A 121896-nucleotide genomic window follows, 5' to 3' on the forward strand; every position below is an offset into this window, starting at 1 on the left:
TCCAGGGTGGTGAGAATGAGAACAGAAGCAACAAAGATGCTCTGTGACCCAGGCTGCCTGTGCCTCCCTGCAGGTGCCCCTGGGCCACACAGCCCAACCAAGGAGAAGACACCTCTGAGGCCCAAGACCTCGTCCATCACACAGAACAGCTGTTCTGCCGTCAGACAGCACAAGGCCCGGCACAAACCGTCAGACCCAGCACCATGCAAATGGATGTGGGAACTCTGAATACCATCTGTGGGCTGCACACACACCAATGGTCTACCTGTGAGGTTGTGCTTCAATATAACATTGTGCTACAATGTAACATTTAGCAAAATGTTCTCTTGAGGGGAGCAAAGCGTACACTGGGCATCTCTGTTTTCTGCCCCACAGTAGCATGGAACCCATAGCTTTGAGATGAGATTTTTAAAATGGGCCCTCTTCCCGGAATGATTCTGAAATGCACTAATTTCAGCTGCCAACCTTTAATTACTTAGCAACAGTCCCCAGCAACACTGTTCAAGTTTAATGTTCTAGTCTCTTAATGTGATTGAGTGCACAAAGCACAAATGTCACTGCCAGGTTCATCCATATCCCTCCTTGAACAGACATGTAACAGGGTAGGGACAAAAGCTGTGCTTCCTTGAAGTGGGTCACTGTGGGCCACGAACCCTGGGTGTGCTCTGGTTCACAAACCTCTTCACAAAAAAGTAGGAAAATAAGATCAAAGCACAGTGTTTTGGTCAGCATTTGCTTTGCTGTGACCAAATATCTGACAAGAACTAATTAGAGGAGGAAAAGCTCATTTGGGGCCCATAGCGTCAGGTGTCTCAGTCCACGGACATCCCTCTCCAGTTCTCTGGTCCCAGGTGAGACTGAACATCTGGAGGGAAGCTGCTCAGCTCATGTTAGGGTCAGAAAGCAGAAAGAGGAAGGGGCTGCAGGGAGATGACCCCTCCAGCTGCACCCCACCTGTCCACAGTCACCGTCCAGCCAGCATTCAAGCTGGATGGCCTGATGAGGATGCAGCTCTCACAGAACAATCATCTCCCCTCTGAATATTCCTTCACTAACAGGAGCTTTGGGGGACACCTCACCCAAACCATAACATTCTATCCCTGGCCCCCAAAAGCTCATGTCCACCTCACAATGCAAAATGCATTTAGTTCATCTCCAAGAGTCCCACGGTCTCAACAGTTCCCACACTGCCCCAAAGTCCAAGTCCAAAGTCCCCCCGGAGACTCGAGGCAGACTATTGGCCATGAGCACATCGAGCTACATACACCCATGTGCAGTAGCACAGGTGAACCCCAATTCCATAAAGGAGGGAAAGGGAAGTAGAAAGGAGGGCAGGGGACACGGCAAGACTAAAGTCAGCCAGGCAAGCAGAATTCCACACACAGCTTCTAGGACACATGGCCCAGCATGTTCTTTCCAAAGGGCTTGGGCAGTCCTGTCCCTTTGGCCTTGCCAGTGGCCACAGGGGCTCTCTTCTAACCTGGCTTTTCTCTATGCCAGCAGGTTTTTCTCAGCAGATGGTCCGTGTCACTGGCACCTCTTACTTCCTGAGGTCCTCCTTCCAGATTCAACTTCACCTGCACAGCTTCCTACAGGTGTGGCCCTCTCAGGGTCAGCTTGGGGGATTCTGACCCTGCACGATTTGCCTGGCCTCCCAGGTCTTCCTTTGAAATCTCAGTGGAAACCTTCATGGCCCCCTAACTTTAGCCTCCTGTGTTCCTGCAGAAGCAGCACCAGGAAGGAGGAGATCTTCCACCAGCTGGCTCAGTACCTGGGCCCTGGGACCGTGATCACAGCAGCCTCTGGGTGCCTGCACAGTTCAGCATGATAAGACAACTTCTTAGGGGCCCCTGTGTGAGCAGGAATTCCCATAATCTCTTCTCAAAAGATTTGGCCCTTGTAGACCAGAACCTGCAATGGGTATGGTCTTGAGAATTCCCAGGATGCCCTCAAGGCATCTTTCCTACAGTCCCTGTGCAAAGTGCTTAGCTTCTCTTTAGGGATTATAATCTCTTCAACAAGGGCACCGTCCTTGGTCCCAGCTTTACACGCCCTTTTCTGACCAAACTGCAATTTTTTTAAATCCTTTCTCTCCGCTTTCTGCTCATGTCTCTCACAGTGAACCTGCTAAACTGCCAGAGACATCCATGCTTCTGACTAAGCACGGTGTTGTCTTGAAATCCCTCTACCAGATTAACTAGTCCCTCATTTTTAAACTCAGCCTCACAGAAAGTCTCAGGATGTGGGAACATGTAGACAAGCTCTTTGCCAGCATATGACCCCAGTGGCCTCTGGTCCAATTTCCAATGGAGTCTTCGTCTTCCTTTCATGCCTCATGAGGCACAGTCCATGTCCATATCACCATTCCAGTCCTCTGAGCACCCCCAGGATCACCCAGGAAGCTCCACCCAGTAGCTCTACAGCTTCCCAGCTTGCACCTCTAAACTCTCCAAAATGCCTCCCAAAAGCCAGCTCCAAAGGCTTCTGCACCACAGGGTCAGGTTAGTGACAACAACAGCCTGACTCCTCAGTACAAAATACTGACAACAACGACATGGAGGAGCAAAAGTTTTTTGGGGACTCGTGGTTTCTGAGGTCTCAGTCCATAGATGAGCAACTCCATCGCTCTGGGCCAAGGTGAGGCTGAACATCTTGGGGCAGGTCCCAGCAGAGGGAAACTGCTCAGCTCATGGTGGGGTCAGGCAGCAGAGAGACAGATGGGGACGAAGTCACAGGGAAGATGGCCCCTCCAGGGCAGCCCCCCGTGATCCACCTCCTCCAGCCCCAGCCCACAGTCACTGCCCAGTCAGTCCATTCAAACCAGGATGTAAGGCGAAGCTCTCACAGTACAATCATCTCCCCTTGGAGCATTCCTGCACTAACAGGGACCCCTTGTTCCAAATCATAACACAAACCCCAAAGCAAAAAGAAGGAAGGAAATAAAAAGTAAGCACCAATGAAATAGTAAATAGAAAAAAAGAATTAATGAACAGCTTTATTCAGATATTAGTAATAAATGAAAATTGTGTACATTTAATGTACAACAGGATTTCATGTTTGTGAAAAGAGCCGTTGTTTCTTTGAAAAGATCAATGAATTAGATAAATTTTAGCAAGATCGAAGAAACAGAGAAGAAACAATCTGCCACTATTAGTAATAAAACAGGATGCATATTACAGATCCTGCAAGTGCCAAAAGAACAAAGAACACTACTGAGCAGCTGGTGCAGATTTCACAGCTCACACACAACAAACCAATTTCCTGAAAAGCACAGATTACCTCAACTCACCCAATATGATCCAGGTAATGTGATTATCTCTGCAACTATTCAAAATTGAATTCATAATTAAATATAGCTGGAAAAGAAATTTGCAGGGAAGGCCACTGGAGGATTCAACTGAAGGTTTAAACAAGAATTAGTGTCAACTGCAACAAGGTTTCCAGGAAACGAAGGTGGGGAAGCAGCCCAGATCACCCCCAGACTCCAGAGCCACGGAGAAAGACAGACACACAAAACCAGAGGAGAGTGCAAAGCCACCCTGTGTGACCACAGAGGACAGATAAGCAACTCCACCCCAAGACCGTTCAAGGGAAGCAGGACTCCAGGCACAAGAATCCACAGGGGACCCATCATGCGTCAGGCCTAAGAGGGAGAGTATGATATGGCAGCTGACTCAGGTGGCACAAACCAGGCCTGGTGGACTGGACGGTGTGTGTCCCTGGGGTCCAGTGCTGAAACCCCACCTCATGGCGGCAGTGGGGGCAGTGGGGGCAGTGGGGCCTAGGGAAGTGGTTAGGCTGTGAGGGAGGATCCCTCGTGAGTGGGAGCAGCGGCCCTGCCAGAGACCCCTAGGAGTCCCTCACCCTTCCACCCCATGAGGACACAGGGAAGACATTGGTCCTTGCCAGATTCCAGATCTATCCAGCCTGGATCTGGGACTTCCCCGCCTTAGGACTATGGGACGTAAATGTGGGGCAGCCCAGTGGACCAAGGGAACTGCATTGGGCACGGCCCTGTGGGAGCTCTACTTAGCGCACCAGGCACTGCGCCCAGCAGGAGCCAACTCTCAGGAAGGAGAACAGACTGTCCACCCACATTACCAGTGACTTGGCCATGGTCACCCATTGAAGAAAGAGCTAGAATTCAAATGCATCAGGGAAATCTTTCTGGTTCCCTCTGTGCTCACGGGCTCTCCAGACAGAAGGCACTACCTGCCTGGCCATCAGTGATTGTCCCCTCCCCAGAAAGCACACCCTCCATCCCTCAAGGGCGGAGACCCATTCCCAGATGCAGCATGCAGGACACCAGAGATCCTTCTGGGCTCAGACACCCCCTGCCAACGCGTCCTCTGAGATGCTCCTCCTTGGCACTGGGGGGCTTCTGTACCCAGGACCAAGAGACAGGGGCTTCCTGGGGGAGAAACACGGGTTCAGACCACCCCTCTCCATCATCAAAGATGCTTCACAAGATCACACAGAAAACTGGCTTGAGCAGAGAGCCACCCACCTGCGTGAGGCGCGTGCAGAAAAAGGAGACAAGACACATTCCGGGCAGGCGTTGGCGGAGTGGGATCCTCTGGGAATGGGGGGGCCGGCAGGCACGGGCGGTTTGCAATTCACTTTCTCAGCAATATCCAGAAATAAAAGGGAAAGTCTCTCAAAGTGACAGAAGGTCACTCAGCTGGAAGCTGGGCTTGGATCTGATATTGCAGTTGAAATTATTGAGACTGATCCTTTTGGGGTAAAATTTTCAATTCCCTATTGAATACTAGTCCTGATTAAGCCTCAATTCTGGCATCTATAAGAAAGAAAGCTGAAACAAAATCCTCAGACATAAACAACAGGCCAACTAGTTGAGGCCAGTAGCTGTCAGATAACAAACAGAAAGACAGTTCCACTGCTGGGCTGGGTGGCCTTGGGCAGATCACCTGCCCTGCCTGGGCTCTCCCTTGCCTGATTATGAAGCAGTGTGATACATGACCTGGGCCGAGCTCCGCCATCGGACATCCCTGGCCTGAGGCTGGATGCACCCTCCTCTCCCTCCACATGGCCATCTTTCCCCACAGCCCTGCCCTGCAGAGGTGCAGAGTGGGATGAGCAGAAGCATTGGGAAGCAGAGGGGGCACATGTGTCAGGGTGGGTGCCGTCTGACCCCCTGCCCAGCCCCACCTGCACACTGCCTGCAGGATGCCAAGGTCGGCCCCTCCTTCCCAGAAGCAGAGGCTGTGACCTCAGGCTCAGTGCAGGACTGTCACTGTTTCAGGGAAGCCAGGCAGGCACTGCCCAGAAGAGCAAGTGTCCACTGAGTGCCAGACACCTCCCCCCAACTCGGCCCCTCACTGGCGCTGGAGAGCACTCAACACCCCGAGTACACCAAGGCAGTGTGCTCTAAGTGCTCCTCGCAAGCCAGACAGGTCCCTCACAGGGCCAGGTGAGGCAGTGTGTTGACACCCACACCTCAGGAGGGTGGAACCACACAGGCATCACCCTGCCCACTGGGGCTTCGCTGGAGACTTGGACATGGCTCAGCACTTTCCCCCGGGGATCCTCCCGGGCCTCTGTCCCCCAGACCTCCTGGAGCCCACCCTGGGCCCAGGAGGGCAGCTGGCCTTGTCAGAGCAGGCTTGTCAGGCCCAAGACCCCAAGGCCTGGCCATGTGCACAGCCCTGCCCAGGTTCAGAGCCCGAATCCTCTTCCACCTCATCACCCGCACCTGCACCACCCAGCTCTGCAGACCCACTTTTTCTGAGTGGAACCCAAGGACTCTCAAGGCCTTTGACTTGCCATTGTCACTCAGAGGGAAGCTAGTGGGACCCCCCTCCACATCAGGACCTGTGGGACATGCGCTGCACAGAAGGGGAGGGAAAGCCCTCCAGTGCTTACCCATGTGACAGCACCGGTCTACGCCCTTCACGCCCTGAGACCCCTTGGGTCATGGTAATGTCCTCCTGAGGGTTGGGACCCCAAGGCTGGCTCCAGATGGTGCCGTGCGTGCTCCCAGGACTCAGACCTCTCAGCAGAGAAACTCCCCTGCACCCTCGTCCTCATCCAGAGGTCAAGGGCAACCTACGTGGTATTGTGTGCAGAGCTTTCCGGAGGCTGCCCCACAAAGAGGCAACTGGTGCTTGTGTCCCCAAGCCCAGAGATGACGTGGCGCCCAGGGCTTGCTGCACAGGTAGGAGAACCAGTGGCTGCTCTTCTTGAGGCCATGGGACGGCAAACCATCAGGGAGACAGATGGCTCAAGGCCATCTGTGAGGCAAGAGGCAACAGGCCCATGGTGTTTTCCTCTGCTGGGTGCTCCGCTGGGCCTCTCCTGTGCTGGTGAGCGAATGCCTCTTTTCCTCCGTGGAGGCAGGAAGGCAGACTGAGAGGCTGCCTTGGACACCCATCGGTGCTGCATGGTGTCTGATCCCTCTTCAGAGACCAGCATCCCTGGGCCTTCTCTGGGGTCCCCTGGGGACATTAACATTCCAAGGCCTGCGGTGCACCCTCCCCTGGTATTTTCACAGACCCTGAGGGGTTGGACAGTGAAGCCAGGTTTAAAGTTAGGTAGTCAGTGTAGTTAGGTAAATCGGGTCTAATATCGAGTAAGATCCAAAATGGAGGCCATGTTGAGAATGAATTCCGGGAAAAGCAGAACAACTCTTGGAATGTTAATGAAGTCCGGGAAAAGCAGGACAACTCATGGAATGTCAATGTTCCCAAGGCCCAGAGCCCATCCCAAAGAAGTGTTAATGAAACAGCTCCCAGCAAACTTGAAGATGCTGACTCAAAAGTTCTTCCTGCCCAGATTACTCCTTTGGCCCACCTGTGCCCCACCCTTAACAGAACAAAGGACAGGAATGTGACAGGAATGCGGGAAAGACCTTAGCTATAAAAAGGGGAGACAACCGAGCTTGCACGGATTCCACCTCTTGGGTCCCCTTCTTCCTCTGGGACAAGTCGTTTCTGCAGTTCTTTAATAAACTTCTCTGGTGTTATACTTCAACATTGAGGAAGCAAGGACTCGTCACCTGTCAACAGCGGTAACAACAGCTGCCCTTATTGGTAGGGGACAGAAGCCTGGAGAAGTGACAGGTGACTTCCCAGGTCCTGCTGCACATCCTGCAGGAAGAGGATGTGAACCCAGGTCCACCTGCCTGCAGTCTGCTGCTCAGAGCAGGAAAAGACAGGCTTGGGCTCCCCAAGGCCCCTTAGCTTTGGCAATGGGATGCACAAGGCAAATTGTTGTTGGTCAAATGCTTTGAATAACCTGGAATATTTGCGACCCAAAGCCATCTATGGTCACCACCTTGAAACCTCACAATCAATAGGAGAGTGTCCACCTCAGTCTGACTCTGGTAAGTTCCCAGGCCCTCCTCTTGGGACCCTGTCACAGGGCAGCCCAGTGCCGCCCAGAGGCTGGGAGAGGAGGAAGCTGGGAGAAGAAAGTGGGAAGAGGTCCTGGAGCAGACACCAGACCTGCCTTGGGCCTTCCGCACTCGCCAGCTGCAGCTGTAAGTTCATCCTGACCTACCCTGCCCCCAACCCCTTCAGGTCCTGGATGACGACCAGAGAAAGCCCTGCTCTGTGATGCCTGGGCCTGCTTGGGCCCCACCACAAGGTCAACTTAGGCTCCCTGTAGGTGGAAGGAACCCTCTCCCTCAGGTTAGAGGTGCTCAAGGTCCCATGGACATGGACACCAGCCCTTCACAGATGTCCATAGGACCAAGACGTAAGTCCAGGGGTACCAGGGAGAGAGCAGAGGTCACCTATCTGAAGGACATGGGAATGAGCCCACAGACACCTGTGCTCTGAATTTTAAAAGCTCCCTTCCTGAAGAGGTAGCCCTTGTACCTTGGCAGGTCCCAGCCCAGGTCGTGATCCAGGCCTGACTGTACTCTGCCCTTGGGGCACAGCAGAGAAAGAGCCCCTGACCCACAGCCACAGCCCCTCAGGCAGCTCAGAGTCCTGGCTATTTTAACAGAGGCAGAAGCTCAGACCAACCAGCCAAGGGAATGCTTGTGTTCTAGGCCAGGCTACATGGGCAACGACCAAACAGACTCCATCTTACCCTGAGATCTCCCGTGGGAAGCCCGCCTCTGTGCCCATCCACAGTGGCTTAGCTCAGCATGTTTAGCAACACAAAGTGGCAATTCTTATCCAGTGTAAAAGTGTTCTGTCTTTGGTTCCCGTTTTTCCTGGACAATGTACCCTGTCAGAGATTGATTGTCCAGATGTTAGTAACCATTCTGTAACTTGTCCCCAACTAGGACGTTTTGACCCACTCCCTTTTCTGCTTGTGATTTTAAATCTCATGACGTTTGTTTATGGTTTTGAATCATAGCAATAGCCACTTATTATTAATGTGGGTTTGGACTATAATAGGTGTACTGAAACCCCAGGAGAAGGTCGAAGGGTGCAAACTTGCAGCCTGCCCCTTGGCCCACCAGCTGGTGGATCCAGACCACTGGCTGGTGGGTAAAGGTTCTGTCTCCTGCTCCATGATTTACTGCATTCTCACCTTAACCCTTGGGACATTGGAGGACTCGGGGCACATGCCAGTCAGACAGAAATCTGCACATCTGTCCCCAGCGCCCCCGGCCAGCCTCAGAACACGGAACCAGCCTCAGCACCTCCCGGGACCTCCAGGGTTTTCTGATGTTTGTCAACATCAGTCCCCAACCTAGTTAATGCTTGTCCTTCTTCCTGCCCAAAGTCTCCAGGGCATACTACATTACAGCCTTTTCAGAGGTCCACAGGGCCTGACATTTTTGTTTTATTACAAAATTCAGCGGTGGAAATTACACATGGAGAACCCAATTATTAGGTATTCTCTGTAAAGATGGTTAAAACAAGCAAATAAAGCCCGACAGCCTCCAGTCCCAGCCTCCCTGCCTCCCAGCCTCCCAGCCTCCCAACACAGGCACGGCTGCCTCCTGGGCTGCAGCAGGAGTCGGTTCTAGTTAGAGCCTCTGGGACCCCAGGCTTTCACTCCCTTCCACTGCACTTGACTTGGGTTCCCATTGTTCTATTCACTTCTCGGGGAACCAGTCCAATGCACAAATGAGACAGAAATAGAAACTCACTGTGACACCCATTAATGTCATGTGGCTGCTTTAAGCAACCTGGGAACAAGCCCTTTAAAATCCACTTATTATTGTTCAGAATTAAACAAACGCTCTGCACTCGGGGTTGCCGCTGTCTGTCTGACTTCGCTGCTGTTCTGAAGCTGCCTACCTCTCACAGGACACGGCTGCCCCTGTTGTGCCCTTTGCAACCTGGTCTTGGGCGCTGCCTGGTGCACCCACGACTCCCTGCTGCTGGCTGAGGCAACCGCCTGTCCCACTGCAGGCCCTTAGAATGGAGCAGGGTGCCCAGTCCCATCTCCCATGGCAGCTCTGGCCCAGATACCCTACCAATTCCTGGAATGACCCCCACAGTGGTGCCCACAGGGGCTCAGAGGCTTGGTGGAGCCCCACTTCTAGAAGGCAGCACGGTGGCCCCCTTGGAAACTGGAAGGAAATTAAACATTAAAGAAGAAAAACACAAAGTCAAGTGTCTGCAAATGAACCTCAGGTCAAACACACAGTAAGTGACTATTAGTTCCAGAAAACCAGTGCACATGGGTGACAAAGGCAAGAGTCTGCAGAACCTGAATCCGTGGATGGAGCCTGGAGCACTGCCTCATCCAGCACACGCGGTGGGGCGAGGCCTCCTGGGCGGCGCAGGGGGGGGGGGTTCCTGGGTCCTCCCCACCCCTGCTTCCACTCACAGGGAGGGGGCTTCACACCAGGAGGGGCTGCGAGGAGGCTGGGCTGGGCCCCTCCTGGGTGATGTGCGCACCTGCTGACAGCCGTCACCCTCCTGGATCCGCCCAGTGTTAGGCCACCGACTTGGGCTGCTCCCCGCCCCTCCTCCGCCCTGCCCACGACACTGCAGACAGGCTCTGGCCAGGCACCTGTCGGCAGCGGTCTCTGCTCAGGAAGCCCCCAGGCCTGCCATCTGCAGAGGGCGCTGAAGAGCACAGAGGCCCAAGCATCTCCAGGCCTCTTGCCGTCAGCCGGGAAGGAGCTTGACCTGCGCCCAGTACATGGGGTCTGACCCTTCTCCCCCGAACCCATCCTCCCCTGACTGCCAGGCTGCTTCATCTTTGTGTGTCCCACCAGCTGGCCACATGAAAGCAGCGAGCCAAGAGGGGCAACTGCGCTCGCTGGACGGGAACAAGTGCAGGTCCGCTGGGCCCCCTGTGTCTGCTGGCCCTCCAGGGACAGAGTCAGCTCTTCCCCAGAACACACACACACACACACCTGGACACATGTACACACGCTCAGTGCTGTGGACACACCCACTGTGCCCTCCGCTTACTCTAGCTTGGAAGGACTTTCCCTGGCGTTTTCTCTCCTGCACCATCTGCAAACCTGGAGAAGCCGGGCCCCCCCGTCACAGGCTCCGGCTCCTCCACAGGAAGCTGCTGTCACCGCTGTGGGGCTCGCCTTTGGGACCCTGGCTGCAGAGGAGAATGCACTGAGTGGGCCAGGGTCGGGGAGGTCAAGCCCCTCCACAGAGCCCCTGAGGTCCCAGCAGAGCCAGCGACAGCTTCCTGGCTGAAGAGACTGGAGGGAAGGGCAGCTGCCCCCAATCTCGCTTTCGAAATGTACCAGTCAGAATCCCTTGGTGGCAAGTGACAGAAAGGGGTACACCTGAGAGGCCATGGGAGAAGCAGTGTCAACCTGGACCCAGGCTTAACCCCGTCATCAGCAGGAAGCAGCCCAGCTTCCGGAGCTCACTCAGCACCAACTCAAGGTGTTTGATCCTGTTCCAGCCACTGACAGGCTGTGTGACTTGGACATTCTGCTGAGCCTCTCTGGACCCCGATTTTCCCATCTGTAAGAAGGGAAGTTGATTAGATGCTGGGAGGATTCCACAAAGTGGTACAGGCCAGTGCACACACACCACACTTTGTGGTCACCTGGCCCACTGCCAGCATGGCCCTGGCCTGGCCCTGGGCCATCCCCTGCCCTTGTTGCTGCTCCTCTTTCTGCCAGAGTGTAGCCAGATCCCCTCCCATGCAGGGAAAGGAAGCACAGCCCTGCCCTGCAGCTTCTCCTTCCTCTGAAAGGAGGGTCAGCTGCTGTCCCTGTGGCTGGTGTGAGATGACAGGTTGACACAGAGCAACACACATCCTTCCATCTCAGAGCTCATTTTTTCTTCCATTTTTAAAGAAGTTGAAACATTTCCAAGCCCCGAGTCCTAGAGGGCTTTGCACAGCACCCACGTCCTCAGGGGAAGTCACCTAAAAACCACGCTGGGCTCCAGAAGGCCCCTCCTGGCTGGGCACCCCCAGCAGGGCCTCAGAACTCTCCAGAACTGATCCTGGCTGGAACAGCCTGGGGGGACGTGACGGCCAGAGCCCACCCCAGGCGCAGCCTGGCCCCCAGAGCCAGGGCCCACCCCAGGCGCAGCCCGGCCCCCCAGATCCAGGTCCCCTCCCCAAAGCTGGGGCTCTGATGCCTTCCTGGGTCTGGAGGACCAAGCCTGGTCATGGTTGGGACAGGCAGGTGAGCGCCAGCAGGGACACATGGCATCCCATAGGGACCGTGTGGCGGGCATATCACAGTGATATCCATGGCCCAGAGAACTCCCAGGGTGATGGAACTGGTTTTCTGGGGAGGGGCAGCTGGTAGGAGGACGCCTACAATGCATGGATGGGGCCAGAGCTGACCACTATGACCCAGCCCTGGCCAGGCTCCAGGGGCTCTGTCCTCAGGGCAGGTGGATACAAGGGCATGTCCTGGGCCAGTGGTGCAGGCACATGGTGGTTCTGGGCCAGACCCTCCTCCCCTGGACAGTCCAGGATAGCCTGGTCTTTCTGCACCTGGACACTGCTCGTCAGCCCCGCCCCCCCACCCCCCCACCCCCCCCCCCGGGCAAGGGAGGCCAGGTCAGGGCTCCACCAGACAGAGCCCCAGGAGGCCCCTCCCTTCCATTGCCAGGCAGTGCCCCTTGTGGGAATGCGCACACTTACCCACCCACTGTTACCTAAGGACTCGCCAGTCTGGCCTTGTGAACAGAGCCGTGTGCACCAGGGACAGGTGAACAAGGTGTGTCTGTGTCCTGAGAAGGGGGCTCTACAACGCCAGAGATGTGCTGGACCTTTCGCAAGGACCCAACATGTGGCACTTCCAGATCAATGTAAGAAAGTTCCAGCCTGCTGTCCAGCTGACAGTCACAGCTCAGACCACGCACAGGGAGCCACATAGACACACTGCACACACGCTTCCTGAGTTCACACTCATGGCTGTGGGCCATGGCTATGCACAGGTCTCAAATGTGTGCACACAGCTGGCATCACCCCATCCCTGGCCAAGGACCACCCAGCTACACAGGGGCAGAATCTAGACTCTGCTTAGCCCATCCTGTGCTGGCAGCCCAGGGGCTTCTGCATGGGGGAGAAGCAGTGGGTGGCAGGGGGGACTGGCAGGCAGCTGAGCTTCCTGCAATGCTACCCCCCATGGCCCCTGCTCCCCAACCGTATGGCCCAAGGTGAAGGGACCAGGGTCAGTGGTGAGCAGGGGGCTGCAGCTGGGCCATCCTGGGGGAGGGTGGGGTGACTGTGAAAGGCCCTCAGAGATCCACACAAGGCAGCCTTGTGTGGGAACCAGCCTCCCCCGGGTAGGCGCTCCTCCCACACACAGAGGAAGGGGTGGCCAGGCTGCGGTCAGATGGCTGCATTGTGTGGCTGGGTCACTGAACATCTATTTCTAGCTCCGGCCTCTGGCCTCACAGGCAGCTGGGGCCACTGAATGAAGCTGTTGGCAGCATGGGGTGTTCACCCCCTGCAGCGGTGACCTCACTGAGGGCAAGAGTCACCCTTCTCAGGGTGGGAGGGAACCCAGCTGTGGGGGCACATGGATGAGGCTTCAGTGCTAGCCAAGGGGCTCCCCGAGGGGCCCTGGGAGTATAATGACCTTCCTTCACAACCTTCCATGGCTCCCCACTGCTGTGTAGGCGTGACCACACCCCTCCTCACCCAGGACTCACCCCGGTCAGTCCCACCATCTTCCTCCTGTCCAGCCTTCAGCCTCCTGGAAGACCAGCAGCCCCCAGGGCAGAGCAGGATGCTGCCCTCTGAATGCTGGTGCCTGGAACACACGGGGCAGGGTCCACCCACAGCAAAGACAGACACTGCGAGAGCTCAGGGTGACGATGACCAGGATACCTGCCTCAGCTTGCTCTGAGCAGCTGGCAGGAGGACGCCTACAATGCATGGGTGGGGCATTGTAGTGCTGCTCCAGGTTCCTGGAACCTGGGGACAAAGGGAACACCAGCTGGCCTGAGGGCAGCACAGCCAGGCAGGCAGCAGATTCAGCCCCAGTGGCCCAAGTGCAGTCTCCCTCCAAGTGCAGCCTCTCTGGCTTTGGTTTCCTCACCTGCCACATCTCTCTTCATTGTGTCCAGTTAGCCATCGACACCATAGTGACGACATTCCCACTGTCCCCATTTAAAAGTACAGCAGGGAATTCACAGGACCCTCTCTCCCCCTGACCTCCCCAGCCTTCCCTTCTCCAGGACCACCCAGGTGCTGGAATCATGCGAGTGACCCTAACAGTTCACATCCTGCAACAGGAAACCTCCCTCTGTCTCCTTCCATCTTTCTACAGGCGTATGATTGAAATTCTACCAGCAAGGTAATTCTTGTGTCTAAAAAGCTCCTAATGTTAAAATATTCTTCTGAATTGAGTTATTGTTGCATTGGCAGCATTGGAATGCAAGCCCTGAATTCCTATATTCAGTATTACAGAGGACCAGTGCATCCCTAAGGACATGGCCTGGCACTTTCCCACCAGGAGCAGCTCCTGTCACCCAGGGACTTCTCACCCCCAACCCAGGACCACGCACCTGGGGACTGACCTGCAGGGCTGCCGGCCTTCCTCCATCCTCAGCTCTCCCTGGTGGAGCAGCTCCTGCCCTGTCCTGCTGCCCCTGCCCTGGCGTCTGCCCTGAGCAGGTGCTCGGCCTCCCCCTCTTCGTTATGCAGAAGAGCAGCCCCTCAGCTCACCTGCTCTGGCCACCTGAGTCTTCAGCATCAGGACCCCTTGGTGGGGGAGGGGACAGTAGGCAGCTTGAGTCCCTTCCCCACTCATGCTGTTGGGAGCAACTGAGGGCCAGGCCATGCTGCACCAGAGCCTGGGCCCAGTGTGGTCAGAGAGACCCGGAAGACTGGAGGACAGGACTCCAGTCCTCAGGCCTCCCTTCTGTCCAGGAGGCTCTGTTCAGGTCCCTCAGGTCCTGACTTGTTCCTGCAGCCTGGTTCCTGCTAGTCGCTATTCTGGGGACTCTCACTCCCCACCCCGAAGGAACAGATTGTTGCCCCTACATCTTGCAGATGCGGGCACAAGGCCTGGGAGGCCACGGGTCTCTATGAACAAGGCAGGAGGGCAGCCCAGAGCTCCAGCCCAGTGCCCTGCTCTGCCCACTGCCCCAGGGCAGAAGCGGCTGCCCACAGCCTGGGGGCCTCAGGCGGCAGGTAAGGGGAGAGGAGGGGCTGCAGAGGGCCTTTCTGGCCCACTGCTCCCACTGCTGTTAAAGGGAAGGAAGGGGATGCCCGAGCTACAAGCATGAGCTGCTGCTCCAGGAAGGGCAGTAAAACCATCTAGAAGCGGGTGGTTCTGGCACCTGTGCCCTGTGGAGCTGGGCTGCAGGCCTCAGGTGAACTGAGCACAGCCCCGGCCTGCACAGCACTGCCCCCGGTCTAGGGAAGAGGAATGGCAGGGGCTTGCAGGGAAATGGGTTTCCTGGGACTGAAACTGGCCCCTACCTGCTAACCTGACATTGCCTCCCTCACAGTGTCAGCGCCCCTGCCCACGCCGTCCACCTCTGTCCAGCCCTCTGTCCACACTGGACCCGCTCACTCCTCCACAGGACCTGCACTTCGACACAGCTCCTGCAGCCACCCCGGGGACCACGACCCTCACAGGCTCCACTGAACCCAGAGCTTCCCTGGGCATCCCACAGGAGTGGCAGGAGGCCACTCTCAGCCCCAGAGCTCAGGGCTGGAGAATGTCACTGTGAGGTCATTCTCCTGCTGGGACAGACAGAGCAGGCGCCACCAGTACACAGGACACTGGCTGGAAAGCAGGTCCCTCTGCATGACCCTCAGCCCTGCTCTCCTCCCCAGCTTCCCAGACCTCCTGTAGGGGGGGATACCCAGTCCCTTACCCCAGGCAGCTGCTCACCTGTCCACACCTTGCTCTCAGGAGACAGGGCGTGTGGGCCAGCATCCCTTCTCATCACAGAGGGCTTAACCTGGCTTTCGCCCTGCCCATAGTCTGCTCTAGGGCTGGATATCCCAGTGTCACTCACCCTCCCTACTGGACCATACTTCACAGGTCTCCGATCCTTGGGGACACAGGTGGTGCCTCTGTGGGAACCCCCTGGAGCCCACTTGGTGGACAGCAAGTATGTTGTAGCCTCTGTCTGTAATCCACCCACTCAGGTGAGCTGCAGTGCTGTGGGCCTGGAGGAACCCAGAGACCCCTGCAGGACCGTCCCACCAGGTGCTGGCCCTGTGCTCATTTCCCTGGGCTGCGGGGAGTGTGGGCTGAACAGAGCCTCTGACCCTGCTGGAGCAGCTGGGCTCCTCTTTGCAAGGGTCTGTGTGCCACGCATCTCCTGCAGGGGGCAGAACTGGGAGGGGCAGGCCCTTGCCACCCTGGACATGGCTGCACTGCTGAGGACTGCAAAGTTCCTGCTGTGAAGCCACAAGCACCCTGCCTTCCCCCTGTCCCTACTATCCCCCTGTCCCTGCTGTCCCCCTGCCCCTACTGTTCCCCTGTCCCATCCTGTGTCCCCCTGCCCCTGCTCTTTTCCTTCTTTTTACAAAGCTCTACCACTGCACTGGCCTCTCTCCTTGAGCCCATAGTGGCCATTTCCCTCATACTCAGGACGTCTCCCACCTCCACTCTGAGAAGATGTGAAAAGCCTTCCCCAGTTGTTACAAATTGACTTCTTTACTTTGTTATTGAGCATTACCGTTGGTTATTTGTTCTGGCTACAAGCCCACCGGACGTTGTCAGACGCATGGATTACAAACAGTTGCTTCCAGTCCATGGCTGGTCTTACCAATTTCTGAAGAGAGGCTTTTGCAGAGCAAGAGATTTTAATTTTGATGAAATGCATCAATTTTCTCTCTTGTGAATCTTGCTTTCGACATTTCCTACCCCAACATCCCACAACCTTCTCTCATTTTCTTCTAAATCTTGTGATTTTACAATATACATAATGTCCTTAATGAATTTTGAGGTAGTTTTTGTACAAGTTCTGAGGTACAAATGGAGGGCACTTTGTTTGTGGATGTCCAGTTGCTAAAAGGCTGTTTTGTGGAGACTCTTCTCTCTGAAGTGCTCTGGAGGCAGACGCATTTTCAGTGTTAGCAGATACACAGACAGCCCTCCAATGGGCACCAGATGTTGAAGGCATGAAGCAACAGAGGCAGGCTGGGGACGGGCTGAGCTGTGTGGCCACTCACAGCCAGGGACCACCCTGGCTGATATGGATGTCCACACCTGTGTGTCCAGAAGGTGGCCAGGAAAGGAAGACCCAGGAAGGTGGTCCTTACCCCGCTGCTCCTTGCTGTCACCTGACACCTGGCACAGTCCCCGAGGCCCTGCTCCTCAGGGCTGGCATTCAGCACAGCATTGTCCACACTCCTGGGGCTCCAGAGAGCTCTGGATGGAGAGCCATGGCCCCTCAGGCCACTTGCTGACCCAGGTCCTGGCCAGGCTGCTGGCTGGCCCAGGTGGGGTCTGGGGCCTCTGAGTTTGAGGAGCATCCCCTCCTTCCCCAGGCAGTGAGGCCCCATGGCTGTGCCCAGCTCTTTCTGCTCTGGAGCCCAAGCTCCAGCTGGTGGCCTGAGTCTCCCCAGGGCTCCCTGGGGAGCAGTAATTGGGTCCCACACAGGGAATTGATGAGAATGGCCTTTCACTGACTAATGAGCTGTTGCCTTCTCTGCAGAGCCACTTAGTTCATTTAAGATGCAAATGTGAAATCAATAGAAAGTGGCAGAGCAGGTCTGAGAGTTAGGAGAGTCAGGGGCTCCCGCCTGGGGCAGAGGCCCACTCAGACCTGCCCCAGGAGGGCCAGGCTCAGCAGCGCCCTCTGCAGGTGAAGGGCTGCAGAGCCTGGAGCCAGTGCTCAGCTCTCTGGGCAGTTTCACCCAACTGTCCATGTGACCTCCTTGTCTCCTCCCCTCTTGGCCTGTGCAGGATGGAGGTCACCACCCACGTGCCAGCTGCCTAGGGTACTCCTCCACTGGCCACCTGGCTGACTGGCATTCATTCCCAGCCCTGGGGTGGATCCGCCTGAGCTCTGGAAAGCTATGAAGGACAAACCAATCCAGCAGACATCCAGGAAGGGCAGGGGGAGAGTGAACCAGGAAGACAGGGGTGCAGGAGGGGAGGTGAGAGGACAGGACACCATGTGGGATGGCCGGCGGCAGGCTGGACAGCCGGGCACAGGAGGCGTGGAGGAGCTCCCCAGGGCTTCCTGACCCCCAGACTGTGAACTTGCAGGTGGACCTGTAGTGGAGCCCGAGCTGGCATGGACTGTGAAACTTTAGATGGGGGAATGAGAAAAGACTGCAGGAGTGTCCAGAGGGAAGCTGCCCCTCAAGAAAGAAACAGAGGACAGCATGAGGCTCCTACCAGCCACTCTGGAAACCAGAGGCAGGGACCACAACTTCAGACTCTGAGGAGAAATGATCTTACAACACTCCACACACCACTCAGCTACACGGGGAGGCAGATCAGCACTTGTGTGCTTGACCACGGCTGTTCCTGGCCAGGAACGTGACCAGGCAACATGGAGCCCAGGAAATTAGGATCCCATGTCAGGGAGCACAGCAGGGGTCCCTGGACTGGGGAGCAGCCTGGAGAGCAAGCGGGCCCCGGGCTCCAGGGGAGGAGGATGGGGGGCGTTGCCAGGGGAGCACCCCGTTCGTGCACTGTTGGGCTTAAATTTCTTCTCAGGAGGTTCTGAGAAAATTGCAGAGGACAAAGCAGAAAACCCAGGAAAACAGCAACAAAAATAGCTAACACAACAAATAAGAAGGCAATTGTCCACAAAAAACACCAGGTCACACAGGAAGGGGTCGCACCACGGCCACAGCGGGGCTCAGTGGGGAATGTAGTTCTAGGTGTTGGCCCTGCTGTCTCCTGTCCCTTCCCTGACTTCCTCCTCCTGGGTGTTGTTTGTCCTCTGTCTCTGAGGGTCTTTTTTTTTTTTTACCAGAGATTGAACCCAGGGCCGCTTAACCCCTGAGCCACGTCCCCAGACTTGGTTTAATTTTTTGAGACTTGTTCTTACTGAATTGCTTAGAGCCTCTCTAAGTTGCTGAGGCTAGCGTCAAACTTGCAATGCTCCTGTCAGCCTCCCAAGCTGCTGGGACTATAGGTGGGCCATTCTGCCTGGCTCTTTGAGAGTTTTGGCCCTCACACGCTTGGTTGTGCCTGGCTGTGCAGAAGGACAGCCAGCTGGTGGCCCTGCTGTCCCCTGTCCCTTCCCTGCATTCCCTCCTCCTGGGTGTTGTTTGTCCTCTGTCTCTGAGGGTCTTTTTTTTTTTGTACCAGAGATTGAACCCAGGGCTGCTTAACCCCTGAGCCACATCTCCAGCCTTATTTTAATTTTTTGAGACTTGATCTTGCTGAGTTGCTCTCTAAGTTGCTGAGGAGGGCCTCAAACTTGCAATGTTCCTGCCTCAGCCTCCAAAGCTGCTGGGACTATAGGTGTGCCATTGCGCCTGGCTCTTTGAGGGTCTTGACCCTCACACACCTGCTTGTGCCTGGCTGTGCAGAGGGAAACTCCATGCACACATGGGGGCTCATGGCTGGGACTCACTGATGGGGACCCAGGGGGTAAGATGAGGTTCATAGGGCCGCCACATGCAGTGGTCAGGGTCTCACATGGGGGCTACTCAGTTTTGCCAAGTTCATGTCAAATGTCCTTCCAGGGACAGCGGGTTCCATGTGTCCCATCTGCTCCACGTGTCGCACTAGGAATGGAGCAACCACATGCGGGTCCTCCACCTTGCAGCCTTCACCACACTTTCCCGGACACCACTGCACAGAAGACATCAGGCCGCCCGTGTCTCCAGGGCTTGCCTCCTTTCCTTTGCCTGGACGTTCATGGCCATGTTGTTGACCTCCTAGTGCGGGGCAGGCTGGCATTTCCGAGACACTGACAACTAAAACAATAAAGATGCTCTCATCATGCAGGTGAATAGCTCTGGAGATTTGCCCTGCAGCCCAGCACTACAGCCTCAGACCTCACTGCATACCCGGAAACGCACTGAGAGGCCACATCTCAGGGCCACTGTTCCTACTGTGAGAGAGGAGAGAGGGAAGCAGAAGGCGAGGGACCTGCCTGTGCCTGACAGGACGATGGCTTCACAGGTGTGCGAAATGTCCACATTCATCAGGTTACACGCGTTAAATGTGCAGTTCCTGTAAACAGATTTCCCCTCAATAAAGCAGCTCTAAAAAGCACCAACAATATAAAATATCCTCGGCATGATGGTTTCAGAACTTTTGTGAGACTATGCAGAGGAAAAATTACATGAATTAGATTTGTGATGTCGAAGATTTTAAAGGTGATGAAATGTGAAATTATTTGCACAGCAGATATGACGAAACCCGACATTAAATCATGCATTTTGAAAGCCAAGTTCAGCCCACATTTAACAAATTCTGAAAATATGGGAAACAAATTACACCCCAAAAGGGTTATTGAACATTGAGTAATTGTACACTTCTTTACAGGATGTATGATAGGAGTGATGGATGCATGGATGGATGGATAGATAGATCATCCAATGGGTGGACGAGACAGTGGATAGATGGATGGGGGAATGCATGGATGGATGAATGGATGGATAGATAGATGGCCCAATCACTCATCTGTCCAAATATACCTAATTCAGCAAACCCAGCCTTCTAACCACCTGCAATAGAGCTCCTCAGCTTCCATTCATTCAATACTGGTCCCTGTGATGGGGAATGAGGCTTCTGGTGAGAAGGGTCCTGCTACATAGAGTATCCTGCAGGGAGCTGGCAGGACCCTGGTGCTGTCTGTTCTAGGAGGAGGTACGATATGATGTGAATCCCAGGGCGGTCAATCCTAAAGGAAGAGGTAGTTTGAACCGGAGCCATGGATCTAACGTGGGCAGAGAGTTTCCCCCTTGCAAAGTGGAAGAGGGATCTCAGGTCAGATGCACTGCTTGTCTTTCAAGATACAGGTGGGCAACATGGGAAGGGACGGGGAGGAGCAGGAGGTCCTGAGGAGAGGTCCAGGTGGGTTGGCAGTGTGAGGACACAGGTGACAGCAGGTGCTGGCACAGGACCCAGGGGAGGGAAACACAGAGCATGATGTACAGAGACTCTCCTCTGAGCTGTGCCCCAGCCTTCAGACCCAGGAAGGTGGCAGGTGTTTGTGGGGTTCAGCCCAAGCATCACCCCTCCAAGAATCCACCTGGAGAAACACAGGTGTGCTAAGAAACAGTCTACAACATGCCCTCTGGCCCTACAAGGGACAGGCTGACCAGCAGCCAGCAGGTTTGAGTGCATGATGCTCACCTCTGCCCCATAAAGGGCCTGTGTTAAAACAGACCAGGGCTAAGGGGGCTGTGGCTTCTGATGCTGAAGGAGCCAGGGTCTAGACCATCTGGGAGCTGGCCTGGGCCTGGGGGTGTCTAGCCCACAAGCCCTGCCCAGGACATATGCCCATTATTGCTGCTGCTGCATCCATCCCTGCCATTTGGGAGGGGTACAGACAGGAAAATACTTCTAAGTGAAAAACACCAAGTCCTGGGCTGGCTTGCCTTGAGGGGAGAGAGGAAGGGTCTCTCTGGGCTCAGGTGGCCCCACAGAGGGGTGCACAGTGGAAGCTCCGATGGAGGACACCACGTTTGTGCAGGCCTGGCCCTCCCTCCCTGCACACCAACATCAGAGAGACCAGTCCTGAGCAGCAACCTGGCTCACTGAACCAGAGCATGGGCCATTTGGGGGGGGGGGGGATTCATCCCCAGGTAAATGCTCATGGGAGGCCTAGCATGTGCTGTGTGCAATGTGTTGGTAGAGGGAAGCCTCACGTTTGAGAGAAATGGAGACTTGTTCCCCCTTCATGTTCCCCATCCTCTCCTTGTGGACCCTGGAGATCACAGAGGGGCTTAAGGATGCAGAGCCTTCTCCTGGATCTCCCCTCAGGAAGGAGCTGCAGAGAGAGCGGGTGGGAAGATCCCAGCTCTTCCATGCCTCATGACATGTTCCAATTGAATAACTCTCAGCAGGACACTGAACCATCTAATAGTGACACTGCTGACCAATCAGAACAGGGCATGGACCAATCCGGATGCATCATGGGACAATCAAGTTAGAGAGTGTGCCAATCAGGCTGGAGAATGGGAAAATCCAGATGGAGCATGGGCCAATCAGGATGGTGCGTGAGGCAATCAGAATGGACACCTGCCAAAGACCCAGTGTTGGTGGGCAGCACATTCAGCCCAGGCTCTGTGCTGGTGCCACACTTCCAAAGTCACCTTCTTGTCCCACCATCTCTAAGCAAGGGGTCTTAAAATCTGGAGGTACCTGGAGGAGCCAACACTAAGCCTCACTTCTGCCTGCAGGAGGGACACCCACCTTTGGAGAGGCTGCTGTGTTGGGCAGAGGGGAAGGGGCCCTGGGCCACCCTCTGTCTGTCTGTCTGTCAGTGCCAGAACCCAGAGCCCTCAGGCAGCCTCAGGCATCAATCCCATCCTCCAGGGATCTGGGGTGGACTCTTCCAACAGCTGTTTCTTACAGACACAGAGATGATTTAGACATGTCCCCAGGAGCTGACACTGTTACTTAGGGTGAATTAATTTTTAATAGTCAGTTGACACTTATTGTAAAAGATGAGTCCTCCCCGCTGGTCCTGATCTATCTCATCCTTGAGATGGACGGGAGGACATCACTTTAATTCAAGGCAATGTGTGTTTCCTGGAGGCTTTATGGCTCTGTTTTCCCGTTTATCATCTGGGGACACATTTACAGTGCTGTCCTCATCCACGTGTCAGGCTCTGGTAAGAAGGGGAAGGCCCATGGGCAGCGTCCTTCATGCTCCAGGAGTTTCCTAAACCGACCTGCAGCTCAGGGCGGGATGCAGGGGGGACAATCCAGCTGGTGGTCAGATCATAGACCTAACAGGTGGGTCCAAATCCCAGTGCTGCCTCTGACAGCCGTGTAGCCCTGGGAGGTGTCCTGGCTGCTCAGCTCTGTCCTTCCTCTGAATAGCAGGAGAACTGGCCATTTGGAAGGGCACCACTCAGAGGCCCTTCATGCCAGTGCCCAGTAGCAGCCCCTGGAAATCCTCAGGGCTTGGGGACTCAGTCCAGGAGGTTTGGAGACCCACCCTAGGCCAGGGAAGATCACATGACCATGCCACAGCCAATTAGCACACTTTCCCTTCCCCTGACACATGATTGGCTCAGACACAGGGGTAGGATTCCACCAGGGCAAATCAGATGTAGGGAGACCTTAGGAGAGACTCTAGCCACACCCACTGGGTGTGGCCTGAGAGGGCGTGGACACAGGACCACCACCTGGGATGGAGGAGGCCAGTCTGAGCCTGGAGTCCAGAGGAAGCCAGGGCACAGGGCACGACCAATGCCCTGGGGGTGAGTGTCCCCAGCCAAATGCATGGACCTGAAGTCCCTATCCATGAGAGGAGCCTGTCCTTCCCCTATGGGGTCTAAGCCAGGGAAGGCTGGGCTTCTGTCACTAACACTCTGGGAATAAATGGTGCACATTTCAGAGGATGATGTGGGAGTGATGGGACAGGCCCACTGAGCACAAGAGGACACTGAAGGTTGCTGTTGGGGTCACAGTGCCACCTGCTTCTGTGGAGCAGGTAGACCCAGGGGCTTTGAGACGTACAGCACTCATTAAGTGATGGTGTCCTTGTCATGAGTGCTGCTGTGTCACTGCACTGCTGTTGTGACCGTACTGTTGTCATTCTCACTGCAGTGCTGTCACTGTCATCACATGGCTGTCACTGCATCACTGTCATCACTGTGCCACTGTCATCACATGACTGTTACTGTCATCACATGACTGTTATTGTCACTGACTGCATGGCTGTCACTGCATAGCTATCATCACTGTGCCACTGTCATTGTCAAGATGCCACTCTCATCACATGGGTGGCTGTCCTTGTCACTGCCTCACTCTCATTGTCAAGGGGTCAGTGTCACTGAAATGCATCACCATCACTGTCACTAACCATATCATTGTTACTGCATCACTGTCACTGTCACCTGAACATTGTCACTACACTGCACCACTGTCACTCACCACATTGCTGTCATTGTCACTTCACCACTGTCACTACCTTGTTGTCACTGACACTGCATCACTGACACCACATCACTGTGATCACCGTGGCTTTGCCCCACACCGCAGCCTCGCCCTGGTCCCCAGCAAGGACACCCCTTCTCTGTTCGCTGCCCCACTTCTTCCCTACAGGTGGGGACCAGGCTCGTCCCTGGGCCACTTCTCCCATGGCTATCACTCCCTCAGGGTCAGTTTCTCATCCAAGCACATTCTAGATATCGCTGACCACATCCCAACACTCCAGCCAAACATCCCATCACACCATTGCCACCATTGTCTCTCTATTCCCTCATCACCATCTGCCAGTTCCACCTGGCTGTTTGGCTGCTCCATGCTGCAGCACAGGAAGCTCATGGAGGGAACTTCATCCTGTGCTCAGCGGTCCCCCTCCTGGAACGGCCACATGGAGGGCACTGCCTATGACCTGCAGGGCTCATGTTCTCCCTCAGATGACTTTCTGAGTCCTCCCCTCACCTGGCAGCCCTGGTCACCTGAAGCCCCACAGCTCAGGAGGACCCCAGGGCCTGTGCTGGTCAGGGAGGGCTTCCTGGCGGATGGGACAGCCTGCAGATCAGGGTGTGGAGGTTACTGTGCGTCCCTGGGAGGCGGGTGGGTCTCACAGCCTTGCTTCATTGGACCTGATACAGAGCTGGCAGCCCGTTTTCCCAGAGTCCTTTAATGAGAGCTGGGAATTAGGCTCCCGGAGCCAGGCCAGGCACAAACCGCCATCAGACCCCACAGTGCTGCTCATCTGCATATCATTTGCATGGCCCTCCTGTGCTTCTGCCTCCCCGGCCCACCTTCCCTGGGCCCCTGAAAGAGGGTCTGGTCCTCACATCATTCCCTGCCATGTGGCACAGGCATCATCACAAACACAAGTAGGTCCCCAAAAAGTGTGGCATCTGGGAGGGGCTGGTCACCCCCACTGGGGCCTGAGTCCACCCTCAGAATAACCGTTGATGGGCTCAGGGGTTTGTGAGCTCCTCTGGGGTCCACCAGCAAGCCCAGTGTGGCCAGGGACCTGTCCCTGCTGGGCTTGGTAGCTGAGTTTATTATTGGTATTGTTCTTTCTCTGTACAGACTGGACACTTTGGCATTCTCTGCGTGAGCTGAGGGATGCAGGAGAGTCTCACCCCATCAGGAAGCCTGGGGACACCTGGGAGTGCTGTGGACCCTCCAGAGCTCGGGCTACACCCTGACAACTTGCAGCAGAGCCTCAGGGGCAGGCCCGGCTCCCTGAGCTCTGATGGTCCAGGGCATCCACTGTGCAGCTGACCCTCACTGTGCTGTCTGGCCAGGGTCCAGCAGCTTCACGGCATGTTGGGGCCAAGTCTCACCCAGACTGCTGGACCAGCAGGATCTCAGGTCCCTGTGGTCTCCGGGGGGGCTGTCCAGGAGGCGGCAGTGCCCTACCTCCCTTTCACTCTTAGGGAGCTGCCAGAACTCTCTAAAGTGCCCTCAGACCTGGACAGGCTCCCTTCCCACCCACGGGGCAGGGCAAGGACCAGCCAAGCCTGCCAGGCCCTTCCTCCTGGGGTTTGAGTCTGGGAGAAAGAGCCAGGACAGAGGGAGAGGACACCAAGTCTTCCCATTGAACCCTCTGCCTGCCCTGATCACTGGGCCCCCTCTTTCCTGTTTCTCACTGTGGTCATCATGGCTCCCCCTCCAGGAAGCCTCTGCTCAGGACCCATCTATTAAGTGGAATTGACCAAGTCACATCCCACTGCCTGCTGCTCGGATCAGGCTGCGCCCAGCTCTCAGACTCAGGTTCACAACCTGCAGTGGCCTCTGCCTTCACTCTAGCCACCAGCCCCCAGGCCTCCCAGATGCTTCCCGCTCTCCTCCCTCATCTCAGTGGCCACCATCCCCAGAGCCTGGGAGGAAGGGCATTGGTCATACCCCTGCCTTGGCATCAATACCTCCCACCAGCCAGGAAATAGGAAGTCCTGTGGACATGTTCTGTCCCTGGGCCTCTGACTGGGGACCATGAAGCTGACCACCCAGGGCCACCGTGGGCCTTGGCATGAGGCAAAGGCCTGAGTCAGCTGACTGCCAACAGCTAGAGTCATTGGCCCTGCTCAGCACCTTCCACTGAGCTGGGGTCTGTGGGAGAAAAAATGGGCTGCTGACCCTGACCCACAGGAGCCAGGAGACCACAGCGGGGCTCTGATTCTACAGAACACGTTGGGCACAGAGGGCCTGGCCCAGCTTCGGGAGGGAGCATGGGAGCCCCCGGGGCCTCGCCTGTCCCTGAGGTTCACAGCCCATTGGCCAGACAGGGCACCAGGCACCCTGCAAGGAACGCTGGGGACAGGGAGCCAGAGCAATACTGGGTCCATGACCTCTTTCTTGTGCCCAGGAGGGAAGAGCAGGGCCACCTGTCTTGATGAGGCCTTGGCTGAGGATGGAGCTGAGCCAGGACTCTGCTAGCCCTGTCCCCAGGGGAACCCCAGCCCCTCCCAGCCCTGGATTCAGGGCCATGACAGTGTATGAGTGAATGGCAAGAAGTGACTTCTCCCCGGGTATGGTTCAGAGGTCACTAGGGGGGACACATGGCCTCCATGGCATTGGACATGTGGCTGTTCTTGTGGAAGAAAGTGTGAACTTGAGCTTCAACTTCACACCAACCCTCAGACCCTCCCAGGGATTCAAGAGCTAAACACACGCAAAGCTGGAAACCCATTGGATGGACAGAAAAGAAGGTCCAGCCTGAGACACGCAGACCCGTGGACTAGAGGAAAGTCCTGGAAGGTGAAACACACCAGAGGCTCAGCTCAACAATGTGCAAGTGTAAATTTCTGTAGGACCAAGGGCACCACACAGCCGTCAGGAGCTGGAGAGACCCACGCACAATGTGCAGCTAGGGGTCCCTCACTGAGTGTGTGGCTCCAGCATCATCACACAAGGGGTGACCGCTCCATGATGTTCGAGCAGCAGGGCAAACAAGCAGCTCACAGGACAGGGGTGGCAAACCCCAGGCAGCTCAAGAGCAGAGATCAGCACAGAGGGACGGGAAGCACATGGAAAGGAGGGCACCTGGCCTCTGACACAGATGAGGAGGTGACAGCCTCGAGTGTTTGCAGAGTGCTGGGGGAACTCTGCCCCTGTGAGGCGGGGGCTGCCCATGCTGCTGGAGAGTGATGGGTCAGACCTGTCGGAACAAACCAAACCCACCTTAGCTCCCGGGCTCCAGCTCTGGAGGCCCCAGGAGGAAAGCTCACTGGGCAACAGGAACCAGGGTTAGGATGCCCAGGGCAGCGTGGAATGCAGCGTGGACACTTGGCAGAATAAATGAAATAGATGTGGGCCAAGGAGCCTGGGTAACACCGGGAGACGTCTGGGCAGACTGTCACTAGCGGGGCCTTGCTGACCCTTTGCCTGAGCTGGGGTGGGGGTCGCCAGGGCAGGGCAGGAGGGGGCTGCCCATGCTCACCGTGCTGCTGTGGGCTCAGGGAGGCCATCCTGCTGCACAGTGCTGCCTGCAGTGTGGACAGGCCAGCTCAGGAGAGACTCCCTACCCTCCTTGCTGCCATTCGAGGGTACAGTGGGCAGAGACCTGCACCTCAGAATGGGCAGAGCTCTCAGGGACCAGTGCAGTCAGGCTGTGGGCTCTCTCCCTTGGCACAGGACCTCGAGTCCACTCCACAAGGGCTGTGGCCCAGGTGTCCAGGGGTTGGGCCCCATCACCTGTCAGTGAAGACCTGTCTGCCCTGCCCAGACGCCCCATGGGTCCACTGCCCTCATCTTGGACTTGGTGTCCTCCCATGTCCTTCCTGGGACTCAGATTCCACCCACAGGAAGTGGAGGCAGGAGACATGGGAGGCCAAGCTTCTCCGCTCCCCTGCCCTCACCTGCGGTTCTGATGAGCAGCTCTGTGGAGCTCGAGGGCTGCTTGGTGTCCACAGGACCCGGCCTTCTCCCTGAGCCAGCGCAGCACTCGTCACTCGCACCTCAGCAACGTGGGGACAGCGCACACAGACGTGGGGTGGCCTGGCCATGTGCTCTGGGACCTGGACACCACAGGAAATGTTGCAGTGATCAGCCCAGAAAGCACAGAGGCCTGTCCTCAGAGCTCAGCCAGGGGGCTCTGCAGACAGGGACGCTGAGCCTTGGTGAGTGACAGGAACAAATGTGGACCTCCCGGCCACCAGGTGGCACCTCTCTCAGTGGGAGGAGCAAGGTCTTAGGTCTGAAGCTTTGCTACTCACATGGGCCTGACCAGCAGTGCCAGGAGTCTGTCCTCCACCCCGGTTCCCCTGTGAGGAGGGCCTTGAGTAGGGTCAGGCACACCGCTGCCAAGAGCAAGACTGCACTGGCCAACCCCCTCATGGCCTCAGGTGACCAAGTGACCCAATTCTGACTAAGGTTCTATGAGCAGAGGCCACAGTTCTGACCAGGTGAGGCCCCTCCCTCCCCTGGCTGAATGAGGTCTGCTTGCTGGGTCAGTGCTGCTCATCTCAAGGCCAGAGGCCCAGGGACCAGAGGGATTGTGTGAGCCCTGGAATCAGACCAGCAGGGTTGATCGGGTGACAAGGGGACTAAATCTCATCCTGTGGGCAAGAGGTCCCTTAGCTTCAGAGACTTGGCCTCCTCAGCTGTGACAGAGGAACAATAACGATGATTATGGTGGTGATGGAGGTGATGGTGGAGGTGACAGTGATGATGGTAATGATGGAGGTGACAGTGATGATGGAAGTGATGATGGAGGTAACAGTGGTGATGGTGGTGAAGGTGATAGTGGTAATGGTGATGATTGTGAATAGTGATGATTGTGAATTGGTAGTGATGGTGATGGTGATGGTGATGGTGCCTCATCCCAGGGACAGGAGACATGAGCCCATGGCCAGGCTCAGAGCAGGTCCAGCCAATGACAGATGCTGTATGAATGAACCTATCGCTGTTCTCACCATCATCTCACATTCTTGGGTGGGCATTGCTAACCCCTCCCAGTGGACATCTCTCCTCCCCTGGGCTCCCTCTTTATTAGACATGAGCCCAGTCCCCTTTACCAAACCTCCCTGCTGGGCTCTGCTCAGCAGCAGACCCTGCACGAGTGACATGAACTTTCCCCATGGAAAGACAGATGACAGTGGCCCCTGACCCTGCACCAGGCAACCAGGGAAGGATCATTGACGACATGAACCTGTTTTCCTGCCAGAGGTCCGTGATCAGTGGCCTTTTCGTTGTGCCAGGCTGAGAGAGGCGGGATGACTGTGGATGGCAAGTGCTGGGTTACCTTGTTCATGAGGCCGCTGTCCAGGGTTCCCACAGGAGGCTCCCAGGGCAGGGCTCAGAACCGCGCCCACCAGGGAAGTCGCTGGTGTCCCAGGCTAGCATCTGCAGTCCTAGTACGTTGGCATGATGATGTGCAGAAGTGTCACAGACTGTGCCTAGCACCTGGCAGGAGTCCACGAAGGGCGACGTCCCCCTGGCTTCAGGCTCCTTTTTCCGCACACGTCCTGCTCAGAACGTCGTCCACTTTCTGTATGAAGTCCTCTCTGCTTGTTGCTGATCAGGCAGCTCTGTAGACGTAGCCTGTGCCAAACCTGCACTCAAGGGAAAAGCTCCACGGGCAGGCTGTGCCAACCACCTGGGCCACAGGGCACAAGCATCACTTTGAGATAAAGGCTTTTGAGCTCCTGAAATCCCTCATCTGCCTAAAGCAGGGCCTCCTGAAATAACTCCAGTGCCTCAACTCTCTGCACAGGAGCAGCTCCAGCCTCCCACTGTCACAAACTACCTGCCGTCTGCTGTGCTAAGGGCCCCCTGGTCTTTCAACACTGTCCATTGTGATTCCACAAGTGCCCCCAGCCCTCCTGCCCCATTAAGATGGCATGAAGCTCTCAAGTCTCTTGGGCCTTCAGGCATTTACTATGTATGTAAGGCACCCATGCACAGAGTTGTATGCTTTGTTTCGTGTTAATCTGTCTTTTGTCAGTTTAATTCACAGATCCCCAGCCACTGAACGCATGAGGGTGGAGGAAAAGCTGTTCTCCCCTAAGTGTCTTGAAATTGGTTTCCTCACCTAAATCTCCACACTGTCCTGCCCCGCAACCCTTGGAGATTCCTGCACTAAATGAGTTCAAGGCGTGGGTCTGTGAAAGCAGAACCCTGACAGAGGGTCTAAGTAAAAGGATTTTTCTGGCAGAGGCTCCACTGCACACATTCCTGTGGTTGATCTAGGCAGGCATTTTAACCCTGCTGCTCTGTGCCCAGAGGTAAGGAGGAATGGTCCTGCCGGGCCTAGGAGCTCTTCTTAGCGTGGATCCATGCCAGGGAGGCAGGCACCTGGGGAACGCACTGAGGAGTCCAAGGGCCCAGGAGGCTGCTCTGAGGAGCTGACATTAGGGGACCCCCGGAGCACAGCCACCTCCCTGCAGGTCTCACTGTTCAGAGCTGTCCCCCACGGAGCCCACGCGGCAGGGCAAGGGCTGGTGGGCACCTGCATCCATGGAGGTCCTCCTCGGCTTGCTCTAGATTGAGGCAGCTTACCCTGAGTCCCCTCCTGGGCCACGTCTTTCTCAGATGAGTGAGACGTCCCTCTAGAGCCTGGGATGTAGGAAGGCAGTGTCCCGAGGACCCGCCCTGGGGTTTACCGCCCACCTGCCCCTAGCAGCCCTGATAGCTGTGCACCAGCTCCCTGTGCACCCAGGAGGTGGGCCAAGGAGGGCCTCCAGGAGTTCAGGCAGAGGAGGCAGGAGGCTCACAGCCACCAAGGCCGTGCAGCCCCCGCCCAGGGAGGCCGTGTTCACCCGACCAGCACCCCATACACGAGAGCTCCCACTGGGGGCCAGGGTCCCTCTGGGCCACCTCCAGCCACGTCCAGCTGAACAAGGAAATGTGAGCTGGTCACTTTGGTGGTTTGCCCTGCAAGTTAAATGCGCTCATATTTCACTCAGATGTAAAGAGCGTGATAATGCATGCTCACAGCGTTAAGGTTTGATTTGTATTCCTTACAACAATATTAAATGGCAAAAAAGAAAATTAAAAACAAAACCAAAATATGCCTGAAGAGGAGAGAGACCGCAGCAGACAGAAGCCGCTTCATGTTCCAGCAGCTCAAACCTCCCTTTCCTGATTGGGGACTGGGCTGGCACTTCCATATTGGGCTGGGCCCTGTCCCCAGCCCCAGAGTCCCTGAGGGTAGCTTGTGCATGGCTGGGAACACCCTCAGCCAGGCCTGTCAGGACTCCCTGGGGCTCTGCAGGACGGTCCTTGAGCTCTGTTCCTGGGGTCCTGCTTCTCTGGAGCCTGCTCTGTGGACAGGGGCAGGGCCTCTTCCAGGTTGCTGCAGGAAGGTTCTCTGTGTGGGGCTGGAAGTGACCCTCAGGGAGCCCAGAGTGTCTAGGGATTGGGGGTGACAAGGTCTTGGAACCTGGGGCTGGGGCATCCCCAGCCCTGTGGAGGCCTCCAGAGGCCCAGGGCTGCAGGCCCAGGTCAGGGATTTTCCATGAGAGGTTGCAGAGGCCCCCGGGGCCCCGAGAGGCTGTCCCTCCCCTGCCAAGCCCACCTGTTTCAGGGGGCCTTTGAGTCAGGGCAGTGCTGAGCTGCATCTGGGGCCAGATGAGAGGGGAGCGGGCATCTCCCCCTGGGCCGTCCTATGCTGGGCAGGGTCTCCTGCCTGCTGGGTGCAGGCTAAGGACACAGTGGAACAGCAGCCATTATCTCAGCAGGGCCCCTCCCACCTCCCTGCCAATCACACTTGTTTTCAAAACAAATTCATGAATTGAAACATGTTGACAGGCCAGGGAGTGATGCCTGCGATGCCTGATGAATTCAAAAGGAACCTGAGAAATCCAGGCCTATTTCATCCTGCAGAAAATGGACATGTTGTCCAGGCTCATAAATTTTCATAATGGAATTTTTACTTAAAAAAAAAATGGCAAGCTTCAGAAATGTCCTCTGCTCTGATAGCTGTGAAACCAAACTGCACTGTCCCCATACTCAGCGAAAGCCAGCCCTGTCCCGGGGACACCCAGGGAGCTTCATCTGAAGATGGAGGATCCCCAGGGCCACCAGTGCACGGGCGCTGGGTGCTGGTCCTGGCGGGTTCCACGGGGTGTGCTGGAACCCACCAAGGACAGCAGGCCTGACTCCTCCCCTCCAGAGGAGCAAGGGGAGGAATCTCAGGAAGATGGTGGGTGGTGACAGTGACAGAAGCTCTAAACACCAGCAACTCCAGGGAGGCAGTACATGGCCTCTGGGAAGAGAATCTAAGGGAGGGGTCCTCTGCACCACTGTTTTCCCCAGAACGTTGGCTCCTGCAGTGACAGAGGCCGGAGGCCAGGGGAGCCTCTGGGATGGAATCTGTCTCCAACAGAATCCCCCGTGGACCCCGGGAGCTCGCCTGACTCTGTCCAGGCTCTGGCCATGAGAGGCCCATGCCATGTAGGGGCAGAACAGCCTCAGTCCTGAATTAAAGTGTAAACCACCCTCACAGAATCACGTTCCCCCAGATATCTGGGTGCCATGGCCCAGCCACTGTGACTCTAAATCAGCCGCGTGAGTTTCCCTTAGGCCCTGTAGGAGCTGTCCCTACCCCGTCTCCTCTGGTGGATGAACTACCCAGAAGTGACAGTCAGGACCCCGGTGAGGGACGAAGGCAAAGTGGGCACAGGACCCTCCCCGTCCTGGTGTAGCAACATCCTGCAGGGGCACAGGCCAGGCAGAGATACAGGGGTGCCCGCCAGGACTGCTCTCTCAGGCTGCAACAGTGGTCCCCCTCCGGGCAGCTGTTCTCTGACCTTGAGTCCTCTCAGCCAGTGTGACCCAGGTCTGGCCCAGCAGAGGGTCTCATCGTCCTGCCCAAGCACAGTTGTGGGTGGCGTGCAGCAGTCTGAGCCCATCAGCTTCAGGCAAGTTGTGCTCTGGAGCCCCTGGAGCAGGTGACGCCCCAACACTTGCCCTGGGAGGCTGAGAAGGAAGCCCCAGCCCCAGCAGAGCTGAGATAGCAGGATTGGTGTCCTCGCGGCACCTGGGAGTCTTGCTACAGGGACAGGACAGGGAGCAGGAGCAGTGGAGGGGCCTTGCTGCTCCCCTGGCCATTGTCCTGGACCCAGCATGCAGATGTCTCTGCACATGGGCGGAGCACGGCATCTGGGCCCTGGTGGCCATCGCCCAGCCTGTGCTGGCCATTATGATAGTGGCTGCTGCTCCCCCGGCCTCCTGTTCCCTGCTAGGCACACACTGGGGTGAGCACAGCCCACCTCAACCACCAGCCCCTGGGCAGAGGGCCAGACAGACCCCCAGGGCCTCCTGCAAGGGCTCGAGAGGAAGACTGCCCACAGTGACCCACTGTGGGCACCAACAGCCCCATGCCCACACTGTAGGGGGACAGAGGAGTCTCACAGATGAGCTCCTGGGGATGAAGCACAGGGCATGGAGACACGGGCCAAGTGTGGATGCCACTGCCTAAGGCGCGATTCAGGCTTGGCCTGCACCTGGCCTGCCTGTGCCTCCTTTTCCACAACTGTCCAGTGGGAGAGACCTCCCTGCTGGGGGCTGTCGTGGCTAAACCAGGTGGAAGCAAAGGCTCAGTGTGCCCCAGGTCTCTATTCCTGGTCCATCCAGGGGCTCTGCCTGCTGCCTTCAAACACAGACCTCAAATCGCATTTGCCCCGAGACCCCATAACCTGGGGTCCAAAGGGCCACCAGCCCCAGGCAAACACCTCACAGCCCAGCAGCCCAGTGCAAACAAACCACCACATGACCTTGTCCTGAGTGACTGAGCCACAGCCCTGAGGTTCCTGGGTTGGGCGACACATCCATCCCTGTGTGGTCACAGTGGGTAGAGTGAGCAGGAACCCTTGTGGCCAGTGTTGCATGCTGGACCCCATCTCCTGGGTCGTGATGCCCAAGTGGCCCTCAGAGGTGATATGTCCCCCCTAGGTTCCTAATGATTTTATTGCCCCAAGGTGCAGCTGGGCCTATCTAAATTCCCACCATCTTCCCCCCCCCACAAAATCCCACTTCAGGCTTCTCGGGCCTTCCCCATTCATGCTGGACAAGTCAGTGGTGAGGAGACTTATTTTGTTTGACATTTATTTTATTGACATTTACTTTTTTGATGAGGAGAGAGTGTGCAGTTTGAAGCCCATTAGGGATATGGGAAGAGAGCCAGCACCCACCGTGGGGGCCCTGCGGTTACCCAGGCACACACAGGGACTCTCATGTTTGTAATTACAATACCGTGACACCCTTATTGGGTGTTCCTGGTGGCCCCCAGGCTCCTCAAAAAATGCCTGTCTCGGGGCTGTGAAGCAGTCCGTGAGAGGCCGTCGTGCTGTGTGACCAGCATTTTCTTTCCCTGATTGATTGAGGCTCTGTTGGTCACTTCCCGTGATCTGGCTATATCAAAGTGGCCCTAGATGGCTGCCCTGATCCCGGAAGTCACAAAGTGTCACAAAATGTGTCTTCATGCAGCCACATAGATCGAGCTACACTCACCTGTTCCTTTGTAATCCTACCCCTTTGCCCTGTTTGGGATAGAATGTTCCATGGAAACGCCCTCTGTGTGTCCCCTTCTCTTGCTTTGCTTTTGGGTGTGGCCTTCCTAGATGTCAGTCAACCTGCTGACAGCAGACTTGAAGCTAGACACAAACCCCTGAAACCTGACCCCTTGCCTCATTTGAATGGTTTCTTCTCAATGAAAGGGGTCAGCACGTGCGCGCTCTCACTCTCTTTCTGTAGACACTTAAGGTCAGAGGAGCCATCACAGGACCCACAAAGGAAAAGGTATCTCTGTCTCTGTGCAGTTATTTCATGCAGCCCAGTTCCCCTGGAGTGACCCCTGATTATTTTTGTCACCAGGAACACAACAGAAGCCCCTGCAGGACTTCTGGGCCTGAGGATTCATGTCATGTCCCCACTGACAGTCCTCAGCGGGGACATGTGAAGCTCAAGCATCTAGGCAGCACTTGGAGCAAAGTGTGGGGTCTCCATCAGGTGTGGCCGGCCAGGCCTGGGGCAGTTTTACTATCAGTTTTACTGTACAGTGGAAATACCATCCTTCCTGCCCCCATCCACTGCACCCCCAGCAGCCACCTGTCCTCACCCTGGGTCCAGAGCTCCCGAGTACGTCAGGCCTCCTGGGATGAAATTGGGGCCCCTCCCTACCAACTCTCCTCTGCAGCCACCCCCCCTCACAGCCTCCCCTGCTCCTGCAGGCCCTGGGTCCCCTGCTCCTCCCTTCTGGCTCTTGCCGCCTATACCCAGGGCTCCTCCCACCCTGCAGGGCCGTAGCCAGCACTCGGTGGCCTGACCTCCTTTCTCTATGTCCACTTATTAACTCCCCCTCCACCCTCCCAGGAAGGAGCTCCAGGAGGGCGGGCTCTGTTCTGGTTGCTGATGGAGCCACAGAGCCTGGGAAGCACCCAGCAGGTAGGAGCTTCGTGGGTGTCCCCTGTTGGTGAATGAGTTGATGGATGGAGGAGTGAATGGACGGATGGAGGGAAGGATGAATGGGGAATAGATAGATGAATGGTTGAAAGGATGAATGGGTGTGTAACTAGAAGAATGGATGGATGGATGAATAGATGGATGACTGAGCAAATGAATTAATGAATGAATGAGTGGAGGGATGGATGGAAGGACAGATGAGGGAATTGATGGATGAATGAAGGGAGAGATGGAAGGGTACATGAATGAATGGTAGATGAATGAATGGATAGATGAGGATGGATGAATGGTGGGTCCACACACTGAAAGCTGTCTTGCTCTGTGGGGAGAACTGAGCTCAGGAAGATAGCACTTAACTCAGAACCAGCAAGAGGAGAGCAGAGGGAGGCTGGGCTGTCCATTTGCCCAGTGAATTCAAGGAAATGATTCCAGTGGAATTTATGCTGCAGAAGAGCAGGGAGAATAATTTCAAGGTGTGTCCAGCTGATTTATCGTCAGGCAAAGCGAGGAACCTCTCCCGGTCACTTGGCCACGCAACCTGCCTTTTCAAGCTGTTCAGAGGGGTCAACTGTGAGCCCTTGTCCGGGTCCAGGGCAGCGCTGCCTCCTCCCCTGCGTCCTGGGTTCTAATTCTGCGGACTCCTGGGCAGAGCTCCCAGGTTCCCAGGAGAGAGGCCAGCTTGCTGAGACATGAGCCCCATTTCTGGGCCCCTTGTGAGCACTGCTCCATGTCATTGTCTCCACCATCTGTCTCCTCTGGGGGACCTCTATGTCACCTAGGACCACCTCAATCCATTCTCCTTTGAACTGCCCCTCTTGTCACAAACGCTTGTCACCTCTGACTCACCCCACAACTGCCCTGGAGAGTCCTCCCTGGTGAGGGGCAGGGCTGAGGAGTGGACGGCCACTGTCCCTCCTACATCCCCTCTGTGCTCCCCACAGAGGGCAGTGGTCACTGATTCATGTTCTGCCCCATGACATGACATGCCTCGGGCGGGTCCAGATGGAGGCCACAGGCCAGGCTCCAGGCAGATGCCTGCCCGTGTGGGAAGCTGCCTCTGGGTGTAGCAGCCAGTGCACAATCACACTGCCAAGTGCAGCTCAGAGCCCGGAGTAAAGTTGTCATGTAAATATTTGAAGAGTGCACAGATGCCACCAGCCATGAGTTTCAATTCAAGCTCTGAAAACAGCTTTTGACTTCTGTAAAATTAAACATCTCAGTTGAATATTAGATTTGGGAGCAGGTGGGGCTGTCAGGAACACGAGGCTGTCTCTCAATTAGGAGGAGTTCACTCCAGATTTCACCTCCCAGGGCTGAGCTTGATGGCTCCATTTCTCCCCCAGTGGCCTGTCCCTCGCCGGGCAGCAGCAGGGGATCTTTCCAGATGTACAGATCATAAGGTTGAGGTCACCAGGTGCACTTCCCAGGAGATACTCCATGGCAGCATGGCCACCTAGTGCCGTCACAGGGGTGGGGAACCCCTGGGGACCAGCTGCTTCTGAGCCTCCCTGCATCCAGTCAGACCTGGGCCCAGCACCCACCAGGAGGAGGCAGGTGCCTAGTGCCCACCAGGAGGAGGCAGGTGCCCAGCACCAGGCTCATGGCTCCCACCAGCAGCCCAGGCACAGCAGCGCCCTTGACCAGGGAGGGGAAGCACCTGTCCCTGCAGGGAGCTGTGCGGGCACTGCCCAGGCTCCAGCCAAGGGCATCTGGCCGCTGGCCTCTGGCCTCGCTGAGGATGGCAGTGTCAGGCCTCCCAGTGGCTCTGCTCCAGGACCTCCTCTTGGGCTTGACCAGGTGCAGGATGGGAGTCCAGGGCGCTTGCGGATGTCACCTGAGGAGACCCCGGCTGAGAAGAGCAAGAAGGTGAAACCAGAGCCCACCCACTCCCCAGACACTGCACTGACCAGCATCCCCCAAAGGCCTTTGGTGGCACCTGGGCCACTGTGTCACTGGACACAAAACAGAAAAGAATCCATCACTTGTGACAAAGCACCGGGGATGTATGGGGTCGGTTCTCACGGAGATTGGAGTTTGGTTGTTACCGTTTAGCAGAGACTGTCACAGCTGCGATGTTCTAACTATGTGGTCTCCATAGCAACCAGGAGACAACGGCTGCAGAGGACACACAGAGGAAAATGGAAGACCTCAGAGCTAGTGACTGCAAAATCACAAAACACCAAGGAGGGCAGCAGGAGGGACAGAGGGAGAGATGGACAAGACTGTCAGAGAGCACTGGACAGAATGGCCACAGCACACACTTGCTGCCAGCAATCACGTGGGTATGACAGCCACCCTCCCCATCTAAGGCAGAGCGCCTCCATGGAAGACGGAACAGACCCACTGCACACTGTCTACAAGACCCTCCCTTGGGGACAAGGACACAGGAGGTTCACAGTGAAAGGGAGGAACGTCCTCCATGCAGAGGTGGCCCAACGTAATCAAACAGACATGAAACCAGGGCCATCAGGAGGGGCCGAGGCACATCACGCCACAGTGACGCATTCTCCAGGAAGGCACACAGTGTGACTGCATCTGCCCCGGAGCAAGGCTGCAAGATGCACAGGCTGGGAGAACCCTGGGGAGAAACGCAGTGACACAGTGACATGGGGATTGCTGTGCCCCTGCTGCACTGTGACCCCAGGCAGAAAACCCACGAGGAAGCAGGACCTGAGCCTTCCCTGGGCAGTGGAACTCACAGACACCCAGAACCTGCGCCAGGCCAGCAGAATGGCCACGCGGCCCAAGAGCACTGAAGACTCCCCAGAGGAACATTCAGAAGCTCAGAGGGAATTGCAGTCACCTGGGAAGCAGCCAAGCTGTGCCCAGTGTGTTATCAACCACAGCAAGACAAAAACAGGGCAGTGACGCATTTGCAGGGGATCATCTCCTGCAGTGAAAACCCAGCTCTGTTAGAGCTAACCAGCAAACGCAGCAGTCCCAAGACGCCAGAATCAGTTGTGTTTCAATCCACTAAGAAGAACAATCCCAAAAGGAAATTAGAAAAAAATTCCATTTACAACAGCATCAAAAGTAGGTGCATGCAGGAGTGGACACCAGCGATCCCTGCCAGCGTCCCAGGAGGCTGAGGCAGGAGCACCACAAGTTCAAGGTGCAGCTAGGAATCTCAGCAAGACTTTGTCTCAAAATGAGAAATAAGGAGGGCTGGCTTTTCGGCTCACAGGAGGTGTCCTGCTGGGTTCAACCCCAGCACCATTCACTAATGAAGGAGAAGGAGAAGAACACACAGAGGAATGAAATTAACCAAGAAGACAAGATCCTTCTACACCCATAATTAAAAAATGTCACTGAAGGAAAGCACACATGACTAGAAGGACCCCTGGGAGCCCTGTTGCCACCAGCCCTGACCTCTCAGGACCCAAGGTCTGTGTATATGTGTTGCTGAAACGCCCACTCCACACCAAGTGGTCCCCGTGCCCAGTGCGACCCCCACCAACCACCCTGTGGCATGTTTTATGGAAATAAAAAAAAATCCTAAAATTCATCTGGAATCTCAAGGGACCCCCAAGAGCCAAACTGGCCTTGAGAAAGAAAACAAGAGCCAGGACCTCACGGTCCTGACTGGAACCCATTACAAAGCAGCAGTGGTCAACAGTGTGGTGTTGACAGATGGCAGTGTGGGTCAGCTTGGTGTCACTGAGATCATGAGACCCAACAGGAGCAGCTGAGAGAAGGAAACGTTTATTTGGCTCATGGTGTCAAAGGTTCCGTCCATGACGTCGACTCCATAGCTCTTGACCCCAGGTGAGGCGGAACATCGTGGTGGGAGGTGTGGTGGAGGGAAGCAGCTCAGGCCCAGCAGCTCTGCTAACCAGGGAGAAAACAAACACCAGAGCATGCCCCCTGTGGCTCCCCTGCTTCAGGCGCTCCCTACCTGCCCACAGTTCTGCCCCTTAACCCACATCACTGATCCATCCACCGATTACATCCACCACTCATAACCTGGTTATTCCACCCGTGAGCAGTCCTGCATTGTGTCACACACAAGCTTTGGGGGACACTTCCTATCCAAACCACAACACAGACCAGGGGGACAGAACAGAGCCCAGACATGACCCTCAAGTTGACCTTGGAGAGGTGCCACGGCCACCTGGGTAAGGACAGATGCTTCAACAAGGGGTTCTGGGAAAACTCACATGCAAAAAGAGGAAAGTGTGTGGTAGCCTTGTCCCACACACAGAATGAACTCAGCCACCGCACCCGAGGCCTTGCCTGCAGAACTCCTGGAGGAAAATGGGAAATGCCGTGACATTGGCAATGATTTCTTGCATGTGACACCTGAAGCACAGAAGCAAAAGCAAAAATAGATAAACATGACCATGTCAAGTTTTTGACTTCTGTGCAGAAAAGGGGACAATCGAGGGAGTGGAAAGGCACCCGTAATGGTGGAAAGTGACTGAAGCCAACCTGCGAGACGGGGAGCTGATATCCAAGGCTTAAAGAAGTCCTCAGCTGAGCAGCCAAAGGAGAAGCCACAAGTGAGTGACAGACCCAAGGCTTGAATGGACCTGCTTCTGGAGAAGTTAGAGAGATGGCCACCAAGTGTGTCAACAGACGTCAATGTCCTCCATCCACAGGAAAATGCAGATGGAGACCTCAGGGAGATGGGCACTGCCCTGAGCTTAGCCCCAGCAGCACAGCCCAGCAAACAAATCCAGAGAGCTATCGCCTCACACCCAGTGACAGCTAACTTGGAGACAGAGCCAGCAATGCCGTGGGACCTGGAGCAAAGGGAACCCTCAGTGTGATGGGAAATGGTGCACCCACTATGAAAGCATCAGGAGGCTCCTCTAAACACCAGGACGGAATCACCACAGGACCCAGCAAAGAGGGTCGAACACGAGATCCCGAGGCGGGATCTGTGCACACGAGCAAGCTCACTGCAGCACTATTCACCAGCGACAATAGATGGCAGCCACCTCCGGGTCCTGTGATGGATAGACTGACAAGGAGAGCAGGGTTGTATAAGAGCAGGACATTATTCAGCCCTAAAAAGAAGGCACTGCAGATTCCTCTCGCAGGGTGCATGTAAAGTAGTGAAACCTCAACACAGAAGGAAGTGGCTGCCAGGGCAGACCCGTGTGGGCATGTTCGGTGGACGCAGAGAACCTGTTCTGTAAGATGCACAGTTCTAGAGACTTCTTGACCTCGGCATGTGTGCAGCTAACACAGCTCTACTTTAAAAGGCTAAGACGATCAACGTGATGAGCCTATTAAGAGAAAAGCCAGCCCAGTGCACTGAGGGGAGGCCGCATGCACTGGCCTCGGAAGGTCTCCTGGGTCAAGCAGTCCTGCTCCTCCTGGAGGCTCAACTCTGAGCCACGTGTCCCTTGCTCCTCCTGAACCCCCTTTCACATGGTCAGCCATGGCCTGCAAATGTGCTGGGCCCTGCAGACCCCTCAGGGGACCCTCCACCAGGAGCCCTGGGAGCCCTGTTGCCACCAGCCCTGACCTCTCAGGACCCTAGGCTGGTGTCTGGAAGTCTGAGGCTGGACACACTGCTGCCAGTACTGCAGAGCTGATGAGGGGCAGAGGGTACCACTTGGCTGCCCATGAGCAGGCCCAACACCTTTAACTCACCAGAGCCGAACCTCACGTCAGAGCTTTGGTGACCAATCAAGGGGAAGCATTGCCAAGAGCAGCCTAGACCCAGGCTGGAGCGAGGGGCACAGCTTGGGGGACGCCTCTGGTGTGACTGGATCTACACTCTGGGGATGGGAGGAGACAACCCCTCTCCCCGTCCAGTCGGCCGGAGCAGAGTGAGGTCAGAGAGGCAGCAGCTGAGGCAGCCCAGCTGCCCTCTGTCACCAGTGCACTCGCTGCCAGGGCGAGGGCAGCAGAGCCATTGTCTCCAAGACCAGACGGACTTGTCCCTCTGCTCAGAGGGCTTCCCAACCCCTGAGAGCAATGCAGCCTGGAGCATCAAGGTCTACCACGGCCCCCTGGGACTGACCATGTCCCTGGATTGACTCCCACACCTCCAGCCTGTCCAGGCTCCTCCTGGACAGCTCACCTTGCCTTCCCTCATCCGCACACACTGCCTCACTTCACCAGGACACCTCATTAATCCTCATTAAATCCATGCTGCCAGGCCCCGGGAACTCCACAGAGGAGCCCCCGGGGAGGAGGAGGGCAGATGCTGGTTTCTTCCCTCAGCCTCTGGTCCTTCCTGGTTCTCAGGCCCCAGTCAAGGCCCAGGTGTCCCTGTCTCCCCTGACCACGTGCTGGTCCACAGAAGGTCATTTCTGACTGCAGATGACATCCTGACCACCCTCAGGGGTCATGGTGGGTCAGGGGCTCACTGGTCAGGACTGGGCCCAGAGCTCTGGAGAGCATGTGTGCCAATTGTAAGGCCAGGAATCTTCCCTGGCCACAATCATAAAGTAAATCATGAAAACTTGCAGTTAAATAAATTACTTTGAAACCAAAGGCAGTGAACACTCAGGAGTGTCAATCATAGCTCTGCTGCATCACGTGACAGTGTCAATCAGCCCTGGGGACGCCCTTCCACCACGGAAATCACCAACGGCACAAACGAGGGCCTGGTGTGTTCTGTTGCAGACTTTCTAGAAAGTGAAGAAGAAGGAACGGTAGCAAGGCCCGTATTAAGGCCAAGCACACGATGGGTGGGTAGCTCAGCAAGAGGGAGGGTGCTTCCCATGTCTGAGAGCTGCTTTCCCCTGAGAGAGAGGAGGCTCCATCACTGATCCAGGCAAGAGTCCCCTGTGCGACTCCTTCCAGTGTCTGCTGACGCCATCTCACCTGGGCTAGCGAGAGAAGGCCACCAGCGCTCCCACTGGCTCAGCACTCACCTGCCAGGTTGGTGCCTCTTCTGCTGAACAGATAGTGGTCAGCATGTGATCACCACGGGCTCACCACAGGCTCACATGCCCAGACATGCTTGACCAGCAGCCACAGCTACCAGTCTGGGTCCTCAGGAGAGAGAGAGACCCAGTGTCTACAAAAGGCAACCTCTATCAGAGGCTTGTTCATCTCCCCAGGGGACTAGAGTGACCAGCACTGACCAGAAGAGAGAAGAATCTGCAGACAGCAGCCAAGGCTTGAGTGAGGCCAGCCCTAGGGAAGCCACTTGAGGCAGGCGCTGTGGGCAGCCGCTCCCAGGGACCAGCCCCTGGCCCTCCTGCCAGGGCTCCTCGTGCCCTCTGCCACAAGGGTTGGCAAAGGAGAAGCTCTGCAGGGCCAGAACCCAGAGCAAGCAACTGATGACCAGCACACATGAACAAATGATGGATCTAGTACTTCAGAAAGAATCGGTGGAGACACCCTTTGAGCAACATGGAATCGCCCCACAGGGACTGTCTATTGTATGATTCTGAAATTCAAGGCCACGGGACCTTCATACTAGTAAAATAAAAGGTGGTCTCTGCACACACCTAGCGGCCTCTCGGAGCCCGCTGCCCGCTCCACCAGCACAGCCCTGGGTGGGGCGGGGAGTAAGACACCCACACCTTTAATGTCTTTCTCCTCTCCCAGTAATTCACTGCAAATGCCCTTGCTCCATGGTGCTGGTCACATCCCTGAGTGTCCTAATGCCACTAGTGGCTACCAATGAACACGGGTGCCTTCCCCCTCTGGAATGGCTGGAGGAGGTCTAAGGAGGCCAGAGGAAGGGGTGGTTGTCCTCTTCCCTCCCCACCCCTGCCTCCCTGGGGAGGAGGAGGCAGGACAGAGGGTCCCTAGGACTGGCTTGCACCTGCAGGAACTTGGAAAGGAGTGGGCCCATCCCTGAAGGATCTCCACCCCTGCCCGTCCTGCTGTGGCCAGCTTGGACTCTGCACACCTCTGAGGGCGCCATCCACTGGAGCATCTGACCCTTGACTCCAGATGGCTGAGGCTCTGAGACCTCACCTCTGGAAGGGAAGCCATGCTGCAAGCTGGTTCCCACCTGCAGTTGCAGGTTTGCCCGTCTCCCTGGCGGAAACCCAGTTCACACCCCGCTCCTGATGTCTTGAGGTGCCAGGTGGCTCTGCAGGGACTCTGGGCCCTGGGGGTTCTCTGCCCTGCCTTTCTCTGCTGATGGTCACCGACAATCATGGTGCTGGGTGGACCAAATCCTGAACAGCTGAGCACATCATGAATGGGTCCTGGATGTGCCATTCAATTAATTGACGGGGCTGCTGCAGTGCAGGACACTGGGGGACCAGGCCTCTCTCCTGGGGGGACCAGGACTCTCTCCTTGGGGGATCAGGCCTCTCTCCTGCGGGGACCAGGTGTCTCTCCTTGTGTATTCCAACCTCCACCAGGTTGCTAGATGCACCATTTCTGAACTTAAAATTCCCATGAGAGTCTCCAGGGGCCTCTACAAGGATTGTTCCAGAAGCCAGGGTCTCCTGGGCCTCTGCTCAGCTATCTCACTCCTCCCAGGAGTCCTGTGAGCTCTGCGGGGTCCAGGACAGCTCTGTAGGTGGCCCTGCAGCTCTGAGCCCTTGGCCAGGCTCACAGAGGCTGCTGCCGGCTTGTAGAGGGTCTTGGGCTCCAAGGCAATCCCCTGGCTGCCATAGGTGCCCCAGCCTAGAGCTCCTGACCTCTCCCCAACTTCTTGTCCATCCTGCCCCCCACACCCTTCCAGGCTGGGCTCCAGTCTCAGGGGACATCTGTCCCGTGCCCTGCCCAGAGCCCCTGCCCTGGTATTCTGGAAGAATACTCCTGCCTCCCTCTGGCTCACAGGGCTCAAGGGTCCAACCCCACCTGCAGTCAAGGCGGGGTAGCGGGGTGCAGGAGACCCTTGGCCACAGTCTCTGACTGAGGTCTGGACACATGGCCCTGTGGGAGGAATCACACCGTCCTGGGATGTCGTCTGCGGGAACTCATGTCACAGGACGCTCTGCGTCCAGCAGGAGGGACAGCCCTTAGGATGCAGCCCAGCTGCAGTGGCCAGCCCACCTCCCGTTGAGGGAAGGCCCCAGGGCACGACTGCCGCTCACACCCAGGCCAGCTGCCCCTGGGGCTCAGTGACCCACACAGGACACCCTGTCTCTGAGGAGGACACTGAGGGGCTTCTGCCCTGTCCGTTGTACCCTGGATGCTGCCTGTGGCATTGAGGATGGTGACTGAGCAGAGCCTGGAGGGAAATGCCCAGGAAGCATGGAGGGGGCAGCCCCAAGGGCCCTCCAGCTGGCCAAGGAACAGAGCCTTAGTGTCCCCTCCTCACCCCCAGCCCTTCCATCCTGAGTCTGTGTCTGGGGGAGCCTGGAGTGGGGTCCACCATGGGGACAGGGATTCCCAGGCGGCCTCCAGTGAACCCCAGCAAGGTCATCAGCATAAGCAGCCCAACTGTCCAGGGTGAGGTTGTCCCTGCGCCCACCTGCAGAGTCCTTCCTCACACCTTGAGCTGTGCTGGGGAAACCCGGCCACTGTGGGCCCTTCATGGTCAGCTGAGTCTGGGCCACACAGCTGCAGCCTGGGCACCTCTGAGCCGTGCCCTACCCAGCTGCCCCAGAGACAACCCCTCCAGCCTTGTCCTGTGCACTCCAGCCTGCGGAGGATATGGCCCGAGGCCCCCAAGCCCTGCGAGGTCCCCAGGCCCCGCCCTGGGCCCTTCTTTCCACTCCCCAAACCCAGACCCAGACCCCATGCAGTAGCCACGGTGCTGGGAGCAAAGCCACAGGAATGGGCCCCACGTGCCTCCCTCCCCCTCCCTCGATGTGCTCTGAATCACAGGAGGGACAGCAGCATCAATCCTGGTGACAGATGGCAGCAAGCACCAGAGAAATGGGGGCCTGCCATGCCTGACTTCGGGGGCCTCCTGAGCGAGGAGCCCGTGCGGCAGCTTTATCAGGATCCAGCCGCTTCCTGAGTCATTACTCCACAGCCCTGGGTCCTGGGGACAAGGCTTCATCTGTCACTCAGGTGGAAACAGACGCGGGCTCCCAGCCTCCTTTTCACAGCCTGCGCGTGATGGATGGTGTCCAGATGTGTGGTGGACACACCCCTGGGACATGTCTGAATCTACAGACCCAGAGAGGCTCTGCAGGGAGTGAATGGCCACAGGAGTTCCTGAACGCAGGGCGTGAAGGACACTCAGCACAGCCAGGCCTGCCCTCCCACCACATGCCCCTCCCCTGGTGCCCTCTACCTCCATGTGTGGTGACCCCTCCCCACTCTCAGCCCCTGCCCTGCCTGGGCCTCGTGTTCTCCTGCCAGGGGATCCTGAGACCAGGGCCCACCTCCAGCCACAGCACACTGGGGTAAGGCACAGACCTCATCTGGACTGTCCAAGCAGTATCAGGCAGGGGCAATGGCCACTGGAGAAGTCCTGTGCTCTTTCTGGAGAGCAGGGGAGGGGAGCTGCTGCCGTGCTAAGGAGTCTCAGCCAGAGTGGCCTGGAGCTGCCTGGGCCCTGTGTGGGGCGCAGACTGAGCCACTCACAGGAGGTCAGAGCCAAGAGCAGATCGTCCTGGCCACATCCCAGTGACCACCTTCCTGGCAGTCGACGTGGCTAAACACGAGTCCTGGGGATGAGCTGGGCTGGGAAGCGACTCGATTGGAGAGGGGTCCTCAGGAAGTATCCCTAAGGGAGGACCCTTTGCTGCCTCATCTGTCCTGCGAGCTATAACACAAACACCTGGGGACCCCTCGGGACTCCGCGGGTGGTGAGGGGCCACCATGGCCTGGATGGGGACGGCCACAGGAAGTGTCTGGATCCTGGACGACTTGCCTTCCACCTCCTGCCTGTCGGAACCTCTGCTTCCATCAGCCAGGGCAGTGTCCAGTGCGTCCTCAGGACCCTGGCCTGCACGCCTGTGCCATCACTTGCAGGGGAGGCACAGGTGTCCATGGGCCACCAGGCTGAGGCACCTGCAGTGGCAGCAGGTGTGTTGTGGACAGTCTGAGGCTATCCAGGGCAGAAGTGGTCAATCACTGCTGCAGCAAACCCAAGAGACGCCATTTAACAAGAGTCCCATAGAGGGGGCTCGTCCTCCCTGGAAGGAGCCTGCGATCCCTCAGGACTGTTGCCCCTCGGTTGCTCTGTGCCCAGGAGCAGGGAGGCTGCGCTGCTCTGGCTGCGTTTCACATAGAGCTTGCCTGTGCCAGATATGGGAGGTGCTAACTCCTGACCAGGAAAATACCCTGTGAGCCTCCTCATTGTTGACCAAATGGCCCTGTCCTGGGAACGGGCCCAGACAGGAGCCCACTCCTAGATTGCAGTTTACACCCTGCCTGAGGCAGACAGCACCTCCCCCTTGGCCATGACACCATCAGGGGAAACGTTGTCACTTCTGGTCCTCACCTGGAGGGACCACCGCAAAGCTCTCCCTGGAGCATCTGTTCCCTGGACGGCCGACTGCACCCAGCCTCCTGTATCACCGAAGGCACAAGGGGATGGACAGGAGGAGGGGGTGGCGGGGGACCACTCCCAGCTGGTCAGGGGAGCAGGAGGGATGAACAGTGCCATCCGGGATGATGGCTAGTGTATCATTGCGGGATTCTTCCTGCCAAGGAGGGTGTAAGCCACCTGAAAACTCAAAGTCTCAAATAATTAGTGAGGAACAAAACACAGAGTCAGGAATGTGTTTACATAAAGTGGAACCCCTGATAGACCCAGTCCACACAAGAGCTGCGACCAGACACAGGAAAGGGGCTCAGGGGCTTATTGAAGGGGGACATCAAAGGCAGAGATGAGGTCTCAAGGACAGAGGCTTGCTTTGTGTGTCTTGCAGTCAGCAGGTTGATTGACATCCTGACATGTCACACCTGTCTCAGGTGCCGTGTGGGCCACGGCAGAGCAGGGTAGAAATTCACCCTGTCCCTGGGAAATTGACCAGAGAAAATGTCCACTGGTCATTCCCAGACACCAGAGTTTCTACAACACTAGGCTTCGATGCTCAGTGACCCACATTCAGCCTGTGGATGGCTTATGACAGGCACCTTCTGAGGGTCCTCTGCTCCATGAGGCCAGCTGGGCATGAGAACTGTGAGGCTCTGCAGAGCAAGGAGCCAAGCTCCCCCAGGGACTTGCTGGGCTTGAGGGACAGAGGCCACAGCAGGTGGGAGATGGAAGCCCCCAGGATCCCTGGTGGCCCCAGAAGGAAGTCACTAGTCACATTCCGAGTCTCCCAGGACCCTTGGCAGCCTCCAAACACAGTAACCCCGAGATGGGCAGAGGGAACGGGGGCGGGGCTGGCCTGCTCCAGGAGGTGGCCAGGCCAGGTCTGCAGGAGGTGGCCAGGGCTGCAGGCCAGGAGCTCAGCGCAGAGGCAGGAGCCTTTCCTGCCCGCTGGCCCTCCCTCACCGCTCTCCTCCATTCCCAGGCCAGCGTGAGCCTGGCTGCACTCGACTATGACCACCAGAGAGGGCCTGGTGTTTGTGTGTGGTTTTTTAGTGCTGAGTATGCTGGGTGTGGGTGGGATGGTGCCTTCTACTGTGGTGCTCTGCGGCCACGTGGTGTGGTTGTGAGGTTGCGGTGCTCTGTGGCGGCGTGGTGTGTTGTGTGCGGTTGTGGTGCTCTGTGGTGGTGTGGTGTGCTGTGTGAGGTAGTGGTGCTCTGTGGTGGTGTGATGTGCTGTGTGAGGTTGTGGTGCTCTATGGTGGTGTGGTGTGGTTGTGAGGTTGTGGTGCTCTGTGGTGGTGTGGTGTGTGGGGTTGTGGTGCTCTGAGGTGGCGTGGTGTGGTTGTGAGGTTATAGTGTTCTGTGGTGGTGTGGTGTGCTGTGTGAGGTTGTGGTACTCTGTGGTGGTGTGGTGTAGCTGTGAGGTTGTGGTGCAACACGCTGTCTCCCACCAGCCCCCTCCTGCCAGGCTGCAGGTGCCACCCCGGGTGTCCCTGGCTCAGCAGCACCTCAGGGTCTTGCTTGGCACCAGCTACTGGGGAGGGTGTCTTCCGGTCATCAGCCATCTGTTCACAGCTCTCCCTAGCCCTTGGGGACTGTGCATGGCCCTGGTTTCTGATGTACTCATGGCCTCTCTGCCTTGTGGATAGTCCAGGGTCAGCTGAGACAGGGACAGAGTATGCACCTGTGTCCAGTCCTCAGCAGGAGCCACCTGCAGGGGTACCCTGCACTCCCTGATGGAGACCCCTGCCCCTGTGGGTTCCTGGACAGACACGTGTCCATTGCCAGCACGTGAGCAAGGTGGGGACCCACAGGGAGGTGCTGACCCCCTCCCTGTCTGGACAGGTGGGCACCTCCTGGAATCCTGCACTGTGTTCCAGAATACAGGCCTTCCACCCTGGGTAGAAAAATCAATGCCCGCCTGTTGGACGCATGGGAGAGAAAGCCATTGGTGTCAGATCACGTTAAGCCTGTCTCCAAATAGAGCTGAAACCAGGTCGGCTGGCCGCCTGGTGTGTGCCCTTCCACCATGGGGTGTTGCCTGATTCCAGCACTCACCAGGGCAGTCACCTCAGAGCTGGGGAGGCGCAGCAGGGCCTGGACCTCAGCACCCTGAGGACATCTGGGCCTCCCAAAGGAGCTGGCCAAGCCCGTCACACCCAGTTCTGCCTGCAGCCTGGGCAGCTCTTGCCTGGTTGTCCTCAGCCACAGGATGGCCCTAGAAACACAGGTGCTGGGTGCCAAGGAGCCTGCCCTTGTGCCGCACTGATCTGTAAGCAATGACAACAGCAGTGACTGCTGCCCACACTGCAGATGCCCCCAGAGCCGCTGTCCGATTGCTCCCCAGGGAGAAGAGGCAGGGGCTGCAAACGGCAACCTGTCCACACGCATCTCTCCCAGAGCAGGTGTGGGATGGCTCAAGGTTATTGGGTGATGTCCAGAGGCATGACGATGACATCCACAGTCATGCCAAGTGGCCGAGTGAGCTCAGTAGAGCAGGGCCACCGGTGTGAGCCCCACTGTCCTTCCACCTCCTGGAGCCCTGAGGAGGTTTCCACCCACTGTGCTTCAGTGTCCCTTCTGTAATATGGGAGCAGCTGTCCTGTCCCAGTTAGGATGATGGTGCTGAGCGCCATAATCCCAGGGTTGGCAGGGTCCCTGGGGAATCCAAGGCCCTTGTCTGGTCAGCCAGTGGCTCCCCTGCGTCTGGATGTTGTGATCTGTGGTTGACTTCTTGAAATCCTCGACAATTTCACCTTTAAATCTATTTTGCAAGTTAAGTTGATGTAGCTTGTGCTCCCCACCCACTGACCTCCCCCTGAAGGCTCCCTGTCCCCACCCCTGGACACTGGGCCCTAGGGCTGGCCCTGCCAGGCCTCTAGAAGGTAGATTTGTGCAGTCTGCAGAGGAAGCAGTGGGAAAACTCAGGGGTGACCAGCTGATCCATCCAGCAAGGCTGATCCACCAGAGCCCTGTCACGGGTGTAGCCGTGACATCAGGTCAGGCCTTGGACCAGAATGACAAGATGCATCAAGCTGGGGTTTCTGTTTTGTTTCTTTTTTTTTTTTGTATGTGTGTGTGTGTGTGTGTGTGTGTGTTTTGTTTTGGGTACTGGGATTGAACCCAGGGATGCTCTACTACTGAGCTGCATCCCCAGTCCTTTTTATTTTTTTTTATTTGGAGATAGGGTCTTGCCAAATTGCTGAGGCTAGCCTTGAACCTGTGATCCTCAGTTCCAACCTCTTGGGATCCCAGGCCTGGCCACCGCACCCAGCCAGGAAGCTGTTTTCAAAGGGGTTTCATCCTGATATTCACAGCTTCACTCTACAGCCCAGATCCCAAAGCAGCCTGGGCGAGGGGGAGGTTGTGTAGCTACTCTGTCACTGTGGCTCTGCTGCCTCTCAACCTGGAGAACAGTGCTGGTGCAGAGGGAAGAACACTGAGGGCCTTTGTTAGCATTGCAGGGTTTTGTTATTCTTTTGGCTGAAAGGGGACTTTCTCTCCCTGAGGCTCCAAAGCTCTTAGAAATACAGAAAAGGAGGGGGATGGAGGGAGCGGATGAGCTAACTGTGAAGGTCTGAGATGCAGTCTTGAGAAGTGAGCCTCCTCTACCAACACACATTGTGTTTGAACAATTCTGCTTCCCGGCCTCTGAGCCAGCCTGTTTGAATAGAGCTGAGCAGCCCAGCCGACACGCAGCAGCCAAGATGCTTCTGGGTCAAGAACAGAATGGAAAAGGCGGCAAAAAGCTGGCATCTCCCAGTGCAGGATGGGGGCTCCTTTAAAGAAATGCCGCATTAGGGCTGAAGGTGTGGTCAGTAGCAGAGCCCTTGTCCTGCTAGCTGACCACTGACCACACCTCCAGCCCTAATGCGGCATTTCTTTAAAGGAGCCCCCATCCTGCACTGGGAGATGCCAGCTTTTTGCCGCCTTTTCCATTCTGTTCTTGACCACAGAGCACCATGACCTCACACCACAAGGTGTGCAAGGCCCTGGGTTCCATCCCCAGCACCACAAAAAAAGAAAAGAAAGAAAAACAGAGATAAATACATCTCTGGGGCTTGTGTTGAGCACAGCCATGAAGCCCCGCAGCCATGGTAGGATGACTCAGGGCCTGTGGCCCCCACTGTGGAGCCAGCTGGCCAGGGACCTGTGACCTCCAACAAGCTACTTGGCATCTCCATGATGTAGCTTCAGGCAGGATCCTCTCCACCCCTCTGCAGGTTGGGTCTCCAGGCCCCCTTGCTATGGCTTGTGCTTAGGTCCCGCCAGGGGCGGCTCTGCCTGGGTATGGGGAGGGAGTCTGTCCTCTGTGCTCTGTCCTCTGTCCTCTGTCCCCTGCATCCTCCAGGTCGCCTCCTTGGTTCCAGCTCCTTCAGGAGAACCTCTCCTCCACTGTCCCAGCTCTGGGGAAAGCAGGGTTCCCCAAGATACCCACTCCAGCAAGTGCCAGTCCAGCTTCGGACTCAGCCTCCCATCTTTCCTCGGCCCTAAGGGTGGCCGGGCTCCTGCAGGGCAGGTCTCGGGCTACCGCACCTGCTCTGCAGCCAGTTCCTTCTGTCAACTTCCCTCAGTGAATGTGCTGGCGGTCTCCCAGTTGGTAAACCACTTCGTAAGATGAGCTATCATTTTTTAATTAAGTGTGTTCAGATCCATAATCTGCCTTAACTCAGCAACATAGTGATTACGGGCTTCCATATGCCCCCGCCATTTGATTATGGTTTAGGAGTAGGAATGACGTGGAGCACAGCAGGCCCTGCTAGCTTCCCACCAACACCCATTCCTCTCTTCTTGGTTACTAAGAGATGTTTTACTCACAGAGTCAAGTGCATTAGTTAAAAACACATTTCCTGCCATCTATCTTGCTGCTAGGGGTGGGCATATTATTTGCCAATGAACAAATTCCTTGTCAACAGAAATGGCATTGTTTGGGGCTGGTGTTGTGGTAGAGTGCTCATCTAGCATGTGAGAGCCCTGGGTTCAATCCGCAGCACCACATAAAAATAAATAAATAAAATAAAGGTATTGTGTCCAACTACAACCAAAAAATAAATATTAAAAAAAAGAAATGGCATTGTTAATTTTTGTCAACCTGATCCTGTTTAATCACCCTATTTCCAGAGGCTCCAGTGTCTCCTGGGACAGGATGACTACATCTGCTTCTGTTCAACCCCCACCCAAGCCCAAAATCCTATAAGACGCACTCAGGTGCCCTATGTGGTCCGGGTACCCTCACAGGTTCTTCACAGTTGGTGGCCCCACAGCCAAATTAGGGCAAGATATAATGCAGGCTTATTTTCCTGATTCCTTTCATTATTCATAGCATCTCTTGAAAATATGTCAAAATTGAATCAATTGAGTTGAAAAGGACAACATTGCAAGAATTTGGCTGTCCTGGAGATCAGACCACGAGGACCTATCTGCTGTGACCACTTCACTTGGCTTTATTCCACGTGTAACGCAGACATGTGAGCTAATACCAACTGCTCTACGTGTTCCCAGACCAAAGCCACTACTGACACTGGTGAGCAGATTTTCCTGGATTTTCTCAGGGACCCCTGAGACCTGGATGCTAGGCAGGTTTTCTGAGTAGTTTCTAGTCACGCTTGACGCTATGCACATCTTCCGAAGTGACAGTCCAGTCAGGCTCTTGGTGAAGTCAGCTGTGTCTCCACCGTGTCCTGTCATAAGGAGGAAAGACTCTTGCTCAACTTATTCAAATGACTATGTTGCCTGGAAAATAAAATACTACCCATTTCCAGATTCTGTAGGAATCCAATAGGGAGGGAAATTGTTTCATCTCTGTTCACAAACATATACCTAACCCAACTGTCAGTGAGCTACAGATAATTTAGGAGGAAATAAAAAATGTTACTTAAATCTGGGAAACATTAAAGGAAAAGCGATGTTTCTTACAACAAAGCCATAAAGAAACAATAACTATTCAGTGTATTCAGCTGCTTCTAACTATTTCTTGTTCTGTAGCAGTATGGGGGTTAGAGTTTAGGGGACCAACTGTTTCTTCCCTAGAGTTCTAGAAACTCCTAACAGGTTGGTTGGTATGATCTTGTCACAGGAAAGTGGGGGTTGAAGCTCCAAATCTCAGTTCTTGTGTCCCAGTGAAAGAAAATTCAGACCAATGTGAAAAGTCAAGCAAGAGAATTTTATTAGGAGTGAAAGTGGAGTCAGGTTCAAGCAGAGAACACTCGAGAGCTTTCATCACCATATACTAACTAGAATTCTCAACACTTAGTAGCTAATTTTTAGAAGCCTGAGTTTCCTTGCAGTTGAATTTTCAATGTGGCCCAAGATATGTTTGCTGACAGATCCAGTAACCGGAAACCCAAAGTGGGTAACTCGTGTTCAACAATTAAAGCTTTAGTATTGGATATAGACATGACCTAGATACCCAATGACTACCCGTCAATCAATTTAATGAAGCAAAACTCTTAGGGTTCAATTTACCAAACAAGCAAACAAAGATAGCCATAATCAAGCTTTCTGTCGGATATGTTCACACCATGTCAATAAAACTGTGTATCTGCGGTTATATTTAATGCCGACACTCTGAAGTAATACCTGTTTTCTTTTCTTTTTTTTTTTTTAAGAGAGAGTGAGGGGAGAGAGAAAGAGAGAGAGAGAGAGAGAGAGAGAGAGAGAGAGAGAGAGAGAGAATTTTTTAATATTTATTTTTTAGTTTTCAGCGGACACAACATCTTTGTTCGCATGTGGCGCTGAGGATCGAACCCAGGCCGCACACATGCCAGGCCAGCGCGCTACCGCCTGAGCCACATCCCCAGCCCAATACCTGTTTTCATTAAGCCAACAAATCTAGCTTTTATATACTGAAGATTATTCGAGATCATGAGATCTTGAAATACATTTTGGATTAACTCCCATTTTTTCTAAGAATTTAAGGAGTACAGATGTTTCTCAACCTATGATGGGGTTCCAAATAAACCCATCCTAAGTCGAAAACTCCATAAGTTGAAATGTACTCAGGACACATACTTACTGAGTATCATAATTTAGCAAAATGACTGACTGAAAATTGTCCTTACGCCAAAGACGCAAGTCCTGGAGACCATCCCAGCTAGATGGGCAGCTTTCCAACCCAGCTTGTTCTTTCTAACTAGGCTATGGAGTTGGGGTGCTGCCCATTAAGGCTCTCCTACCAGGACTCAGCACGAAGAGGCCAGACTGGCTTGCCATGTTTATAATATCGAGTGACAGGCCTGGCAGGATGCTGCGATCATCTTTCTCTGGCCAACCTGTTCTGCCACTAGGAGTTTATTCATGAGGTGGCCAATGATGTGGACACAGAAGATCAAGCCTCAGGTTGTGTTTGCAGGGACAGGCTTAGGGATACCTAAGGGACAAAGAAACCTGGGGGCCTAAGGCATGGGGAAAGATGATTGGCAGCCTGGGCGTAATAATCAAGCTTCATAGGACCCACGCTCAGCAAATGGCAGCGTTTGCAAGCTCTGAGGATGGAGTTCAGTCCCTATGACACCAAAAGGTCATGCATGAGATTCAAGCACAGGCCCAAGTGAAGGATGGGTGGGTCCAATAGGTTTGTACTATCAAGTTGCTGAAAAGCATCTCAGGCAAACTTTACCATCATGATCCATACATACGCCAGAGCGTCATCCACAGCAAAGCTATTGGGAGAGTGCTACAGCTAAGTGGCCTCTGGAGTTGGTGACAGGGCAAGCGACTGAAAGCAAGTGACCTGCAGGTTCACTGGGTTCGGAAACCTACACACCTACTGACTAGAGCCCCAGAGGCAGGGGTTCCAGGTTCCCTGGATCTAGATGAACCCAGCACCGCTGTCCTCTGTCACCATCCCTACAAGAGGGTTCCCACGGGACCCAGCCCGGCTCCCATAGCAGCAGTACAATATAGCACTGCTTTTGTTGAGATTCACATTCCCAGTTCAGATAAAAACTGCTCAAATAAATTCTGAGAACTCACCACAAGTTATAGAACTTGTTCCAGCCAATGGCAAGTTCCAAATGCTTAGGAAGAAACAGTGACCACAGCTCAGCACATGAAGTAGGTTTAGTATGCACCAATCACAAATGTGTGTGAATCCAGAGACAGAAACACTCATGTAATGAGTTACTTAAAGTGGCTTATTACCAATAGACAGGCAGCCCTGGACAAAAGCAGCCTAGGATCCATTGTGGGCCAGTCCCCAAAGCTCAGAAAGCTGCCTGGCAAGAGGATCTTGAGTTCAAAGCCATCCTCAGCAATTTACTGAGGCCCTAAGCAATTTAGCAACATCCTGGCTTAAAAAATAAAAAAGGGTCAGGGACGTGGCTCAGGTGTTAATTTCCCCTAGGTTCAATGCCTGGTCTTTAAAAAAAAAACAAAAACAAAAAAAACCTGCCTGAGGCAGAAGAAATTTCAATTGTACACACAGATGAGGGTCCCAAAGGCAGCCTGCTGCCCATCTCAGGGTCACACCAGTCGGGGAGCTCAAGCACTGAAGGACAGCCCACTTCTAAGGGAGGACAGAACAGTGAGTCCCTCTCTACCTCAAGATATTACATTCCCAGGGAGTTCTGCAGTTAATCTTGAGCATTATAAGCAAGAAAGGGTCAAGAAATGGGTCAGTCCAAGGCTACCCAGAGAACAGTCATGCAGTGAAACACCAAGGCCTATTTACTCATTTCTCCCAGGGGCTGTGCATGGTGAGGGGTGGGGACAGCCTCACATCCCACTTCTGACACTAGAACTGTTTTTAAAAAAAAGAAATCAAAGTTTATCAGAATTTATGTGAGTAAAAAACAATTCATGAATGCAGCAGCATGTGGAACTGGAAGAGCTCTGAGGAGCTCATTTCTGCAGCATGAGGTAAGATTCTACAGGCTACAGGCCATGCAGACAAAGCCCAGGAATCACTGCCCTGGCAATAGCTAGCATGGGCCATATTTGGGTGCCATCCAGTGAAAAGGGGAGTGGGGAGTGGGGAGCTGGCTGGCACTCTCTGACTCCACGACTTTTGTTTTATTGTTTACAGGCTAATGATCTCCTTCCTTTAACACACAGCTCTCTGAATTTGAGGGGAAGCTGAAGGGGTCCAGCACCCCCAACAACAGGTACATGCCTAGAAGCCACCAACATAGGACTGACCAAGTAACCAAGACATGGTCCTTCCTCCTGAGGCAGCAGGGCCAGCTGCAGACAGGAAAATGATGGCCTGGCCACCGCAGCAGCTCTTCATTCGTCCTGTGCTGACCAGCATGTGGCCCACTCGGTGCCAGGCACTGTTCTAGGCACCTCGGACAAGGTGGGCCAGTGAAGCCCCTGCTATCCAAAGCCAATTCTAGTGCATGCTGAACATATAGGAAGTGATGTGAGTTTTACAAAGACAGTCCAGCAGGGGTGCCCCGACACCCTGTTAGGGGACCACTAGATTACGTGGGCAGGCTTAAGAAGGAGTGCCTGGGTTAGACTAGTGATGAGGAGCCTATCAAATAAAACACAAAGGTGTGGCCCAGTCGGGGGAACCAGAAGCTCCAAGTGCTTCTGGTGCGAGCTGCTCATTGCTCAATTTTCAAGAAACGGGTTCTGCGGGTCGGCACGTTTTCGGTTGCTGCCCAACACCTGAGGCTGCGCGGAGCGTGGGTGGCTCTCCTCCAGCCCCCGGGCCGCACCTGGCGAGGCCTCGAACTAGGGAGGGGCCGGCAGGCCGAGCAGCCCCCGAACGCGGGCGGCAACGGTACCCTTGCACTCCCCAGCGTGCTACCTCCAAGCACCACCGACGTGAGCCGAGGGGCGACACGGGAATCCGCAGGGCCAGCCCACCCCGGCGAGGGCCCGGCCTCGCTGCCACGTTCCTGGCATGAAGACGTCCCCGGCCCCCGCGGGGGGCTCCAGGCACACAAAGGGGAATGTTCGCCTCCCGGTCCCGGCGTAAACGGGCTGTCTGCCCGCAGGACCCGTGGCCCTCCAGCTCCTGACCCTCCGACCCAAAAGCGCTGGGTCAGAGCCGCACGTGGGGAGGCCGCGGGCCAGACGGAGACGCGCCGCCAAGCACGCGGCCCCGGGGTCTGGGGCACTCACGAGCCTCGGGCACCTTCCGAGGCGGGTGCCTGCGACCCAGACCCCTAAGCGACCCAAAACCCGGCGGCACCGCGGTCACGCGCGGGATCTTGGGAGCCCCCCCCCCCACGCCATCGCGGCCCCACCGGCCGCAGCGGAAGCGGGCGCGCGGTGCCCCGCCGCGCTTTCGTCATGTTGCCGAGCACCTCCGGAGAACACGAAAACAATGTGAGTCCCCTGAGCACGGCCGCTCGGACGGCGGCAGCTCGTCGGAATGCGAAAAGGAAGGCCAACGTATTTTCCATTAGCTGAACCGGCTACTGGTCCTGGCGAATCTGCCACTACCTTCGCCGGAAGTGCGGCCCTCCTGCCGGAAGTCGAGCTTTCTCCATTTTGTGGCCCGCCATGGCGGCGGTGTTAAGGTTGCGGCCGGGATGCGGCGCCTTTGACTGAGGGGGTAGGCCAGGCGAGCCATCGGGGACGTCGCGCGGAGCAGCAAAGGACCGGCCCGGACGCCGGGGACGCTGTCATGTACGGCGCGGGCGGGGGCCGCGCCAAGCCCGAGAGGAAAGGCGGTGCGAAGGAGGAGGCCGGGCCCGGTGGCGCCGGCGGCGGGGGCAGCCGAGTGGAGCTGCTGGTGTTCGGCTATGCCTGCAAGCTGTTCCGGGACGACGAGCGGGCCCTGGCCCAGGAGCAGGGACAGCACCTCATCCCCTGGATGGGGGACCACAAGCTCCTGATCGACAGGTCGGTCGCACCCCCCACCCGCCGCCCCTGCCGCCCTCCCCTCCCCCGCCGCGGGTCCGCCTGGCGCCGACGTGGGGTCCCGGCGTCCGGGGGGCGGGATCGCGTCGCCCGCCCCAGGGCTCCGGCTGCAGCCGGCGTCACGCCCGTCGCCGAAGGGATCATCTCTGCCGCGCCGCGCCGCGCGTCCCGGGCGGCCGCCGGCCACGACGCGCGGTGGAGCCGCGGGGTCGGCGCCACTCGGCGCCGTGCGGCGACCGCCGGGAGCGCGCTTTTGTTCTCCGCGACGCCGCCCTCGGACCCCGCGAGTTAGCCTGCGGCCGCCCCGGCCAGCAGGACCCGGGCACCGCGAGCCCTCCCGGGCGGTGGGCAAGGCCCCGCGTGGCCGACACCCTGCCGCAGCGGCGTCCCTGGGGCTGGGCCGCCGCGGGTTCTCTTCCAGTGTCACCGCCCGGGGCGGCGGAGGGCCGGCTGGCGGCCGAGTGTGTGGTTGGAAAGGGCGACGTACGTGCTGTAGGGTGTTTGCTCCCCGCTCGCTTCCCTCCCTCTCCCCGGGGTGCTGGGATGTCCCTGCCGCTCGGGCAACACTACTTCTGGGGCCCGGACTGAAAGGCTAACCGTGGAATAGTCTCTCCGAGTGAAGGAAGCCGTCGTTTGAGACGATTAGAACTGGATTCTGCAAAGCCCTGGAACCTGACTGTAGGGATGACCTCTGAGCTGCCCAGAATGGACACAGTAATGACCAAATAGGCCTTTTTCCGTCCCTGACATTTCCATTTGGAGGTAGAGCTAGGAAACAAGGACTCCGAGAAGGGAGGGTTGCAGATCAGATCGGCTCTGGATCTGATGCTCCACGCTCTGCTCAGACGTGCTGTGCCTTTGAACTGCCATTTCTATGGAACGATGTTGCCTGAGCTCTCGGGCTTGCTCTCCAAAGTGTGACTTGTAATGTGCATTATTAAAGTTCGGTGAGCGCTGGTGTCTCAGCTCTTCATGCAGTTTCCATGTCATTCTGTACATGATTTGACTTAGATCTCTCAAGACTGGTGGGGAGCAAACACTACACATGTAAATGTGTAATATTTTAAAATAATAATTTACATTTGTAAGTTAAGGAGGTTTACATTAAAATAAATCTAATTTTAAATTTTAATAAAATGCAATAATTTGGGTTCCCTGGTATTTTTGCCCCCCCCCCCATTAACTTGGTCACCATTACAAAAGTCAGCATTAAAAAATCAGGCAGACTTTTGTCGCTTAATATTTGCTTCTGTGACCCAAAATCTGAGTATTTTAAGTAAAAGTAACCGACTCACTCGTTTTCTGACAGTTGTACATTGACAGCATTTTCATTGAATCTTTTCATGTTAAAAGTATAACAGAAAGTGCTTTTCTTGTCCTTGGGTTGATGAGGGACCTATTGGTCCATGCCAGAGAAGCATGGGTGTGTCCTCATCTGTGTTATTTCTTGGGGTATCAATTCAAAAGGAAGTACTGATTCGCGTCTTCTAATGGTTTTTGCCTGTTCCAGTGAACCTCCCTACACTGCATGTATATGTCGCTGTTCCTATGTATGTGTGTCTCTCTACCACGTAACCCAGCACTTATTTCCTCAGCCAAGTGGCTAGGGGCGAGAGCCTAGCCAAGATTTTACCTTCCATGGACGCAAGTTTCTTTGATGAAGATCTCTCCTGAGAGTTCGGGACTAGCAGAAAGAAGCGAGGAAATTTCGACCGTTTGGTTCTTACGGATAGGTATTTATGTATTCGGTTTGTGTGAATGTAAGCTATGATATTTAACTTTTCAGAAAAAAAGTTTTTTGTTTTTTTGTTTTTTTACAAGTGGCATTGAATGGTTAATCAAACCATGCACGGTAAGAACTGCTAGTGAGGCAGATGCCATTTACACTTTAAAGGATTGTCTGCCTTTAATTATGAGTTTTATCGTGCTATACAGTGGAGTTACACTTTTTTAAGATAACTTGAGTTAAACAGTAGGAGAGATGACTAGCCACATGAAGTGTAAGTCTGAGCAGTTTTGCATTTCCCTTAATACTTTTACTTTATTATTTTAATCGGTAAGTACACACATCGAGTGCCACACGCCACCAGCCTAGGCGGTGACTTCTGTGTGCTGACCAGTGTATTCGCATTACAGATACGATGGGCGTGGTCACCTGCATGACCTCTCTGCGTATGATGCCGAGTATGCCACTTGGAACCGAGACTACCAGCTATCTGAAGAGGAGGCGCGGGTAGAGGCGCTGTGTGATGAAGAGAGGTATTTAGCCTTGCATACGGACTTGCTTGAGGAGGAGGCAAGGCAAGGTACTGCTCAAGAAAGACTTATTTCAGCCACAACTTTAAAATTTTTTAAGTATTTAAAAGTTTACTCCCATTCATTTTTTTATACTCACTCTTTCTGATATTATCTTGACAGTACCCAGTGGATTGGAAAAACAGGAGTCTTTGCGTTCTGAGAGGACCTCAGGATAGTTTATATATAGAGCCACAAAGAATTTTCCCAGCTTTTGAGGGCAGACTGGGATTTGAAAAAACAAAAACCAAACTCTTTAACTGTTCTTCTTTAACAGTATCGTATGAATTAAAATTGATGTTCTTGTCTTTGCCTTAACAATCTTTAATACAATTCTTAATCCCAAAATTTTCTCAGCAGGAAGAAATTTTCCACAAAAGATGTGTATTCTGCTTTCTGTGGGTAAACACTTACTGGCAAAAGTATATATTGATAGACATAAAGTGTGCGTTTCTAGAAACACTTTTGCCTCAAAAGAAGGTTGAAAAAATGTGTTGTTTGCTTTATCGATAGCTACAACTTTAGAAATATATGAAATTTTTCTCAGTAAGCTTCCATTTTTGTTAACAAAGTTCTTGTTTTTATTCAAGAGGAAGAATACAAGCGGCTGAGTGAGGCGCTGGCAGAGGATGGGAGCTACAGTGCCGTGGGTTTCACTTACGGCAGTGACTATTACGACCCATCCGAGCCAACGGAAGAGGAGGAGCCTTCAAAACAGAGAGGTGAGCCGGCCCCGACTAGAGCACCCCGAGCTTTCGTGGGGCTCCTTCTGGTGGGGTGGATCAGCACTAGAACATGAACTGCCAACAGGCAGGTTGTGAACTCAGACTCGTTTTCTGCACTGGATCCAAGTTGCCTGCCCAGGCGGGGGCGACAGCAGATTTCCTCTGGATCCTGTTTCTGGATTGGTAGTACTTGTGGATGTTCTTGCCGTTGTCTGGCAGCAGCAGCCTTTCCTTCACGTGGCCTGCTTCTGATTACCCCTCATAGCTGACCTGATGACCAGTGTCCAGTGGAAAGACATCCCTGGAGTTTGTTCACGTAGCACAAGAATTTTAGCACAAGATTAAAGATTTCATATGTGCCTTCCTGGATTAACTTTGGGAACTATGAATATACAAAACCATGCTACAAAGAAATCCAGGCTCCTCTAATACAGCAGGAAATGTCCTTGTCACTTTGTAAGCCCTGGGAGCACCATTACCAATTTGTCACTGCCATCCGCAGTTGTGTGAACCAGAGGCATTAAGGACAAGTTGCTTACATGTAGGGTATTCTGTTGCAAAGGAGAACTTTGGAAACCCATTTAGATGTTGAACAAACTGGATCACATCCTACAGAGACTTAATGTCAGAGCTAACTGAATCTGTTATTTGGGACTTGATTGGTTTCTGCTTAAGTAATACTCATGAGGCGTTGGAGCAGCCGAGTGCTAAAGCAGCTGTGTGGGGGGCCTCCCCAGCCATCCACTAAGGAGTGGTGGCCATGGAGAAGCAGACCAGGCACGCAGGCACTTTCCTTCCACCTCATACTCATCATCTGGGCAAAAGCATCACACGCACAGCTCTGTTTGGGAGCATGGAGAGAGACCCTCCAAGTGAGATCATGACGTGCTGAGCTCAAGACTAGTGGAGGAACTTAGCAGTTTGCATTGGCTTTGAAACCTGATAGTCCCTTTAGTGATCATCGTGATGTGCTGGAAATGTTGCAGATCTAAGAAGTAAATGTGCATTTATCCAGATTAAGCTATTGGAAGTTCTGGATAGTTCCAATGCAGTTGTCTCTTCTCTGGACCACATGCATTATTTCAGTTTGAAACACATAGGGTTTTTACCAGAAGGCAAGAATACCAAAATTTCACAACTGAAGAGTTAAAATGTGTAAAGGCCTCATGTCTTTTATGGCAGTAATCTTTAGAAGAGTCCTTTACATTAACTTCCTAATATTCTAGATCAGGCACAGGCAGCCATGATTGCAGGCCCAGTTCCTGGGTTTGTGTCTGTAGGATTTCATCGGAACAGCTGAGCTCTTTTGTTCTGTCTGCTGCCAGTTGGGGCTTTGGCAAGCATGTGGCTGAGATAGACCCTGGGCCCACAGAGCCATTTCACAGTTGTCCTCCTGTTCTAGAAGTTGAGCCATTGTTTCAATGTAATTATTGGGCTGAGAGATGATAGACTTTGTTACACTTTCTAAATTTTGCAAACAGTATATTCACTTTGCCTTCTGTTAATACAAAATACTCTTTATAAGTGGTTATTGGGCTCCTGAGAAACTTAGAGCTTGGCATTTTATGTTTAATTTGCACTAATATAAATAAAACACCACCCCCAACACACACAAACACCCTCAAATGGGATTCATTTTGGTGCCTAGAACCATTAGCAACCAAATTGAGTGTTGTTTCTGTTTCCAGTATGGGGGACTGAACTTAGGGGCACTCACCACTAAGCTGCATTCCCATCCCTTTTTATTTTTTGTTTTGAGGCAGGCCTTACTAAGCTTCCTAGAGTGGCCTTACACTTGTAATCTGGTTTGCCTCCTGAGTGGCTGGGGATCATAGACGGGCCACTGCACCTAAAGTAGAAGATAAAATCAGATTTTTCCATGTCAGCAGAATCTCTAAATATTCCTTGGTTTTTAAAATAACTTACTTTAACGCCTTTTAATATCTGTAACCCTGTGGTGTCAGTCAAAGGCGCTTTGACGCCTCTATTTCTGCCTGACCTCACCTCTCCTCTCCTCTCATTAGCACAGTATTTTTCATCCTGGTCACAGTTTATTGTCGTTAAAGATCCTTTGTTTTAAAGTATTTTTTCCAGTGCTGGGGCTTGAACCCAGGGCCATGCACATGCTAGGTGCGTGCTCAGGCCGTCTGCCACATCCCAGTTCTGCATGTGCATGTTCTGATAAGAAAAGGCTATTGGAATATGTGAGTCTGTGTTGCAATGGTAAATTTTTACTTTGTGCCACTGAAAATAAAGGCCTGTATGAGAACAGAATGACCCATTTGACCTGTCTATCCCAGGGAAGGCCTTGACTTTTCCACATGTCTTAAGGTTACAAAAAAGCTATTTGAAAAGACAGAATTTTAATTGCTTTTTTTATTTTTGAAAAATGCAGTAAGAATTGTTTTAAACACATACCCCTGGCCTCCTCCTCAGAAAGGTTCTGAGGAAGCTTAGCTCAGTTGTCACTTGCTTTTTCCCAGTGGAAGATCTCACAGACCTTGGTTTCTGCTGCCTGCAGCTCCACTCTGTTGTTTGGTTGCTGGAGCTAGACAGTGGCCTTGCCAGACATGGGGGTTTAGGCAGTAGTAGCTCTGCCCTCCACTCACCCTGTCCTTAGTGTGTGCAGAAACAGGTGGGGCACAGTTCATCCTCTGTTACAGTTGACTTGCATCTCAGGTGAGAACCCCAAGTGTCACCTACAGGGACGCCTGCTCACAGCTCCCCTGGGTTCACTGAGGAATTAGACTTGAAGAGATGTTGGCAGATTGTTGACTTAAGAGACTGCGCTATGTGTCATGAGAACGTTTATTTAGATGAGGATTTAGTGTTTGGTTCTTTTATCACTTTTTTGGGAGTAAAAACCGAAGTAAAAGTTGAAATTCATTAAAATGTGTTTTTTTTTCTAATTTTGTGCTGATTTTTGTGCATTTCATTATGTCCCTTAGATTGATAGTCATCTGAATTGTTGATAAATTGGAATATCTTAGAATTCAAGAAGTTTTAATTGTAAGGCACCTTATCTAACACATAGTAGGCAGATATGGATATTAATAATGAGTAGAATTGAAGTGATACATCTGACTGTGGGGAAAGCAGTAGTTTGCTTGGGTGGAGAAGTCATGATGTTGTTGTTTAGGTTTTTAGGATGATCAATGTTGGGTCCAGGGGGTGGTCACCTTGTCTTGTACGTAGTGCCCCAGAGTCTGTAGGAACAATGCCAGTTCAGTGCAAATGTGTGTGGCAGGGAGGCTGGGCTGCACAGAGCAAGGACTTTGGCCAAGAGCCTGCTCCAGTATTCTGCTCTGGCTGAGGTCATATGGGTTGGCTCACACCTCACATGGCCCTTGGAAACCAGAGCCAGGAAATGGCAGGGTTGGGACTGAGGCTGGCAGGATCATCTGCACCACCCGCCTCTTGGGAACTCATTATGTGAGTCTGCTTCAACATGGTGGGATCTTCTCCACAGTGTTTCAGAAGGAGCCACAGAAAGGAAGAGCCCATCGGTGCTCTTCCCTGAGTGCTGCATGCCGTTGGCAGGAGCCTTCTTCCCTGGTTATTGTTCTGAAGGTCTCAATTTTCTTTTTTTAATAGAAAAAAGCGAGGCTGAAAATTTGGAGGAAAATGAAGAGCCTTTCATCGCCCCTCTAGGACTGAATGTCCCATCTGACGTGGAGTTGGTACGTATGCTTCTGCAAGCCCGCTGCAGTGGGTAGCCACTTGTTCTTCAGTGCTGTGTGTGATGGCACAGTGACAGTGCAGCTGCCATTCCGCTGAACCAGGTTGCAGTCATTTGTGAGTTAATGGGGAAAAAGGCCACTTCCTGCTTGCTTTCATTTGAAAGAATGATGAAGGGATTGTAGCAAAATAACTAGGGTAGCGTGTCAGCACGTTGCGTGGACCCCAGGGGCTGTGTGGTTGAGTCCCGTGATCTGGACAGCGTGGCCAGCATGTCAGAGTTGGCAGAGAGTGTGCCGAGCACACACTGGTGGAGGCTACACACTCAGGGCAGCGTTGCTCAGTGCTGTGCGTCCTTCCAACTTTTCCTGGTGTGGTTTTGTGGGCTCCTTGCCTTGGCTCTACATGTTCTGGGTACTCACCTCCGTCATGAGTAGCCCTGCACTGCAAGTCCTCTGTAGCTGGTTGCTGTTGGGTGGAGTCCCCAAGATGGCCTTGTCTCAGCCCGAGGCTTCAGTTGCACCTTGTTGAACTCAGGTCCAGTTACAGTGGCCTTAAAGCCAAGCCAAGGCTACTACTTGAGGGATCTCTGTATTCCAGCGCTGTGCCAAGCTGCTGCTTGTGGGTCTTCTCATTTGATACTGATAGCCCTCTGGGATAGCGTTGTTACTCTCCTCCTTGCAGATGAGAAACAGACTTGGGAAAGTCAAGAACTCTGGCTCATGCAGCAGGCAGGAGCCTGCAAGTCTCCTTATGTATTAGGGGTGTTTGAATGTGGAAAGTTTCCCAAGTGCTCATACACAGCCAAGAGCTTTCCCTTGCCTTGCCCTTGCCCTCCACAGCTGAGCTGCAGGTGCTGCACTGCGGGCCCTCCAGGCCTTATCTGTGTCTGGCAGAAGACGATGTCTCTAAATCTCTGCAGTGTGTTGATCTCTGCATGTGTTGCTGCACTGCCTCTGAAGTTCACAGCAATGTGACAGTTCTTGTGTTTTTTCCTACCCCCTATCCTGTGACCAAAGGAGATGATCGCCCTCAATTCCCGCTCAGGCCCAGTGTCTCTCAGGGATTTGCTCATGTCTCCAGCTCTTCCCAACATGGGCTGTGTCTCTGGGTTTTGCCTCGGGTCAGTGCTGCTCAGGTTTGCTCCTGTTTCCAGCTTGTGACTGTTGTGCTGAGGTCAGAGCTGAAATATCATGTGCAGACTGATGACTAATGTCCCCAGGCTCCCATCAGCAGGCACTGGCCGTGTTGGCATGTCCTGGGTTCCTGAGTGATCACTCTGCAGGAGAGACCCACCAGAATTAACCCTTGAATATCACATTTGCTGTGTTAGCTACAATTCATACTAAAAGCATTTGCTTGAGGCTGACTCTAGGGAATGTCACTTATTTTTATATGATTTTTAAAGTTTCTATGTAAATATAAACTTAGAAGTATGACAGAAATTTCTTGCTTTAATTCCTATTAAAATATTTAATGGCTGTTGGAATCCTCCAGAACCAAAACACCTGCCACCCAGAGGAAAGCAGGAGTGGCCTCCGCGAGAAGCACAGGCTCTCGAGGGTTAGTTTCCTCCAGCGTCCTCTCGGAGGCCCCTGGAGTGCAGGGTTTTGCCATGTGGGTGCTTGGTTGAGTCTCGGCTTGGCGTCTTCCGTTTCCTTTGTGGCAGCGCCTTGTTCTTCAGTCATTGTGGTTTCTGACATAGACTTGTTGTATAAACTGCACTGGGGTGTCCATGTTGGTAGGAAACATGGCATGGAAGGCCATGCTGGCCTGTGGTGGCCGTGTCGTGGAGGCCATGCGGGGCGTGGTGGCCGCGTCATGGAGCTGTGCGGGGCTGTGCTGGCCTGTGGTGGCCATGTCGTGGAGGGCATGAGAGGCCGTGGTGGCCGTGTCATGGAGACCATGTGGGAGGCCGTGCTGGCCTGTGGTGGCCATGTCGTGGAGGGTGTGTGGGGCTGTGCTGGCAGGGTGCTGGCTTACTGTGCGTGGAAAGACTGGCCTGGATTCAGGGGGCCACTGGGTGGGTGTAACTTGTTGGCAGGGAGGTCAGGCAGTTGGCAGAGAAAGCAAGCGCTTTGGGGGGTTCTTGCTCTTAAAAACCTGATGATGTCACAGCACCTGGTGGCTCTGCTTGCCTCCTGCTTAATGCTCCTGTGCCACCAGGAGGGATCCCACATAGCCCTTGGCCCCTGACAGCTGAGCCTATAGACTGAAGTCCCCTCAAGTGATCTGATGCCTTTATTTTAGCCTTTTATAATGACTCCGTGTGTGTGTGTGTGTGTGTGTGTGTGTGTGTGTGTTTTGTGGGAAGTGGGACTTACATTTCCTCCAGATGTGTAACTAGGCAACGGTGTCTTGACATGGCATAGTCAGTCACTGTCTTTTCCCAGGGACCTAGACACCCATCTGTCCCAAGTTCCCTGCATTCAGGCCAGCCCTCTGGACCTTCTTCAGGGCTGTGTGTGCTGTGCAGCTGGCTGTGGGGAGAGCCTGTCACTTGGCCCATCCTTGCCCACCTATCTCTTCACTCTTCTGAGACACTGCAGATGGCACAGAGCCAGAGCTCCTAAGCCACTGTTCAGTCATGGGACCCAGAGCTCTTTGTGGTCAACAGTGTGTTCAAGTGTGCTTCTAGGGGACTGGGTCTCAAGAGCAGGGCAGGGGTGGGGGACTTGATTTAGATGGCTACATTCGTGGCAGCTCAGGGAAAGGTAGCTCGCAGCAAGCCTCATTGTGCATGCTTCATACCAGGCCCTGTGCAGAGTGCTTCTGAGTTGCTGCTTGCAGTCTTGGTTCACAGTAGACACAGCTGTTGCCCATTTTCCAGATGAGGAGCACAGAGGTGTAACGCAAGGTGGGTAGAAACTGCCCTCAGCCGTGCCAGTCAGGCCTAGGGTTCCAGCAGGCAGAGCTCTGCTTCCCTGTTTGGCTGCGGTGTGGAATGGGGTAGGTGGGCGGGGGCAGAGGCTGGTGTGCTCCTGTGGAGCTAGGGCCTTCTCTTTTGGTGTGTGATGGCTGCTGTGTGTGTGGACGGGGCTCTTGTTCCACTGCCTCGAGGGTCTCTCCCCAGTGCCTTGTCTTGGACACTGTGTGGCTCTTTCCTCTCAGTCTGTGCTGCTAATGGCGTGGTCCCTCTTTATGGCTGCAGGGTTTTGAGGCTTGCTTTGAATGCTTTCCCACTGAAAATATTTTCCTGTATTTCCTGCTGTTTTGTAGTTTTGTTTTACATTTGAATTGTGATTGGATCTGGGATTTATTTGGGCCTGAAGGCAAAGCAAGTATTTTGGGTTTTTTTCCCATCCCCAATGGAGAAGGCAGCCTGGCAGCTGCCCCTGAGGTTCTTCGCTTGATCCCCACCTTGCTCCCCATCCCTTCTCTTCTCCTGCCACGTAGTCCATAGTTGCCCATGACTGAGGGTTTCCTGACCTTAAATGCCCCCATCCTGCTCCCAGGACTGGCTCTGCCTCTGAATTCTTGACAATGTGTCAGAGGAGAGAGCAGGCGACCACAGCCTTCCTCTCGGCTCCAGGCTTTCCCAACAGAGGGCTCCCCTGGGGTTCAGAAGGGAAGGACACCCCTTTTATCAGGTCGTCTCTGGGACACACATTTACACATGAACTGTTAGTTTTTGAGGGTTTTGTCCTGGGGAATCAAACCCAGGCACCAGGCATGCTAAGCATATACTCTGCCATTGATCTGCATCCCCAGCCTCTGTCAGCTGTGTTTAAGGTACCATTGGACAGTAAGAGTGATCACCATCTGAAATGGAAAAGGAGTTATCTAAAATCTTCGTGACAACGATAGCAAAGAATGACTCTTTTTATCCCTTGTCTACTTTCTCTGGGAACATAGCTTAACCTATGCTCATGAGATGCTCTGCTCTTAGGGTCATTGTTGCTGTCACATCACCTACCCTTTGCATTTTGACCAATGTGGTCATGTTACTGTTGTCATTAACAGGCCTACCTTTACAACAGTTTAGACTAGCACATCTGTTTGGTCAGTAGAACCTGCTCTAGATGGCATCATATTTTCCTTTAAAGGTCATTGTTCTGAAGTGATCTCTAATTGACTAGTTTATAGATTGTACCATTTTAAAAATTAATTGTAGACCAGGCTCAGTAGCTCATGGCACACCTATAATTCCAGCAGCTCAGGAGGCTGAGGCAGGAGGATCGAAAGTTCAAAGCCAACCTCAGCATCTTAGGCCCTAAGCAACTCAGTGAGACCCTGTCTCTAAATAAAATACAAAATAGGGCGGGAGATATGGCTCAGTGGTTGAGCCCTGAGTTAAATCTCTGGTACCAAAAAGAAAAAAAATTGTATTTAACCAAAGCCAATGAAAAACCTGCATCAGGGTTCATATTTCAGCCCACAGTGGGCCTTTAACATGGAATCTAATTTATTGGGGAATCTAAATACAACTTTAATCATGGGGCATTTATCCTGAAGTGTGAAGGACATTATTAATTCAGAAAATTAAATTTGAGAATTAAGCCCTTTAAATTTTATGAAGGATGAAGCCCCTAAACTACAATAAGCTTGTTGGATTCTTGAGCACTCTTTTTTTATTGTTGTTGTTTGTTTATTTATTAATCCTTTGTTGTTGTTTATTTTTTATGTGATGATGGGGATTGAATGCAGGGAGGGCCTCATGCATACTAGGCAAGTGCTTTACCACTGACTATCTCCCCAACCTATTAACCACTCATTCTTTTCTTTTTTAAAGAGAGAGAGAGAATTTTTTGATTTTTATTTTTTAGTTTTCGGTGGAAACAACTTCTTTATTTTATTTTTATGTGGTGCTGAGCATCGAACCCAGTGCCCCGCACATGCCAGGCAAGCGCACTAGCACTTGAGCCACATCCCCAGCCCAACCAACTCATTCTTAATGAGAAAAATTTCTAGTTTTATATGCATGGGATTTCCATGCACCTTCCCAGTGCTGATCTCTCTTGAGATACTGAAGGCATTTTGGGTGTGTGGCTCCCAGTTCTCGGTCTGACAGGTTGTGTGTGGGCCAGAGTGGCAAGTGCACCGTGTGGTGGAATGACTTGGTGGCCCTGGGGGGGGAGGAGGTGGGCTGTGAGTGCCATTCGTGAACTGATAGCAAACCAGCAAGGACTCTCCTGCAGGGTGACCTGGCTGCCTTAAGGATAGGACGCTCTGCTTCAGGTGGGGGTGGCATCCTGCTGGAGCCTTTGCCAGGACCTGAGAAGAGCAGAGGTGGTGGGGCACAGAAGAGACTTGGCGGGAGCTTCTCGTATGAGCCTGCACCTGCGTGTTCAGGTGTTGGAGGACTGTTTGGCAGCAGGGAGCCTCCAGGCTCTAAAGCCTAGTCCTAGAAAGACAAGAAGCAGAGGGATTCTTAGGTCCTTGGGAAACATGGAAGTATATGCTTTTCCCCTAGAAGAATGCATGTGTGCAAAATTTGCATACCCCTTCAGAAGATTCACCCAGTCCCTGGAGCCCACCATGGAACCCTGGTTGTATGGAAAGGTATTAGTTTGGTGCATAAGAAGATTCACTCCCATGGGTTCTGTCCAAAGGCAAAAACCAGTGTGCCTCGGCAGGTGTGTTCTCTTCCCACCAACACCAGTGAGATCCAGGTATCGTGTCCCTGGGACAGCACCAGCCTGGGCTCCCAATTGAAGAGTTTCTTGAGAAAAACAGTGAAAACAGTGTGCAGCCAACTGTGTGGTTAGGGGAAATGACGACAGATGAATGACTTGAACCTGTGTGTTTTCTTTTAGCCACCAACAGCCAAGATGCATGCCATCATCGAGCGTACAGCCAACTTTGTGTGCAAGCAGGGAGCACAGTTTGAAATAATGCTGAAAGCCAAGCAGGCACGGAACTCGCAGTTTGATTTCCTGCGCTTTGATCACTACCTCAACCCGTACTACAAATTCATCCAGAAAGCTATGAAGGAGGGGCGGTACACAGTGCTGGCAGAGAACAAGAGTGAAGAGAAAAAGAGTATGTGACCCTGGCTGTGTCCTGTTGGACCTGGGTGTGGGGTGCCGGTGGAGGGCCAGGCTTTGGGGTCCCTGTGTTTTTCATGAACTCCTACTGGCATACGACATGAAGCTCCCAGCTGCTGTCCTACACATGGTGACATGCAATTAAATGCTGGTAGGATCTGAAGGTGGCCACCTAGGCTGGAGCCTTCCCTCTCCTTTTGCTCAGCATTCTGTAGAGAGAAGGGTCGTTCCGTGCTTCCATCAAATCATTTTCCTGGTGTGAGTCTGCACCTCTGTTCAGAGAGTGAAGTTAAGTTGTGCACAACAAAAAATGAACGGTTCTTACTTGAAATGTATGTCTGAAGCTTTTATATTTGTAGGTGTCTCTGTTTTGAATTCTTACAAGGCCACTTGCCTCTATTTGGAGTAAAATCCAGGGGTCAGTCTGCGTCTTCCATTGAATCTTGTAATCAGATGTTTCACATCAGTTAGCACAAGTCTTCTTCCCCCCAACCCCCAGTGCTGGGAGGACTGAGCCCAGGCCTTGTGCGTGCTAGGCAGGTGCTCCACCCCGAGCCATGCCCACACCATTGTGTAAATCTTAATACAGATTTCACCTCCAATTTTGTTGTCTTTTTTTTTTTTTAATTGGTGTTATTTTACTTCCCCTTTACAGTAAGATTTTGCCCCCTTTTTTCCCTCAATGATAAAAGATCTTTCGTTGCTCCCAGACTAGTAAATGCTAGAGGGAGACATGAAGTGGCCAAGGGTCCTACTTTCTACTTCCTGTCTGGCTTCCTCTGACCAACTTGGGTGTCCATAGGGAGTATTCTCCACAGGTATTGGTAGACCGATAACCCCAAAAATGGCCAAATGTAGCTATGCCCTGTCTGCTGCTGAATTCTTAGAGGATTTTTTGGTACATTTTTCCTACCACACGCCAGAGTATTTGTTGTCATTCTAGTTGTACTTATTTGTGCAGTGCACTATGATAACGTGATGCATGTAGACGGTTATACCAGAATCTTGATTTTGATTTCAGAGTCAGGCACAAACTCTGACAATGAAGATGAGGATGATGAGGAAGATGGGAGCTACCTACACCCGTCTCTCTTCGCCTCCAAGAAGAGCAGCCGCCTGGAAGAGCTGATGAAGGTCTCTCTCTTGTTATTGAGCTATAAAATTGATGCTGGTTTAGTTTGGAAAGTATCAAGTGTGTCACTTCTAGTGTGTTGCGATTGCCCCTGAGTGATGTTGTATTCAATTGGGTGACAAAGCTTTCTGCATGTCTATTTCATAAATTTCACAAGCGAATTATTTTTGTTTTTTTGTACGTTTGTCCCCTGGGATAAGAAGAATGTTGAAGAAGACTAAGCAGTAGTGTAGGTTCCATTACAGGATTGGATTTTATGGGTGTTCTGCAGATCTGCTTCTTGAAGTCCTTGGTTACCTTAATAGACGGTTTCTCAGTAAATGTTTCTGCAGCTAATCTTCCTTCATCTTACAAAGAAGCCACCAGCACTGTCTTAGGGTTCATTCATGCAGCTGTCTCACATCTGAAGTGTAAGGACACAGAAGTCTGAGATTAGGAATATGATTTTCAGCAATTGTGTTGTGTGGCCAATCCCTGGAAGGAATCATTCTTGATTGGATGATTAAAAAACGTTGGTTTAAAAATCAGAAATTTCTCTGAAGAAGGACAGTTTCAAGTTTTTTATGAGCTTCTCACACTTCCAGGAGTAGCAGTCCAGTCTGACACACCCTCCTTTGCTTAGTGGGCATTATGGAGAGAGGCCACGTGCTCTCTCAGTTCCTCTGGGACTCACAACCAGCTGGAGCACAAGGCCACAGTTCACCAGGACCTCCTGTATGTGTGCCCAGGGAGGGGTTCAGGACCCAGCAGAAGATTGCCTGGAGTCTGTGGGCTCTGACAGATGGCTGTACATTCAGGAGGTCAAAGGAAGACAGGGTTTTCAGAGCCGTATACCACCTGGTTGCAAGGATCACGAAGAGGGTGCCAGCACTGGAGAGACGGGCAGCTGCCAGGCCCACCTCCCACAGAAGCTTCTACAGAGCTATGGTTCTGGAGGCCTGTGCCACCATTCCTGTCCTGCATGCTCCCAGTTTTGCATCACTTGGGGCCTGGTATGACCTCCCCTGGGCATTGTTAGCATTCTCTGTGTGTGTGCCTATCCAAATGCATGCACGTGCATTGAGGTTGCTCTAAGGTATACACACTATTGTAACAAAAGTGGAGCTGAACCTTTTTTTTAATGGGATGGTTTGTTGTGGCTCAGAACACAGAAAATGCTAAAACCGTGTCTTCTCTGTCCCTAGCCCTTGAAGGTGGTGGACCCGGATCACCCCCTGGCAGCCCTGGTCCGTAAAGCACAGGCTGACAGCTCTGCCCCTACCCCAGCTGCAGACGGGGCGCCTGTGCAGCCCTCCCAGGTGGAGTACACGGCAGACTGTGAGTACTCACTGTGCGTTCTGACCTGCATCCAGCTGCAAGGCCCAGCCCCAACCACTGTCCTCATGTCCAACCCAGGGTGTGTTGCCCTGAGAGAGGTGCCCTGACGAGGGGCAGGACGGCTACTGTGCCCTGTACCAGCTCAGCATTCCAGCAGGGACAGAAAACAGCAACTTGTCCTACCCCTCTGAAGTCCTTCCCAGAAGCCACACTGTGACTTCTGTGTCCCTTAATTTACTAACGCAGTGTCCCATGGTCTCCCACCTAGAGCACAAGCCAGAAAATGGGGCCTGCAGTCGGGCACAGCGCTGCCCCAGTCAGATCTCTGCTAAGAGAAGCAGATGCAGGTGCTGGGTGGACATAGTGTTACCTGCCCTGTGGATGGTGTCATGAGACTGTTGGCACTGACGGCCAGGATTGGGTGGACATATAATTCTGAGTGGGAGGCAGGTTGTCTGCCATGGTTGCTTTCTTTAACAAGACATGGCATAAGGTAGTATGGATGGTCATCCTGCAGCATACCTGCAGAGTATGGGGCTCAGGACCATGGCAGTCACCAGAATCCAAGCATGCTCAAGTCCCTCCTGCAGACTTTATGACCATCTGCAGAGGACTTAGGAAACCTAACAACACAGGTTCTGGGTCAGCAGTTGTTACACTGTATTATACAGGAAGTAATGAGGAGAAAAAGGTTTGCAGTTTTCAGTGCAGACACAATGTTGTTTTCCCTGAATATTTTCAAACTGAGGTTGGTTGAGCTGTGCACCAGAAGCCTGATGGCACAGGGAGCCAGCTGCGTCATCACACAGCACAGCACATCACAGAATAGCCAGCCGGTCTTCCTCCTCTCTTTTCTTTTTCCTTTCCTTATTTCCTGGTGCTGGGGATGGAACCCAGGACCGTATGCATTCGAGGCCAGTGCCTCACCACTGGGCTGTACTCCAGCCCTACATTGCTTTCTTCTGGTTCTTGCTGATTGCCTTCGTCTTTTTAATTATTTGGAGATTATTGATTCAGGGGTCATTTGAGTGTTTTGGCCCTGGTCTCTGTGCCAAAAGTCTTGGGGTAGTTAATCTGTTCCAAGGCTGAGGGGGCCTGAGGACGTGCAGCAGAGAGGAATTGGCCTGCCCAGTGCCTCCTGCAGGCCCGTGTGCTGAGTACACCTGGGAAGTGACACTGGGTCAGCCCGCCGGGTTCTGAAACGCACACTGCTGTTTATCTGAGCCAGCTCTGGCGGTGCACAGGCACCGCCCTCTCGCACCTTCCTCTCAGCTCTGGATTGCTGATGTGCCATTTCACTATGCTAACTCCACATTCGAAGGCTATAAAAATCAGTCACTTCCCTGAACTTTGTGCATATGTCCCCAGAAAACCTCTGATATTCAAGAATCAAGTAATTTCCTTAAGTGATCAAATCAAGATTTGTGAGTGCTGCAGTCAGATCTCGCGTGGCAGAGCTGCATTTTGCTTTAGGTCCTGCGTCAGCTCCTGGTGTCAGCATCAGAAGGCAGCTGTCCCCAGTCCTCATGGTGCCTGTGTGTGGCCTGTCCTTAAGCCCTGAGCTCCATGTGGCCTCGCGTAAAGTCTGCACAACTGGAAGCAGCAGAGGCTCTGTACAGTCCCCATGCGTGCCACAAGGGCACCCTCACCCTCTCCCTTTCAGGCCTGCCTTGAGTCTGCCCATGTGGAGGACAGCGTCCAGGCATGTCCACAGCACCCCTGCACGTCACTGCACTGCTCTGCAGGACAGCAGTAGGAATTGGGGATTTGGGATGCTGCCCACCACTAGTGGACAGACAGTCAGGGTGCAGTGTGTGCACAGCCCTGTAGCACGGGGCAGGATGGTGGAGCAGGCTGAGAGTGGCTGCGGTGTGACACAGCAGCCCACACGTGGTGGAGGTGGTGGCCCAAGCCCAGCCATGGCAGTATGGGACATTAGCCAGTTGGGCAGACTTCAGGCAATGCCTGGCAGGGCTCCCAGGGCTGGCCTGCAGGAGTTGACTCCTGCCTCCTGATCCTGCAGTGTGCACAGTCCTTGATTCAAAGTCCTCCCTTTTTTTACACAGTGAGAGTGATGAACACCTGGAAGAATAGGGCAGGGAGTTGTCTGGAGTTTTGTGAGGGCATGCAGCTCTGACCTAGGCTTATAGTTGCAGACACGTTCCTGCTTCCGCTCCACTATCAGCCTGGCACTGAGAGTCCCTTCAGAGAGTGGCAGCCTTCCAGGCCACCACCACACCTGCCTATCCAGGATCCAAGGAAGTCATAACCTGGGAGAGGTGGCCTGGTTCCAGTTTCCTAGGAGAACTTGGAGCTGGAACTTGGGATCTGAATCCCAATGGAACCTGCCAGAATTCCCAAAACTCCTGATTTGGGGTTCCCAGCATCAGGAGTCCCTGTGGGTCAAGGGCTCTGCCTTATGCTGACCTGGAGGCCGTAGCACCCTGGCATGCGGCCACTGTAGTAAATGCGGCCCAACAACACCTACCTTCCCTCCCTGTCTGGCTTCGCTGGGTGCCTGCTCACCTCTGCCAGCTTGGTGCTGTTTCTCACTGTCCTCTGAAATGTCTCATCTCTGTGTCGTCAAAGTCCCTGCATCTCTGGTGACTGTTATTGCCCTTGCAGCTTTTGCGTCAAATAGCTCAGGGACCTGAAGCTCTCTTGGTGGTGCGTTGTTGACGGGGCAGCTGTGTCTGCCGAGTCAGTCAGGCTTGGGTGCCTGCAGTCTGACTGACAGCTGTGTGTGAGGCTGCTGTCTTGTGACCAGCCACTGAGAAGGCCTGACTTGTCACAGTTGTTCCAGGGGAGGAACACCAATCCTGGTTTTCAGTTTTAGTCTCTTGCACTAAGGAGTTTAAGGTTGAATGAGTGCTGACAGTGACGACCCACTGTGTTGGAGATGGTCGACAGGAGAGAAGCACGTGGAAATGCCAACTGGCTCACAGCTGCCCCTGAGAGATGGCACCCAGCTTGAATTTCTTCCTTGCACACTTTTATTCTCCAAATTGTCAGGAGTGTGCATTGCTGTTGTGCTTTCAGAGATTCGTGGGCTGATCAGTGTCTGGAAGGCTCTGTGTGAGGACCTGCAGCTCCTCCCTGGCCAGGATAGCGTTGTGCTGCCTCAGGAAGGCCCTGAGCTGAGCCTGGTGGGCCTCAGCACAGAGCGTGCTGGGTGTGGCTGTCGACAATGATTGCTGGGGCTATGCTGGGTCAGCTTCCAGAAGGATCCTCCTGCCAGGGACACACTTTGCTTTTCCCCTTCTTCCTCTGCCTCAGCCTGTCCCTGGTTGTGTTCCCATGGGTTTTCACACAAGGTGTGTCACTCTGGGGTCTCCAGCATATTGTCTTTCTGTCCCTTGTACAGCTGGCTTTGTACCAGGGGTGGGATAACATTCGCAGGCATTAGGTGGCTTTTTGAAGAGAGCTTCGTTTGTAGACTTTTCACTTGAGAAATTATTAGAAAAGCTATAATGAAAATTACTGAAGTTTCACTTTTTGAGGGGCCTTTACCTGGGCCAGAGCTGTGGACATGTGGAGTCTGGAGAGACGGCCGTTGGCTCTGGCTGGCGGGAAAGGGCTGAATCTGCACCCAGCACCTGACCACCTATCCCAGTAACAGAGAAGCCCTGTGCCAGTGGGAGTGTGACTTGCGGAAGGCACAGCCCGTAGTGGAAGTGAGGCTCTGTGGCCTGTCCTGCAGCCACAGCTATGGGAAGTCCTCCTTGGGCTGGGGAGGTGACGTCTGTCGTCACGTTCCTACAGGTATTCCTACAGGTATACCTGCTGTACATCTCGTTGTTTTTACTTCTGACTTTGGAGGAGAGTAGACTGAGAAATGTTGCTAGTCTCAGCCTTGCATCCAACTTCAAGGCAGTGGTGGCTTTGTGGGCGTGGGAGTGGTTTGTTGTGCTAGAGCCACTCTGACAGGCCCAGGCCAGGGAGGGTGGCGCTTGAGCCTTCAGACATTTCTATGAGCACTGCCCCCATGGTGCCCATGGGAAGCCAGCCTCACCAGCTGTGGCTGTGGGGAAACCTGTGACAATGTATGCAGCAGAGCCATGAGGAGACAGGCTGCCCATGGCACAGTGGTGTCGGTGGTCTCAGTCTTGATGGGTGGCGGAACAGGCAGGGGTGGTCCTGAGTCATACCTTCCCCCTGGCGTGGCTTCAGGCCCTAGGTGTGGAGTTTGGCAGATTGCAAGATGCTAGTGCGCACACCTGGTTTTTGCTGTGATCTATAGCATTACTAACTTTGGGTAACTTTGGTGTGGGGGGCCACAGTGAATGACCTCACCTTCCAGTCCTGGCGCCTCAGATTCTGACCAACCACTGCATTCACTGTGGCTTAGGTGGGGTCTAGCTCAGATAGCAAAGGTTTTCTTTGTGGGGCGTGCCCCTAGGGCTGAGTTACACTCACCTGTCCCTTGTAGTCCTGCCCCTTCTGCCCTTTTTTGAGTAGAACTTTCTAAGAACAGGAGTCCCCCCAATAAAAGAGCACTTCCCACCGTGCTCTCTCACCAGCCTCTCGTGACTTTCTCTCGCTCTCCCTTTTGGGGATCCTGAGGCTGAGAGTGGGGAAGCCGTCCTGAAGCTTGTGTAAAGGTAAATTGTGTCTGTGTTTTATTTGGTTTCCCTGCAGATTCACATGAACAATCTTAAGTTCAGCTGCCCACTGGTCAGGGTGGCATTTTAGTAAGAGAACAATGAACTTGATTGTCTAGCGGACTAAGACCTAACCCAAAGATGCTCTAGAATGAAAAGGACTAGGATCAGAGAGGCTGTGGGGGGTCAGAATCATGGCCACCACCTCAGTCTTTTCCTTACTAAGCTGGTTCAGTGTATGTTACACGGGTGCATTGAGCAGTTGTGTGTCAGTCTTTCTGTGCATGTATGGATCCCCCCACAGACACTAAGCTTTTCAAGGATGAAGACCACATCTGACCTGCTGGTCAGAGTGTCCCCTCACCTCCTTCCACAGGGACACGGGTTCTCAGGAGTGTTTACTAATGAGTGTCTTTAGGAAAAAGAGGGATAAAAGCTCCAAAGCACCTCTGGTTTGTAAGAGTGGATGGCTATGTGAGTACTGGGGTGGACCTCTGTGCTCAGACAGTTGTCACACACACCAACGAGCAGGCCTGTGAGCACAGGCAGAGCCACTGAGAGCATCTCACTGTGACTGATGATGGTGGGAGTGAGGGTCTGAACCCATAAGTAGGCATGTCAGGAGTAGGACAGGTGAGCATGCCTTCTGGGAGGGCCACACCTTGAACAGCAGGTTGACCCCACTGAAGACGAGGGTTTCCTGGCTGGACACAGTAGCAGTTCACTAAGTATTTGGGTTTAGGGAGAAGAGAAATTGCAAAGCTATGGAAAATCTTGAAAATGAGCCCACGGCCACTGCAAGCAAGCACAGGCTAGAGCCATGGGGCATGTGCCGGCCCAGCCCAGCCCGGGAGCAGCGGGCACCCAGGTGTGCGCTTGCTTTAGTTCTGTGGACCTCCATGTACAGGAGGTGTGAGTTCACTGTGTTCTCACAATACTGACAGTCTAAAGACCCCAGGTTGGTAAGCTCCGGTTAACCTTGGTGGGTTTATGGGGGAATTTGATGTTATTCTCATAAAATGATTCCCTGGCTGTCCAAAAAAGTGATGAACCAGAATAGAAAACATTTGGGGAAAAAAAGCATAATAAAGGGAGATAGGCCGTATCGGGTCATAAACCTCTACTATTACCATAGAAGTCTTTAAATAGTCAGTTCTTTAAACCCAGGTGCCGGCAGCTGTTGATAGCATACTATTTCAGGGCATGGACGGTTATTTCTCTTTCCTCTAGTGCACTTTTGAAAGCAATTGGCTTTTTAACCTATTTTTCCAAAGCATTCAGCTTCATAGTCACAGAAACAATAATTTTCTTTTCTCAAATTGCATGTTTGCACAAATTTTAATCAATTAAGTGCATAATTATAGTAAGTTTAACTGGAAAAAAATAGCTTAAGAAAAAGCTTGTCCTGAAAGCAGAAGTCCCAGCCTTCTGAGAGGAGGCCGCACACTCCGTGTTCACCCTGGCACCTGCTCCCCTACAGGGGGAGCCGCCCCCACTGGGAGCTCCTCGGGGGCCAGAAAGATGGTGCCCAGCACATCAGGAACTGCAGTGGGAATGACAGGGAGCACCCAGGGGCAGCTCCAGGGAACCTGGAGAAGGAACCAGCTCGAGAAAGCAGACCCCATTCGTCTGGGGGGGTCTGCCAGCACAGTCACTTCCATCTGTAAGAGCTTACACTAGGACATTTTCAGCAAGTAGGGACACTTTGGCAGGAGAAAGATCATCTATTTAGCAGTGGGTCAGCACTGTATCAGCCAGTGGGGATGGGAAACTGGTGGGGGGTGGGCACACACATCCTCACAGAAAACAGCATGCCTGACACCTTCCCTACAGCTCTTCTGCTGGCCCGAGCCCAGCCCCTGCTGCAGTGCCAGGTATCAGGGGAAAGTCGGTTTCTAGGCTGTTAAATGAGTTCAGCCATCTTCAGAGATTAAACAGAAATGCAGAGGGGCTTGCAGGGACATCATTTTCCTGGCTGTCAGGGAAGCTAGGAAGGAAGAGGTTGACAGATCTCCTGTGGTGGCAGAGGCCATGGCCATGTGCAAGCAATGCACTGGTGTGTCGGAACCCAGGATGCATGTGCCTCCTACCTGGGATCTCTGCTGTAGTCTACAGATACACAGATAAAGGCACAGCTACGAGGGGGCGCATGGTGAGCAGGGCGCCCGGCGCACCCCTGCAACCCCAGCAACTCAGGAGGCTGAAGCAGGAGGATTGCAAGTTCCAGACCAGCCTTGGCAACTTTGTGAGACCCTGTCTCAACATTTTAAAAAGTTTCAAAGAGCTAGGGATGTAGTTCAGCAGTCAAGCGTTCCTGCGTTCAGTCCTCAGTGCCCCCCCCCCCCCAAAAAGCCACCATTGTGGGATTTTCAGTGGCCGCAAAACCCTGAGGCTGCTTGTGCGCCCTGTTGGAGGACCAGTGCTTGCTCTCCCTGGCCACAGCCACCAGCACTGCAGACTCCTGAGGAGAGGGCAAGGTACAGCAGGAGAGGGGTCGACCATATCCACCTGTAGTCAGGACAGGATCAGCTGGAGAAGAGCTGAGAGAGTCAAGGCGGGCCTCCAGCAGGGCTGCTGACTTGCCGGTTTGTGCTGTTTAGATTTTTTAGTATCTTATTTGCAGATTCATGTGATGCTTATGTGGAGCCCAGTCTAGTATCCTGGGTTAATTCTTTACAGTTCTGTTTTAGTGTGAATTTCAGGCGGGTTGTGTCTGCAGCTGTGAGTGGCAGGGCTTGGGCACCACCTGGTTGGTCTGCTGTTACCCTGTGTGGTGTTTTAGGATCCCCTCGGGTTATACTCAGGTGTTACACAGGTAGAGACTTTCCTGGATTTCAGAAAAAAAGGCATTTGTTTTTACTTTAAAAGAATTTTTCTATAAGCCCTTTGAATACAAATATGTGGAACTAAAATCTTTTGTGAAGCCTGACAATGAACTATTTTTCAAGCTTTTTATTTTTTGTTGTGACTTAGTTGTTTTCTATTATTCGGTTATACATCCTTGCAGAAGATTATAGTGAATTTAATTAATTACGCAGGAGGCAATAATACGGAAATACGGTCCACTATTTTTTATACAGTATAATAAGTTAAAAAGTCATAAACTTAAGTCCATTTCATGTGACTAGGCTCGATTTTTTTTTCTCTACCCCTTTTTTTAATGTACTTTTTTGTTGTTTGTGGCATTTTCTTTTTAAAACTAGTTTTCTCATAAGTCAAGAGGGCTAGGGCAGGAGCTCAGTGGTAGAGAACTTGCCTTGCATGCTTGAGGCCCTGGGTTTGATCCTCATTACCACATGAAAATAAACAAATAAAAATAAAGATATTATGGGGCTGGGATTGTGGCTCAGTGGTAGAGTGCATGGGTGCAACCCGGGTTCAATTCTCGGTGCCCATAAAAAAAAATAAAGGCATTGTGTTGTGTCTATCTACACCTAAAACAAAATAAATATCTAAAAAAAATAAAGATATTGTATCCATCTACAGCAATAACAAAAAAAAGTATATTAAAATAAATTTAAAAAAGAAATTATAAAAAAAAAGAAAATGTAGCACTTATACACAATGGAATATTATTCAGCAATAAAAGAGAATAAAATTTTTAAAAAAAAGAAGTATAAGAAAGGAAGAGCACCTTCAGCACTCACTGGGCGTGGGAGCAGCATTAGCATGGGATGCTTGACATCCAAGGAAGGGGGCACTTGACCTGGGGAGTAGATAGGCCTCAGAGACACGTTATTAAAGGGGAAGTAAACTTAGGTTTACTTGAGTTCCACCAGAAAGTAGAGTACAACAGTAAGTATTTAGTTCTGACTGTAATCCCAGCAGCTCAGGAGGCCGAGGCAGGAGGATGACAAGTTCAAAACAAAGCCAGCCTCAGCAACTTAGTGAGACCCCATCTCAAAATAAACAATACAGTAGGCTGGGGCTGGAGCTGAGTGGTTAGCACTGTTGGGTTCAACCCCTGGTGCCCAAAAAAAAAAAAAAAGAGTTCTGAAAGACCCTTTATGATCAAGAGGAAAGATTCAGAGAATATTAGGGGGTTGTCATTGTGGCTTTTGTTTTTTGTTTTGTTTTGTTTTTTAAGTCAAGTGTTTTTATCGTCAACACTAGTAACTGAAACTAGAGGAAATTATTTCTTAAAAAATACCTTCCTTCTGTCCTTCCCCTGTCTGTGGAGTTTCTCACGACTAAAACACTTAGGATCACCTCAGGGGAACTGGGCTGCACGAAATAACCAGACAAGAGACTGAGATATCTTTTTCTTGGGTCCTGTGACGGCTCCTCCTACTTTAGGGGTCCATTGAAAGAGCAAGAGAGCACTGCTGACCCCTTTTATTGGGGAGAAGCCATTCATTGAGGCCAGGGGTCAGGTTTCAGGGGTCTGAGTCTAGCCTCGTGATGTCTGCTGTCGGCAGGTTGGAAGACCACTCCCAAGGGCAGAGCAAGAGAAGGGGACACACAGAAGGCATTTCCATGGAACATTCTGTCCCAAACAGGGCAAAGGGGTGGGATTACCAAGGAACAGGTGGGCATAGCTCAGCCCCATGGGTGACACGCCTACCTCTGAAGACACGCCCTCAACTTCCCAGGCTGGGACAATGCCCAAGTCACCGCACAATGTAGTGAATGATTGGTCAGAGCCCCTTGCTTCAGGACTGGAAGTTGTGGTCATTGAGAACAGCCCCCCACAGCTGACTCCAGGTTCTGTTAGAAATCTTACTGTCACCTCAGGGGATTGAGAAAAAGGTGCCTCTGTCGTGCTGGGTGCCTGGTGGCCTGGTCTTGGTTCCTGGCGGGTGGACTTGCCTTTTCCCTGCAGCTTCTCTGTTGACTATCTGATGTGTCTCGGGTGTGCAACCCGTGGACAGGTGTGTTCGATTCTTGCATCCTGGACCGAGTGCTGCCTTCGACCGCACGGGAAGAGGACAGCTGGTCTGGGTGTAGAATTCCCAGTTCCGCCATTTCCCGGGCTTCCTAAGCAAGAAACCCAGAGAGGCCTGGGCCCCCAGCCTTGCCGCCCTGGCTTCATGTCCGCCGCTGTACCCGGGGCTGCGCTCTTGAGTTCTTCTCTGCCTTTTGATTTTCCCAGCCTTTTAAACAGTATCTGTGGGGTGGGCTGCAGGTGGCCCCGGACTTACGTGGAGGAGGGCGAGCCCCCTGCCTTCTGCCTCCCAGCTGTCCTGCTCCAGGCTTGTGCTATGCAGGCCCTCATGCAGGAGAGGGCTTCTCTCGGGTCCTCTGAAGACCTTCCCTCGGAGTCTTTTTCCTCAGCGTTTCCTCGTTTTCCTTCGTTTTAGCCTGTGTTTCTCCCTGACATCAACGTGGATTGTTTTCATCTTTCGGTTTTTTGTTTTGTTTTGTTTTTAATCCATGTCTGTTTTACTCTTTGCAGTTCTCATTCTGTTGGTTCTGTGATGGTCCTATTGTGGTCTTGTCATGGTGCTGTCATGGTCCTGTCTTGATGCTGTCTTGGTCCTGTCTTGCTTGGCCCTGTCTTGGTCCTGCCTTGGTGCTATCTTGGTGTTGTCTTGGTCCTGTCGTGGTGCTGTCTTGGGCCTGTCGTGGTCCTGTCATGGGCCTGTCGTGGTCCTGTCATGGTGCTGGTGTGAGCCTGGCAAGCCTTCTCCACTGGTGTCCGGGTGGCCTCTCAGGCCTGTGTTCTGCCACAGTTGCCTACCTCTCTGGCTGAAGGCAGCCACTGGCTGTCACAAGTGAGGGTGCTTGGGTGCCAGTGGAGACTTTTTTTTTATGGACACTCAAATTTGAATTTCACATCATTTTTACATTTCGAAATATTACTTTATTTGATTTCCCAACCATTTAAAAAAAAAATAAGACCACCCAGTAGAGCGCTCGCCTAGCAAGTGCGAGGCCCTGGGTTCAATCCTCAGCTCCACATTTAAAAATAAATAAATAGAGGTATCGTGTCCAACTACAACTAAAAAATAAGTATTAAAAACCATTCACCTATACTTGTGGGCTGTAGACAGCAGTAAGGAGCCCCGCTGGCCCCAGCTTGGTATCATTACAGACCCATCTGCAGCTCAGAACTGGTTCTGGTGGTTTCCCCTGGCTGCCTTCTCTGCTTTCAGTGTGGCGTGCAGAGCTGCCCCTGCAGGCCTTGTGTTCTGACAGGGAGGGGCTCTTCTCTTGGACCCTGCCTTGCCTCAGAAGAGTGCCTCTGCTCTGTCGTCCTCGAGCAAGATTCCTCCCAGGCAGGGCCCAGTTCCAGGCACCTCTGCACTGCTGCCCCCAAGACTGCCACTTACACCCTACCCTGGTATGGAGCGAGATTTGCCAAGAAAAATGCAAGCTTTTAAGCATGTCCAGCTGGGATTCCACATCTGTTTATCCCTGCTGGATGCAGCAGCAAGTGCTGTGCCCTGGCTTCTCTTAGTGGCCAAGGCAGGAGCCCAGGAGTTCAAGGCCAGCTTGGGCAGCACAGTGAGACCCTGCCCCAGAAGGGGGTGGGGCATGTATTAAGATTCACAGCTTTACAAGGGCGCCGTTCTCACAGCCTGCAGAAGTCCTTCAGGCTTCCTGCTCAGCCTCGAGTGTCAAAGCAAGCCTCCCTTCGTGTGGGACGTTTTTAAAGACACCGGCTTATCTGGAAGCTCTAACAAAGCAGAAAAGGTGTGGTTGCCAGTTAGCTCTCATCTTCTTGGGTGCCCTGTGGCATGGGAGAGCATTGGCAGGCCATGGGTGACCATCCTGTCATGATGGGGACAGGCTCCTACTATCAAAAGGTGGCATTGTGCCGGGCACAGTGGCGCACACCTGTAATCCCAGTGGCTCTGGAGGCTGATACAGGAGGATCATGAGTTCAAAATCATCCTCAGCAACAGCAAGGTGCTAAGCAACACAGTGAGACCCCCGTCTCTAAATAAGATACAAAATAGAGCTGGGGATGTGGCTCAGTGGTCAAGTGCCTCTCAGTTCAGTCCCTGGTACCAAAAACAAAAAAGGTGGCATTGTAGAGTTCTACCTATGTATGATAGGGACACAGCTGCAGGGCGAGAGCCCTACCCCAGGCCCAGCACGCTTGCCTGGGTTGCGACCACGCGTGGCCAGAGAACAGAAGGGAATGGGGAATCAAGGTCATTGTGGGATCCAGGAGAGATTTTTTACTCCCTGACTTTCTCTATACTTTCAGAAATACTTTTAAAATTTCCGAGACCCAGTTGAAGAGCATTTCAGCCAGCTTTTTAGAAAAACTTGCTTTTAAAAACAAACTGCAAAGGGCTGGGGATGTGGCTCAAACGGTAACGCGCTTGCCTGGCATGTGCGGGGCGCTGGGTTCCATCCTCAGCACCACATAAAAATAAAAAGATGTGTCCACCGAAAACTGAAAAATAAATATTTAAAAATTCTCTCTCTCTCTTTAAAAAAAAAAAAAATCTGCAGATCTGAGGTTGTGACTCGGTGGTAGAGCGCTTGTCTAGCATGTGTGAGGCACATAAATAAAGATTCATCAACATCTGAAATATATATATTTTTAAAAAATGCAGTGAGGCCAGGCATGGTGGCACACTCATCCTGGCCACTTGGGAGGCTGATGTAGGAAGACTGAGTTTGAGGCTAGCCTGGGCAGCCTAGCAAGACCTGGTGTCAGGAAACCTGCAGTGTATGGGAGGAAGGAAGGTTCTGGCTTCAGGTTCAGTAGAAGCACAGTGTGCAGTTCAGCGTCCAGGATGGATGGCTACAGCTGCACGTCCGCTCCGTCTACCCTCTACCTTCCGCTTTGTTGGGCTCCTGGGAATCAGCAAGTTCCACAGCTCACTCTGCTTCATTCGGATGAGAAGGACACTGGCTCTGACCCCAGTGAAGTAAGCTGTCATCTCAGAAGCCATTCTTCTCGCCATTAACCTCTGTTAACAGAAACCCTGTAATCAGTAACTTTTTTTTATCGTATTTTCTGTTGCATCAAAAAATGGATATGTGTTTTTTCTTGTTATTTAAGTTCCTACATAACAACCTCTGTTTTACCTCTTGGTACACAAAGACAAAAGGATTTGCTGTCTGTGTCTGCCAGCCCCTACTGTGTCCTCCACACTGATGCAGATGCAGACAGCCAAGCGCCACTTGGCCCCAGGGGCCTCCTGAGGGCGAGGCCCAGGGCCTGCCACCAGTACGGGCAGCTGACCTGAAGGCCTTGTACAGGGCCAAGGTGACAACGGTGTCACTTATTTACTTCTTTTTACACAATGGCCCAACAGACTTTAAAGTTTTATCTGAAATCTGTTTTGGTAAGAATCTGTCTTTTGTAGTAATGGTTTCTCTTTTTGGTAAATAACTCTGCATCTCATCAATACCAGTATCCATCCCCAGTCCTGACCACCCCCTCCTTCTTGCCATTGCTTCTTGGACGTGTTATGGGCATCTTAAAGTTGGAGTGCTCAAGGCAGGATCCCAGACTCTCCACTCTTTCCCATTTTAGGAAACAGCTGTCCAGGCCAAAGTGCAGGTGGCCCAGAGTCTTCCTACCTCGCCCCTCCATACGGTCCAGCTGCTTATCTTTGGACCCATGCTCAGGGCCTCAGCTGCTGTCTGCCTGGCCTGCTGTAGCTCTCTCCTGGTGCTGCCCTCCTCTGACAGCCAGCACACTGTGCTCTTGAGAGTAAATGCTGTCTCGTCTGTACTCCTGGAAGCCCTCTGTGTGTTCCATCTGTTAAACCAGAGGCCCTCCTGTGGCCAGCTGGCCCTCCACGGCTGTTGAAACTCCCCTCCCACTCTACCTCACTGCCCCTGTGTCCCTTTCCCTTTCGATGCTTAATAGTGTGCTAAGGAAGCCCTGACCTCAGGGCCTTTACACTGGCCCCTCATCTGCCTGCAGCTCTCACTCCCAGCCCTGGCATGTTTTTAGGTGGCTCCTTTGTGGCCATGACACCTTGAGTCCTTCTGCCAACTCTTCCTCTAATCACACACCATGAGCATCTGAGTTTGCTGTGTTGACTCAACCTTGTCAGCTGTGTGCATTGGGTCCAGGGTCCCAGGCAGCTGACAAGACCTTGCTTGGTGGATACTGGCTGGCCAGAGGGAGAGAGGGACAAATAAGCCCAAAGTCACCCCCTAAAAAGGAGCATGAGTAAATGTTTTCTCTGGCTCTCCGTCCTGAACCCAAAGATGTGATAAATAGGATAAGATGCTCATCATCCTTGGATTATAAGGACACTTCAGATTTTTACTTAACCACACTACTGCGTGTCTGTACTTTGGAAGTCAGAGAGCAGGAGCTTGTTAAGAGTGTCTGGCACACACCACCCACTGACCGCCCACTGACAGTCTCTCCACGCAATTCCCACTGTGTGTCTCTGAGCTTCTGTTGGGAGGCTCCCTGCTCCCTCCCTCACCTTTGTGAGGCTCCCCGTCTTCCTCTGGGTCCACAGGGACAGGTGGGGTGCATGCTGCCCCCAGGCCATCCACACCCAGAATTCACATGCCTCCTGTCTGTTTTCTCTTTTGGTTATTGTGTGGCTCCAGTATATTTGTGATCAGAATTCAAGAGAGAAAAATGTGGGAGCAGCCCCTCTGCAGGTGCTGTGGGCTCTGATGTCCCTAAGCATGCCCAGATTGCTGGCCACCTGCAAGTGTTTAGGTCTCGCTAAGTTTCTGAGGCTGGCTTTGAACTTGTGCTCCTCCTGCCCCAGCCCCGTGTTGCTCTGCGTCTGTGTTGGTCTCTTTGTTTGTTTCTTGTTGTTTGTTCCTGTGCTTTGCCAGAGTGTGTCCTCAGTAACTGCCAGCAAAGGGTACGTGGAAGACACGTTATCCTCAGGTAGCCTAGATGCCTTAATCCTGTCTTCACTGGACAGATGTGAGATGGCCCTAGAATTGTGGGATGGAAATTATGTGCCCTCAGATTCTGGACTGTTCTGTGCACCGTCTCCTAGTAGCTTTGCCTCTGCTGAGAAGCCTGCCATTCTGATTCTCTCCCGTGCCGCTTGTGATCTGCTGAACAAGTTTGCACTGTGGGTACCGTGCCAGGAGTGCACGGGCACAACTCCTCCCATCGTGGAGCTGACACCACAGAGAACACAGACAGATGACACAGATGAACACGCAGTGGTCCTCACTTTTTTCTCATTTTTACTTTCTCTGGGACACAAGGTCCAAAAACCTTTAATGGAAAATTCCAGAAATAATTCCTGTGTTGTAAGCAGCACACCATTCTGCATTGCAAGATGAAACCATGGCCCTTCCTCTGCTTTCCACCAAGGACGTGAGCCCCCTTTGCCCATTGTGTCCAGTGCTACCCTCCCGACAGTGACTTGACAGCCGCCTCGGTTACCAGATCTCTGTAATGGTGTCACAGATCCTGTGTGCAGACAACTCTTAGGAGGTGGTCTAATGCTGCGTCCTGATACCAGGGTCCTGGCCTCGCTTACCTCTCCTCACAGGCTACATCCTTTCACACCCCAAGAAGGCTGAGCACGAGCAGCGCGGTGCAGTGAGTGAGAGGGCTGGTCAGAGCCTCCCCTGCAGCGCAGTGTTGGGGTCTCTGTCTCACTGTGGATTTCTGCGTTAATCTCCCGCTGGCCTGCTTTATAAGTCGAGCTCTGTCGGGGATGTGCATGTACAGGAATGAAGAGTCCACGTAGAGTTTGGCACTGTCTGTAGTGTCAGGCATCCCTGGGGTCCTGGCATGTGTCCCTGCAGAAAAGGGACTGCTGTGAGACTGAGCACAGTGGAGCAGGTAGTTACAGCAGGTCACGCAGTCCCTCTGTGACCAGAGGCCGCCTAAAGAAGTCCAGAGCATGGGGCTGGGGCTCAGAGGCAGGGCGCTCGCCTGGCATGCCTGAGGTACTGGGTTTGAGCCTCAGCACCACGTAAAATAAAGTTATTGTGTACACCTATAATTAAAAAATAAATATTAAAAACATAAAGTCCAGAGCAAGCTGGCGAGGTGGTTCTCAGGGAAGTCTGAGAGGAGTTGGGGGTCAGGGGACAGAGAAGGAAGATAGGACTGCATGAGAGGGCCACCCAGACAAGGAACAGGCTTACTGTGGTTGAACGGAAACCGTGGCCGGGGAGTGACCCGCCTCCGTCAGCTATGGGCTGTGCAGTAGGAGGGCGGAGCTTCAGGTGGGGGCATCAGCCTTGGGTCTGTGAAATCATGGAGCCCAGGCTAAGTGGATGCATGGCATTTCTGGGAGCTGCGGGAGAGGGTGTGGAGACAAACCCGAGACAGGTAGGAGTGCCAAGTGGGCGGCCACACACCACAGCCCTCCAGCTGGAGATGGATTTCGCAGTCACAGAGAATGTGGCATTTAAAGCCATTGAACTCAAGATGCTCGGAAAGTGTATGAACAGATGATTCAGATCCGGGAAAGGAGGCTGAGAGGCAGGAGACAGGGACAGGCTTCGGGTGGGTCAGAGCACCGTGCACAGCTGTGGGTTCCTGGGGGTGGGCAGTGAGCTGCCACATGTCTGCTGCCTCCAAGGAGAGATGCTCAGTGGTGCCACGTGAGCAGCTATGCAGTGCTGCCTTCCTGGTGCCTGTTCACTAGTGAAAGATGTTTTCCTCCGTAGAACTCGGAGGCTGAGCTCAGAGTTTTTGCAAAAAGCCCATCAAAGGCCATTGGGAGGTCATGGGGCAGGCTTCTCTGGCCTCGCCTAGGGAAGACATGCGACGAGCACTCCTGTGTGCACTGTGCCTTGAGCAGCTTGTTCCTCTCACTGTGCTTCCTTTAGGAAATACGGCACTTGCTGGAATTTCTCTCTTGGGTCCATTGGAGTAGGTTTTTGCAGTTCTCATGAAGCAGCCTAGTTTGGCGCTTACCTGTGGTCCCAGCACTTGGGAGGTTGTAGAGGGAGAGCCCTGCAGTTCTAGGCCTAGGTAACAGTGTGAGGCAACAGACCTCAGTTGTGGATCCGAGGTTTGTTCTTTCCTTGGTCTGGCCCAGCACCTCTCAAGCTGTGGTGTCACTCAGGAGACTGTCTGGAGGGGACCCTGGGCCCTAGCTCAGCTGGTGGCTAGGGAGGGGCTTGTGAGCAGCCCTGCTGCTGCAGGCCATGGCCAGGAAGCCTCTGGAACAAGGGCCACACCTCACTCGCTGCTGGTCTGCAGGGAACATCATTCCAGTGTGCCTGGAGCAGCACTTTGAGCCAGCCAGGCTACGTACAGAGCATGCACGCTGCTGAGGTCTCGTCGTCTCCACTCCGGGCAGGACGTGCCCAACCACCACAGAGTGTGTACAGAGGCGTCTGGAAAGAATACCTGTTGGCACTGTGCCAAGGACGGAGGAAACAGGGCAACCTGGGGCAGGGCACCAGGGCAGGGCCAGGCCTCTAGGGAGAGCACTCGGGGCTCCAACCGTCCCACCTCCCTAAAACCTTCCAGTTGCTCACAGTCTGTGAATTGAGAACCGGGGAGCAGCACCCAGGGTGGTGTGAAGAAAGTGTCACATTATAGTGGCCTGTGCCCTGCTGCCTCCCCCACTTGCCACCCTCTCCCCGCGCACTTCCTGCCCACCTTCACAGCAGGTGGTAACAGTGCTGCTGGGGAGAGCCGAAGGGTGTGGGTGAGAAGTTGCGGGTGGCGTGGACTGCCCCTCCTCTGTGTGAGTCTCTGTCGGGGTTGTAGGTGTCCTAGGCAGGCTTTAGCGTGGGGATCAGGCCTGGGGTTTCTCTTAGAAGTGCTCAGCCTGGGGTCCATCCCGAGTGCTCCCCTAAACAGCCCTCACCCTTCTGCAGGCCTGCTGCACTGTCTAAGCTGTGTGCAGTCTTCACTGCACCTTCGGAGGTCTGAGGTGGGTGGGTCTCTGAGTCACATGAGCCTGCCTCATCATGAGCATTGCTGTGTTTAATGCCTTGCTCAGTTGGCACACTGTGAGGTTCCGGAAGCTCACGCAGACTGATGGTGTGGTGGTTCTCAAGGTGTGGTGCTTGGTTTGAAGCACAGTACTCACTTTGCCATGGAGGAGTGCAGCAGGCTAGAGCTCGTGACTCTGCCTCCTGGGAGCTAAGTCCCAGCCACTGTTTGCCCTTGGGCTTCAGGGGTCTTGTGGCTACAGTTGAAAACACACCTGGGCTTTAGCTGGAGACTGGCCAGGACAGAACCACGCGTTTCATCCTTCCCCCAAGATGAGCAAGGCCTGGGATCTAGCAGGAGCATCTGACTCGCCCTCCTTGCTCAGGGCGCTTGTGCTGGAGAACTCCCTGCTTCCCCTAGGGTGGCTCTGCCCAGGGTGGGAGGCAGAGGCAGGTTCTCACACGCCTGCTTAGCTTTGACAGTGTTTGAACCATGTATCACCGACACATGCTGTGTGCTTAGAGCTAGGGCTTCAGAGATGGTAGAGACAAGGTCTCTGCCCTCACAGGTGCCCACAGAACAGTGCCTAGGCGCCACCAGCCCCTCCTTGTTCATGTGGTCTTGTCTGTTCTGCTGTCTCCAGAGATGACGCAAATGCTGCTGTGTGGCATTGGTGTGACTTGCTCGTTGAGACCACACACCCTATTCTGAAATTTTAGATAGTGCCTTTCTTGTGTACAGTGGTTGGTGTGTAGCACTGAGCCAGAGAGGGACATTTTGGAGTTCGTTTGTGTCTACTTAATAAAAAGTGAGTCCTTCGTGGTTGGGAGCTGTTGGTAGTACCGGGGTGCTTCAGAGCAGACAGGCACTGTGCCTGTGCCAAGGTGGAGGGAAGAGCAGAGCCTGGGTGCTGGTGGGGCCAAGCCTGCAGGGGAGAGAGTGCCCTGGGGGCATCATCTTGCCAGCCTGGGGTGGAAAGGCTTTGCTCGTGACTGGGAACTTGAATGCCCCTCTGCAGTGTGGCAGCTCTGCGGACTTGTCTTACCATGTTGCTATTTAAAGTGTAAATCAAAATCACTTCATTGGAAGAAATCTGTATGCCATCTTTTAATGAAGGAGAAATTAAACCTGTATATAGAGAACCTTTTTTTATCTGCTATAGGATTGGGACTAAATTCTCAGCTATATCATTGAATCTTCTGTGGTTTGTGCTGGTTTTGAATATTTTCTAAAATTAGGTGGTTTAGCCTGCAGGGCTCTTCATGGCTAGCATAATGGCCTACAGTCCCATGGGTATGAGCCTTTGTGCAGAGGAAGCTGTTGTGCATCTGTGGATGATAGGGAGGCCCAGGAGCAGTCCCAGGGCCGTTGGACCTGAATAAATGGCAGTGCCCCATCACGGGGTGCAGGGGTGATGGAGGTGTCAGCTTTCAGACAGGACTGTTTCCAGTGTGAACAGTTAAGTGGAAAAGAGATGCTCCCGAGAATGTGGAGTTGGTGTCAGAGCAGGGCAGGCCAACTGGGCAGGCCCCTAGGAAAGGCCACCAGTTGCTGCCAGCGGGAACTTTTCCTGGGCTGCACAGTGCGCAGCTGGGGCGTCCTCATGCCTACTCACCTTCCTCTGGTGGCAGGGGTCTGCTATCGCCTAGCCAGTGCCGTGGGAGGAGGGGCAGAGGGTGCTCCTGGCCCCCCTCCCGGCCTCACCCCACGCGTCTTTGCAGCACCCGTGGCAGCCATGTACTACAGCTACTACATGTTGCCCGACGGAACCTACTGCCTGGCACCACCCCCTCCAGGGATCGACGTGGCCACTTACTATAGCACCCTTCCTGCTGGGGTGACCGTGTCCAGCTCTCCCAGTGTGACGACAGCTGCCCCGCCGCCTCCTGGGACCACACCACCACCTCCCCCAACCACAACCGAAGCGAGCAGCGGCACCTCCTCCTCCACCACCACAAGGTACATGCACCTCCCACCCTGTTCTCAGTTTGGGCCCTGGTCTGGATTGAGCCTCTGGATTTGAATAGTCATTACTCAGATCCCAAAGTTGCAAAGTTGAAGATGCCGTGACATAAAAGTTCTTAAAAAGCTGAGTGTGGTGCTGCTTGCCTGTCATCTCAGTGATTTAGAAGCTGAGGTGAGAGGATCCAAGTTCCAGGCTAGCCCTGTCTCAGAGTTTAAGAAGGTGCCTCGTGGTGAAGGCTGACCACAGGCACTCGTGGCTTATGCAGCATCCCACCCACCCCTTACCCAGAGTCTGTCCTGCGCCTGGCGCTGTAACCCTAACCCTCTGGGAGCGGCAACTGTTTGCAGACTGTGCAGGTTCAAGAGGTTGGTGATGCGGCCCTGGGGCACACCCTGAGGCCCTCGCAAGCCATGGTACTGTGGCTTTCTAGGGAGGCCCCCCAGTAAGGGTGTGTGGGCTCCAGGCAGCACCTGCAGAGTGGCCTGTCCTCTTGAGGAGGTCGAGTGGGAGGTGAAAGGTCGAGTCGTGCTAGCAACAAAAAGGCAGCATGTGATGTACTCTTGGTTGTTGCTAGAGTTAGCTCCTTGTCGAAGGGAAGCCTTAATTAAGAAGAAAATGAAACCTATTTCTATCGCTCTGTGTCTGGCTCCCCAGTGAGGCTCCTTGTTGCTATAGGCCATGGTACCTTGGTCGCGGTGTGAGAGCACTGGCTTTGTTGGTTGGAGAACACAGCATCTTCAGAGCAAGGGCCCCCGGCGTGTATTCTCTGTAACACCTGTATTTATTGCGCCCCTTGCGAGACCCAGACCAAGAGGACCTTCAGCCACCAGTGCTGGCCCAGTGCAGCCGCTGGGGAGTGTGTGACTTACCGGGCCTTTCTCCACAGTGCACTTGCTCCCGTGGCCGCCATCATCCCCCCACCCCCCGACATTCAGCCTGTGATTGACAAGCTGGCGGAGTACGTCGCTAGGAATGGCCTTAAATTTGAGACCAGCGTTCGTGCCAAGAATGACCAGAGGTAAGAGGTACAATTTTAAGCATCGGGCTGCAGCTCATTGACGGAACTCTGGCCTAGCATGCCCAAGACCTGGCTTCCATCCTCGGCATCAGAAAAGAAAGGAATTCTAAGCAAATTCAGTGCATGGGATTTGGGGTTTTCACTTAGGTCTTTTAAAAATCCAGCCATGTAGTTTCCCGTTTTCTTGGCTCAGTGTCTTTGGATAGACTTTTTTTCTTGGCTTGTCAAATTACTGAGAGTTACTTACAGTGAGTGAAATGTCTATGCCAACTGAGGTGAAAGGCTGGATTCCCTCTGCTGGAGGCCTGCCCTGGGATCTAGACAGGAGCCTTTCCATAAAATCCAGTCTCGTCCCTTGGCCCCCAGTGGTGGAACCTGAGCGATGCCCCCGCATGGCAGTGCCTATGCTGTGGGCTCCTTCGCGTGCGGCATGGGTGGGATGCCCATGGGAGTTGGTTGCATCCAGCAGCAGGAGGCCACAGCTCACACAGGTTCTCAGAGAGGCTGCTGCGGTGTGTTGAGTGGCCTGTGTTTGTTCTCTTCACAGATTCGAGTTCCTGCAGCCATGGCACCAGTACAATGCCTACTATGAGTTTAAGAAGCAGTTCTTCCTCCAGAAAGAAGGCAGTGAAGGCACACAGGTGCGTGTCCCGAGTGGCAAGGGCGTGAAGCCCGCGTGGGGCTGCAGAAGTCGCTGCCTATGTGCTCGCTGTCCAGTGTGGCAGCCCGTGCTGGTCAGCTGTGTGTCTCCTGTGCGGCCACCATTCAGCTCTCCGTGGGCCTGTGTCCAACACGTGCCAGACAAAAGCCCCTGCTTCCTCGGCCTGTGGCCTTGGGTGGTGCTACTCCTGTCTGCTCAGGTGGAAGTGTGCACGGGCATTTGAGCTGCGTGGCTTGCGCGTGAGCCTGTGAAACGGAACCGCCTGCCCAGAGCGAGCACAGGGCCCACGCGGCCCACCCTCCTCACAGAGCCCCCTGCTGTCGTTCTCACTGCCTTGCTGTCCTCCCGCCTTCTGCAGATTCCTCTCAGCCTTTATCTCAGGTTGCTCACAAGAAAGAACGCTGGCTTCCCAGCAGGCCCTGGGGAAAGTGGGGTTCTGACAGGACAGGTGCCACCACCCAGTCCACGAGACAGAGCAGCACCCTGCCACGTGCACTGGGGGAGCTCCTTACACTCCTCTTCAGCCTACTGTGTCAGAAAGTATCAAGTACAAATTTGAAATCTAAAAATGTGACTGTGTGATGTCCCTCACGTTCTGACAGATGTCATGTGATTTCCGTGTAATGGTGTGTGGTGATGTCACTCTCCCCAGGCTGTGGCAGCCCCAGAAGAGGCCCCTGCAGAATCCGCTCCTGAAAAGCCAGGCGAGACTGGGGAGGTTGGCGTGCCCGAGGACACAGGCGAGGCAGGGGGTCGAAGCTCAGGCGGGAAGAAGGAAGCTTCGTCCAGTAAGAGCGCTGCGGACGGGAAGCTGGTAAAAGGTGTGCTGCTGCGGCTGCTCGCAGGCCCCGCTGAGCTGCAGGAGAGCCTCTTGGCCTGGAGTGCAGGCCAGGGTGGGGCTTGCTGGGTTGTGTTCTCCTGGCTGGGCGTTTGGAGTCCTGTGAACCATGAGTTAGTCCTGGGGATTCATTTGCTTAACAGCCTGTTTGGAGCAATTCAGAGGAAGTATTTATGAATTATTAAATAATGTGTCATCCCCCTCAGACTTCTGAAATTATATTTGCTTGCAAACCATTGCACCGAGAAACCCCTTTTCTTTCCTGGTCAAAGCAGCCCTCTGAGTACCTTTGCTAGGCAGCATGATGCGCTGTTGCTTTTAGTCACCTTGCTCTCTCCCTGGAGCCTTTGGTCCAGCAGGACACATATGCGTGTGAGTGGCTGGTGCTGTGGAGACCAGGAGAGAGCCGGAGCAGGCTGCCTAGAGCCCCACGTAGCAGAAGTGGGGAGGCAGCTGTTCCCCTGATGAGTATCAAGAGGATCCGTTCACAGTGGTGCTGCTGTGATATGTGCTAGCCACTTGCTGTCCCAATGAAGAGTGTCTGAGCGACTCCAGCATCCAGGGACAAAGACAGGGTCTGGAGTAGGATAGCCAGCTTGTTGCTTTGCCCTCCCATGAGGCCCCGGGCCTGCTGGGGGATGGCCTCATCCTTCAGTGGCTTCCCAAGGAGATGCAGGCAGTGGCATCCTTGGAGGCTGGAGCACAGCTGTGCAGAGGCAGGTGCAGTGACAGCAGCTCCTAGTGGGGAGGAGGGTGGGCAGTGCAGTGGGGAGCAGGTGGTGGTCATTCAGAGTAACCCAGTTGTTCCAAGGAAGCTCACGCATGTTTAGTCCCTCGCCCGTCATGGCCACCTTCAACCCTCCTTGGAATAACCAAACATGTAGACTGCTGGGTAGTGGCGGCCACTGCTCCAGAAACCAGGGTGGAATGCTGTTCCCGGATCGGAAGCCACCTTCCTGGGGTGTGGTTTGTAGGGAAGGAAAGGACACGCTGGGACTTGAGCAGTGGTTTTGGGGAAGCCGTTGTCAATGAAGAGGGGTAGGCGGGAGGCTTGGACAAGTTGAGGATACCCGAGACCTGGCCTGCCCACCCCAGTGCAGCTCCCCACACTTGCCGCCCACCTGCAGGCTTCCTTTCTACCCCCAGCTCAGTCCTGGACAACACAGGCCCCCCTGTGAGGCTGGGGACGGAAAGCTGCAGCTTGCTAAGGCACTGGTGGGTCTCTGAAACGGACCCCCACCCCCGTGACAGGAGAGATGTCAACGTCTCTGCTTTGTACTCCACGGAGGTGAAAATATCAAGCTAGTGCACCTGATGATCTCACGTCTGTAAGATGGCTTGGAAATAAACTGCCACGTTTTACTGTGAAGAAGGCATCAAGGACCAAGCTGGGTGAGAAGACACCTTTAGGTTTTCTGAGAAATCTCAAAGGAAAGAGACAGAAAAGGCATCCAGGTAGAAGAGCAGGTGGGCTGTTCTCCAAGGGGGGACAGATCAGCGCGTCACATTTGGTACCGTTGCATGCGGGCAGTTGAAGCAGATCTGAAGAGCCCATAAAGCGGTCCGAGTGCTAGAGCAGAATGACGGGGGCGCTGAGCACTTGGCGTCATAGGACCACGAAAGTAAGGACAAGAAGAACATTGCTCTGTTCACAGCCTGCTCTGTCTGTGCTGGCAAACCAAAAATAAAAACAAAGCAAGCACCGAACTCAAGGGCCTTGGAAGCAGGCTGGGGCTCAGAAGGGGGAGTGCTGCGCCTACAGGGCCCTGGGTGGTCCCAGCACCAGGACAGAGGAAGCGCCGGCACGGCAGTGGGTGCAAGTTAGAGAGCAGTGAGAAAAGCCTGTGGGAGACACCAGCAGCACGTAGTCACTGCTCTCAGTAGAGGGAGGAGCAGATGCACCCGGACGAGAGGAAGACTTCGGTGTCCTTGAGGACATAGCATAGTGTATGCGACCTAAGATTTGAGTAAATTTGAAGTCACTGAGAACCATTTTCATTAAAAGCATAAATTGCTAAAATCATGTCAAGAAATGAAGGAAACTGACATAGATGTGTCTGCCTAAAAGTTGAACTAGTGGTGGGTGAGCTGCCCCTAGAAGTAGGCAGCAGGCCAGGACAAGTTAAAGGCCCGTATGATTCCCCTCAGGAAGCAGATGCCTGCATCAGGAGAGCTGCTCCTGAGCACCCAGGAAGACAGGTACCACTGGCGCTCGGGCTCAATAGTTACTCTCCACAGCCACCGCAAGCATAGGTGCTGCCGTGGTGCAGTGGGCCTGTCCCAGGAGCCCAGGGTGGTGCCGCATCTGCCCCCTGCTATGGGTGTCCTGTCGATAGGGCAGGCTTCCCGGTCGTATCTCATGATACTGAGAGCATGCTCTGGAAACATGGTTCAGCAGTAATCCAGCTGGGAAAGCAGGCTGTAGCCCCACAAAGAAGTCAAATCAGATCACGGTGCCTCCAACAGTAGTGGTTCCATTTCAGTCCAGCAGTTAGGGGTAGGAGGTAAAACTGAGGAGAGGAAAGTAGAGGTAATGCTTTGGTGATCTTGGGGTGGGAAAGGGTTTCTGAGATTGAAGCCATGAACCACAAGGAGGGTCAGTGGGTCTCATGGGGGCTGGGCCTGAGGAGAGTCAAGACCATGTCAAAATGGTGGTGGTTGGGCACTGGGCTGGGTTCAGCGGTAGAGCGCTTGCCTTGCACGTGGGAGGCACTGGGTTCGATCCTCAGCACCACATAAGATAGATAAACAAAGTAAAGGTATTATGTCCTACTATAACTAAAAATATATATATTAAAAAAATTTTAAATGGTAGTCATTGTTAATTAAAGGATCAATGTCTACCGTGGAAAGAGCTCTTACAAATCAATAAGGAAAGTATCAGTGCAGTAGAAAAATGGACAAAGGACATTTTTAAGAAAAGATAGTTCAGAAAAGAAGAAAGCGAGGTAGCTAATAGATTTTTTATATTCTCTTTAAAAAGACACTGGCTTTGGCCTCTCAGAGTGGTTGTTACAAAGTATTCCCAAGGCGTGGTGGTGAGCCTGAACACTCTGGGGGCTGAGGCAGAGGACTGTTTGGGACCAGCCTGGGCAGCAAAATTTAAAAAATAAAATCTCAAAAGCAGTTGAGATCGTTAAGTTAGCTGATGCATCCACACCACGAAGCTCTAGCCTGTTGAGGTGGGAGCTCACGCGTGTGTGCAGGGACATTGCTGGGGCACTGGAGCCTGCCAGGTGTGCAGGTGTGTGGGCAGGGATGGCACCTGGTGCATGTTCTATTGTTTGCCACACCTACCTGAGCTGCAGTTGGACTTGCCTCTGTTCACTCTGCTCTCCCCACGCCCCAGAGAACCCTGCCTGCCTCTGGGCCGCAGTTTGGCGTGACAGCTGATGCCTGGAGCAGAAGCCCTGTGGAACAGGAAGTGGAGGCTCCCTGGGCCCCGCTCTGCCTGCTGCCTTGGCCTGCCGCGTGGCTTGCTCCACTTCAGCTGGGGCAGCAGTGCCTGCCTGGGAAGCACTGTGGCAGGCCTACTTGCACAGGTCCTGACACTGTGGAGGAGCGGGTTTGGTGTGTGACGGGGTGCCCCGCTATTCCTTGGGGCTATCAGGAGTGATCCCATCTGCTATGATCTGTAGAGTCCTAGGCAGAAGCAGCCTCCCTGTAGCTGAGTGAGCCCAGGGCTGATTCTCTCATGTGGGAACTGGGAGCCCTGTCCTCCCCCAGGGTGTCAGCCTTGGTGAGAGAGGCAAGGATGGAGGCTGCCGGGTGGAAGGAAGTCTCTTACCCCACTGTGCCTGGCTGTGGCCCTGCCTGCGAACCGTGCTGAAAGGCAGCTCCAGGGCTTTCATCCTAATGGTCTCTTTACTGATTGCTTCCTCTTCTAGCTTGAGGGAAGAGGTGGCCGGGCCTGCCGCAATTGTCTTAAAATCCTTTTGTGTGTATCCTAGTCTGCTTGAGTGATTTCATTAATTAAGGCTTAATGTGCATGCTTTTTTTTCCCCTCCCCCTTTAAAATGCCCCTGAATTCTTTGTTCCTTAGAAAGGTTGCGTTCCCACAGGCAATAAAGGGTGTGCTTTGTTAACTTTGTTTTAAGTGCATTGGAGAGAGGGGCAGAGAGGGGTGAGACCTTACATTGTGCCCCAGGCCACATCTTAGATTCCACTCCAGAGCACTTTCCCGGCAGATGATGCACACATCTCTCTTTTTAAAAGAGGAGGGCTGTTTTAAACATAGCCACACCACAGTAAGATGGTAGCATTGCCTATCCCCACAGAGCCTGGGTTCAGTGCCCTTTGGTGCCCCAGTTGCCAGGTGTCAGGAATGGAGACAGACACCACATGGTATAGGAGGCAGCCTCCCTCCTGTGGCTTTTCCAGTGTGGCATGGGAAACCCATCCCTCAGCATTGGGCCAGGATGACTGCTGACAGTGGCTGTGTGTCACAGAGCTGGGCAGCACAGCTCAGTGTTCATTGTCCTCGCACCACACATGAGTGTGGGCCACGTGAGGCTCACGGAAGCCCCTTGCTGTGGCTTACCTGTGTCCCTCATAGGCAGTAGCTCACCATGTTTAGAAACCAGGCTTTGACTGCAGCTTGAGCTATTGGTGAGCTGTTTGTAAACCACTCTGGCCTTGTCTCAAGGAGGCGGAGCTCAGTGCTCCCCCGGCGGGTGGAGACTGGGACCACGCTCTCTTGTTGAGCTTGTGTTTCTCTTGTTTTCCCATATTCTAGGGAAAGGGCATCACCTGGACTCTTGTTTTGCCTGGCTTGAACTTCCTTGTAGGTGCAGAGCCTGGGCTGACGTGGTACCCAGCAAAACGGTGGCTGAGTAAATGGATGAGTTCTGTGACTGTTGCTCTGTGAGAACAGTGTCTTACAGCTGGGATTTTTGAAAGATGATCCTTGCCTAGTGGAGTCGCATCCTATGCCTGCTTGTGCAGATTGTTACATGCTGAGCCAGGAAAAAAATTTTAAAGAAAAATGATTTGATCATTTAAAATGGCAAGTGACCCTGAACTGGTGCTCAGTAGGAGCGTCCCTGCTGTGGCCCTAGCTGACCTCTGTTCAGCGTAGGCCCCATCAGTCCTGACTTACCTGTGAGTCCAGTGTGAGCTGCCCCTATTGAACATGGCTTGGGAGCGCAGAGGTGTCAAACAGCACCCTTGGGCCTTGAGACGGCCCTTGCGCCCACAGAGCCCTGCATACGATGTGGCTCCACTGCAGATGCTACCTCCCACCCACCGACGCCTAAGTAAGTGTTAGGGCCGGGACGGTTCAGCTCTGCGCGCTCGCTCCCTAAAAATGTGTCCACTTCTCACCTTCTCTCAATAGCTTCATTTGCTCCAATAAGCTTTGCAATCAAGGCCAAAGAAAATGATCTACTTCCCTTGGAAAAAAACCGAGTTAAGCTAGATGATGACAGTGACGATGATGATGAAGAAAGCAAAGAAGGCCAAGAAAGTGCTAGTAGTGCTGCCAACGCTAGCCCGGCCACAGCCCCGCCTTGTGTAGTTGTCGAGGAAAAGAAGCCCCCGCTTACCCAGGAGGAGCTAGAAGCAAAGCAAGGTTTGTCGATAGCTTTAAAGTTCTCAAAAGAAAGAAAAGACATAAGTATAAGATTTGTCTGCTAAGCCAGAAATTCCAAGGCTGCCACCTGGACCCCCAGCCACGGGGTTGTCGTAGCACATCTGAGTGTTTGAACACCCTCTGGAGCAGGCGCTCTGCTTCTCCGTAGCTTTGGATACAGTGCCCTTGGCGCTGTGCTCAGAGCAGTCTGGTGCACCAAGTAGATGGCGCTAATGGAGGCCCACTTTGCATTGACAGCAGCCCCGGGGTGATGTGCTTGGCCTGGACTCCCAGCCCCAATTAACACACCAAGCTGGGAGCTGCCTTTTGTGAGGCTGTCTCAGCAGAACCATCGCCCTTGAAGATGATGCACTTCGGAGCCGATTTCTCAGCTCCAGCTCATCTTCATGGGTTACAGCGTGGGCCCTGCATACCTGACACGTGACCAGCAGCATTTAGGGGATCTCCTATAAATCTTCCTGCCCCTACTCCCAAATAAATGAAGTTCTGCATAAAAGTAGTTAAATAGCGTCTATATTTGTGGTCTCTGTCTGTTCTGACTGGCTCTCTTGAGTTGCCTTTTCTGTGTACACGAACAGGTCAGGCCACCCCCAACAGGTAGCTCTTTGGCCACAGCAGGCCTCCTGTCAGGAGCTGGCACCATACTGCAGCTGCCAACCCCAGCAGCTGTGCTTGGTCTGTACATCCAAACCTGTACCTCCTGCACATGAGCTCAACAGGTGTTGGGTCACATGGAGCAAGGCTTTTCAGAGAGTGTCCCGTCTGCAAGGGTTGTTATGGTTGCACTAAGCCAGAGCCATCTTGGAGCTCCTGCTGGTTTGGAACCCACCAGCCTGCCAACTTTGAAAGCAGAGTGCCCATCCTCAAAACAAGCCACTGTGATTTGCCCGCCCTGTCTGCCGATTCTGAAATCGGTGTCATGATCATAGCTGCATTGTGTGGGAGTTAAGACAGTAAGATACGATACTGCTTGTTCTAGACTCTTTTTTTCTCTGTCATTCCTTTAGCAAAGCAGAAGCTGGAGGACCGCCTTGCTGCTGCTGCCCGGGAGAAACTGGCCCAGGCATCCAAGGAATCGAAGGAGAAGCAGCTTCAGGCAGAACGTAAAAGGAAAGCAGCCTTATTTTTGCAAACTTTAAAAAATCCTCTGCCAGAAGCAGAAGTTGGAAAGATTGAGGAGAGTCCTTTCAGTGTAGAGGTATGTTGAAGAAAGTCCGTGTTGGTGTTCTTGGGGAGTTTGGTAGGTGAAATCATATGATCACGGGCTCTCCCAACTCTGCAGTGTCCAACCAGAGGGAGGTGCTGGCAGCCCAGCTCTTGCCTCCTGTGAGGCTGGGCCTCAGCCATGAGCCTGCTGACAGCCCTGAGTGCACGTGTGCCGTCCACCCCAGGTGCTGTCTGATATTCTGCTCTTGGCCACCTTGAGGACTGGCCAACAGGAGGGCTTTGTGGGGGCTGCACAGGGTCTGTGGTGGGAGGTGGTCAGACTCGTAACTGAAGCAGAGTCTTAGCCACATCAGGCACATTGCGAGCTTGTGCTGGGGCAGGGAGTCCACACCAGGGCGTGCTCTGGGCTGAGGCCCAGAGGTGGATGTGCTCCCAGTCCAGGTTCCATAGCCAGCACCTCAGGGGGAAAGTTATGTGAGCATGGACAGCTGCTTTTCAAGCAGTGTGGCCAGGGACTCAGCCCCAGCGAGGATGTGACATGGTGCTTAGGAGCCTCCCCTGCAGAAGGAGCTTGGAGCAGCACTGGGACCAGGGACCTCCATACCCTGACGACTTAGGCAGTGTGGCCATAGCATTCAGCGAGAGATCTGCTCTTTTCCCAGATGCATTGATTTAGAATCATTTAAATTGTGATTTTTCGGTCAGTCGCTTGGTGATTGGGGAGCCTTCTCGTGGTGTGAGGGGTCGAGTCAGGGCAAATGCTTTACCACCGAGCCATACCCAGCTCCAAGTCTTGTCTTTCAGATGCTTTATAGCAGTCCCATCTGAGTCTTGTTTGGTATTTACATCGTATTTCAAGGGTGTCTGAGAATAGGACAGAGGTGCAGCTCAGTGGCAGAGCCCCTGGGTTCGGTCCTCAGCACCATTTTGGCATGAGCTCCTTGAGGGGTGTTGTCCCCTGCCTTCCTCAGAGTTCTCCATAGACTGGCCTGTACCCGCGGGTCCCTGGCTCTGGTGAGGGAACAGTAGGCACCACCTGAAGGCTGTCAGGCAGTGACTGACGCTAAGGTACTTCTGGTGCTCTCCGAGGAGAAGCAGGAGGTGCGGCACTTGTCCTGGTGAGTTGAAGAGCTGGTGCAGGCAATAGGAGGGAGAAGCCCAAGAGAACCGGGAGCTGCTCTGATGGCAGGGCTGCGGGGGGCTGGTTTAAAATGGGGCCTGTGTTCCCGTCGATGTACTAGAGGGAAGGGTTCCCGAGGGACATTTGCAGGCAGAGACTCGGGCCAGTTGTGTTGTACTCGAGCCCCAGAATGCTCCAGGGCATGGTGTCCTAGTGGGAACACAGTCACAGCTGCCAGAAGTGTCCCTTCCCCGCAGCGTGTCCTCTACGGGGCCTTTTGTCTTCCTGTGTTCATCTTGGTTTGGGCTGTGCTTCGTGGAAGTGATTTGAGTGTCCAGATCTTTGGGTGGCTCTTCCTGGATAGGCGTCCTTCAGCTCACAGCCATTGAGCCTTTTCAGCATAGATGCAGTGGTAGCTGCAGATGGTGATGGCCGTCTCAGTAGCCCTGAAGCAGAGGTACTTGTAATTAAATTGACAGTTGTCATGAGCAAGAGTCAAGCTCAAAGATACTTTTAGCCTGGGTCTGGGGATGGAGCTCAGTTAGTAGAGCGCTTGCCTCGAATGCCCAAGGCCCTGGGTTCAAGCCCTAGCACCACAAAGGAAAAAAAAATTTGTGTGTGTGTATTTAGCCCAAGCCGAGCATTGTGGCACACACCTATAATCCAAGTGACTCAGGAGGCCAAGGCAGGAGCATCACAACTTCAAGTCCAGCCTGGGCAACTTAGCCAGACCTCGTCTCAAAAAAATATAAAGAGTTGGTTGCGTAGCTCCATGGCCAAGCACTCCCACTTCCATCCCCAGAACCACAAAAGGGGGAACCAGGAATGTGGCTGGTGTGAGCACTTGCTGGCTCCATCCCCACAGTTGCAGATAGAAAATGTATGTGTTTAGAGCCCAGGGGACTTGAGACAGGACCAGATGTGGCCACTGGTACCACTAGATGAGGCAGTGTGAGGCACTGCCAGATGGCCATAGCTGTGGCCAGCTGAGCAGGCACTGAGTGCAAGAGGACCCTGCCAGGAGGGGAGGACACGCTCCGAAGGCCGAGCACACGGCCTGGCTGCAGTGCTCCTGCCTTGTCTTCAGGCTCCCTGGAGCAGCCCTGGTGCTGCTCACGTGTTTTAAGGACAAGCACTCCCCTGTGTTTAGTGTGCTGTAGGCTGGGTTGGTCTGGGCTCTGTAGTTGAGCACGCCCTGGGTTCAGTCCCTGGTACCAAAAAAAAAATTTAAAAGAAAAAAAGTGCCCTTATTGAATATCATTTGGGATGCTGTCTTGCAGTGTGCATGTTGGCCTAGACTGGTGTCAACAGGACACTGGTACCCACAAGCCTGTGCGTGGACTGTCTTTGTTCTTGGTGTGTGTCTGTCTTCTTAAAACAAAGACAGGGGTCGTGGATGCCCACCCTTCTGGATTACTACTAGTCAGTACTAGTCGTAAATATTTTAGGGCTTTTTGGATTCTAGTAATTCTTTTTATGCTGTTAGTCCGGTCGAATAGAACTTGGAAAGGAAATGGTGATAGAAGTCAACCTGTTTGCGAGCCTGTGGGCTTCAGGGTCTGAGGCTGTGGGCATGTGGACCAGCGGCCGTGCTGTCCCGTGTACACAGCCAGCAGTGGGGTGGTGGTGAGCCTGGGCCTCTGGCCAGCTGCCCAGGGGTGAAGTACTTGGGCAAAGCTGGAAGGGGTGGCAGTGGCCAGCAGTTTGTGGGGCACCCAGCATGCTGAGCACACATGGCAGCCAAGAGCAGCCTGGCCACGCCTGCCCATGGAGTGGGTAGGATGGTGGGAGGTGCAGGAGGCGGGCAGTGTGGGTCCAGGAGCACCCAGTGTGGTTTGTCAGCCTGTGGGGCGTGGGCAGTGGGTGTTCCGTGTTCATAAGTGATTTATGCAGGAGTCCTCCATGATTCCTCCAGGTCTTGCTTAACACCTGCCCCAGCCTGTGTCCGGTCATAGTCTGGGCTTTGGTCTTTTTTTTTTTTTTTTTTTAAGAGAGAGAGAGAGAGTTTTTTTTAATATTTATTTTTTTTTTAGTTTTTGATGGACACAACATCTTTATTTTATTTTTATATGGTGTTGAGGTTCGAACCCAGCGCCCCATGCATGCCAGGCAAGCACGCTACCACTTGAGCCACATCCCCAGCCCAACTTTGGTCATTTTTGCTGGAGTGTTAAAATCCTTTCTGAAAAGGCAGCTTTAGTTCCTGGGAGACCCATGAAGAGTCAGTGCAGCAGCTGCTAACCTTGCCTCTGTGGCTTGGGCAGCTTCTGCCTGCCACTCTCCATAGGCTGGGCCAGGCACCCTCAGACCCCAAGCAGCAGCAGTGCTGGCACTGGGTTGAGGTGTGGTCCAGACTTAGATAGTGACCACTTAATTTTCCTCCAGTTGCTCATATGTGTAGTTGGCAGGGGAGCGGGGATGGGGGTTGTCTTGTTTTTCCATACTGTGGTTGTACCCTGGGTGCTCTTCCATGGAGCTAAGTCCCCAGCCCTTTTTTTCACTTTTTACTGTGAGACAGGGTCTTATTAAGTTGCTAAGACTGGCTTAGAACTTGTGGTCCTCCCAACTCAGCCTCTCCAGTCATTGGGATTACAGTTGTGCACTACCACCCAGTTAACAGTAGTTTCGGTTAAGACAATTGGGAATCCGGAATCCTTAAACAAGGCAGTGTAAATGTTAAACGGTGTAAGTTGTCATTGACGTTGACAGTTATTTTTGGGTGTACACTACAGTATGGGGTTTCTAGCCACACTGACTGATTTGATTAACATCAAGTAGAGTGAGGATTCCATCCTTTGTGTTGCTAGCCACATCAGGTACGGTGGCCTCGTGTGTTGAATGCGGTGCCTGTGGTTGCGCTCACCAAGGACAGACCGGCTTTTGCAGCAAAGCCTAGAAGGAGCAGCTAACTAGCTGTTGATTCGGCCTTGACGTTTCTCTACAGTTTTCGAGCCCACCAGTGCCTGTGGTCCCAGCTACTTGGGAGGCTGAGACTAGAGGATCATTTGAGCCCAGAACTTTGAAATCAGCCTGGACAACACAGAATGACTTGTCTCAAAAAAAAAAAAAAGAATCCCAACAGTTGTGAAATCTTGATCGTAGAGTTGGACTTGGCTGTGATAACATATCAGCGCCTGTCCGAATCCCCCAGCCACTTATGCAGACACAGCTCTGCTCACCTGCCGGTGGCGAGGACTGCCGAGAGGCCACCGTGGCTGCCTGTTTCCACCTTAACAGGGAAGGACGACCATCTCTTTAGAATAAGTAGACCCTCAGCTCGTATCCTGAAGGTCTCATTTCAGACCAACCCCTCCCTTCAGTGGAGCCGCAGCCTCAGTGGGACAGAGGTTGGCAGGCTGCAGTCAAGCAGCTCGTGCCCCTGCCCTGCCCACCTAGTGTGAGGGCAGAGGGTGAGGAGTGACATGCTCCACTCTGGGAAGCCCCATCCCTCATTTCAGAATGGCCTTTGGCACATGTTAGGAAGCCTCGGGTGCCGTCAGGGTTAGTGGGGGCTCACACATCTCATGCAGGGTGCACTCATTGCACTCTGAGACTGCTGGCCTTTCTGAAGGGCACAGAGCTGGTTTTTCTGGCAGTCCAGCATCCGTGAGCTGTCCCACACCCAGCCTGCCTCCCCCTTGCTCACCTTGAGAGGTACTGCACTCCGCCTGTTCACCATGCTGTGCCTCTGCACACGGGGACACAGGTGAAGCTGCAAAGCAGCTGCCTATGATTTAAAACATCATTTATTAGTGTGTGTGCGGTGGAATGTTTACATATTAAACTCTTGTAACAGTGAGATAGTTTTATACTAAACCTGAAAAAAATATTATTCTAATAGAATTTGAGTGAGAAAGATCTTTTTGACAAGAACTGGCCCACGTTGAAATGGGTTCCCTTGAGAAATGGTCCCTGGAGATATTAGAAAATTCCTTACTATCTGGGCATGGTGGCCACTCTGTGATCCCAGAGACTCAGGAGGCTGAGGCAAGAAGCTTGCATGTTCCCAAGCCAGCCTCAGAGACTTATAAAGAGTCTGTCTCAAAATGAAAGACTGGGGATGTAGCCGAGTGGTGGGGCACCCTGGGTCTGTCCCCAGTACCAAAAAAAAAAAAGCAAACCTGGTAGGAGAGGGAATATACTGGGGAGTGAGATTGATCAGATTATCATGTTCATGTGCCTGTCTGAATGTGGCATGATGAACCCCACTAATGTGCTCCAACGACAAACAAATCTAAGAGAAATAAGCCTGCACATAAACATAGATACGGAAGCCACCTTGCAGATGGGGGTGCGGGGCCATCTGAAGCCTGCACTCCACAGCCCCGGTAACTGAGTTCCTTTAATGAGAACGGACTGCGGATGACAGCCCGCTGGGACTCCAGCCCATGTGCTGCCACTGCTGCCTTGGGAGCCTCTGCTTAGTGTGCAGGCGTGTAGAGATGCGCACCAGGTGTAGGCAGCAGGGAGGCTAGAGGGTCTCACATCTTGAAGCAGCCAGCTCCAGTGGCCGTTGGATCCTAGACAATTGCCTGCCCCACAGAGCACCCCTGACTGGCTCCTCCTCTCGGAGCTGCAATGAGAAGCAGGCTCTGGAAGTGGCCTGTGAGAGGCCCACCCAACTGCCCTTGTCAGGTGGTCTCCAGGGAGGACAGCCACTCACCAGGCAGATTCCCAAATGCCAAGCCAGCTGCTGACAGTGCCTCTATTGAGGGCCCCTGTGGTGTCCAGGGACACATTCCACAAGCCCCTCAGTAGAATTCCAAGTGAGAAGTTTTTAGAGGCTTCAACATTTGGTCAGAATCTGCTTCCAGCTGAGCTGTGGCCTGAAAATGCAGCTGCCCCTCTGGGGAGGCAGCTGCCCTACATCTGGGTGCCATGCTCCTGCTGTGAGGCTCCCTGCAGTGCAGTGAGACTTGTGCACCCTGGAACATGCCTCTGTCACCCAAAGTTCTCCTGCACTCCAAGAGGTACCTCCTCCTCTGGTTAAGACTTGCAAAAAATTGCATTCGGATCTATGAAAACCCTCGTATTGGAGATTTACAGAATCTGTTTCAGTGGAAAGTCACTGAATAGCAAATACAGAATTTTTAACATAGTGACTTCAATACTGTGATGGGGAGTTACTGTGCAGGAAGAGCCTCTGGGGTCCGTGTGCCCTTTCGGTGTAAGGTGTGTGCTGTGGTCCTCCTGAGGGCTGGGCTCTCAGAGAGGCAGTACTTTCTGAGAGTGTGAGGGACCCAGAGCTGCTCTCGTGTGGTCTGTGTTCTAAAACATCCTGTTGTCCCGTTTGCTTCTGTTCCTAGGAAGCCAGTGCTGTGCCCTGTCCTGTACTGACTGGAGGCAGACCTCTGCCTACTTTAGAAGTGAAGCCACCAGAAAGGCCTTCAAGCAAAAGCAGAGATCCACCGAGAGAAGAAGAAAGAGAAAAGAAAAAGAAAAAGCACAAAAAACGGTCTCGAACTAGGTCACGCTCTCCCAAGTACCATGCATCTTCCAAGTCCAGGTCTAGGTCACACTCAAAAGCCAAGCACGCGCTTCCCAGTGCCTACCGGACAGTGCGGCGGTCGAGGTGGGTGTGCAGGGCAGTGCCCAAAGCCCTCCTGTCTGTGGATCCTCCTCCTGCTGGTGCCAGTAGAGCTGGGCAGAAAGCTTAGCTGCAGCCCCATGTGCCTGGGCAGATGTGCATGTAGGTGTCTGTGTCCTGCAGATAAGTCCTTCAGCCAGGCGTGGTGGCCACACCTGGGATCCCAGTGGCTCAGGAGGCTAAGGCCGGAGGACAGCAGGTTCTACTCTAGCCTCAGCAACCTCAGCAGGATCCTGTCTAAAAAAAATTTAAAAGTTGGGGGTGTGGCTCAGTGGTTAAGCGACCCCAAGTTCAATTCTCAGTATAAAAAATTAAATAAAGACTAAAATAAGTAAATAAGACAGGCCAAGATGTGGCTTTGTGGTAGAGCACTTGCCAAGCATGCATGAGGCCCTGGGTTGAGTGCCCAGCACCAAAAAAGATCACCAACTACTACCAAGCAAAAAAAAAAAAAAAAAAAAAAAGACGAAGAAAGGGAAAAGTGAAAGCTTTATTTAAATTGTAACAGGTCAGGAAAGCAGGCCTGGCATAGTGCTGAGTGTGTGTTGGTCTCCTGTTGGTATGAAAGTCCCCTCCTGGTTTCTTTTGAGCGTACAAATTTCAGAACAGAAGAAATCTCTGCTGCTTGGTTCATGCTTGAACGAGGCAGAAGTACAAATTTGTCTTCTCATTTAATCCCTCTGCTGTCCCAGCATCCCACTGTTGAACAGAGCCTTCTTCAGGATCCAGTTCTGAGAAGGCAGTAAACACTGGGGCCAGCGCCTTCCAGGGCCTCAGAGCTTACTGCCTGGTAAAACCTCTTAAAATGAAGTACAGCTGTGGCTAGCTTGCCAGAGGCTCGGGCATGGCCCATCCCTAGGGCTCATGCCTTTGGATCTGTCACATTTTTTCTCACACAGCTCTCACATTGCAGGTGCCTGGTGTTTCTTTTTGGAGTCACTGTCATCTCTCCCATAGGAAAAATGCAGATGCCCTGCCCTCTTAACTGTTGAAAACCATATGCCCATTTGCCTCTGTGCTGTGTCCCTGCCCAGGACATTCACATAGGCCTGGCGACCTATGTGTGCCTGTGTGTGTTGACCTGGACCTGCCTTCCTGACAGGTGGACCTGATCATCTACTTCCTATCATTACACCCGGCAAAAAAAAAAAAAAAAAAAAATACAAATCTTGTTATTTTTTAATTAAATTAACAGCCCTGCTAACATGCTTTTGATATATATATATTTTTTAAGCCCCAGGAATTCTGAAATTTAAAAAATTGAAAAAGTTCCTTTTGCCATTACGGAACTGAAAATATATGCCAGAGTTGACCAGGCCCCACTGCAGCACATGCAGGGATTTCTTCCCGGTTTCCTTCCCCTCTGGCTCGGACAAGCAAAAACAATTCATTGTGATCCCTGCTCGGGGGCCAGTTATGAAGGTCCCGTGCCCATCTGAGCTACGGGCTCTCCTCTGGCTCCACAAGTGGTGTGGGTGAAGCACCTGGGGCTGCACATGCCCTGCCTGCCTAGCTTGGCGGGGTTCCTTGGCCTCAGGCTGTGCCCAGGTGGGTGCTCATGACCAAGAGCACCACCCAGCACAGGCGCTGTAGGGCTGTGTGTCTGTGTCCTTATCATAGACTGAGTGCTAACATGGTAACTTGGGGATTACTTGATCTTCCTTAATGTGTTTACATTCTTAGATAAGATGGTAGGCTGCCAGTTTCAGTCAAGGAAAAGAACAGCTTTATCATATCATAAAGTACCTGTGATAATATCATGAAACAAAGCCTTCCAGTGAACTCTGTGCCCAGAGCTGGCACCTGCTGAGTGCCTCTCAGTAACTGCCTCTCCTGCCTGGCAGTCCGGGCGCCCCCCTGGACCCTCACACCTAGACCCCGCCTCATCTCTTCCTTCAGAAGATAGTGGCATGTTCCAGGGGCAGATCTGCTGACTCCACCTGAGCCCTGCCAGCACTCTCCATTCCTGGAGCCCAAGGGGAGTTAACACACTGCAGTCCTTGGGCTGGGTGTGGCTCAGTGGTGGAGAGCTTACCGAGTGTGTGCGCAACCCTGGGTCCAACCCCAGCACCATCAAAAGCCACAGTTGTAAATAAGATAGGAAAGGATAGTGTTCTCTCCCATAATATGTATTATTGATGTGTTAAAAGACAACTAAATTTTAACCAAAATATTGAAAGTGCTAACTTCTGCCAGCTCCAAGTGCAATACTACACCAGGCACAGTGGCCCTGGCCTGTGATCCCAGCAACTCGCAAGGCTGGGGCAGGAGGATTGCAAGTTTGAGGCCAGCCTCAATAGCTTAGTAGACCCTTCTCAAAATTTTTTAAAAGTTGGAGATGGGGCTGAGGTATCAAAAATTAAAAAATTCAACACCACAGTTCTTAGCATTTCTGATTGTGGTAGGGTGCTTCAGCTGAGGTTCACACTGTGGAGTCAGGTAGCCCATGTAAGGTGCAGTGGGGTGAGACTGGGAAGCTCTTTCTGTCCCAGCAGGTCTGTTTGTGGGCTGCTTATCTAGCTGAAGCCCCTGTCACTCAAGACGTCCCAGCCATAGGTGGCTTCAGACCTCCAGAGGCGAGTTATGGCAAAAATCTTTAGTTTCACAAAACCCGTGTGTTATTTCTCAAGAAGCTTGCTGGTTTGGTTTTTGTTCGTTTATTTTAATTTTTTTCGTAGTTGTAGATGCACACAATACCTTTATTTTGTATTTACTTATCTTCATGTGGTGCTGAGGATGGAACTCAGTGCCTCCATGTACTAGGCAAGCGCTCTACTGCTGGGCCCAGCCCAGCCCGCTCACTGGTTTTGACGAGGTGATACTCAGCATCTTAGCCAGCACTGACTGACGTGTAAGACTTCCTCACCTGTGCTGCAGCTGGTTTTATCTGTGTTTTCATAAGGTCCGCTGTTTTAATGGAAGGAAGAAGTACTGTTGTAGTTCACTCGTGTAAAATTCAGTATGGATTCAGTGTTATGTGTTATTACACTAAATTAGCAAGGCTGGTGCTTGATCCTCCACTAGCCTATAAGCCTTGGTAAGCTCCCTTGGTGTTCCTCTGGTGTCTGGGGCTCAGCCGTGGGTTCTGAATAGGTCTTCAGGACTTCCCCGTGCAGAGGATCTGTGCAGTAAAGATGTGTTTTTTTCCCAAAAGTTAGCTCCCAATGTACCTTAAGGGGGTTAATATGACTTTTTTGAAAACGACTGTACTTAATGTTCAGAAATAACTCAGGTAGGCAAAGTTGAATCAGATGTAATTTTTTTATATTTATTTTTTAGTTGTAGCTGTTGACAGGACACAATATCTCTCTTTCTTTCCCTTATTTATGTATGTATTTATTTTATGTGCTGCTGAGGATTGAACCCAGCACATGCTAGGCGAGGGCTCTACCGCTGAGCCACAACCCAGCCCTAGATGTGATCTTTACTGTCCTTACTCCCCATGATAAAGTGCACAGCAAAACAGTAAAAGATAATTCTGTGTCTCAGTCCTGTTTTTTTAAAGAAGAAACCGGGTGCTTAAAGTGCCCCGGGTGGCACTGGTTAACATGCCAGCCTGTGTGGTCACTAATGTCAGGTGAACTATGAGCACACACAGATGCCAGGCGTCTGCACCTCAGCCTCAGAGAGACTAGCCACGTGAGCATGGGAGCTGCCAGGCAGGAGTCTCTTGGTGGTTGGGTTGAGCTGGGCTGGCTGACCCCAGCTCCCAAGTCCCCGAGTCACCTGTTGCCGAGACCTGTGAGCAGTGAGACGAACAAAGCAAGCACCCCACACAGGTGGTCTGGAGTGAAAAGAGGCCACTTACAAGTGTGGCCACTGCATCCAGATAAAACTTCTGGAATTTCATCCTTGGAGAAAGTCTCCCAATGCCCTTATTTTTTGAACAGACCATTGGGATTTGTGCAAGAAGTGTTAAGGTCATCTGCCTTCATTGAAGTCTCTGGATACATGGGACGATTGGCTGACAAGTGGAGTGCCTTTCCTGGCACTGAGTCATGTCACTGTGAAGAGCCTACTCGACAGAATGGAAAGCATCAAGTGTCCTTCCTTAAAGTGAGACCTGGAGAGCCCTGGGCTATTGCCCAGCTCTAAGGGGCTCCTTCCTGAGGTCGTGGAGGCTGCTGGGAGCTGCCCCTTCCCTCTGAAGAGTGTGGCTGCAGGCAGGGCTCATCGTCTTTCCTGATCTTCGAGTGCGTGGTAGAGCTCTGTCTAGCATCCTGCAGGCGTGAAAGCTCTGCTCAACCGAATGCTTTCCCCATTCTGTAGTGCCCGGCCCAGCTTTACACACTCTGAATGAGAAGTGTGTGCCCTGAACGAGAAGTGTGTGCCCTGAGCAGATGCACCAGCAGCCCAGCAGGAGCGCTCAGGCAGCCTGGCCTCCAGCAGACCTGACCGCCGGAGCTCTCATGGGGCACCTGGCAAGACGTCACGGGCTCTGCCTGGCCCTGGCATCTTTTGGGGGGAGCCCGGGGACATTTCCGACACACAACGCCTTCCAGAAGTCCAGCAGAGAAGACCCTGCAGCCTCCTTATGTTGGAGCAGGCTTATCAGGGCCAGGGTGCTTCCCGTGACACCAGAGGGTAGATGCCATAGTGAGCTGGTCTTCGGAACCATGTGTGTTGCTTTGGGTTTTTACCATAATTAAAATGATTCAGTGAAAAACTTTCTAAGTGGCGAAATCCAGCTGCTCTTTATCTCTTTTCTGGATGGGCGGTCATGGAGACAGCCTGGAGAGAAGAGATCCCCTGCCAGAGTATATGCTCATTGCAGACTTTTCCTGAAATGGTACTCTCGCTGAGTTAACAGTGAAAAATCCCAAAAAAAGGTGTCATTTTAACCTTGGCTGTCCCAAGTGGGAAAGGGTCTGGAGGGTCTTTCTGGCTATGTGTGGATCATGTCATGACATGGATAGAAGGAACCTTGTTTTAGACACAAGGGAAGGGCCAGTAAATATTCGGGGGTGATATTGCATCCATGAATCCCATGAACTTGGATTACTTAGCCCAGACTGTCAGGATGGCATGCTCTGGGCCAGACGAAGGTAGGGCTCTGAGCCAGCAGACCTGACATGTCCCTGCCTGCTCCTGCACAGGCCATGAGGTCTGGGGTGCCGGGCACCCGGTGCCTTTCCTCTGCAGAGGTGAGGGCCATGCCTGTGAGCGCCAGTCCTCGAGCAGGAGGAAGGAGGCCCAGCATTCTGGGCTGGCCGGGTGGCCTCCTCAGGTGTTTGGCAGTGGTAGCCTCCAAGACTGGCACCTGGGTACAGCACTGTGGAATGGGCAGAGGCATCTGCCTCCCGGGGTGAGGCTGAAGCTGGTTGGCCGGAGTGGGCACCCTGCAGGCTAAGGCAAGAGAGAGTGCACACCAGGGGACCAGACAGCAGAACTGAATGCCACATTACTCTGTCCAGGTCACGCTCCCGGTCCCCTCGGAGGAGAGCTCACTCCCCTGAGAGACGGCGGGAAGACAGGAGCGTCCCTACTGCCTACCGCATGAGCAGCAGCCCCGGAGCCAGCAGGAAGCGAACTCGCTCCAGGTAGGCCGCTTGGGTGTCCTGGGTAGAGGGGTCTGAAGCTGTGTCCACCTGTGTCACTAGCTGCCCAGGATGACGGCCGTAGTCTCCACAGCAGCACTGTCACTGGGAGCACTGGGGCCTCCATGGGGCTCTCGCACAGCCTGACTTGGGAGCTGGTTTCCCTCAGCACAGCCCTGAAGCAGGACTCACAGACAACGCCTGCCCCCTTGCCAGCGGCAGGAACAGAAGGAGGGACAGACCTCCCAACCTGGTGGCCTCGGGTCTCACGGGGAGTTGGTGCCTGGGCAGTATGTGATGGTGCCAAGGCTGAGGCTGCCGCTCCCAAAGGGGCAGTGTCCTGTGGGTGCCTCCTGAGCACTGATTCAGCTGCTCCTGGAAAGCCAGGCCGGCGTCCGCGTTTAGGACAAGGTGTCCTGAGCCCTGGCAAGATGGAGTCCTAGGTTCACCCCCAATGCCAAAAGATATAAAAACAGACGTGGAAGCTACCCTCCCAGACTGCCTCAGCTCCTTTCAGGCAGAGTTCTGCTCTCCGGTCAAGGACCTGAGGTAACAGCTTTTAAGAAAAGGTTGGGGCTGGAGATGTGGTTCAAGCGGTAGCGCACTCGCCTGGCATGCGTGGGGCGCTGGGTTCGATCCTCAGCATCACATAAAAAATAAAAATTAAAGATGTTGTGTTCACCAAAAACTAAAAAAATAAATATTTAAAAGAAAAGAAAGGTTTACTTTGGCTCAGTTTGGGAGGTTTTAGCTCAGGCTGTGGTGAGGCAGCACATGGTGAGAGTGCAGAGTAGAAACTGGGCCTCATGCCCCAAAGCAGAGGATCCTCCCGTCCCTTCCAGGGGTGCCCCCCACCCCCCATAGGTCCACCCTGGTAAGCAAACCTTTAGCTTGTGGGCCTCTGGGGGCATTCCAGCACTGAATGCTAGTGGCCCCCAGCAGTGGCCAACAGTCTCCTCCTGGCCACGGGGAGTGCTATCTGGGAGCAGCCCCTTCCAGGGCTCAAGCTCATGCCACCTAGCTGATTGGCATTGTTCCAGGGCACATCTGGAGCCCAGTTGCTGCCCACCACCAGGGACAGCAGCTGGGAGTCTCTTAATAGAACCTGAGCCCCTTTTCCTGAAGCGGAGCACAGGCAGAGGAGCTGGCAGCTGGCGGGGTCAGAGCCCCCTAACACACGCGCTCTGGTTACGTTTTGTGCTGTGGTGATCTTGCCAGGTATCCTGGCTGCCTGGCATGTGGAACTCATTCCTGAAGCCAGCAGCGAGCCTTGAAATTTATTACCACCTCAGACACGTGAGGAGAGGATCTAAAATCTATTCCTGTAGCAAAAGATCTCTGAACACAAGAGTTCTCACTTTGTCCTCAGTTTGATTTTTACATTAAGAGGAGTGATGGACGGCAGTGGTTAAGGGTCTGCCTGCACAGGTGGGAGGCCCAGGGCCTTCTGGTGTGGTCTCATGAGCTCTGCAGACCCCAGGACTGGGTTCTGACGGCAGCCCTGCAGAGGGACGGCCCTCTGGACACCTCTACATTGCTGAGAGCTGGCATCAGAGCTCGGCAGTAGCTCTCCATGTACCCCCCACATGGCCTGAGCTGTTCCTGTCTGAGCATGGACAGCCTGGGGGCTGGTTTTTCAAGTGGCTTTCGAGCACCCCTGTGCCCACCTTCTGCAGCTCAGGCCCACACGCATCCCTTGCTCCCCCACACACCTGGATGTGGGTTGTGGCTTTGATATGTTTGGAGAAGCCAGACCACAGCCTTGCCAGAGGTGCTCCTCCCATGCTGTCTCTGGCAGGGTGCTGCCCAGGGTCTCCACAACAACCCTGCGTGGGTGCGGCTGTGCAGACTCCCTTGTGTCACGCCCGAAACACATGTCCATCTGTCCTTGTCAGTGATGTAGAGTCAGGCCATTCTGCTGAGGTCACTCCCGCCTGCTTCTGGATCAGGGCGAGGTCTTTGGGGTGTCCTGTGGTCCCGCAGCACCCCGTGCCAGCAGCTCTGCTAGGGTTGCACTTGGATGGCGCCTGCGCAGGCAGGTGGCTGGGCAAGAGCAACTCCCGTTGCTGCTCGCCCTTCTTCCTTAACCCGCTTGACGTCACTGCAGGTCCTAGACCTGGGGTCTGTCGTCCTCGCCGGCCGAGTGGGTGCCTCTGGCCTTGTACTTTTGGATGGTGCGTTGTTTCAGACTAGGCTGTGGAGCCCTGGACCCGTCCCTGCCTCCTTGGACACGTCCTCCCACTGCTCTCCAGGCACTCTCCTGCTTTTTGGCCTGAGCTGTTCCTGGTGCTTCCTGCCTGCACCCTGGGTCAGCCATCCGAGGAGAGATTCCTTGTAGTGATGAGTGGAAGTTCACACCTGGGCCAGGTGGAACAGTATTCATAGGAAGTGTTTTGAGCACACTGTTTAAGCCTCTCTCACAGGGATGTTGGTGAAGTCACTTCAGCAGGGAGTCGCGGCTGCCTTATTAAAGCAGGTAACAGATGACAGTGATGGTGCTTTGCCATTGAACCTGCAGGAGGCTCTGTGCTCGGCCCACAGAGGAGTGCTTGGCCAGCAAGTGCAGGACGTGGCAGCTGCCAAGGGGCCTCAGGTCATGAGGCCCTCCTCCCTCAAGGCAGCTTGATAATGAAAGGAAGTATCATCCCCAGAGCAGCAATCAGGAAGTAGCCAGGAAGCCAGGGGGAGCGAGAAGCAGGGCCACAGCCCTGGGAGCCACAGCACTGTGGCAGCCGCCCTGGGCCCAGTGGTTTCGGCAGGTCCAGGAGGTGCAGGCAGGTTCCTTCACCACGCACCACGCCACAGACCCTTAAAGAACCTGGAGAATCCCAAGCACTTGGAAATTCAGCAATATAACTCTACGGTCACTTTTGATGGAAGAAAAAATTATAAGAGCAGTTAAATAATTACCTTGTCTAGTACTCGGGATTGAACCCAGGAGTATCCCTAGTCCTTTTAATTATGAGATACCAGAATCTCACTAAGCTGCCTAGACTGGCTTCAGGACTGGATCTTCCTGCCTCAGTCTCCCACACCCGGTTGGAAGTCATTTATGTTACAAGAAAATAAAAGTATAGAAGCAGTGATCCAGTTGAGCTTAAGAAGCCTGAAGAGGAGCTGGGCGCAGTGGCCATGCTTGTTCTCCCTGTGCTCAGGAGGCTGAGGCAGGAGGATTGAGAGCTCAAAGCCAGCCTCAGCAACAGCGAGGCACTAAGCAACTCAGTGAGACACAATAGGGCTGGGGAGGTGGCTCGGTGGTCGAGTGCCCCCGAGTTCATTCCCGGTACCAAAAACAGGAGCTGAAAAAGGAACAAATCAAACTCAAATAGAAACAAGAAGGGATGCGAGAAAGACCAGGACCAGAGATGGACAGAGCCCTGAAAGAGTCCAGAATGGGAGACCCTGTGGGACAAGGAAATGAAACTCACCGAGTTAATTCAGCAGCTTAGATAAAGTAAGTTCCTTAAAGGAACAGATGACCAAACTGACATCAGCAGAAGCGATTCCCCTGGAAGTGTCACATCTGCCGAGCTTTCCACCAGGCCCCAGCCAGGCAGCCTCCCCAGCAAAGACAGTCAGGAAAGAAGGGGACAGTTGCCACTTACCTCACGAGGTCACCACAGCTGACCCCTGAAGCAGCAGGGACTCTGAGTGCCTTCTCAGGAGCCCGGGTGCACTTGCAAGGGCTGGGCGCTGGGCTGGCTCAGGCTGAGCAGGTGCCTGGCCTGCACGAGGGCCAGGTTCCATCCTCGGCGTCCAACAGCAAGAGGGGGGGAGGGGAGGAGGTAGGGCCTTCCCAGCACACTGACCTTCGCTGACAGAGCTCTCCTCCCTAGAGTGACCCACAGACCCAGTCCAGCTTGAGCAAATACCCCAAGCTTTTTGTGGAAATTGGCACAGAAACCCTAAAACTTGTATGGAAACACAAAGGACCAGGAAAAGCCAAAACAATCTGGGAAAAGAATAAAAGTGAAGGACTTTGATCTCAGATTTCAGAAACTACCAGAAAGTACAGCAGTGTGGGCAGTGTGGTATCAGTATGAAGGTGTGCAGAGGGAGGAGGTCCAGGAGACTACCTATATGGCCACGATTGTTGCCCAAGGTGCCAAAACTGTTCAGGGAGGACAGGAAAGACCTTCCCACAAAATTTACTTGGACAACTGCGTGTCATAATGGAAAAAAAAAAAAAAACACCCTGCCCAAAAGTCACTTCAAGGGGGATCGCCACACTGGACATAGAAACCAGAACATTGAGCTTCTGGAAATAAACAACACGTGTGACTAAGGCTCCTTAGGATATAGAGAATGCTGTCATTATGAGGAAAACCTGTGAACCCACTGCAAGTGAAACTTCCCCTAGGAGGCACAGTTGGGACGGGTGGGCACAGTGGCCATGCCTGCATGCCCAGCGACTCAAGGGCTAAGGCAAGAGGATGGCAAGTTCCAGGACAGCCTGGGCCACCTAGCAAGATCTTGTCTCCAAGTGTTAGGAAGGGGCTGGGTTTGTAGCTCGGGGAGCTGGGTTCAATCCCAGGGCCACAGATGTGAAGCAGAAAGGAGGAGGGAGGGAGGGCAGGCCCCAGACTGGGAGGAGAGCAGAGGCCTCGCTGATGCTTCACAGGACAGCATATACGGAGCCCATGAGTGCAGGGGAGGTGCTCGGCCTCTTTGGTCACCCAGAAAGTGTCCTGGAGACCAGGGCGGTGTCCGCTGTGTTGGTGGACTGGCCTGACTTGGTGACGTGGCCAGGATGTGCTCAGTGGTGCTAGCAGGCAAAGAGTGCGCTCACACACACACCCCTCAGCCTCACTGCCCATTCCAGGCACTGACCACACAGCAGCTCACAGACAGCTCCTCCAGCTGTCACAGGAAGGAGAAGGAACACATGGCCCTGTGGCACTGCTCCCTCAGGCTGGGCCTCAAAATGCTGCCCAGCAGACCTGCAGGAGTCCATGCTCGTGGCTTCAGGCTATGGTGCACAGCAGAGGCCAGCTTGGGGGTGGAGTGGGCACAGACTGGCTCCCCGGGACAGTGGGGTCTGGTCCATGGCTTGGGCTCTCCCCACAGCACATGGAAGACCCTGCCCATGGCCGCGAGCGCCCTAGTGGTGTCAGAAGTGAACCATCAGCTTTCCTCCTGTTGGAGACTTGCCGTGCTCACAGCCCCTTTTTCTTTCTGGTGCGGTGCTGGGGCTTGAGCCCAGGGTGCGTGCCTGGCAGGTACTCTGCCACTGAGCCAGAGCCAGCCCAGAAGCCGCCTTTCAGTCATTCTGTAGCCACAGAGAGCAGCCCAAGTTGGGGCTCAGTCATCTGGCCCTTGGTCTCATGCTCCCCGGTTGTGCAGTGTTAAGTGGCTGTCAGCAGAGAGCCCCGGCCCACAGCATCCAGCACCAGCATCGGATCTTCCTTTCTTTTGGCTCCAGGCACCGTGCCACCCAGCCTCAGCCCCTGCCCTCTTTATTTTTTGTTTTTTTGAGACAGGGTCTTGCTGGTTGCTGAGGCTGGCCCAGAGCTCGCTGTCCTGCACCTGCCTCCTGCGTTGCTGGGAGGGCAGGTGTGCACGCCGTGCCTGGCCACCATGCCTCTGCAGCCGTGCCACCCCTGTGCTGACTGCGCTGCAGGCTCTCGCTGCAGCGTGGTGGCCCCAGGCCTGGCCATTACTCTGCTCCACCCCGGACACTGCCAGGGAGCCCACGCTGGCATGCAGGGGGCCGTATGCTGCCAGAGCTCCAGAAGCACTGCTGGTGCTCGTGGCTTCCAAGTGCCTCAGGCTGGTGGCCCTGCTGGGCCACCTCAGTGGAGTCACATGCTGCAGACTGTGAACTCTGCTTATTGTTGAGCAGAAACGGCCTGAATGAGGGGGGTGACTTGGAATGAAGTGGGGTCTGGACGACCCCTGGGGTCCTTCCCTGCAGGGTGGAGTGGCCACATTGGGAAGGGCCCCGTGCCGTGCTGAGTCCCGAGGGAGCCAGGCAGCCACGCTGTGTCAGCAGTGGCCCCAGGAGGGACAAAGCCAGACAGCGAGGTTCTGCTGCCCCTAAACCCTGTGGAGACCCCGTGGGCCACCAGGAGGCAGCCTAGGAGGGACGGTGGCAGGGATGAGCCAGCCTGCGCAGTGAGTGATGTCCCTGCATAGACTCCAAGGGTGCTTAGAGGGTGCTGAGAGAAGGCCTGGCCTCTAGGGAGGACCAGCGGCGCTATCCACGCCGTACACTGCCTTTACCAAAAATGTGACCTCCTTGTCTTTTTCAGTGTTTCTCAAGTCATAGAAAGGGTCTCAGGACACAGGTGTGGGAGCGACTGAGTCCAGCCCAAGCTGCGGGAGGAGGTGCAGGCAGGGAGTCTGGAAAGCCTGACATGGAATTGTGGGGGTTTGGGGACCTATCTTCTGTGGGAAGTAGGAGCAGCGCTCAGAGCCGAGCTGGGCACTAGATGTGGCTAGGGCCCCCCAGGGAGTGGGCCCAACAGCCTGCGCCTACCTTTCTCCAGGGACATGCCCCAAAACTGCCATCCAAAAGAAATGCCAGGCCTTTGTGTCTGCAATACTTGACTTTAATGACTTTCCATATATTTTTGGAAATTCTCATTAAATTGGCATAAGTGAGAGAACAGCGTAGACTGGAGGGGTGGCCGTCAAGGGCCTCTCAGTGTAGGTCAGATGCCAGCTTCCTGCCCAAGGCCAGGCTGCCTGCTGGAGCAGCTGCTTTGCACACCTCCCTAAAGCCTCGCAAGCTAGGGGTCCATCCCTCTGCCTGGTTGCAGGGTACGGTGCCCCACAGACATGTGTCGGGCCACATTCAACATGGGTCTCTCACCAGAGCACTTTCCTTTCAGAAGTCCCCATGAGAAGAAGAAGAAGAGGCGGTCGCAGTCACGGACCAAGGCTAAGGCGCGGTCACAGTCAGCGTCCCCGAGTAAGCAGGCGGCACTACGGCCTGCAGCCCACTCAGCACATTCGGCCAGCATCTCTCCTGTGGAGAGCCGGGGCTCCAGCCAGGAGCGCTCCAGGTGATCTGCCTCTGGGCATTGCTCAGTGGGAGAGGGTGGGTGGCAGGCGGGCCTAGCCCCAGGGTGCATCTGCTGATCCCAGCCCCTGCTCCCCAAGCAGAGGAGGTCCCCAGGTGGCCCCAGCTTAGTGCCAGCAGGGCAGGTGACCTCTCAGGACCCTGCTGTAGGGGAAGAGTACCTGTGGTGCAGGCTCCTGAATGTTAACTGGCCAGTCCTGCACCTGCCCTTGGGAGCAGGTCCCAGCATGGTCCTAGGGACGGGAAGAACCAGCACTGGGGGTCTGCAGCATCCAGGGAACTCAGGGCTCCTGTCGCCACAGCACCAGTCACAGGGGTCAGGGCTACTAGCCTCCCCACCAGTCAGCAGTCCAAATTGGTTGTCAGGGTACGAAACCCTGGTAAGACCCAGTGTCCCTGTCCTGGATGTAGTGATCCTCAGGTGACGGCAGACCACACATGAGGCAGCTGCTCTTGTTCAAGTCGCAGCAGTCAAGACCCCTGCCACACCCCACACCCAACAGGCTGGGAAGGGGTGTGTGGCACTGCGGCTCACACCTGGCATAGGAGGCACAGGCAGTTTTCCCATATAGGGAGCAGCAGCCACAGGCCAAGTGCAGGAGCCTGGGCCAGGGCAGGTCCAGGAGTCCCCGAGGTCCCCCCGTGGAGACTCGGCCTGTCTGCTGGCTCCCATGTTCCTCTGGTCCCATGTGTTTATGTAGCCTCTCCTGAGAATGAATTCCAAACTAGTTTCCTTATATACAAACGCTGTATAAATGCTTAACTGCGTGGCCCGCACGGCCCTGGTGTTCAGGAGAGCAGCCCTGCTTACCCTTGGAAGCCGGCCTGTAAGGGCGCCCACCCACAGTGCCCTGGCCCCCACACTACAGAGTAGGTTCAAGCTCTGGTCCCTCTCTTTGCTTTAGGGGCGTTTCTCAGGAAAAGGACGGTCAGATCTCTTCGGCAATCGTTTCTTCCGTGCAGAGCAAAATAACTCAGGTAAGTCAGGCCCTTGGGCCTCTGTCCTCCTGGTCTCTGGAAAGGGGCCTCGTTTTCTCTCCCCTGACTCCCACTCCTGCTCCCACTTCACTCGTGCTGACCCAGGAGGGAGTCCTGGGCTGGTTGGTGTCTGGCTACGCAGCATGCAGAGGCCCTGCTAGGGCTGCAGTCCCCTGGTCTCTGTTTCCAGGGCTGCCACACCGTAGCACCCTCCCCTGGTGGACCTGCATGAGGTCATGGCAAAGGAGACTTGGACGGAGGTCAAGGTTGAGAGGGGGCTTTAGCCTCAGTGCAGCCTGAACGTGCCCACAGCCCACACCTAACCTCCCAGGCCACCTCCGGCCAGTGTGTAGGCTCTGCTCCCCCGTCCCCACGGGTCCGTGAACTCCCCGCCCAGTGGTCAGGTCCCTGTCTCACCCTGTGCAGGATCTCATGGCCAAAGTCAGAGCAATGCTCGCAGCTTCCAAAAACCTGCAAACCAGCGCCTCCTGAGGCAGCGGCCGTGGGGCCAGCCTGCCGCACGACCCGGAGCCCTGTGTGGCCCGCAGCTCGGAGCCACCGCCGCGGACGTCGGAGTGGAAGAGCTTGCTGCTGGCAGGCCCGGGGCAGAACCGTCCAGGCTCACCGCCCAGGACTCTGGGGACAGTTGGTGGCTTTTGTAAATTAATTTTTGATGACATTTTCAGTTTAAGATTTTTGACCAGCAGTCTCTTACTTGTATATTTGTAAATAATATCATGTTTCTGTGAAAATGTATTATCAAATAAAATGGAAGAAACACCTTTTCTAGCTGGCAGCCTGGAGCTGTGTCTGCCTTCTTGGGCTCACAGTGCCCCTTCATGAGCTTCGCCTCCTAGCGGACGCCATGTAAATAGGGCAACTGGGCTCACCTGTCCTGCCTGCTGCCCTCCCGCAGCAGCCGCTCATGACCTGCACAGCCCCAGTGAGGCACCTGGACCCCACCTGGATGCAGTCAGCCTCTGGGGTGGCTGTGTGT

At 53.7% G+C, this 121896-nt stretch overlaps 1 protein-coding gene across 4 annotated transcripts; it reads left to right on the forward strand.

Moving 5' to 3' along the window:
* Positions 1-56543: 56543 nt before the first annotated feature.
* On the forward strand, positions 56544-121684 carry SFSWAP (splicing factor SWAP). Of its 4 annotated transcripts, none has more exons than XM_081286650.1 (18): positions 56544-56909; positions 59064-59233; positions 59813-59944; positions 63542-63627; positions 69382-69607; positions 70634-70746; positions 71929-72061; positions 91135-91372; positions 92266-92397; positions 92945-93038; positions 93711-93879; positions 99232-99465; positions 100494-100684; positions 107080-107345; positions 112775-112900; positions 119731-119904; positions 120827-120899; positions 121326-121684. In XM_081286650.1, exons 1-18 carry the CDS (start codon positions 56692-56694, stop codon positions 121389-121391), a joined length of 2841 nt encoding a protein of 946 aa, XP_081142776.1. In that variant the 5' UTR covers positions 56544-56691; the 3' UTR covers positions 121392-121684. The 4 variants fall into 4 exon arrangements, with proteins under 4 accessions (XP_081142776.1, XP_081142777.1, XP_081142778.1 ...); XM_081286651.1 differs by having other exon boundaries at positions 93711-93846; XM_081286652.1 differs by lacking the exon at positions 99232-99465.
* Positions 121685-121896: the final 212 nt, after the last annotated feature.

The sequence above is a fragment of the Spermophilus citellus genome (genome assembly GCF_964194105.1).
Source record: "Spermophilus citellus genome assembly, chromosome: 3".
Classification (NCBI taxonomy): domain Eukaryota; kingdom Metazoa; phylum Chordata; class Mammalia; order Rodentia; family Sciuridae; genus Spermophilus; species Spermophilus citellus.

Bases quoted from the DNA above. Each gene is read 5' to 3' on its own strand.
- SFSWAP (XM_081286650.1), top strand. From the start codon at position 56,692: ATGTACGGCGCGGGCGGGGGCCGCGCCAAGCCCGAGAGGAAAGGCGGT. The intron at 93,880-99,231 runs GTGTGCTGCTGC...TTCTCTCAATAG, and splicing joins GGACGGGAAGCTGGTAAAAG to CTTCATTTGCTCCAATAAGC. The intron at 99,466-100,493 runs GTTTGTCGATAG...TCATTCCTTTAG, and splicing joins GGAGCTAGAAGCAAAGCAAG to CAAAGCAGAAGCTGGAGGAC.